The sequence below is a fragment of the Stomoxys calcitrans genome, chromosome 2 (assembly GCF_963082655.1).
Source record: "Stomoxys calcitrans chromosome 2, idStoCalc2.1, whole genome shotgun sequence".
Lineage (NCBI taxonomy): Eukaryota > Metazoa > Arthropoda > Insecta > Diptera > Muscidae > Stomoxys > Stomoxys calcitrans.
Window position 1 is genome coordinate 142,188,466 of NC_081553.1, and position 144,179 is coordinate 142,332,644.

Genomic DNA, 144,179 nt, shown 5'->3' on the forward strand with positions numbered 1-144,179 from the left:
TGAAGACTACTACACACAATGTCTTATTTGTGAGTCGAAGATTTAGTATTTGAAAGTTGTAATCCTTTGAATCTTTAAAGCCATCTTTATAATATTGTAAATTATAATAGATCTGACAGCTATACAATACAGCCAATGCATAAGCTAGACATAATTCTTTTTCGCTTAGTCATGCAGGGTTTTTGTGGTTTCCGAAAATTTGTCTTAATGCCCAATCACATAAAACCGTTTAAGTCTAATCCGTAATAATGCAATATCATGACTGACATGCAAAGTCACATACAGGTATGTGTAGTTGTAATTATTATGAATTTAAGATAATTACGAATATTTTAAGGATAAGTCTAAGATAAAATGAAGACGAACACAAAAGTAAGTAGTAATGAAATCAATTCTTATTTCTCTATATTTTTATGATAGTTTAAATGTAATGAAAATTGTGTTTTAAACACTTTAAATTGGACGACGGACAAAACGGACAACTATGGTACAATCACAAATATTTATTTTTAAACAATATACTTTAGTGACATTTTGATTTGTTCAACAGTGGGAAAGAAAATCGTGTTTGTAGGCAATCATTTTTAACTATAGATTTTATTTTCGAGTCCCTCAAGTTTAAGAACACACAATCCAGTTGTTTAATTCCTGCAATATCTGTAAAATCGTGTGACATTGTTAAATTTAAAGCAAAAACCGAGTTTTTGAGTTTGGCCATTGTCACTAGTGGAAAATAAAGTTCACTTCAGATTCTTTCGATATTGAACATTGCATTATTTTTGCCTCACTGTTGCGTAGAAAAGATTTGTCAATCTGTTTGTATTTAATTAATTTAAATTTTCTACAAAAGAACTGAAAATGTGAAGTGTTTGTGAAAATCAATGGTTGTGCAAGAACATATTTGCATATTTTTAGCATTTGTAATTATAACATTATTATGTATGCTGTTGTTGTAAATTAAAATAACGCTTTGAGTGCCCAAATTTTTGTTAACGTTTGATTAAGAATTTATTTAATTTTCTTTTCAAAGAAAACATGTTTGCTAAACAGTAATTGATTTGTTTTGACAGAAAATTGATATTTCACAGATTTTTAAATATTCGTTAAAATCCTGCTCTTCGTATTAATTTAGAGTTTTTACCATAACCATTGTTAATTTTCATAGATAAATTAGATTCATTATAAATTATATAACATACCGCAAGCAGAATTCTGCTCGTATATAGAGTTTCGGAAGTCGTAGCTTCCAATTGTGTATATTGCTTTTTTTCTTTTCTTTTTGCTGTAAATTTGATTTTTTTTTCTCATTTATATTTTTATTTTATTTTTTTCGGCTGAACTGCTTGCTTTGAAGAAAAATAAAATAATTAACGACACCTATAAGCTTGACATTTGCTTTAACATTTTGGGAACAAAAAAAAGTTCTGTTATTTCCATCCTCTTTGAATTTTCGGTGAAAGTCCAAGCTACTTACGAGCAAGAAATGTTGTTCTATAATTACAAGATAAAATAAGGTCGATTTTCAATAAACGAATTTAAATAAGTTAATAAAGGGTAAACAAGTAAGAATGTGCCTAATTCGGATGGACGGATCTTTGAATATCCACCGCTAGAAAAGTCAAATCGGTTCAGTTAATATGAAAGATATATCAACCAAATGTGAAACAATATGGTCTATTTACAATCCCTGACAACCAAAACTGATAAGGAGTATAATTTCATTCCATCAATTTCATTCGAAGATTCAATTCTTAGCGTCGATAGATTGAAGGGCAAGGCTAGATCGAGTGAGAATGGCAAGACGCTCATGATCGTTATTTCTAAGTGTTACTCTCATATTCATCAAGCTATTGGGCCAGTCGAGTGGAGTATGCCGTTGCCATCTGTAGTATTTGCAGCTTTTCAATGTTGAGCTTCCGTGCAGTGTCAGATCGTACTTTATGCGCCATGTTCTACCAGGTGCGAACCTTTGCTGGAACAAGGAATGATCCGAATCTATATTCGCTCCACGGATCTATCTATGGCTTTGTGAATATTTTTATGTTGAAATCTGATGCTACTAACTACCGCGGCGAAATCTATCAGCTTCTACCCATTACTGGACGTTATCTCGTGAAGGCTTAACTTTCCGACAGAACGATTTTAATATCATGAGCGGGGCAGCGGCCATATTCTCTCTCTGGGTGTTCGTAGAAAATATCCTTGGTCTGCTGATGTTGAAGGATTTGGCTTTTATGCGGATTATTGCAGCCTCTCATCCACCGGAGTAAAGCTGGAGACAAGGTGTTTCAGGCTCGGACTACCCACAAATCCACAGCCAAATTCATGCCTCGTGTTATGCCAGCTATAATATAGTTCATCACCGTTTGGTGTTGTTGTGACGCCATTCCTAGTCCATCGCACTTCCTGTAAGGCGGTAATATCTGCCTTGAACTTCTCTAATACATCCGCCAGCGCGTATACAGCACCTTCTCTATAAAGAGTGCGGACATTCCAGGTGCAGACCCGCACATCATGGTCTTTTGTTCGTTTGAGTTGGTCGTTAACTTTGGGGAGGTCCGTTTTTATACCCTCCACCATAAGATGGGGGGTATACTAATTTCGTCATTCTGTTTGTAACTACTCGAAATATTCGTCTGAGACCCCATAAAGTATATATATTCTTGATCGTCGTGACATTTTATGTCGATCTAGCCATGTGCTTCCGTCCGTCCGTCTGTCTGTCGAAAGCACGCTAACTTCCGAAGGAGTAAAGCTAGCCGCTTGAAATTTTGCACAAATACTTCTTATTAGTGTAGGTCAGTTGGTATTGTAAATGGGCCATATCGGTCCATGTTTTGATATAGCTGCCATATAAACCGATCTTGGGTCTTTTCTTCTTGAGCCTCTAGCGCGCGCAATTCTTATCCGATCAGAATGAAATTTTGCACGACGTGTTTTGTTATGATATCCAACAACTGTGCCAAGTATGGTTCAAATCGGTCCATAACCTGATATAGCTGCCATATAAACCGATCTGGGGTCTTGACTTCTTGAGTCTCTAGAGTGCGCAATTCTTATCCGATTGAAATGAAATTTTGCATGACGTGTTTTGTTATTATATCCAACAACAACAAGTATGGTTCAAATCGGCCCATAACCTGATATAGCTGCCATATAAACCGATCTTGGATCTTGACTTCTTGAGCCTCTAGAGGGCGCAATTCTTATCCGATTGGAATGGAATTTCGCACGACGTGTTTTGTTATGATACCCAACAACTGTGCCATGGTTCAAATCGGTCCATAACCTGATATAGATGTCATATAAACAGATCTGGGGATTTGACTTCTTGAGCTTCTAGAGGGCGCAATTCCTATCCGATTTGGCTGAAATTTTGCATGGCGTATTTTATTTTTACTTTCAACAACTGTGTCAAATAAGGTTAAAATCGGTTTATAACCTGATATAGCTGCCATATAAACCGATCTGGGATCTTGACTTCTTGACCCCTAGAAGTCGCAATTATTATCCGATATGCCTGAAATTTTGTACGACGGATCCTCTCATGACCATCAATAAACGTGTTTATTATGGTCTGAATCGGTCTATAGCCCGATACAGATCCCATATAAATCATTCTCTCTATTTTATTTCGTAAGCCCCAATGGGCGCAATTCTTATACGAATTGGCTGAAATTTTACACAGGTCTCCAACATATAATTTAATTGTGTTCCGAACCGGACCATATCTTGATATCGTTTTAATAGCAGAGCAACTCTTTTCTTATATCCTTTTTTGCCTAAGAAGAGATGCCGGGAAAAGAACTCGACAAATGCGATCCATGGTGGAGGGTATATAAGATTCGGCCCGGCCGAACTTAGCACGTTTTTATTTTTTTTTTTGCCTAAGAAGAGATGCCGGGAAAAGAACTCGACAAATGCGATCCATGGTGGAGGGTATATAAGATTCGGCCCGGCCGAACTTAGCACGCTTTTACTTGTTGATAGTAAAAATTTGAATTTTCATTGTTAGGCCAGAAACTTATACAGCATCGTATTACATTTAGTACATCATATCGATGCGTCGTCAGAGAGGTATAGACTATGGTACACAGTTATACAACTCTATGGGTCCCAAAGTTTCACTATGCAAACTTAGTTAGAGTTTAATGTCTAACATTTGCGTGGATTCGGATTTTCAACTGTTAGTTTCTTGTTACTTTCTTTCGTTCAAAAACGAAATTATATGTTTTTTTTTTTTTTTTGGGAAAAGTATATAAACCAATTATTATTCATGTTTTCTGAAGTTTGTTCATTCTAAAAGTTCCATTTCCATTTGCATTTCCAATGAATAATGTTGACTATTTCCAGAAAAATATTTGGAAAAACAGTGCAGTTTTTATTTCGATCACAGGAGGATATCTTACGCACTTTCTATAATCAATACTCGAAGTTAATTTAATTAACCTCACATGTACCAAGTTTTAAATCGACAGGCTGCAGAAGGAAATTAACTAACAGATAAAATTCTGAATGTCTTAATAAATGGCAAGATTCCGGATTTATAAGCAAAATTGGGCAGCACTGACAGCACAAAATCATTTTGAGCCTACCTAAAATTGTTAGCAAATACGAGAGCACATCAAATGGCCGGTATATATTGAGCATATGTCTAAATCTGATCAGATATTAATTCTGCATGACTATTGATATACCTCATACCGAATTATGAAAATCTATATCTTCATTATTTTGGCTATGTATTTAGACATCAAATAAAACTCCAAGTTTTGTAAATATCGGATATAACTGGCAGCAATTACGGCCATAACAAACAAGGAAAGACAAAGGTCTGGCTGTGCCGAATATATATAATACCCTACACCTCCCTTATATCGCAATTAAAATGGACAGTCAGACATACGGATATAGCCTGATCGAATCACAAAGTGATTCTAGGTCGGTCAATATACTTATCAATGTGTCTTTCATTTAGATGTTACAAACAATGATATAATAACACCTTGTACCACAGAAGTGGCAGTCTGCCATCTGACTCACTGGACGTTTTCGTCCATTGTGATACCATAGGAACAGAAGAAGGAAGATGCCTTCTAGATCCTACCGTTAAACCATCCAGATCGCTTTAAAAAGCCCAATAACTTGCGAATGTTCACATTCGGTAAATCAGACATGTTCTCAAAGAAATGAGAAATGGAACTCCTTCTAACTGCTAGTACGGGATACACACACAGAAGGTGTTCTGTAGTCTCTTCTTCATCGATGTCCTCACAGCTTCTGCAAAAGTTGTTGCTGGCAACCTTCAGTCTGCCAGCATGTTTTCCGATTAGACAGTGACCTGTCATGACGGACTTAATGACTGAGACGTCTGTTGTAACGACAGTGACAGCAAAGCAATAGACCTCTTCAAGTCTGGATGAGGCCACATAGTTTTGGAATGCTCACAGCCCCCTCTTTGTGACCATCCATCATTCGTTGCTCTTCGGGCCTTGTCCTGAAAACTTAGCTTACATGTCGCTAGAGGCATACCCACAGATTCCAGTATCCCTGAAGTGTGTAAGGTAGTTTCTAGTCTCGCAAGCTCGTATGCTGTACAATTCCTTGGGATATCTCTGTGGCCCGGCAACCAGAACAGCTTAATTTTGAACTGTTCAGCCATCTCGTTGAGAGATTTGCGAAACTCGATGGCAGTTTTTGTGTTCAGAAATACGTTCTGCAGGGATTTAATGGCTGCCTGGATGTCTGAGAAGATATTTATACCAATCGTCGTAATGACATTATATCTTAGCCATTCCACCACTCCCTTAATTGCAAGGATCACTGCTTGATACAAATTGCAGTGGTCGGGTAATCTCTTCGATATGACCTAGATCTAGATCTTTAGAGTACACCCCAAAGCCCATCTGTTCGTTAGTTTGGAGTCATCCATATAGAAGTCTATGTAGCTTCAGTTACCAGGGATATCGGTGTTTCAATCGGTTCTATCAGGAATAGTGGTACAGTACATTTTATGAAAAAGCGGCTCAGGTAGGGTGTAATCCACACATCCTGGAACATCGGATATTGTATCAAGGATAACACAGTGTCCGTAGCCGCAACATGTTCAATGAGAAAGCTTCCTTTACCTCAAGTCAGTGGTCGTTGCAATTTGGGTAGCCACAATGTCCAGAGGCATAAGATGTAGCATTAAATTCAGTACATCAGATGGTGTCCGGCTGTGAAGCACAAACAAGCCATCCTTTGGATCCGGTTAAGTATTGAGCGGTAGGTGGATTTTTGAAGCGCCGTCCACCAGACCACAACACCATAAAGCATTATAGGTCTGACAACTGCAGTATATACCCAATGCGTGACACGCGGTCTAAACGTAAAACGGTAAAAAAATATGAACGTTAATCGTTTTTAAAATATATTCCATTGATAATTTACAAACACTTCACAAAAAAATCCGGAGAGTATGCATTTGTTTGGTACTGGTACTCAATTAAAAACTGATTCATAATAAAAAACACATAAAAAAAATGCTGGATTCACAAAACATTGTTATAAGTTTATTGTAAATGCTAAATGACAACATTCTGAAGTACACAAATATTTGATAAAATTTTAATATTTAAGTGTTAAAGTAAATAACTTCACTTGGATTTAATATTTCAAGATTGCTTTGTGATATAATACGAACCACTTGGAAGGGGGCTTGTTTAAGCGAATGCTCGTAAATAATATTTTTATTTTGATATGTTCCAGATGTTTTAGTGGTGTCTCCACGGCTCAGAGGTTCACACATACATTTATACGATCCAAGCATATGTCATCTGAAAGGGAAAATAATCATAAATCTTCGTGCTGTTTTATACAAAACGAACAACGTCATTACTTAGAGAAACGTAAGTGTAGTGGATTGTTTTCTAGGAATAACCCTGGCGACACTATCACACTAGTATTTCGAATTTGTTTAGCTAGAGAAGCATAAACTCATGCCAAAAAACATAATCAAACACAAACTTTTGCCTTCAGAGTTTGCTAAATTATGAATAAATTTTTCCCCATTATATTGCAAGCTGGAGATGAGTTTTCTCTGTGAAGAATTACTTTACCGAAACAACGTTTAATGAAAAGAAGTACCGAAACCACATTTAATGAATTTAGGCAAATTCGAGGAAATATGCCTTCTTTAAAAAAAAAAAATTATAGTTTTCGAATGTCCAGCCCTTTTAAAATGTTTGATTGCTGTGCCAGTTTGTCGATGTCTTGTTAAGTTATGCCACAGACATGGCGTGAAATAACAGCGACATGTAGGTGACGATCATCTCAAGTAGATCAAAAACAAAACAGCATATTGTGAAGCGTGATTTGTTACCATGAGTTTTTCGAACGCGTGCTCTGTAAAGAAACGGTTGCATGAAAGTGACAAATATGGAGTACACATTTCAAAACCTAAATAAATGGTGCAGAAAATACATTTTATACATTAAAGATAATTTTTCAGTCAGGAATAAAATGTTTTTATTCTCATTAAATAAAGACAAATAACAATTTTTTCCATTCAATATTATAGGAAAAATTTACTTGAGAAGGAAAACAGGCAAACATTCCACATCAATATAGCCTATAAATACCGCAGAAATCTGCAATTGTTTTCCAACAGCTATTTGCAGTACCATAAAAATAAAAAAAGTCTTAATTACAAAATAGGGATAAAGGTTTTATGATGCCTTCATCCATTTCGTCAAATATTCGTTTGACGTCATCATATAACAGGTAAACGAATTTCTTTGGGTGTTTTCTTTTCCTAAATATTTTCAAAATTAACTTTGTTGTCAAATGCATCGCATGTATGCCGTGTTGCTGCGAAAATTAGCGAGGTTTCATCAACTTGTCATGATTTTACAAAATGGTGGTCTTTTTTTTTAATTCTCTGAGTGAAATTGTTCAATCAAATATTCTTTATGGAATAAGAATCGCAAATCTTACACAACACACTACATCTTTTAAAACTGCGAGATCTTCGTATATAATGTCCTCCAAACATTTTATATTTCATCCTTCTTCACCATTTATTTAGTTTTTTTAAATATTTACTCTATATTTCTCACGTCCATCGTTTCTTTTGCAGAGTTCACTCGCACATCAAATAGCCCATGACAACAATTCATGCTTCAAGACATGCTGGTTCTCATTTGATCTACCTGTTATGTTTATGGCATAAAGTCTCTGTTATTTTAAAAAGTTTCTCGCGCGCAAATCACTTCCAAGCAAATGATGGTCCGTTTTTCCGGAAAAACTGGACTTGTCGCAATCGTACCAATAGTATAACGCACAACAGTCAATTCTGAGTGGTACACAACCATTTGTTTGCCAGTTGTCTTCGAAGAAATCAGGAAAACCAACCGCCGAAAACGGATCATTCTGCACCACAGTGGTGAGTAGGAGCTTTCAATTGCATTTTTGAACACTCAAAATATCGATGAGTCATCCGCCGTATAGTCCTGACTTGGCACCGAATGACTTTTTTTATACCCGTACGTAAAAACTAAAAGAGAGGTCAACGATTTTCGACACCTGAAGAAGCGGTTGCTGTGTTCAGAATGCATGTTTTGGAGATACCTCTATCAGAGTTGCAAAAGTGCTTCGGCAATTCGTACAAACGCATGCAAAAGTGTATCGATCTTAATGAGGGTTATTATGAAAAACAATAAAACAATTTCGATGATTAATATTATTCCTTATCCCGAAATATAAAAGACAACCCTCGTATGCAGTTGGTGGCCTGCGTATGTTTTTCAATTATTTCAACATAATTTAACAGGATGTTTAGAACAATTATATCAACGGATTTAGTTCAGCATACCTTGCAGCTTGCAATTGAAACAGGAATATATTTTTGAAATTTAATTGTGTCATAGTTTGTACTATGCAGGTCACTCTACACTCGTTTTATTATCCCGGTGAATAATTTGAGGGTTAAAATCTGGGATGTGGGAAATTCTAGTCAAGGTGAAGTTATTATGTCAGAAGAAGAAAAAATCCCTTACCTAGATTTTTTGGATCACTTTCAATATGGTTCCCCATTTTGGTGAAGGGTATAAAAAAAAGCCTGAATATTTCTGGAATAATAAATGTAGTGTCAAGTTCCTAGAGGTAGAGAAAGTGCCTAACGCCAATATCCCTCCAAACATGTACAGGATGCCCTAAAGAAACTTACTTAATTGAAAAAACTCCCGACCGGTGAGTTGAACTGGGAGCGAGTCGAGAGTGCGCATCTGGAGGGGGAAGTCCCCAAGTTTGTTTTTCTCTCTTGCCATCATGTATTGGTGTAGGGAGCAGCGGGCCATCGCCGTCGAGACCTTCTTTTCTAACGGTTGCTCGCTTGTTGCTTACCAACGTGCCTTCCCTTACCGTGAATGCATGAACTTAATGTTAAAAACTTGTGGTTTCGGCAAGATGGTCCCACAGCACACACAGTAAGAGACTAAATAAATTTGTTGCGACAACATTTCCCCGACCGCCTCATCTCTCTTAGAGGCGATCTCCAATGGCCGGCGCTCTCTCCAGATTTGAGTCTGTGCGATTTCATTTTATGGATTTATTTGAAATTCCTGGTTTATGTCGATCGACCACGTACCACAGCACATCTCAAGAACAACATTCGCGACTCCATTGTCAACGTACAGATTGCAGAGTGGACACGAATTTCAAAAATCGATTTAATCAGTGTATGCGCAATAACGGTCACCATTTACCCCACGCCATTTTCAAGACTGCATATAAAATGTGATATTGTATTGTCAAAAAAAAAAAAGATTTAAAACAATAACTGAAGTACTTTTAATTTTATTGACGTTTCAAATAAGTAAGTTTCTTTGGCGCACCCTGTATATTGACTTGCCATGGAAATTATTTCATATTTATATATGCCTTCAATGGTAGTTTTTAATTATAAATAATACAAATATATCTAAATAATGAAGGTACCATTTTAGCATTATCAAACTTTTAAAAATTTCTATCACTGACTATTTGACAACTCTGAAATGACTTGCACATAAACTTGTTTGTCAATTTCATATCAAAAATGTAAACAGATATTTTGGAAAACGTTATCCGTTCAAAGGTCATCTTTAATTCGCAAAGACTTTTTTGCCAATTCGTTGGAATTTAGTTTATTTCCGATCCGATTGCGGTAATCATAGAATAAAATTTATCGAATAAAAAAAATCATGCAATAATGCCTATATTGAATCCAAGTGAATGGCCTTGCCGCCCTATGGATAATTTGCACCTTATTTTATTAATTGCACAAATGTAAAAATTAAGCCGAAGATAATATAACTGTTTAATGTTTTTCGAACGAATTTATGTTTTTAATTATCTTGTAACAATTGTTGTAAAATACTTTCCAAATATGCAAAAGATTTGATAATTGAAAAAAAGCAACCAAACTGCAGAAGGAAATTAAAATAGAAGACACACATCACACGACATTATTCATACCTCTAAGCACACTTTTGATAAAAATTGTTTCATTAACAAGAGCACATGAAAAAAAACCGAACAATTGAACTCTTAAAAAAAAAAATCAAAAATAAAACTTTGTAAAAAATATTGAATTATTAAGAATTATGGCTTACACTTTAATAGATGATAAGGAGAGGGACTTAATGAGTAAGAAAACCTAAAAAAGCAAACCGCATTACAAGAGCAAATACAAGGCATAATCGATAGAGAGAACTCCGATCAAGAATATTTAGAATTAAGTTCTAAATGAATAATAAGCATTTAACAACTAATTACATAGAATAGGCCACCCCAATCCACACACTTACACTCAAACTCATATATAGTATACAGACTTTCCAGTGAACGAAATATCCTTCGGATAATAAAATGCAATTCGAAATCACACACAAAGTGATAGAGACAACGTGTACGTACATTTAACGAAATTATTAAATACTAAGTTTTACTGCCACCTATCGAATAGTTATAACAGCATACATACATACACAATCCCACATACTGCAAGGCAATGAAATATATTCCCATGATAACCCTAAACAGGATGAAAGAAAAAACTTAATCTTAAGATAATCCATAAACGAATAATATTAAATCGTGTGGTCACTGAAATCTCTATTCCCACAAAAACACACACATACTCACAATCGCACATACGTACATTCATTCCGTCAGAAGGGAACTCCGCATACATACAACCGACATTCAGAAATATTCTCTACCCCGAAAGCGTGTAGTAAATGGAAGAGATGTATATTAGTTTAAGGACCTAGAATCCAAACAGCAATCACTCGGCAAAGCAAAGTTTAATTTTACAACCAATCCCAGATACAAACAAACAAAAACGTATAAATGTTAAATAATTTTTGTTACTATAATTAAAGATAAATAATAAATCAATGAAAAACGAAAAAAACTCAATGAATTCAAAATAATTACCATGACATATTTCTTTATTGCGCCATTTCATCCTGCCGAAGGTAAGTAAATAGCAATTACAACTGCATAATTTCTACTCATTGATCTCTTAAGTGTTTTTGTTGTTGTCACACACATAAAAAGCTACACGTCTATTCAGGATCGAAGACAGGATTACATTTCGGGGGCAATCACTAAGCAAAGTTTTACATGCAATAGGGTAAACCACCGCTGAAAATTTTTTGCTAACCTTGCGGTACTGTGGTCTTCTCTTCCTCTGAATATATAACAGATTTTAGTGAAATACCATATTACGAAAATGGTATAACAATATAAAAGCCTTCATTTGAATCCAGTAAGATCTTTATCGGTCTATAAATTTCCTCGGATAGTTCAGGGTTATTTTGGGGGATTAAGGGACACAAAGCCCTGAAAAATATCAGCAAAAATCGATATCGTTTTCTAATCTTAAATACCTTTCTTTTGAGTCACTTATTACAAAAGTCAGCAAATATGTCCAGGTTGGGGGGTGGGTCCTAAAAACTCTCAACATCGACCTCCATTCCCTTTGAGCTCCAAATTGTCGCGGTGATGAAATATGTTATATTTGGGTGTTGTTATGGGGGTGGGACGTTCCCTAGACAGTTGGTCCCCGATTGTTAATATCAATTTCGTGTTTTACGCCCAAATACCTTTCGTTTGAGCCCCAATATTTCAATAGTCGGCAAACATGTCCGTTTTGGGCGAAGGAGCGGCCACTCAGTGTCTTGAAAATATATATCAGATTCGTGTTTTACTCTAAAATGTATTTTTGTTGAGCCCCATATTGCCATGGCTAGTAAATAAGTCCTGTTGGGGGAGGGGTATTTTTCAGAAGGGGTGGACCCCCAGAATCTTGGTCCCGAAAGTGGGTATCAATTCGTGCTCAAATACTCAATACCTTCTATTTGAGCCCCATATTACTATGGTCGGTAAATATGGGATGGTCACCCAAACATTTAGCCCTGAAAAAATATCGGCGTCGTGCTCTATTCTCATATGTATTTTATTTGAACCCCATATTACCATTGGTTTAAGGGGGCAAAATACCCCAAAATCATAATATCAAAATCGTTTTCTAATCACAAATACCATTCATTTGAGCCCATTATTGCATTAAATATTTTCGGTATGGGGGTAAGGGTATTTTGTGGAATGGGGTGGCCACTGAGCGACTTGGTCCTGAAAATATATGTATATATTAGGTTCGAGTTCTACTCTTAAACACCTTTTATTTGAGCCCCATATTGAAATGGTCAGCAAATACGTACTATTTGGAGTTTTGTGGGGTTTGAGTCCCATATTGTCTTGATTGGTTAGTATATATATTTGGGTTGGAAAGAGATCACACGCTCTCCTTGTCTGAAGCAGGGATACCAAGCTCAGAAATGGCTTGCAATACCTTTGAATGGTTTTAATCTTTCACACAGTACGCTCGAGAATATGTTATATGGGATGGGGAGGACACTTATTCATTTTTAGTTGGCACATTCCGTCTTGTCTTCTTTCTTGTGTACGGGACATAGTATGCTGAGGTTCCAATCATCGGATATGCGTTCTTCTAGCCAGATTGTGCACACAAGCTGATGCATACGCTTTATCAGCGTGTCTCCTCCGGTCTTAAATTGTTCAGCGGGTAACCTGCCGGCTCCTACTACTTTGTTGTTCTTCAGTCGGGTCACTACTACTTGGACCTCATTCTGACTAGGAGGTAAACATTATATACCATCACCAGGGATTGGTTTTGCGGTATCATCTTCGCCTGTGTCAGTAACCACATTCCTGCCTTTGACTCTGCATGAGGATGTGCCAGCGCCGAACCCATCGGTTTGATGTTAAATTCTTTGATAGAATTTCCGGACTTCGTTCTGACTCATGTTAAACTCAATTTGCTCACACTCACGTCTTTCCATTTCTTTTTTCTTTCTTCAAAATATACATTTCTCCTCTCTCCTTTTCTCCCTATACGTTTCTTTCATCTGATTGCAGGGTTGCTTTGTATGCCGCATTATTGGCGTCAGTAGCATCTCGACACTCTTGGTCGTACCATGGGTTTCTGTCGAAATCACGATAGCGGTCAGACGTGTAAAGCTAGCCGTTAGAAATTTTGCAGAGATACTTAATATTGACGTAGGTCGTTGGGGATTGCAAATGAGCTATATCGGTTCCGATTTGAATATAGCTTCCATCAAGGATGTAGCCACATTTTATCAAAATCGAAAATTGGCAAAATTCTTCTATTGCTGTGAAATTGGTGAAAACACCTCAAATTATTTGAAAATTGTGTTCGCTACTTGGTGCAGGAACTGGCCCATCGGCGGTGACATTTAATTAAGGTCAGAGCTAAATTTTGTATTGCTTGCTAACACACTATTTTTAGGCCGATCCTAACCTTTCAAAGCCTTCAAAGTGTTGTTGTCATTGTGAATATCTTAGTTTTATAATTAAAGTTTCGCTGAATCAGCTTCAGTTTTTATACCCTCCACCATAAGATGGGGGGTATACTAATTTCGTCATTCTGTTCGTAACTACTCGAAATATTCGTCTGAGACCCCATAAACTATATATATTCTTGATCGTCGTGACATTTTATGTCGATCTAGCCATGTCCGTCCGTCCGTCTGTCTGTTGAAAGAACGCTAACTTTCGAAGGAGTAAAGCTAGCCGCTTGAAATTTTGCACAAATACTTCTTATTAGTGTAGGTCAGTTGGTATTGTAAATGGGCCATATCGGTCCATGTTTTGATATAGCTGCCATATAAACCGATCTTGGGTCTTGACTTCTTGAGCCTCTAGAGTGCGCAATTCTTATTCGATTGGAATGAAATTTTGCACGACGTGTTTCGCTATGATATCCAACAACTGTGCCAGGTATGGTTCAAATCGGTCCATAACCTGATATAGCTGCCATATAAACCGATCTTGGGTCTTGAATTCTTGAGCCTCTAGAGTACGCAATTCTTATCCGATTGGAATGGAATTTCGCACGACGTGTTTTGTTATTATACCCAAAAACTGTGCCAAGTATGGTTTAAATCGGTCCATAACCTGATATAGCTGCCATATAAACTGATCTTGGGTCTTGACTTCTTGAGCCTCTAGAGGGCACAATTCTTATCCGATTTGAATGAATTTTTGCACGAAGTATTTCGTTATGATATCCAACAACTGTGCCAAGTATGGCTGAATTCGGTTCATAACCTGATATAGCTGTCATATAAACAGATCTGGGGATTTGACTTCTTGAGCTTCTAGAGGGCGCAATTCCTATCCGATTTGGCTGAAATTTTGCATGATGCATTTTATTTTTACTTTCAACAACTATGTCAAATTACGTTCAAATCGGTTCATAACCTGCCATGCCATATTAAAGGTCGCAATTATTATCCGATATGCCTGAAATTTTGTACGATGGATCCTCTCATGACCATTAACAAACGTGTTTATTATGGTCTGAATCGGTCTATAGCACGATACAGATCCCATATAAATCGTTCTCTCTATTTTACTTCGTGAGCCCCAATGGGCGCAATTCTTATACGAATTGGCTGAAATTTTACACAGGTCTCCAACATATAATTTAATTGTGGTCCGAACCGGACCATATCTTGATATCGTTTTAATAGCAGAGCAACTCATTTCTTATATCCTTTTTTGCCTAAGAAGAGATGCCGGGAAAAGAACTCGACAAATGCGATCCATGGTGGAGGGTATATAAGATTCGGCCCGGCCGAACTTAGCACGCTTTTACTTGTTATATATAAGGCTAGCCGAACCGGTCCCGCTCCGCCGCGTATTCTTTAACTGTCTAATATCATGTAGGGTTCCATGCATGCAAATGTCGCCAGCATTATGAGGAGGATCACCACAGCTGTAAATTTTGTCCGATGTTATCGCCAAGATTTGAACCCAGGCGTTCAGCGTCATAAGCGGACATAGGCTACAGTGGCAGGAATTCGCAGTTTTCATCCGATCGTCTTAAAATTTGGTACAGGCATGTCTTTCGGTGTAGAGACGAAGGCTATTGAAATTGGAAAAAATCGGTTTAGATTTGGATATAGTATATATATATATATATATATATATATAGCCCGAGCCCGCTCCGCTACGCCTTCTTTTACTTTATATGGAACAAAATTTTCCTTGGAATATTTATTTTCGACAATTAAAGAGTTTTTTGTGAAATACCATGCTACGAAAATAATATATCGCTTGACTAACAGTTTAGCAATATACATAAGTGCCTTTATCTGAATCCCATACGATCTTTATTGGTCTACGAATTTAAGTTTGGATGTGAGATGTACATACCATTTTTTTTAACTTTTAACGCTATTTCAATTCAAGCACATTTATTGATCAATATTGCCAAAATTATGAGTAACAAACGATCAGAGAAAGAAAATGGAGAAAGTTTCGAACCACATCTTTGGGATAGTAAGCAATTTTATCTACCTCGACACCGCCGTAACCGAAACGAATGCCACTAGTTTAAAATTAATGCGAACAATAATACTGGGAAACAGATGCTACTTTAGATTAAGTAAACAGTTTAATAACAAGGCCACATTTCGAAAGACGAAGATTACACTATACAAGACACTGATAGTACCCGTGTTGGTATATGGTTCTGAGGCATGGGTACTTGTAAATGCAGTGCTTGGAGTATTTGAGAGAAAGATTCTTCGTAAAATATATTTACCGGTTGGAGTTAATGGAGAATATAGGAATTGAATGAACCACAAGCTGTATGACAACGATAGCATATTTGGTCTTTTGAAGGTAAAAACGGCGGTATATGCAAACGGGGACGACCAAAAGTCCGATGGGAATATCAAGAGTGGGAGACACCTCGAAACTTGGTGTCAGAGATTTTAGAATGAGCGCAAAAGATCGAGGCTCTTGGAACGCTATTCTAAGTTCGGTTAGTTTAAGAAATACTGTTTCATACCCAATTTAAGTAAGTCATAGTCAAAGTTCATTCATTCGAGCAACATGAAATAATTGTTGAGAAAAACCAATCAAGAAGTCAGTCCTAATGATCAAAGAACTAAATTGACTTCCCAGTTAGAAACTTAGTGTTGAGAAAGAAACCTCCTTGGATTTTTAATGTAATAACTTTTAAACAACTTTGCTTCCCTGCATCAAATTTTGAAGAGTTTTTTATTAAAATTAGAGAAAATCTTATATATATATAACCCACGCACAAAACGATTTAAAAAATTTAATTTCAAAACTGTTTGTTCACGGCGTTTTCAATATCTTCAATATTCATTCAGGAAATAATTTTTAAGAAAAAAAATATCCAATAGTCATCACCCTTTTATTGTGGGTCCAATTGTTATAATGTTTTAACTGAAAATATGTCTTTCACTGTTTTAATAACTTTACGATGGTATAAAAAATTTAAACAATGTTTTCGATTGCACATAATACTTTATTCTTTTCTGTTAAATACATATATAGTTAATCAAATTAAATAGAAATAGACGAGAGTGTCAATATGTGTTAAGACATTAAAATTTTAAATTGATTTATAATGTTTAGGATAGTGCATAAGCTTTTTTCATCATAAACTCGAAGTATTCATCACTGTCTATTGAGGCGCTTATTGTGGCATAATAATTTATGAATTCTTCCTTGGTGACCTAAAAAAAATATAAGTATGAGTAATTATTAAATATGCTGTAACATATAATCAATTATGTTCATATAATTATAATGAAGACTAAAAAGTGTCCAAAACGTCCTTAAAAATTATGTACCAAACAGTAAAACTTTATTTTTTCTGCAGCTAAAGTTTGTCGGCTATATGTCCTCAAAATTAAATAATAATATGTAATACTCTAGACTTGCGGCAGTTATGACATTTGATACTAATTCAACATTTAACCATTTAAAAATCTAATCACATTAACGCCTGTGTTCGAATTCCGACAAGTACAAAAAGTAATAACTTCAGCGGTGGTTATCCCCTACTAATGGTGGCTACAGTTGTAAGATACTATGCCATGTAAAAACGTCTCCCCAAATAGGTGTCGCACTGCTTTACGCCGTTCGAGCTCGGTTATAAAGATAATCAGACAGCACTCATTGGTATGAGAAAAGTTTGCCCCTGTTCCTTAATGGAATGTTAATGGGCAAATGTGCATTGTATTATCCATAGGTACGAGTGTTGCCTTTTATATTTCGAGATTAGAGAACAAACAAAATTTTAATCATCGAAAATCGCTTCATTGTTTTCCAAAATAGTCCCCAATAAGAACTATACACTTTTGCATGCGTTTGAACCAATTGTCGAAGCACTTTTGCCACTCTGATTGAGGTATCTCCCAAACATGCATTCTGAACGCATCAACCGCTTCTTCAGGTGTGAAAACTTGACTTCTCATTTTATTTTTTACGCACGGGAAGGTTCATGCAATGTTGAATGTATGTTGGTTCCACTAATGCCTAAGGTTGTCTCAATCTCACGATAGGCCACATGACGATCTTACAATATCATTTGGCGCACAGCTTCAATGGTTTTTGGAACAACTACTGATTTTGGACGACCTCAACGAAATTATTCTTGGAGTAAACTACGACCTCGGTTGAATTCACCAAAACATCGATAAACACTGTTCCTTGATGGAGCTTCATCGCCACAAAATGAATTAAGTTCATCGATGCGCTGTTGTTGACCTACGTCATAAGTTGTAAAAAATAATCGCACGAAAATGTTAGATTTATTTTCAATTTTTAGGCGAGACGAATCTTTACTATAAGCAACACAAACAGCGCTCGTATGTCAAAACGTCCTGAGTACGTATAACCTCAAAAATACAAGCTTTACGATAGAGCTGTCAGTTGGCAGATTGCAACACAAGGGTTGTCCATTCCCAAAATATAAAATACAACCCTCGTATACTCGCTGCTTATATATAACGAGTTATCAGCAGGAATACTATCTGTATTACTTGTATCTGTCATTACAATCGACCTTCGATGAAGCTTATGAATAACCACTTATTGGTAATTATATTTAGAAAAAAGTTCTTATTATACCTTCCACCATAGGATGGGGGGTATACTAATTTCGTCATTCTGTTTGTAACTACTCGAAATATTCGTCTGAGACCCCATAAAGTATATATATTCTTGATCGTCGCGACATTTTATGTCGATCTAGCCATGTCCGTCTGTCTGTCGAAAGCACGCTAACTTCCGAAGGAGTAAAGCTAGCCGCTTGAAATTTTACACAAATACTTCTTATTAGTGTAGGTCGGTTGGCATTGTAAACGGGCCATATCGGTCCATGTTTTGATATAGCTGCCGTAGAAACCAATCTTGGGTCTTAACTTCTTGAGCCTTTAGTGTTTTGATATCGCTTCCAATAACTGGGCTAAGTATGGTTCAAATCGGTCCATAGCCTGATATAGCTGCCATATAAACCGATTTTGGGTCTTGACTTCTTGAGCCTTTACAGGGCGCAATTCTTATCCGATTTGACTTTCCAATAACTGTGGAAAGTATGGTTCAAATCGGACCATAACCTGATATAGCTGCCATATAAACCGATCTTGGGTCTTAAACCTCTTGAGTGCGCAATTCTTATTCGATTGAAATGACATTTTGCACGACGTGTTTTGATATCACTTCTAACAACAGTGCCATGTATTGTTGAAATCGGTCCATAACCTGACATAGCTGTCATATAAACCGATCTTGGGTCTTGACTTCTTGAGCCTCTAAAGGGCGCAATTCTTATCTGATTTGACTGAAATTTTGCACATAGTGTTTTGATATCACTTCCAATAACTGTGCTAAGTAAAGTTCAAATCGGTTCGTAACCTGATATAGCTGCCATATAAACCGATCTTGGGTCTTGACTTCTTGAGCCTCTAGAGTGCGCAATTCTTATCCGATTGGAATGACATTTTGCACGACGTGTTTTGACATCACTTCTAACAATTGTGAAATGTATGGTTGAAATCGATCCATAACCTTATATAGCTGTCATATAAACCGATCTTGGGTCTTGATTTCTTGAGCCTCTAGAGGGCGCAATTCTCATCCAATTTGACTGAAATTTTGCACAAAGTGTTTTGATATCACTTCCAACAACTTTGCCATGTATGGTTCAAATCGGTCTATAACCTGATATATAGCTGCTATATAAACCGTTCTTGAGTCTTGATTTTTTGAGCTTTTACAAGTTGCAATTCCTGTCCGATTTGGCTGTAATTTTGCACGTTGTGTTTTGGTAGCACTTCCAACATTTATGCGAAGTGTGATCCAAATCGGTCCATACCCTGATAAAGCTGCCATATAAACCGATCTTGGATCTTGAATTCTTGAGCCTCTAGAGGCTCAAGTCCGAAGGCGAGTCCGAAGGCTTGCCGCAGAGCGACACTTTTAATTGTTCTTATGTTTACGTAACTTGAACCTAATCATTCAACATCAAAGGCAAGCCCAACCACTTTTAAGCTACGATGGGCCCTGAATAAAAACATTTTATCGTTGACTTAACCTTTTTTTTATACCCACCACCGAAGGATGGGGGCATATTCATTTTGTCATTCCGTGTGCAACACATCGAAATATCCATTTCCGACCCTATAAAGTATATATATTCTTGATCAGCGTAAAAATCTAAGACGATCTAGACATGTCCGTCCGTCTGTCTGTTGAAATCACGCTACAGTCTTTAAAAATAGAGATATTGAGCTGAAAGTTTGCACAGATTTTTTTTTGTCCATAAGCAGGCTAAGTTCGAAGATGGGCTATATATCTTGTTATAGCCCCCATATAGACCGATCGGCCGATTTAGGGTCTTAGGTCTATTAAAGCCACATTTATTATCCGATTTTGCTGAAATTTGGGCCAGAGAGTTGTATTAGGTCCTCCGAACGTCCATTGTTAATTTTGCCCAGATCGGTCCAGATTTGGATATAGCTGCCATATAAACCGATCCTTAGATTTATGGTCTTAGGCCCATAAAAGCCACATTTTTTATCCGATTTTGCTGGAATTTAAGACAGTCAGTTGTGTTAGGCCGTTTGACATCTTTCGTCAATTTGGTTTAGATCGGTCCAGATTTGGATATAGCTACCATATAGACCGATCCTCAGATTTAGGGTCTTAGGCCCATAAAAGCCACATTTATTATCCGATTTTGCTGAAATTTGGGACAGTGAGTTGCCTTAGGCCTTTCGACATCTTTCTTCAATTTTACCTGATCGGTTCAGATTTGGATATAGCTGCCATATAGACCGATCATCCGATTTAGGGTCTTAGGTCCGTAAAAGGCGCATTTATTGCCAGATGTCGCCGAAATTCGGGACAGTGAGTTAAGTTAAGCTCCTTGACATAATATTGCAATATGGCCCAGATCGATTCAGATTTGAATATAGCTGCCATGTAGACCGATCTTTCGATTTAAGGTTTTGGGCCCATAAAAGGCGCATTTATTGTCAAATTTCGCCGAAATTTGGGACAGTGAGTTTAGTTAAGCCCCTCGACATACTTCTGCATTTTGGCTCAGATCGATTAAGATTTGCATATAGCTGCCATATAGACCGATCTCTCGATCTAAGGTTTTGGGGTCATAAAGGCATTTATTGTCCGATTTCGCCGAAATTTGGGACAGTAAGTTGTGTTAGGCTTTCTGCAACTTGGCCCAAATCAGTCCAGATTTGGATATAGCTGCCATATAGACCGATATCAGGATTTGAAGTCTTGGCCCCATAAAAGGTGCATTTATAATCCGATTTCACTGAATTTTGACACAGTGACTTAGTTAGGCTTTTCGACATCTATGTTGTATATGGTTCAGATCGGTTTATTTTTAGATATAGCTACTGAAAAGATGAAAATTTTGTTGTACACAATCGAACAATGACTTGTACTTATTAGTATTTGGTCCAAATCGGAACATATTTCGTTATAGCTGCTATAGGACATAATGTATGCATAATTTAACGGATTTTGATAAACGGTGGTTTACATATATTCCTGAGGTGGTGGGTATCCAAAGTTCAGCCCGGCCGAACTTAACGCCTTTTTACTTGTTAATGTATTGCGGAATGAATTACTAAAGGGAAATGGAGTTCGATGGCTGCCATTTTTATTTTCCAAACTTTTCATATCCACCATCGAAGGATGGGGGTATATTCATTTTGTCATTCCATTTGCAACACATCGAAATATACATATCCGACCCTACAAAATATATATATTCTTGATCGTCTTAGAAAACTAAGACGATCTAGCAATATCCATCTCTCTCAACACATTATTGGGTTGCCCAAAAAGTGATTGCGGATTTTTTAAAAGAAAGTAAATGCATTTTTAATAAAACTTTGAATGAACTTTTATCAAATATACTTTTTTTACACTTTTTTTCTAAAGCAAGCTAAAAGTAACATCTGATAACTGACAAAAGAAAGAATGCAATTACAGAGTCACAAGCTGTGAAAAAATTTGTCAACGCCGACTATATAAAAAATGGGCTGAAATTAAGCACAATGAGTTTTGTTAGTTGTGTTTACGCCACATTTGAGTTGTTACCAACTAAAGTCAACAGAAAATGTGTGCTATTTTAGCAAAAAAGCTATTTCTGCCGCATTTTTAGGAAACTTTCTCCTATTACAGCAAAACATTTTTGCTGTTTTTACAGTGTGGCTTTTCCAGTCAGGTCGTGTATTTTGATTACTTTAGACTCGTAATGTACTAATGTAATGTACTCGTAACTGTCGATACTACTTATTTCTATATCATATGGAAAATGAATATGGAATGTGAATTGCCCCTGTTCTTAATGGAATATTTATAAGCAAATTTGCACTTGCAAACACTCATTGAGACACTATTCCTTTGTCAACTAGTCAACATCTTAGTCATGAAACTTCCTTACATTTACCTGTCCCCATATTTTTCTTTCATTGGACTATGTTGCATGACCTGCACCATCCATTGAGACCCACTTCCCCGTTTGCGTATTAGTAAATATCTCTTTTATGAAATTTCTTTAAATCTGCTTGTGCAAACTTTTGTTTCATTTTGGGCTACCTATGCATGTGTGTGTGCAATGCATTGACTTGAACAACAACAATAGTTGTTTTGTTTCACAGGCCACGTTATGATATGGAATGTTATACTATTAGTTATGGTGACCTGTTATTGTCGGTCACGTGTTTCATTTTTATTTTAAAAAATTAAATATTCTCTTCCTTTAATTTTGTTTTATTGTTTTGTTTTAACAACTCCATCAAAAATTAAGTAGCAGTAATTTTCTGCAAACAACAGACTTTTCAGCAGTTAGACTTCTGTTCTGAAATTTTGAACATTTAGCTATGACAGCAGAACTAATGCTGTAAGCTTGTAGTGAGCAAGTGGGTTTTAGGCCCGAGTCATGCACTGGTTGTTTTCGGTAGCGGTACGGCCAGTTCCGGTTATAGCATATTTACATAATCTTAACTGGGTAAATAGCGTCTCATTAAGATTTGTGCTACAGATTAAGTTGGGGATTCAACCTATGTGCATGTTTATAAGGGAGACACCACAGAGGACTCTTCTCAGATAGTCGCAGCTTAACATAGTTGGTAGATCTCCGGCAAGACATAATCTAGATTGGATAGTACCACGGCGGTCGCTCAGGTAGACATCCGGCTGGATTGGACTTGGTGGATACCGGACTGTAAGGTTGCATACCTTTGCATAATCGGCGGGTAAGGTTTTCAGATGAATCGAAGATTCAGAATGATCTCAGGGAGCGCCTTCATTATCCCAAAGTAGAAATTTGATATTTGTTTCTCTTTTTTTACGCACTAGAAGAACTAAGAGACTTAATCCTAGTCAAATACAAGCCTTCATCAAAGCGGCAAAGTGGTACGAGAGAGTACATTTACACTCGTCGTTTTTCAAGCGCATGTTGCAGCAAAAGTAGAGTTCATGAGTAATCAAAATGGGTGACTATCTTGCCATCATCTTCTTTCAGCATTACCTAAACTAACCTGATTTGGAATAGTAAACGACCAAATACTCGACAGCAGTGAAAATGGAAATAGTATCAACTCCAAGGACGTTATCTATATCAACAAGTTAAAGCGTGCTAAGTTCGGCCAGGCCGAGATTTCGAAACCCACCACCATGGATTCTGCAAAAAATTTATATAAAATAAATTTAGTGGATGGGCATTATTTTATTTTACATATCAAACTTCTGTCAAACCAGCAAAAATTAAAGCTTCTGGGAACCGAACAAGGATAATCGAAAGACCTGTTTTTATGGGAGCTATATCAGGTTATAGACTGATTCGGACAAAAATTGTGGCTTGTAAGGACTCATGATGTCAAATCGGTTTATATGAGGGCTATACCAGGTTATAGACCGATTTGGACTTTACTTAGTAGAGTTGTTGAAAGTCATAAATCAACACTACATGCAAATGTTCAGCCAAATCGGACAAAAATTGCGTCTTTTAAATACCCAAGAATACCAAGGGGGCCGATTTGGACTTTACTTTGAGCAGTTCTTGAAAGTCATTACAGAATACTAAATTGCGGCTTCCAGGGGCTCAAGAAATCAAGTCGGTAGATCGGTTTTTATCCAAATCTGTACCGATATGGCCCATTTGCAATCTTTAATTACCTACGTCAATAGTAAGTATCTGTGCAAATTTTCAAGCGGCTAGCTTTACGCGTTCTGCCGCTACCGTGATTTCAACAGACGGACGGACGGAAATGGCTAGATCGACTCAGAATATCGAGACGATCAAGAATATTTCAAGTTATTACAAAGGAAATGACTTGATTAGTATTACCCTATCCTATGGTAGTGGGTATAAAAACGTGATACAAGTCTCTTGTGTGGTAAACAATGCTGTGTTTTTGTATTCATACGAAAACCCCTTCTGGGACTCAATGCATATGGAATAAATTGCTGTATACAAAAAATCGAGGTTGGTCACTCGAAATGTGTGCAAATTTGCACAAATTATTAATAGTAGTCGTTCGCGTACTTTAAGTGCAAATTTCTGCTGGAGATTTTTTTCCAGCAAAAATTTGCAACATCGAACAATTGTTTTATGAAATTCGCCTACTTAATTCTAATAAAAAGCAAAAGGGTAAAGGCGTACTTTTCAAGTACGCGAACAGACCTAATTTGTGTAATTATTTAATTGTAATTATTAACATAAATAATAGAAATAAAATAAGATGAAAACTATGTCAATGGTTTTATATTTTGGTTCATTAGGGGGTGGAATATTTAATAACAGTTTGGTACTAAAACCACTAACAGTTTCGTATTAAAACCAGTTCGGTAATAAAACCAGTACCAATCATTTTATATTTTATTCATGCCAGTCGGTATTCCTACGTTACCGGTTTGCCATGTTTGGTATTGGGTTTTCTCTATTCTAAATCGCCTCGAAATTATTAGTCGATTTAGCCATGTCCGTCCGTGGTGTGTCTGTCGAAAGCACGCTAACTTTTGAAGGATCTAAGGTAGGCGACTGTAGTTCCATATCGGTTCATATTTTATATAGCTCCCATATAAACCAATCTCTCGATTTGACTTCATGAGCCTCTAAAGGGCGCAATTCTTATCCAATTTAGCTAAAATGTTGCATGTGATGTTTTGTTTTCAAGAATTGTGCCAAATATGGTTCAAATCGGTCCATTGGCAGATATAGCTCCCATGTAAGCAATATTTCAATTTGACTTCTTGAGCCTCTAGAGGGCGTAATTACTCTCCGATTTGGCTAAAATTTTAAACGTGTTGTGTCTTCCATAAATGGATAGAACTCCAATATATTTGAAAAAGTCATTCAAAGAATTTTTTCCCGGCCCGTACGACTTAAAGCGTTTTACTTGTTTTACCTGGGGTCTATTTACCGTATACGTTATCTAGTGCGCTCTTTGAATTTTAAAATTTTAGGCACATTTTAGTTTTTTTATACCCTCCATCATAAGATGGGGGGTATACTAATTTCGTCATTCTGTTTGTAACTACTCGAAATATTCGTCTGAGACCCCATAAAGTATATATATTCTTGATCGTCGTGACATTTTATGTCTATCTAGCCATGTCCGTCCGTCCGTCCGTCTGTCTGTCGAAAGCACGCTAACTTTCGAAGGAGTAAAGCTAGCCGCTTGACATTTTGCACAAATACTTCTTATTAGTGTAGGTCGGTTGGTATTGTAAATGGGTCATATCGGTCCATGTTTTGATATAGCTGCCATATAAACCGATCTTGGGTCTTGATTTCTTGAGTCTCTAGAGTGCGCAATTCTTTTTCGATTGGAATGAAATTTTGCACGACGTGTTTTGCTATGATATCCAACAACTGTGCCAAGTATGGTTCAAATCGGTTTATAACCTGATATAGCTGCCATATAAACCGATCTTGGGTCTTGACTTCTTGAGCCTCTAGCGTGCGCAATTCTTATCCGATCTGAATGAAATTTTGCACGACGTGTTTTGTTATGATATCCAACAACTGTCCCCAGTATGGTTCAAATCGGTTTATAACCTGAATAGCTGCCATATAAACCGATCTTGGGTCTTGATTTCTTGAGTCTCTAGAGTGCGCAATTCTTTTTCGATTGGAATGAAATTTTGCACGACGTGTTTTGCTATGATATCCAACAACTGTGCCAGGTATGGTTCAAATCGGTCCATAACCTGATATAGCTGCCATATAAACCGATCTTGTGTATTGATTTCTTGAGCCTCTAGAGTACGCAATTCTTATCCGATTGGAATGGAATTTCGCACGACGTGTTTTGTTATTATACCCAAAAACTGTGCCAAGTATGGTTTAAATCGGCCCATAACCTGATATAGCTGCCATATAAACCGATCTTGGGTCTTGACTTCTTGAGCCTCTAGAGGGCACAATTCTTATCCGATTTGAATGAATTTTTGCACGAAGTATTTCGTTATGATATCCAACAACTGTGCCAAGTATGGTTGAAATCGGTTTATAACCTGATATAGCTGTTATATAAACAGATCTGGGGATTTGACTTCTTGAGCTTCTAGAGGGCGCGATTCCTATCCGATTTGGCTGAAATTTTGCATGACGTATTTTATTTTTACTTTCAACAACTGTGTCAAATAAGGTTCAAATCGGTTCATAACCTGATATAGCTGCCATATAAACCGATCTGGGATTTTGACTTCTTGACCCCTAGAGGTCGCAATTATTATCCGATATGCCTGAAATTTTGTACGATGGATCTTCTCATGACCATCAACAAACGTGTTTATTATGGTCTGAATCGGTCTATAGCCCGATACAGATCCCATATAAATCGTTCTCTCTATTTTACTTCGTGAGCCCCAATGGGCGCAATTCTTATACGAATTGGCTGAAATTTTACACAGGTCTCCAACATATAATTTAATTGTGGTCCGAACCGGTCCATATCTTAATATCGTTGTAATAGCAGAGCAACTCTTTTCTTATATCCTTTTTTTGCCTAAGAAGAGATGCCGGGAAAAGAACTCGACAAATGCGATCCATGGTGGAGGGTATATAAGATTCGGCCCGGCCGAACTTAGCACGCTTTTACTTGTTTAATTCTAAATTAAATTAATTCTAAGACATATCCACCTATCGCGCAATATGCGGGCATGAATTTTTGGCGGGAACTTAAAAAAAATGTCAGCGGTAATGCTGTGGACTTTAGCCATGTAAATATTTTCCATAGAAAGGTGTCTCTCAGCGACACCCGCTTTATATTTTAAGCTATGAGAGTAAAAGGAAGTTCCCTTACGAATGAGCTAAAGTCATTAACCGAATAGCGCTTATTAATATGAGAGTAGTCTTAGAGCTTATTCTTTATGTGATGCTCGTAGGAAAATTCGCACGTTTAAATCATTTCACCTTAAACATTTCTTTATGTTTTACCTTTCCATCCAAATTTCCACGACCTCCTTCGAAATTATGCAAAAAATCAGTAAGAATTTCGTCTTCAGTCTTTTCTCCACTCTTGAATTTGGGATGTTCGCGGGCTGTGTACACGTTCTTTAAGTCTTCCAGTGTAATGATCCCATCCCCAGTCTTATCCATTTTTGTAAATGCCTTGTCTATCATATCTAAACGAGCCTGAGACATGGGAGGCTTTACGTTAAAGCCAGAAAAATAAAAAAATGAAAAAAATATATAAAACATTAATGCTTAACAAAAAAATATGAAATACATACTCGCAGCTTAAGAAGGAATTCAGTCATGTTAATAGAACCACTGCCATCTTCATCAAAGCTAAATGCATGCGACACCCAAAATACAAAGTATCCATGGAAACAAGAAATAAGAGAAAAGAAAATTGTCAAAAAAAAGCATTAAAACGGAATAATTATACTCGTTATGACATGTAATTAATATCATGGTTTAAAATCTTGTTTATTTACCTGCGGAATAGCTGCTTAATCTCCTCATTACTCACTTCTAAGCCAGTTTCCTTGATGCCTTTGGTAAACTCGTACTCGTTGAGAGCCTTACTTCCATCATCATCCATGTTGCGGAATATTCTGAGGAACAGTCAATGATAAGTATCGGTTAGTGGGAAGACTTTAAATTCTTGTTCTGAATAACATAATTTTCAAGAGATGCAAAACATCAATTACCAATATAACATAATTCCATTAAGCCTTAAAATATGAACCAAAGCCTAAAATGATTGTTTTCGAACGTTTAAAAAAATTCATATATATTATTAAACGGCCAAGGGTATAATAAAGGCAATTTTGTGGTATATATTACGGCCAAACGACTGAATGGATTTAAATGAATTGGACATCAATCGAAAGATATTTTTTATTAGAGAACCATGAAAATGAGGAATTAATTTCCAATAAAAGAAGAAGAAGAATAAACACACAAGGACAGTTCAACAATCTATATGATCTTAAAATCCATTTCTTATAAACTAAGTTTAGACTATAATGTACCGATATGTGGATATCTAAACAGAGTATTTGAGATAATTCACATGACTAATTAAGTCAAAAATCTCAAGCAAGTTTCTTATAACACAACATCTGTTTTTAGAAAATATCTGGTCCTATGTGGACTGTACTTGTCATGATAATCAGAAGTCTTTAACAAACACCCTAAATACCCTCCACCATCGATCACATTTGAAAGTTTTTTTTTTTGAATGGTTTTTGCAAATATATGGGATATCTATCAAGTTATGAGCCAATATGGACCATACTTGTCAATGCTGTTTAAAGTCATAAAAAATTCATCAAAATCGGATTGAAATTGCGCCCTCTAGAAACTAAAGAAGTTAAATCGGGCGATCGGTATATTTCGGAGATATATCAAGTTTTGAACCGATTTGAATCGTACTGGGCGAAGATGCACAATTTCATACAAATAGTGTAATGACAGCCACGTCTTGAGATTCAAGAAGTACAATTGGGAGATCGGAGCTATCTCAGGTCACAGACCGATTGTGGCCATACCTGTTACGGTTGGTGAAAGTCACAACAAGACACCACGTGCAAAATTCAGCCGTATTGGATAAAAATTGCGCCCTACAGAGGCTCTAGAAATCTAATCGGGAGATTGTTTTATATGGCAGCTACTTCAAAACATAGACCGACACTTCATACCAAATTTCAGCTAAATCGGGTAATAACTGTGCACTCTAAAGGCTCAAGAAGTCAAGATCAGAAAATAGTTTATATGGCAGCAATATCAGGCGAGACGAGGCTAACGCAACAGTGGTGAAAATTCTGAATCCCGACTATGGTTCGGTTTCTGTAGATAAATCTCCACCTTCGTAAAACCGTTTCGGCGGCACTAAATGTCCTTCTGTTGGGGGGAAGACTTGAAGTGGTTCCTATCCGAGAACCATGGGTGTGTGGAGGAACGGTTCGTGGACTCAAGGGTATGGAGAATGGGAGACACAGAACCTGTATTCTTGCAAATAGTAATCTTAATGTTCTTCTTCCGTTGCTTAGCACTGAAGATTCAGTAGTAGCCAGCCTACAAATGCATGTCTCATTACTGGCTGGCTTCTCTATATAAGGCTCACGGTTCAGAGATGCTGCCTTCAACTTTTAAGTTGCTGGTCGAAGCCGCTTCTGAAGGGAAAATGAACCTAATTGTAGAAAGTGATGCTAATGCACATTACCAGCTATGGCGAAGTTCGGATGATAACAAGGATGAGTTGCTTATCGTATATATTATAAGTTGTAATCTGGCGATTTGTAATAAAGCGAATAAACTGACCCTTATTACTTGGAACAAGCCCCGGCATGGGAAAGCTGTAAGCTCCACACAGACTGGAACATTGAGGTCCGATCTGTGTGGTGTTAATTGCTGTCACGAGAAGCTTAGCTGCGAGCTACCTGGCGTGTACTCAGGTTGCGGATAGTGGAATAGTGGCACCATACGAAATAGCTGCAACGACAGTAGCGGACAATCATCGGTATCGAGCGAAGAGTCCCAGTGAGAGGCCGGGTGGCACCGGCTCTTGCCTAAATAAATACTGAGTGCCTATGATGCTCGATATGACAAGGCGAGTTATTGACGCCTTTAAATAAACAATGGTCACATTGTTCCCGCGGCGATTGGTCCTTTGGACCGGGCGAGCTTGCTCACATGGGACCTTGACAAGGATCGCCACATCCACATGAAAATGTGGCTACAACAACAACAACCAGGAACAGGCAGGAGGTATTAGATGTTACCTTCCTATCGGAATATCTCAGCGAAAGGATATGCGACGAGGAAGTGTTGGATAACCACAGCTTCTCTGATCATCGTTATTTTAGTTTCAGCACTGGTGGGAATGATGCAGAAGACATCTTGGGACAAAAATCCCTGTAAATCGCCTGCCTCAGCAACAACATGCGGAGTAGCACATAGGAAGGGAAGGTCCACAGAAACAGCCCTTCACGGCCTAGTCGCCTACGTAGAGGGTTCTTTCGCTGTCAATGAGCATACAATGGTAGCATTTCTGGACATTGAAGGTGTACTCAATAATGTTAAACCAATGTCAATCATGAAGGAGCTAGAGTTTCTAGACATCAACGCTGCGCTAAGATATTGGGTTGCCCAAAAAGTAATTGCGGATTTTTTAAAAGAAAGTAAATGCATTTTTAATAAAACATAGAATGAACTTTAATCAAATATACTTTTTTTACACTTTTTTCTAAAGCAAGCTAAAAGTAACAGCTGATAACTGACAGAAGAAAGAATGCAATTACAGAGTCACAAGCTGTGAAAAAATTTTTCAACGCCAAGTATATGGAAAATCCGCATTTACTTTGTGGGCAACCCAATAGTTTATTAATAACCCTACGGGAAATGGGACAGGTTCCAAACTTTTGGAATAAACCTATCATTTTTATAGAGTTTGGCGCTCGAGGTGACGAACTGCCACCGCAGGATAGGTCCCGGGACAGTTCGAAAAGCAAATATATTTAACGGATAAGCAATTTTTAATAATAATTGAGTGACTTTTTAAAAAATAATTAAGAATAATAAGATATGATAATTGAAACTTTTCATTCGCTATAGGATATGTCCGGAGACAGGTAAGAAATTCTTCAGTTTAGTGCCGGTGTATTTTGAGCAATTGACTATTCTTTTCCGTAGGGAACTTACTAAATGATACATTAGGGCAGGGATCTGTAAATCTGAAAAGATGGCTCAGTAGGTTTCACAGTACTCTTAGAGATATAAGTCAAGAAGCTTTCCGTCCGACACGAAGTGGGCTAGCGAATGTGGTCTATTCGTAAATCCGTGGAAGACAGTAGTAATTCTTTTCGACAAGTGATACAAGTTACCTACAGTGGCACCTGTCTCCTTGGGAAAGCGCAAAATACCTGGGTCTTTTACTGGACAGGAAATTGAACTTCAAATCCAACATTTTGAAAAGGGCAAGAAAGGCAACTATAGCCGTATACTCCTACATGACAGGCAATAGTAGGGGCTTAAACCGCGTGTCATACACTGGGTATATACAACAGTTGTCAGACCTAAAATGCTATATTGTGGTCTGGTTGACGACGTTTCAAAAGTCCACCCACTATTCAATAGTTAAGCGTATCCAAAGGATGGCTTGTTTGTGCATCACAGCCGCACTGAGGACGACTTACTCAATTTGATGCTATGTCTAATGCCCCTGTACATTATGGTTGGACTGCTGAGACCGGACTGGATTACATCCTGCCTGAGCTGCTTTTTGATAAAAAGTACTGTATCACTATTCCCGATAGAACCGATTGGAACTACAACATTTCTGGTAATAGAAGTTACATAGACTTCTATACCTTTGGTTCAAAACAAGATGACCAGGTAGGCTTGGGGGTGTAATCTGAAAAACTAGACCTGGTCATATTGAGAAGGTGGCCAGCCCACTGAGAGTGTATCAAGCGAAGATCCTTGTAACTAAAGAAGTGGTGGAATGGCTTAGGTGTAATGTCATTACGACGATTGGCATAATTGTCTTCCCAGACTGCCAGGAGAACGTATTTTAGAATTTAAAAATCGCTCTCGACTGTAGCAGATCTCTCAACGAGATGGCTGAACAGATCAAAATTCACCTGATTTGGCACAAATATACCCCAGGGAATTCAAGATCTGACGAGGTTGAGAGACTAGGAACTACCCTACACATTCTAGTGGAACTGGAATTTGTGGGTATGCCTCTAGCGACATGTAAGTTAGGTTTTCAGGATCAGGCCCGAAGGGCACCCAATGGCAACTGGTCGCAAAGGGGGGTTTGTGAACACTTCAACCTAGACTTGAAGAGATCTACCACTCTGCTGTCGTTGGCTAGAACAGAGTTCTCAGTCATCGTGTCCGTCTTGTTTGAACAGTTGAGTGGAGCTGACGTATTGTTATTTCACTCCGCAAGAATTTTGCTGTAACTCGCAATAGGTCATTATTTTTGGAAGAAAAATTTTAGTCACTCAAGGATAGCTGCGATAGAGATTTCCATTAGGCGGTTGATCATCTGCGTCTGTTTGCAGTGGATCGGCAGATCTAAAGCCCGGGGTAGGCTTAGAATGGACTCCGAAGACCCAACAGCTGCGGTGGTGGAATCAGGCCGTAGCATGTCGTCTGCTACTGAAACCTCGACTGGTGGAGCGGATGCTCCAGGCTCCACTAGCCGACAGACGACTGGTCAGCAGGGGCTTTTAACGAAAACACCTGCTGTGTGTCCTAAGGACAGGCCGAACCTATTCTTTCTTCGCACACCTATAATTTGCCCAGGAAAACTAACACGCTTTTTAAGAGGATGGAATAATAGAAGGCGCATCGCTCTCAGGTTTATTGAGAGCTTTGGTGCGAATGATCCTAAGACTCTCGCTAATAGGGAGAGAGACTCCCTAAATTGGGGTCGGGAATTCGAGCCACAGGCTACCCCAAAGACTATACGTCTAGATTCGGAAACTGCACCGCAGTCAGCCAAAAGGCTGCGGTCACCTGAAGGGGATCCCATGCTTAAAAGAACTAGGGCGAACAACAGAATGGTGGGTACAAGAACCTTTGCTATTGTCGCCAGGGACAGTTTGATGATGGCAGTTATCAACAACGGAGAAGAACAGGGCTGCATACCTAGGAATAATCGGAGTGGGATAGTGAATGGACTGTCGTCTGTATACTCCGATGTAGTTGCGGAATTTTCTAGTCTTTCTCCAGTTTGTGACGATGCGGCTGGTATCGGGGTCGATACAGAGTAATTGCCTTCGGGGTTCAACGCTCAATTGAAATGTATCGTTGTGCGCTAAAAAAGATTGGTGAGATCTGGAAAGGTGCAGCACTAGATTAAATCAGGAAGGAATATATTCCCTATCGACCAATGGCGCAAACTTGGATACTAAGGATTCCTCAGATCCTTGGAAGACTAAGGGAATGTAATCCCAATCTCGCAACTACCGACTGGAAGATTGGTAGTTTGGATGAGGCTGATGGTGACCGGAGACATGTTGTACTAAACTCCGGCTGTCTCAGAAAACTCAACAAATCGGAAGGGGTAGAATCCTATGGTTGTATCCTACGGTTGAAACTGAAAGTCTATAGAAGCGATAAGATTGGGGAATCAGTAGACGACTCAGCAGTTGTCGCTGAACACTTGCCTGAGAAACTATCGACCACATCGCTAAAATCTGGCGGATTGTAGGAGACTAAAATCCCCCTGGCACAATTAAGACAGGGGAGATGGCATCCAAACGGGACCCAACAAGCCCTGTGTGGGTGTGTCATCCAGTTGGACTGGGCTCAAGGAGTGCGCCAGCGGGGAAGCACCGAACTCAAAAAGCACTTCGACAGCAACAGCTAGTGAAGCATATAAGGAGGAATCGTTCACACCGCAAGTGTCCAGTGTTTTAGGAAGAGTGTTTCCACAGCTTCCTCACCTGCATCTGGATGCAGGGCCTCATTGTAGGAAGTGATGCTAATGCATATCACCAGATATGGGGAAGTTCGGATGTCAACGAAAGGGTGAGCTGCTTATTGAATATATTATAAGTTGCAGTCTGGCGATTTGTAATAAAGGGGATATAAGTGGAAGAATATGCGACTGGGATGTGTTGGATGACCCCAGTTTCTCTGATCATCGTTATATTAGTTTCGGCCTTGGTCTCTTGGCTAAACAGAAGAAAGGCAAATTGGGATAAATTTCGGAACAAATTCTGTACGTCTATGCCTTCCAAATCAAAGGAAGTGGAAACTGAGGAGGATATAGATATAATGGTCATGCGGATCACGAGGGCCTTGAATGACTCGCTTGTATCAGCATGTCCTAGTTCCAAGACAAGGGCCAAACAGCTACCGTCATGGTGGCCCCCAGAGCCTGTTGATCTAAGAAACTGCAGAAAACTCTTCAACAGAGCGAAAGCCATAAGAGCACGATTGGGACAACTATAAGGCTGAGCTGAGAAAGGCTCAGAAAAAATTCTGGGTGGGGATCTGTAGCTCCGTGGAGGATACATCTGAGACCTTTAGGCTAAGGAACATTCTGTCCTCGAGACCTATTACGGTGGGTTAATTTCAGATGCCGGAGAATGTATGAACATTTTCAAGTGAGGAAACACTAGAAAAACTCGTTGAAACACATTTCCTGGGAAATTCTCCAACGGAAAACGTGGTGCCAGAAGAGGTTATCACTGGTATGCATTTGTCGGCAGCTATTAGGAAAATTGGGTCTGAGCCGATAATCCTTTGGGCGATAACAATTTTTAACACCTTTAAGTCGCCAGACCCTGATGATGTATCACCGGCCGAATAACAAGCTGTGTCTGATAGACTGGTTACTTGGCTTAGGGAAATATACTCTGGTTGTATCAGGATGTCATATATACCTGTGGGATGGAAGGACACGAAGGTAATTTTCACTCCGAAAGCAGGAAAACCTTACGGCACGAAGGCGTAGATTTTTTCCTATTAGTCTGCCATCCTTTATGCTGAAGACCCTTGAGAAGTTAATAGAAACATATCTTAGGACAAAGATCCCTGGAGATTGCCTGTCGCGGCAGCAGCATGCATATATAAAGGATACATCCACTGAAACAGCCATTTACAAACTAGAAGGCTACATAGAGGGTTCTCTTGCTGTCAAGGAATATACAATGGTAGCATTTCTTGACATTGAAGGTGTTTTCAGTAATGTGAAACCGACTTCAATCATGAAGGAGTAGGAGTTTCTGGGCATAATCTCTACCGTAAGAAAGTTTATTAATAACTTACTTACTAAAAGGTGCATTACGGCAGGTTTGGAATCTGCGGATCTAAAAAGATGGGTCAGCAGAGGAACACCTCAAAGAGGTGCACTGTATCCTTTACTTTGGAATATAGCCATTAACTATATATTGTTATCTCTGGAAGAAAAAGGTTTAAAAGTGATCGCGTATGCTGATGACGTGGCAATAGCGGTTAGGGGAAAGTTTCTCAGCACTCTAAGAGATATACTTTGAGGAAGCTCTACCTGCAACAGAAAAGTAGGCTACCGAAAGTGGTCTGAGTATAAATCCGTGCAAGACAGAAGTCGTTCTTTCCGTGCTGTGTATCCTTTACTTTGGAATATAGCCATTAACTATATATTGTTATCTCTGGAAGAAAAAGGTGTAAAAGTGATCGCGTATGCTGATGACGTGGCAATAGCGGTTAGGGGAAAGTTTCTCAGCACTCTAAGAGATATACTTTGAGGAAGCTCTACCTGCAACAGAAAAGTGGGCTACCGAAAGTGGTCTTAGTATAAATCCGTGCAAGACAGAAGTCGTTCTTTTCAGCAGGAGATACAAGTTGCCTACAGTGGAACCTGTCTCCTTGGGTGGAGAGAATTTTCCATTTACAGAAAGTGCAAAACACCTGGGTGTTTTGCTGGACAGGAAATTGAACTTCAAACCCAACATTTTGGAAATGGCGAGAAAGGCCACTCTTGCCCTATACACCTGCAAGAGAGCCATTGGCAAAAAAGGTGGGGATTTAGGGTAAATTGGGTAAATACTGCAGTTGTCAGACCTATAATGCTGTATGGTGTTGTGGTCTGGTGGACGGCGCTTCAGGACGCTGAGGACGACACCATCTGATGCACGGAATTTAATGCTACATCTTCTGCCTCTGGACACTGTTACCACTACCGTGAGTTTTCTTTTTGGTCATGAGGCGGCCACGGACACTGTGTTATCCTTGATACAATATCCGATGTTCCAGGTAGTGTGGACTACACCCTGCCTGAGCCGCTTTTTGATAAAAAGTACTGTACCACTATTCCTGATAAAACCGATTAGAACTACGATATCCCTTGTAACAGAAGTTAAATAGACTTGTATGCGGATGGTTCCTAACTAAATGACCAGGCGGACCTTGGGGTGTACTCTAAAGATCTAGAACTGGTCATATCGAAAAGGTTTTCCGACTACTGCAGTGTGTATCAAGCGGAGATCCTTGCAAATAAGGAAGTGGTGGAATGGCTAAGATATAATGTCATTACGACGATTGGCATAAATATCGTCTCAGATAGCCAGACAGCCATAAAATCCCTGAACACAAAAACCGCCCTCGACTGTCGCAGATCTCTCAACGATATGGCTGAACAGTCCAAAATTAAGCTGTTCTGGTTGCCGGGCCACAGCGATATCCCAGGGAATTGTAAATCGGACGAGCTTGCGAGACTTGGAACTACCCTATCTGAATTGAATCTGAGGGTATGCCTCTAGCGACATGTAAGCTAAATTTTCATGACCAGGCTCGAAGGACAACGAATGATAGATGGTCACAACGCGGGGGTATGGCTCTAGCGACATGTCAGCTAAGTTTTCACGACCAGGCTCGAGGACAACGAATGATAGATGATCACAAAGAGGGGGCTGTGAGCATTCCAAAACTATGTGGCCTTGTCTAGATTTCAAGAGGTCTACCGCTTTGCTGTGCTTGGTTTTTAATACACGGAAGTCAGCCCATTGTTTTTACTCTTTTTTATACCCTCCACCATAGGATGGGGGGTATACTAATTTCGTCATTCTGTTTGTAACTAATCGAAATATTCGTCTGAGACCCCATAAAGTATATATATTCTTGATCGTCGCGACATTTTATGTCGAGCTAGCCATGTCCGTCCGTCAGTCTGTCTGTCGAAAGCACGCTAATTTCCGAAGGAGTAAAGCTAGCCGCTTGAAATTTTGTTCAAATACTTCTTATTAGTGTAGGTCGGTTGGTATTGTAAATGGGCCATATCGGCCCATTTTTGATATAGCTGTTTTGATATAGCTGCCATATAAACCGATCTTGGATCTTGACTTCTTGAGCCTCTAGAGTGCGCAATTCTTATCCGATTGAAATGAAATTTTGCACGACGTGTTTTGTTATGATATCCAACAACTGTGTCAAGTATGGTTCAAATAGATCCATAACCTGATATAGCTGCTATATAAACCCATCTTGGGTCTTGACTTCTTGAGCCTCTAGAGTGCGCAATTCTAATCCGATTGGAATGAAATTTTGCACGACGTGTTTTGTTATGATATCCAACAACTGTGTCAAGTATGGCTCAAATCGGTCCATAACCTGATAAAGCTGTCATATAAAAAGATCTGGGGACTTGACTTCTTGAGCTTCTAGAGGGCGCAATTCCTATCCAATTTGGCTGAAATTTTGCATGACGTACTTTTTTTTACTTTCAACAACTGTGTCAAATAAGATTTAAATTGGTTCATAACCTGACATAGCTGCCATGTAAACCGATCTGGGATCTTGGCTTATTGTTGTAACTACATTGTTTTTAGTAATTATTGTTTGATTCGTATTTATTGTTTGTTGTGGTCAAGTTTTCTTTTATGATATTGACAACGGCAAAGATTAACTATGGCAGTTCAATTATTCTATGTAAAAATTGAAGTCGATATTAAAAACAACCGTTATGAACGATCCTGGAGTGGGCCATGTTTTTTTTTTTCTTCTGTAAATACTAGTTTTTTTTTGTTTGTATAGACTCAAAAACTTTATTTGTTGCTTTATTTGATAGTTTGCGTGTTGGTTTGTTTCAAAAAGACTCCAAAATGGCCAAATCTATTTTCACTAAATAATCGCAGAGACCAAAATTCGAAATGTAAATAGTGTACTTTATTTTCCGATATCCAAAGGGGCGGACCCTTCCCCTTGCCCTAATTTTCAAAATCTCTTTATCTTGGAAATGGGTTCCGAGATTTGAGCGCTCTTTTGCTTGATACCCAAATGCGAAAATGGTTTAAAACTTTGGGACAGCGTCGAATGAGAGATACTTAAAAGGAGTGTGCGAGTCTGGAATTAAAAATTACTCCAAAGTGTTTGTGCCGCCCCATCTTCTAACAAGCCTAAACAAGCATGCTTAACGATTGGGATAATATGGAAATCATATGAAAAGTTTCATCCGAAATGCCTGCGGGCCGTTCCTCTCCAAATACAGACTTGTGTTTATGTATATCGAACTATATTAAAAGGGTCTCAAATGAAATGAATTGAGAGTTGACTACGAATGTGGAAAAAATATTTAGGGCAAAGTATCTGGTAGACCACCTCAATCCCAAAAAAAGCCAAAAGTGGATATTGCCAGGTCAATATGTAAATCAAAAGTCTTTGATTGTAGGTTATGAAATTGGTGTTAATATTAGCGACTAAGTATCTGGTTGGCCTCCCACACACTAAACACTCTTCAACGGGACACGTAGGCCCATCGCGATAATATTTGATGCAAAAGGTCTTTCACAGTAGATAAACATTTTATGTATTTTTATTTGTTTGCTTATTCTGTATAGACTCAAAACTTGTGTAAGATGGTCTGGAGGGAGTGATAGGCTTTACAGTTTGCTTTCGCTGAAATTTTGCATTACGTATTTTATTTTTACCTTCAACAACTGTAACAAATAAGGTTTAAATCGGTTTATAACCTAATATGGCTGCCATATAAACCGATCTGGGATCTTCTTGAGCCTCTAGAGGTCGCAATTATTTCCGATTTGCCTGAAATTTTGTACGACGGATCCTCTCTTGACCATCAACATACGTGTTTATTATGGTCTGAATCGGTCTATAGCCCGATACAGCAACCATATTAATCCATCTCTCTATTTTTCTTCTTGAGCCCCCAAAGGGCGCAATTCTTATTCGAATTGGCTGACATTTTACACAGGTCTCCAACATATAATTTAATTGTGGTCAAAACCGGACCCTATCTTGATATCGTTCTAATAGCAGAGCAAATCTTTTCTTTTATCCTTTTTTGCCTAAGAAGAGATGCCGGGAAAAGAACTCGACAAATGCGACCCATAGTAGAGGGTATATAAGATTCGGCCCGGCCGAACTTAGCACGCTTTTACTTGTATACATTATATTGGAGTAGGTAAAATTGCAGTTATCTTGAAGTTATTGAAGTTGAGTTTGAATTCTTTTTAGATCATTTCATATTTTAGTTTAGTGCTTTTGAAGGTTCAAATAAAACGAAAAATGACTCAGGGTAATATGCAAAGTTACTCACTCTACCAGCTATTAGGAAACGACTTACAGCTTCAAATGCATTAAAAAAGAACGGAATTGAATTTCATTCCGTTGATGCTGTCAAATCCTGGTTCTTCAAATTATTTATAGAGCTGTATGTTAGCACTACATTACTCAATATTTTGCTTTTTAGGAGAACAACTTTGTTATCTATGTATATACATATAATACATTACCTTCCAAGACCATTAATGCCAATGGCGCCGCGAGACAGACACAATGCACGTAACTTTGTTAGAGGATCCATGCTGCCAGTTGACAATTGCTCCAAGGCTTTGTTGATGGTATTAGTCTCGAGTTGTTGAAAATCCTGCAGCAATAAAAGCAAACATTAAATTATTGAAATAATTGTGGTCAGCCGAAGTTTAATGAAATCTGTGTTATTATTAATAATTAACAATTAAGGATGGTCCTCACAGTACTCAACGGTCGGATTTATTAATATTGTATTAAAACAAAATAGTTAAAACTGACACATTTTATGCATGGCCACACATACGAAGCAGAATTAATATTGAATTATTGTTAATAAGCGACAATTTCTTTTCACTTGAATTAATTAAGCACAATTGAACAATGAGGTATTAATTGATTATTGCTTCTCCAACTGAAGTGCTGTTGGACAGGCACTGCAATAAGACAATGCCAGAATGGTAATTAAATATGGAATTTGAATGGGATGTTCCATGTAGGAGGGACGTGCTATGTTATTTTTCTTCGTTTAGATTGTGGTTGTTCGATGAAAAGGCCGAGGTGGAATGTTCGTATGTGGGTATTTACGCAACTTAGATTAGGTTAGGTTTAAGTGGCCGTCTGCCATCAGACTCTCTTCGACGTTTTCGTCCATTCCTTCGGATCCGGTTGAGTATTGACCAGTAGTTGGACATTTGAAGCGCCGTCCATCATACCACAACACCATATAGCATGATAGGTCTGACAACTGCAGTATATACCCAATGGCTCTCTTGCAGGTGTATAGGGCAAGAGTGGCCTTTCTTGCCCTTTCCAAATGTTGGATTTGAAGTTCAATTTCCTGTCCACCCAATGAGACTGGTTCCACTGTTAACAACTTGTATCTCCTGCAGAAAAGAACCACTTCTGTCTTGCACGGATTTACATTCAGACCACTTTCGGTAGCACATTTTGCTGTTGCAGGTAGAGCTTCCTGAAGTATATATCTTAGAGTGTTGGGAAACTTCCCCTAACCGCCATTGTCACGTCATCAGCATACGCGACCACTTTTACACGTATTTTTCCAGAAACAATAATATATTGTTAATGGCTGTATTCCAAAGTAGAGGAAACCGTATACCTCCTTGAGGTGTTCCTCTACTAACCCATCCTTCGAGATCCACTGGTCCCAAGCTTGCCGTAATGCATGTTTTAGTAAGTAAGTTATTAATAAAATTTCTTACGATAGAGTAGATGCCTCGAAACTGCAACTCCTTCATGATTGACGTCGGTTTTACATTACAGAAAACACCTTCAATGTCAAGAAATGCTACCATTGTATATTCCTTGACAGCGATGGAACCCCTCTGTGTAGCCGACTAGGTCGTGAAGGGCTGTTTCATTGGATTTGGCTTTACTATATGCATGCTGCTACCGCGACAGGCGATTTCCAAGTATCTTTGTCCTAAGATACATTTCTATCAACCTCTCAAGAGTCCTCAGCATAGAGGATGACGGAATGAAAATGACCTTCGAGTCCCCCCATCCCACAGGTATATATGATTCTGATACAAGCAGAGTATATCTCCCTAATGCAGGGAACCCGTCTATCAGACACAGCTTGTAATTCAACCGGTTATACATCATCAGGGCCTGGCGTCTTAAAGGAGTCGAAACTTCTTATTGCCCAAAGGATTTTTGTCTCAGCACAATTTGCCTAATAGCATTTTTTAAGCAACTTAAAAAAAAGTAAAATTTTTGCATAATTAGACATTTTAAATTAATATTAGCTAGAATAAGATATATACCATTATTTGCTCGGCTTCTTTGCTGGCTCTAAAATTGAATAGTTTTTGATAAAAATTTGATTTATCTAAGTAATATAATAATAAAAAGTTAAAATAATGTATTTATGGCATATTTCAATGTTATTCTATACCGAATATGAATCTATACTTCAGATTTTTTAAACAATGGCAAATAATCAATTTTTTTCAAGATGGAAGTACAAATACTGGAGGCTGTAATAATTTTTTGCCAATAAGCATGCAAGACCATTTAAGACTGATATATTTTTCAATATTGTCACTAAGGTTAAGTTCATATTTGTGACATAAAGTATCGTCTGTTTTAAGGATTAATTTTAAAAATTCAAAGTATAACCGATTCCCCGTAAACAATTCATTAATGAATTGTTATTTGCTTATTTAGTTCTTTTTAAGCATGCCAAATATATATGAAATTTTTTTTGTTGTTAAAGGCAGATTATGGGTTTTTCCATGAAAAACAAACATACATGATTTCCTTAAGAAATTAAGAAAATGTCTTTAATTAAGGAAAATTATTTCAAATTTAAACTAATGAAAATTTGAGCAGACTAAAGTAATTTTCCATGTTGAGTGATAGTTTGGACAGGTGTGACCGCAGATGGCCGCTCTCCAATCGTTTTCATCGAGCCTGGAGTTGCTACCAATTTTCTGGGTTTTAATTTAGTACTGGATAGGCAAGACGTGAGTGGCAAAAATAAAACGCCAAAAAAGTTGCCAGTGCAAATCTATTTGTTTGCCATAAGGTGGTAACGCCGTTTGCCAACCTGTCAAAGCAATACGAGAAAAAAAAGTGTAGGTCGGTTGGTATTGTAAATGGGCTATATCGGTACATGTTTGGATATAGCTGCCATATAAACCGATCTTGGGTCTTGACTTCTTGACTTCTTGAGGCTCTCGAGTGCGCAATTCTTATCCGATTGAGATAAATTTTGCACAACGTGTTTTGTTATGGGTCTTGACTTCTTGAGCCTCTAGAGTGCGCAATTCTTATCCGATTGGGATGAAATTTTGCACGACGTGTTTTGTTATAATATCCAATAACTGTGACAAGTATGGTTCAAATCGGTCTATAACCTGATATAGCTATAATATAAACCGATCTTGGGTCTTGAATTCTTGAGCCTCTAGATTGCGCAATTCTTATCCGATTGGAATGAAATTTTGCGCAAAGTATTTTGTTATGATATCCAACAATGGTGCCAAGTATGGTTCAAATCGGTCCATAACCTGATATAGCTGTCATATAAACCAATCTTGGGTCTTGACTTCTTGAGCTCTAAAGGGCGCAATTCCTATCCGATATGGCTGAAATTTTGCATGACTTATTTTATTCTTACTTCCAACAACTGTGTCAAATAAGGTTCAAATCGGTTCATAACCTGATATAGCTGCCAAATAAACCGATCTGGGATCTTGACTTCTTGAGCCTCTAGAGTTCGCAATTATTATACGATTTGCCTGAAATTTTGTACGACGGATCCTCTCATAACCATTAACATACGTGTTTATTATGGTCTGAATCGGTCTATGGCCCGATACAGCTCCCATATAAATCGATCTCTCCATTTTACTTCTTGAGCCCCCAAAGGGCGCAATTCTTATTCGAATTGGCTGACATTTTACACAGGTCTCCAACATATAATTTAATTGTGGTCCAAACCGGACCATATCTTGATATCGCTCTAATAGCAGAGCAAATCGTTTCTTATATTATTTTTTGCCTAAGAAGAAATGCCGGAAAAAGAACTCGACAATTGCGACCCATGGTGGAGGGTATATAAGACTCGGCCCGGCCGAACTTAGCACGATTTTACTTGTTTTTACTTCATACGTCCCCTAAAAATATGGAAACAATTTATTACCTCAAAGAATATTTGTAGGTTTCACAACCAATTTACAAAAAAAGGCCATTTGGAAACCATCTTTGCCTGATATGGGTACGTTGCGTTTTTTCGTGCAAAAAATTCAGGCGGAATTTTTTTTTTTTTGGTTTTTATGAACACTTTTGTATGCAAAACGCAGAAAAAATCATTAAAATACTTTTTCCAATTTGAGTGCTCTTTAAAACAAATATTAAGATTCCTATGTAGGATATTGTCGGGCTTTAGGCCATTTCATTCAATGCTTTCCATTCAAAGAATATCATAGAAAGAACTTCCAACAGTAAGGCTGATCTGCCAAAATCTTCATGAGCAGAAATGTGCAATTATTCTGTTATAACGTACAACACCTATGCTAAATATGGTTCAAATCGGCCTATAGCCTGATTAAACTCCCATATAAACCGATCACCCAATTTGACTTCTTGAGCCCTTGCAAGTCGCAATTTTTGTCCGATTAAGCTGATATTTTGCGTATAATGTTCTATTATGACTTCCAATAAGTGTCTCCAGTAAGGTGCAAATCCGTCAAGAACATGATATAATATAAACCGATCTTCGTATTTGATTTCTTGAGCCCTCAAAATAGCAAATTTTGCACATGAACATTCCACTAAGGAACAGGGGCAAACTTCTCACACATCGATGAGTGCAGTCCGATTGAAGTTTAAGCTCAATGCTAAGGGTCCTCCTTTTTATAGCCGAGCCCGAACGGCGTGCCGCAGTGCGACACCTCTTTGGAGAGAAGTGCGACAGTACGACACCTCTTTGGAGCTATATCAAAACAGTCCATGTTTTGATATAGCTCCCATATAAGCCGATCTTGGGTCTTGACTTCTTGAGCCTCTAGAGTACGCAATTCTTATCCCATTGGAATGAAATTTCCCACGACATGTTTTGTTATGATATCCAACAACTGTGCCAAGTATGGTTCAAATCGGTTTATAACCTGATATAGCTGTCATATAAGCCGATCTTGGGTCTTGACTTCTTGAGCCTCTAGAGTACGCAATTCTTATCCCATTGGAATGAAATTTCGCACGACATGTTTTGTTATGATATCCAACAACTGTGCCAAGTATGGTTCAAATCGGTTCATAACCTGATATAGCTGTCATATAAACCGATCTGGGATCTTGACTTTTTGAGCCTGTAGAGGTCGCAATTATTATCCGATTTGCCTAAAATTTTGTACAACGGATCCTCTCATGACCATCAACATACGTGTTTATTATAGTCTGAAACGGTCTATAGCCCGATACAGCTCCCATATAAATCGTTCTCTCTATTTTACTTCTTGAGCCCCCAAAGGGCGCAATTCTTATTCGAATTGGCTGACATTTTACACAGGTCTCCAACATATAATTTAATTGTGGTCCAAACCGGACCATATCTTGATATCGCTCTAATAGCAGAGCAAATCTTTTCTGATACCCTGTTTTGCCTAAGAAGAGATGCCAGGAAAAGAACTCGACAAATGCGATCCATGGTGGAGGGTATATAAGATTCGGCCCGGCCGAACTTAGCACGCTTTTACTTGTTTTTAATTAGCCTTTATATACCCTAAGTCGCAACTGTGGTGCAGAGTATTATAACAATGCTCATCCCTATTGGTGTTACAAATAAATGTAACAACAAGAAGAAAGAGATACACCCATTGATAGGTATGCAGAGGGTATAAATGATTCGGCACGGCCGAACATAGCATCCTTTTACTTATCCTTTGGTTGATCATTTTTTACCCTTCGTGGATAATTCGTAGTCTTTACGAAATAAACCCCAGAAATAAGCATCAAAAAGTTCCCCAAGTTTTTGGACTTATTGCGTAGTGAAAAAAGTCCAAATATTTTGAATATAGTTTCGTAATTTCGGACACCTATTTAATTTTTGACTCTAAAAAATTTTTGCTTTTGTATTGTTTAATTTCTTTTGGACTGTATCACATGTCTTTAAGTTGGTACTTATTTGATTTTTATATAGAACCTAGTTCATAAGAACTTATTTCATTGAGAATTTTTTCATTGGAGGTTATTGCGCATAACCTTCTTACTCACTTTAGTAGAATAGAAAAAATGTCGCGATTAGTTAAGTAGTGCAATATTAAGTAATTTGGTATGATTGACTTATTGGGCATGTAAAATCCAAAATTGTTGACCACTGAAATGCGGTTTGGTATCTTAACCAGTAATTTGACTTCCTTACTCCTAAGAAGTCTTAATTAGAAGTATCTAGGATATTCAAAACTCGGCCTGGTCAATTTGCGCTGCTTTGGAAATATGCATATTATATAATATATTCAACAAATTTGTCGATACTAACGATAGTTAAGAAGAAAAATGGCGAAACTATCGAATAGAGCTATGGTCGAGAGTTTGGCAGTTCTACCATGGAACTCAAAAAAGCAGCATTCAATCACACTACAGTCAGTACAAAGTGCCAGTCTAAGAAGAGGTCTGATGACTATTTACAGGCCTGCTCAGATTTTCACGAAAGTTTACGATTACAAATCATAAGCAGTTAGAGTAATATTGGTTCTCTGGTTTCCGTGCAATTTTCATTTTATTTCGTTGGCAACACTTACATAGCTGTAACAGAAATTTGTGAAATATTTTGCATTATTGCTTAAGCCATACATATATGTGTGTCAGTTTGGAAGTTTGCCTTTTAGTCCCCTTAAATATTATTTTCCCGTTTATTCACTATTGTCGTAGTCTTTTGAGAATGCTAAATACAAAACTTATTGTTTCGAGCATAACCTTAGCTGATAATGCACGTTGTTCATTGTACAAATTACGACCTGGTCGAACTCACATTCCACGAAATTTTCCGAAAACGGAACCAAAGTTAAAATTAAGTTTTTATTGCAAATTTTACCCATGAACATCCACTAAGGAACAGGGGCAAACTTCTCACATATCAATGAGTGCAGTCCGATTCAAGTTTAAGCTCAATGATAAGTGGCCTCCTTTTTATAGACGAGTCCGAACGGCGTCGATCTTTGGATACCAACCACCTCAAATATATTTTAACCACATTTCATAAAAACCCTCACTGGGTAAAAGTATACGATTTTGGACGAATAGCAATTATTTCGAAGTATGGTTCGATATGCATCAAACTCGGCACGGACATCTTGGTGTCTAACACAAATCACTGTATTCAGTTTCTGGAAAATCAGGAATTGAATTGAGATTATATGTGTTCAAGCCCCTACATCGGGAGATCGGAGAAACAATATGTGGAAGTATTTTAAATTTCAGACGTTTAACGTTTACATAAAGTTGTTTTAAAGAGAGATTGGCAAAGACCTATTTATCAACTCCTATAAAAATCTTGAATTTATGACGCATATTTGAGTGTTTTTTTTTTTGATTAAAAAAATAATACCGTTTCATACTTTGTTTCTAAACATTATCCGCTTTTATACACATTTCCAGAACGAAACTAATAGGGTGCGATGCAAACTCTCACCACATTTCGTGGGGCAGAATTCTTAATTACTAACGACCTAATAGGGAGAACGTTTGAGATGTGACAATATGTTCGGAAAATCTAATCGATGAGGTCTCTAATATGCTTCCGGAATAAGTTGAAAACCAAATTCGAAAGTCTACTCAGAAGAAGACTTGGACAAGATAATTTAGATAGTGTAAGCATAGAAGACACTGACGACAATGTCAACAGGATTACGACTGCACTGGTGGTGTCCTTCGAAGATAGTTGTCCTCTTTGGGAAAGGAAATCAGCCCAAGAAAACCCTGGATGCACGTCATAAAAAAGAGGAAGTTTATTGGGATGTGTATTATAAACGGCTCAAGCAATACAATAAGATTACCAGAGTGGCAAAACGTGCCTCCTGGAAGCTCTTCTGCGAACAGGTCGATAGCGTTATTGACGCCGCCAAGATAAAAAGTTTCTGTCATAAACCCATGTCCAAACTGAAACTTTAGTAGACGACATGGGAGTGAGAGCAGAGACAACGGAGGACATGTTGAGGCTTTTGATAAAAACCCCTTTTCCACAGGATACGAAGGGACTCACGGAGGCAACGGAATCTCGGAATAATGGCGTTGATCGAAGGTTTATAATTACGGAATTTATGGTGAAGGAGTCCTTGAGGAGCTTCAAACCATTTAAGTCACCCGGACCTGATGGAATATTTCCGGCGTTAGTACAGAAAGAAGCATACTACCTGGCGCCTTATCTGGCCAAAATTTTCACAGCGTACCTAGGACTTATATATATACTCCGAGAGCCCGGCAGGAGGCAATTGTGTTATTTATACCCAAGCCCAGCAAGGCAAGATATGCGACACCAAAGGTCTACAGACCTATAAGCCTTACGTCCGTTCTACTCAAAACTATGGAACGTATTGTAGATACCATGATAAAGAGTAGGACATACAGCGAAATGCTTAAATACAAACAGCATCCCTATGTCAAGGGAGGTCGGTGGAACCTGACCTGTACAAGGTTGTGTATAGAATGGAAGAATGCTTCGATTCCAAGACGTACACGTTGGCGGTTTGCATTGACAGTAAGGGGGCGCGTTAGACAATGTGCGGACCGACACATTGATCCAATCCTTAGACCAGAAAAGGATGGGTCAGGTCCTTAGAGTGGCACAGGGCACGCCACAGGGGGCATTTTATCATCACTCCTTTGGTTGACCACCATAAATAATCTGTTATGGATGATGACTGAGGAGGGAGTTGAACCCGTCTGCTATGCAGGCGATAATATTTGTTAGGGGTTAGGATCCCAACTATCTATGCAGAACAGCCGTCAGGGTCTTGTATATGGTATATGACTGGGCTAAACCTAGGGATCTCAATGTTAACCTAGGAAAGACTGAAATCGGCCTGTTTACGAGGAATATGAAGGGGGCCAATTTGACGCATAACGTTTCCTCAATAAAACGATTTCAATATCTGACAAGGTCAAATACTTAGGAGTGATCATGGATTGGAAGTGTCACATTCAGGAGCGTACTGCGAAGGCTCACAGACGTTGGGCACTATGTGGACGAGCCGTAGGCTCGAAATGGGGCCTGAATCCGAGGATAGTCCACTGGCTCTACAGGGGTGTGATTAGACCAATACTTATTTACGCCTCAGTAGTTTGGTGGACTGCTGTGGAGAAAAAGTATGGACCATACAACAGGTTCAGAGAACATGTTGTTTTGACATAGGCGGAGCAATAAGGACCACGCGCACTAGGGCACTGAAGTCTATTCTAGATATCCGACCAATTGACATACAGATTAAACGGCTATGAGACTTAAAGCGATGGGAGAATGGAGTGATGATGGGAGCAGCCCATTCCATCGCAGTAGAATCGAGTCAACGATAGGAAACCTGGAAGGAAGAGAAGAAGATTCTGGCTGGCAGCATTGTACAGTCTTCGACTGATAGTATTGCCGTCTGGAAGATCATGTTACACGGATGGGTCAAAACTTGAGGACAGAGTGGGCCTGAGGGTCTATATTGAGAACCCAGAGACTAAGATCTGTTTTAGACTGCCTGATTATAATACGGTCCTGCAGGCGGAGATTCGGGCGATCACGGAATGCGTGAGGTGGTGTGGTGCTAACGCGAGGACATCGAGTATGAATATGGCCATAAGGGCAATAACAACCAGGACGGTAAGGTCACGAACAGTCTTGGAGTGTAAGAAGGAGATAAACGCCTTCTCTGAGGATGGCACAATCCGCATTGTTTGGGTGCCGGGGCATAACTTGGTTAACCCAAAGTCTTTCGGGTCCGAGTTATTGGCCGTGTTACACTGTGGAATAGCGAAACAGTCAGTAGGATGGCTAAAATCTGAAAGGTAGTAAGAAGGAGGTCAGTATAGCCTTTGGTATCATAAAGGGACATATAGGACTACGAGCTCACTTATGTGGGGAAGTTGTTGAGACGTTGGAGCAAATCCAATGTCATTGCCCAGCTTATGCGGCAAAAAGGCACCGGTACTTAGGTGGGGACACAAGACACACCAGACATGATATAACTTATGGGGTGGTATGGCAAACAATTAAAGAGTTTGTAAGTAGTACGGAATTCGTAACTTAAAATTTCCTTTTTCAAAGTTAATTTTTAGTTTTTAGAGCACACAACAAGCCGGCTTGGATGGGGCGGATTACTATCCGCACTTTCTTTTCAACCTAACCGAACCTAATTATGTCACCCTGTTATGCAAAGAAAATTTTTTAGGATGTGTCAATGCTTTTCTTATGGTAACGAAAATTTTCGCCAGAGGTGCATACTGCGATTAAAGTTGTGAAATATACTCATCGGTCCAATGTAGTTTAAGAGCCCCTACCAAATTTGTGGATTTTATTTTGCTGATCTTGCTTTTAACTTGTGTAGATAATATGAGGATGAACCAGGCCGAGTTACATATATATTATTATACCCTCCACCATATGATGGGGGCGAGAGGATCCGTAGTACCTGATATAGCTGTCATATAAACAGATCTGGGGACTTGACTTCTTGAGCTTCTAGAGGGCGCAATTCCTATCCGATTTGGTTGAAAATTTCCATGAAGTATTTTATTCTTACTTTCAACAACTGTGTCAAATAAGGTTCAAATCGGTTCATAACCTGATATAGCTGCCATATAAACCGATCTGGGATCTTGACTTCTTGGGACTCTAGAGGTCGCAATTATTATCCGATTTGCCTGAAATTTTGTACTACGGATCCTCTCATGACCATCAACATACGTGTTTATTATGATCTGAATCGGTCTATAGCCTGATACAGCTCCCATATAAATCGATTTCTCCATTTTACTTCTTGAGCCCCCAAAGGGCGCAATTCTTATTCGAATTGGCTGACATTTTACCAAACCGGACCATATCTTGATATCGCTCTAATAGCAAAGCAAATCTTTTTTTATATCCTTTTTTGCCTAAGAAGAGATGCCGGGAGAAGAACTCGACAAATGCGATCCATGGTGGAGGGTATGTAAGATTCGGCCCGGCCGAACTTAGCACACTTTTACTTGTTTTTATACCCACCACCGAAGGATGGGATATATTAATTTTGTCATTCCGTTTGCAACACATCGAAATATCCATTTCCGACCCTATAAAGTATATATATTCTTGATCAGCGAAAAAATCTAAGACGATCTAGACATGTCCGTCCGTCTGTACGTCTGTCCGTCTGTCTGTTGAAATCACGCTACAGTCTTAAAAAATAGAGATATTGAGCTGAAATTTTGCACAGCCTCTTGTTTTGTCCATAAAAGGTTAAGTTCGAAGATGGGCTTTATCGGACTATATCCTGATATAGCCCCCATATAGACCAATCCGCCGATTATGGGTCTTAGGCCAATAAAAGCCACATTTATTATTCGATTTTGCTGAAAATTGAGACAGTGAGTTGTGTTAGGCCCCCTAACATCCTTCTTTAATTTGGCTCAGATCGGTCTAGATTTGGATATAGCTGCCATATAGACCGATTCTTCGATTTAGGGTCTTAGGCCCATAAAAGCCACATTAATTATCCGATTTTGCTAAAATTTGAGACAGTGAGTTATGTTAGGCCGTTCGACATTTTTCGTTAATTTGGCTCAGATCGGTCTAGATTTGGATATAGCTGCCATATAGACCGATCCTCCGATTTATGGTCTTAGGCCCATAAAAGCCACATTTATTATCCGATTTAGCTCAAATTTAGGACAGTGAGTTGCGGTGAGCCCTTCGACATCCTTCATTAATTTGGCCGAGATCGGTCCAAATTTGGATATAGCTGCCATATAGACCAATCTTCCGATTTAGGGTCTTAGGACCATAAATGCCACATTTATTATCCGATTTTGCTGAAATTTTGGACAGTGAGTTGCGGTCGGCCCTTCGACATCCTTCGTCAATTTGGCCCCGATCGGTCCAGATATGGATATAGCTGCTATATATATCGATTCTCTGATTTAGGGTCTAAGGACCATAAAAGCCACATTTATTATCCGATTTTGCTGAAATTTGGGACAGTGAGTTGTGGTGAGTCCTTCGACATTCTTCGTCAATTTGGCCTAGATCGGTCCAGATTTGGATATAGCTGCCATATATACCGATCCTCCGATTTAGGGTCTAAGGCCCATAAAAGCCACATTTATTATCCGATTTTGCTGAAATTTTAGACAGCGAATTACGTTGAGCCCTTCGACATCCTTCGCCAATTTGGTTCAGATCGGTTTAGATTTGGATATAGCTGCCATATATACCGATCCTCCGATTTAGAGTCTTGGGCCCATAAAAGCCACATTTATTATCCGATTTTGCTGAAATTTGGTACAGTGAGTTGTGTTAGGCCCTTTGACATCCTTCTTCTATTTGGCCCTGATCGGTTCAGATTTGGATATAGCTGCCATACAGACCGATCTCTCGATTTAAGGTTTTGGGCCCATAAAAAGCGCATTTTTTGTCCGATGTCGCCGAAATTTGGACAGTGAGTTGTGTTGGGCCCTTCGATATTTGTCTTCAGTTTGCCTCAGATCGGTCCAGATTTGGGGATATATCTGCCATATAGACCGAACTCTCGGTTGAAAAATGACTTGTACTTATAAGCATTTGGTCTAAATCGGATGATATGTCTATATAGCTGCTATGGGGCATAAGGTATGCATTTTTCACTGGATTTTGACGAAAGGTGGTTCACATATATACCCGAGGTGGTGGGTATCCAAAGTTCGGCCCGGCTGAACTTAACGCCTTTTTACTTATTTATAGCTATTTGACAAATCCGTGTATGCTTTTAATATAGCACAAATTACTCTTTATAGTACTTTAATTTAATCATCATAACTTGGAAATCTGTGACCAGCAGTTTATATTTCAACCTTAGGCAATTGGTTTAACTATTTTTGAATACAATGAATGTCAAAAAATTAATTGGATATTTGTAGCAAGTCACTAGGTTGGCGTACTGTGGTCTCACCCATATGTACGTACATATATCCGGTGTACGATTTAACACAATCGTTCAATTCATGGGTCTACTTAGCATGATGTGTGGAGTACATACATATTTATACTTACGTTTATTGATTTAGCTTGTAACGATTGACGGCATGACATTAGTAAAAACATTAGAATCAATGAAAGCTTGGGAGCCCATCCCTTACTCTATCAAAGAAATGACATAGAATTAGTCAATAGGGGCGTCTGAGAGTATTGTTTGAGGATGGCTGTGCTGTAACCGTGAATGTGAAGGTATGATGGTTTGTATATGTGTAAGTAAGTATTGTCTTTGCCATAGTCAATTCAAAGCCGTCGACAAGGTGATGGTGGAAGTGCTGGTTGCGGTGGTGTGAGTTTCCGTTTTCGTCGCTTGGAAAGGGTTGCCAAGTACTTTAATTAAAATAAGTTAGGTTTTACATGTGCCATACATACTAAACGAAAACTGCTCAAAGGCTTCTGTTCAAAATTCATTCGAATAGAAGCCTTCGTTACCTAGATCACGATTTTATAGCAAGTGTAACATCGAAAATATAATTTAGTGATTAGAAATATTTAGTTTAATGGATTTCTGTATATCTGTTTGGGTTAAGTGAATATTAATAACATTTTATGGCTGCCGTAAACAAAGTGTGTATTATAAAGATAGATAAGAATCCCTTTATGAGATTCTATTAAGACTTGTAAAAGTAGACTGCAGGGATATTTAAAAATAAATGAAATCGGTGTTGCATTAACATTCAAACAATTCCCATCTTCCTTATAATTCTTACAGCATGCCTTATTAAAACTCAAAGGAAAATATAATGTAATAAATAAATCGTTCTGGCAACACTATTTGAAAAATGTCATATTTACTTGCGCAAGGATATATGATTAAACAAAGATTCGTTTTCATGCATACATATTACTGAGTGTTTATACATACATACATGTCACATACATACTTTTATATGCTGAACAAAGAAATTTGTTTCAGCGTTTCCGTTGCTTTCAAATGAACATGTATTATTCATCTCAAATATGTGTCTACATTGAGAGGTGACCTAATTCATCAAGTTTATTATAGCTTTATTTAATTAATTTGGCTCCAAATAAAATAGCCGATTTAGAAAGTCGTTGTACATATTATGTATGCCTATTTCGACGTGTGTTAGAATTTTGAATTAATTTAATTTTCTTTACACTCGGAAAAATGTTATTACTGAGGAGCGCAAAAGACAAAATTGCAAGGGAGATCGGAGCTAAAATACAACTTGTTTATTTGTTCTCTGGTATATATGTATGTACATATATGCGATATGAACGATACATCTACTTAAAATTAAAAATGCGCATTTTGCCCAATTAAAAAAATTTTAATTATATAGAGTTCTCTTGGACCCGTCGGACGTAATGGATATTGTATGCGGTATAGACCAAACTCCACATATGGCTACTTAAGATTATTTAAACAATAATAGCGTTAGAAGGTATGAAGCTATTCGGGTGCAACTATGTACTGATACTTCTTATTGATATATCTTAGGTTATGTTAGGTTTAAGTGGCAGTCTGCCATCAGACACACTTAGACGTTTTATTCCATTGTGATACCACAGGAACAGAAGAAGGAAGATAACTTCTAGTTCTACCGTTGAACCGTCCAGATCGCTTTAGAAAGCCATATAACTTGCGAAAGTTCACATCCGCTTAATCAGACAGGTTCTCGAAGATATGAGAACCTAAAGTGGATCTCCTTCTGACTGCTAGTGCGGGACACACACAGAGAAGGTGTTATAGGGTCGCTTCTTCTTCGATGTCCTCACAACTTCTGCAAAAGTCGTTACTGGCAACCTTCAATCTGTCAGCATGTTTTCCGATTAGACAGTGACCTGTCATGACGGACACAATGACTGAGACGTCTGTTCTAGCCAATGACAGCAAATCGGTATACCTCTTCAAATCTAGACTAGGCCACATAGTTTTGGAATGCTCAGAGCCCCCTCTTTGTGACAGTCTACCATTCATTGTCCTTCGGGCTTGGTCCTGAAAACTAAGCTTGCATGTCGATGAAGGCATACCCACAAATTCCAGTTTCCCTGGAATGTGTAAGGTAGTTCCTAGTCTCGGAAGCTCATCCGCTTTGGAGTTCCCTGGGATATCTCTGTGGCCCGGCAACGAGAACAGCCATCTCTCTGCGACACTCGTGGATGGTTTTAGTGTTCAGATATACGCTCTCTAGGGATTTAATGGCTTTCTGGCTATCTGAGAAGATATTTATGCCAATCGCCGTTATGAAATTATATCCAAGCCATTCCACCACTTCCTTAATTGCAAGGATCCCTGCTTGATAAACACTACCGGTAACGTTTTGGATATGACCAGTTCTAGATCTTAAGAGAACACACCAAAGCCCACATGGTCGTTTAGTTTGCAACCAGGAATATCGTAGTTCCAATCGGTTCTATCGGGAATAGTGGTACAGTACTTTTTTAAAAAAGCGGTTCAGGTAGGGTGTAATCCACACTGCATGGAACATCGGACATTGTATCAAGGACAACACAGTGTCCGTAGCCGTCACATGACCAAAGGGAAACCTCACGGTAGTGGTTGCAGCAATTTGTCTATTCACAATGTCCAGAGGCATAAGATGTAGCATTAAATTCAGTGAATCAGATGGTGTCGTCCTCAGTGCGGCTGTGATGCAGTACGTGTATTTTTGAAGCCCGTCCACCAGAACACAACCCCATATGGCATTATAGGTCTGACAACTGCAGTATATACTCAATTCATGACACGCGGTCTAAACCCCCACCTTTTGCCAATGGCTCTCTTACAGGTGTAAAGGGCAAGCGTTGCCCTTTTCGTCCTTTCTAAAATGTTGGATTTGAAGTTCAATTTCCTGTCCAGCAAAACACCCAGGTATTTTACGCTTTTTGTAAATGAAACATTCTTTCCTCCCAAGGAGAGAGGTTCCACTGTAGGCAACTTTTCTCTTGCTGAAAAGAACAACTCCTGCCTTCCACGGATTTATACCCAGACCACTTTCGGACCAGACCACCACTACGTGCTGTTGCACGTAGAGCTTCCTGAAGTATATCTCTTAGAGTGCTGGAAAACTTTCCACTAACCGCTGTTGCCACGTCATCAGCATACGCGAACACTTTTACACCCTTTTCTTTCAGAGAAAATAATATTTTGGTAATGGCTATATTCCAAAGTAGAGGAAACCATACACCTCCTTGAGGAATTCCTCTGCTGACCCATCTTTTTAGATCCACAGATCCCAAGCATGCCGTAATGCATCTCTTAGTAAGTAAGTTATTAATAAACTTTCATACGGTAGAGTTGATGTCTAGAAACTCCAACTCCTTCATGATTTACATCGGGTTTTCATTATTGAAAACACCTTCAATATCAAGAAATGCTACCATTGTATATTCCTTGACAGCGAGAGAACCCTCTATGTAGACGACTAGGTCGTGAAGGGATGTTTCAGGGGATTTGCCTTTACTATATGCATGCTGCTGCCGCGACAGGCGATATCCAGGGATCTTTTCCCTAAAATATGTTTTTAGCAGCATCTCAAGGGTCTTCAGCATAAAGGATGACAGACCAATAGGAAAAAATATTTCGCTTTCGTGCCGCAAGGTTTTCCTGCTTTCAGAATGAATATAACCTTCGAGTTCCTCTATCCCACAGGTATATAAGACATTCGGATACAAGCAGAGTATATCTCCCTAAGCCAAGTAACCAGTCTACAAGATGTGTCTTGTAATTCAACCGGTGAGACACCATCAGGGCCTGGCGACTTATGGGAGTCCAAATTTGTTATCGCCCAAAGGATTTTCGGCTCAGACACAATTTGCCTAATAGCCTCCAACGAATGCACCACGTTGTTCGTTCGAGAATTTTCCGGGAAATGTGTATCAACGAGTAGTTCTAGCGTTTCCTCACTTGATACTGTCTATACATTCTCTGACTTCTGAAAATACCCCACCATAATAGGTCTCGAGGACAGAATCTTCCTTAGCCAAAGGCCTCAGATGTATCCTCCACGTAGCTTCAAAATTCCACCCAGGATTTGTTCTAAGCCCTTCTCAGCTCAGCCTTATAGATGTCCCAATGTGGTTTTTGCTCTGTTGAAGAGTTTCCTCCAATAGTTTCATAGATCAACAAGCTCCTGGGGGCACCATGGCGGTCGCTGTTTGTCCCTTGTCTTGGAACTAGGACATGTTGACACACACATTACGTCTATATCCTCCTCAGTTTCCACTTCCTTTTCTGGTTCAGAAGAGATAGACGTGCAGAATTTGCGCCGAAATTTATCCCAATTTGCGTTTTTCTGTTTAGCCGAGGGACCAATTCTGCAGTATTTTTTCCAAGGCTGAAACTTATATACCGATGATTAGAGAAGATGTGGTTATTCAACACATTTCAGTCGCATATTCTTGCGCTTATATCTTCCGTTACAAAGGTGATATCTAGTATTTCCTGCATGTTCCTGGTAACAACGGTTTGTTTATCCCCTTTATTACAAATCGCCAGATTGCAACTTATAATATATTCGATAAGCAGCTCACGCCTTTCGTTGGCATCCGAACTAACTTCCTCTTCTTCCCTAAAGAAGCTGCTTCAACCAGCGACTTAAGGTTTGAAGGCGGCATCTCTAAATCGTGTGCCATATATAGGGAAGCCAGATAGTAATGAGACTTGTTTATTTCAAGGCTCGCTACTACTAAATCTTCAGTGCTTAAAGACGGAGGAAGAAAAACATTTAGACTACTCCTTGCAAGAATTCAGGCTCTGTGTCTCCTATTTTCCGTACCCTTGGGTAATTTAAATCCCGGAATTCTTAGTCCACGCACCATTCCTCCACACACCCATTGTTTCTGGATAAGAACCACGTCAGAAGGGCCGCCGAAGCGACCTTACAATCGTGAAGATTTATCTGTAGAAGCCCGACCATAGTCAGGATTCAGTACTTCCACCACTGTTGTGTTAGCCTCGTCTTCTGATTCCGCCAGGAGTTCATCCTCACAAGAATCGTTAGATCTTGTCATGATGAGCTTTAATACGCAAACATGGGCAGGTGAGAAAGCTGTGGAACCACTTTTCCTCAGAACACTGAACACTTGCGGTTTTGACAATTCCTCCTCAGATGATTCACTAGCTGTTGCTGTCGAAGTACTTTCTGAGTTCCGTGCTTCCCGGATGACCTACCCCCACACAGAGCTTCTCGGGTCCCGTTTCGATGCCTTCACCTCCTGTCTCGATTGTGGCAGGAGAATTTTCAGTCTCCCACATTCCGCTAGACCTTAGCGATGTGGTCAGGCAAGTATTCAGCAACAACTGGTGAGTCGTCTCCTGATTTCCCAATCCCACCGCTTCTATAGGCCTTCAGTTTCAACTTGTTGAATCCGTAGGATACAACCCCTTCAGACTTGTTGAGGTCTGCGACCTCCAGAGCCCCCAAAGGTCGCAATTCTTATTCGAATTGGCTGACATTTTACACAGGTCTCCAACATTTAATTTAATTGTGGTCCACACTGAACCATATCTTCATATCGCTCTAATAGCAGAGCAAATCTTTTTTATATCCTTTTTTGCCTAAGAAGAGATGCCGGGAAAAGAACTAGACAAATGCGATCCATGGTGGAGGGTATATAAGATTCGTTCCGGCCGAACTTAGCACGCTTTTACTTGTTAGTAATGGTTTTCAAAACGTAAAAACTGGAAGAGTAATAAATTAAAGAAGTAGTTGATTCTGGATGATGATTTTTAATGTTCGGAAGGAATGCAAAAAGTGAAACATCCACTCGGTTTGGCTACCCACTATTGATACAACTAGAAACTGTATGTTGGGTGACTAAAGTCATACATCTTGGCACCAAAAATAGTGCAAAGTTGTAAGAACTAGCAAATTGATTAACGTGAACTGGCGTGGAATATAAAGGTATTGTACCTAGAAAAGATGGTAGAGATTTCGAATAATCAATGTTCATAGATGATAATAAATCCACTTTGAATATTCATGCGATCAATTTGTAAAAAAAAACAAATAGGGATATATATAATATTTTTCTGCATTTTTTGCCGAGAAAAGTATCATTAAAAAACAAAAAAAAATATATATATATATTGCCGAAATATTTTCACAAAAATATTTATTTGAGAAAAATGTGGTTTCTTAACCGCAATTTTTAGTAAATTGGCTGTAGAAGTGAGGGATATATGAAAGGGGGTTTGAGTTTCGAGAACTCGGTTGTTATTTCCATTTTTATACCCTCCACCATAAGATGGGGGGTATACTAATTTCGTCATTCTATTTGTAACTACTCGAAATATTCGTCTGAGACCATAAAGTATATATATTCTTGATCGTCGCGACATTTTATGTCGATCTAGCCATGTCCGTCCGCCTGTCCGTCCGTCCGTCTGTCTGTCGAAAGCACGCTAACTTCTGAAGGAGTAAAGCTAGCCGCTTGAAATTTTGCACAAACACTTCTTATTAGTGTAGGTCGGTTGGTATTGTAAATGGGCCATATCGGTCCATGTTTTGATATAGCTGCCATATAAACCGATCTTGGGTCTTGACTTCTTGAGCCTCTAGCGTGCGCAATTTTTATCCGATCAGAATGAAATTTTGCACGACGTGTTTTGTTATTATATCTAACAACTGTGCCAAGTATGGTTCAAATCGGTTTGTAACCTGATATAGCTGCCATATAAACCGATCTTGGGTCTTGACTTCTTGAGTTTCTAGAGGGCGCAATTATTATCCGATTGGACTGGAATTTCGTACGGCGTGTTTTGTTTCGATACTCAACAACTGTGTCAAGTATGGTTCAAATCGGTTCATAACCTGGTATAGCTGCCATATAAACCGATCTTGGGTCTTGACTTCTTGAGCCTCTAGAGGGCACAATTCTTATCCGATTTGAATGAAGTAATTTTGAAACGAAGTATTTCGTTATGATATCCAACAACTGTGCCAAGTATGGTTAAAATCGGTCCATAACCTGATATAGCTGTCATATAAACAGATCTGGGGATTTGACTTCTTGAGCTTCTAGAGGGCGCAACTCCTATCCGATTTGGCTGAAATTTTGCATGACGTATTTTATTTTTACTTTCAACAACTGTGTCAAATAAGGTTCAAATCGGTTCATAACCTGATATAGCTGCCATATAAACCGATCTGGGATCTTGACTTCTTGACCCCTAGAGGTCGCAATTATTATCCGATATGCCTGAAATTTTGTACGACGGATCCTCTCATGACCATCAACAAACGTGTTCATTATGTTCCGAATCGGTCTATAGCCCGATACAGATCCCATATAAATCGTTCTCTCTATTTTACTTCGTGAGCCCAAATGGGCGCAATTCTTATTCGAATTGGCTGAAATTTCACACAGGTCTCCAACATATAACTTAATTGTGGTCCGAACCGGACCATATCTTGATATCGTTTTAATAGCAGAGCAACTCTTTTCTTATATCCTTTTTTGCCTAAGAAGAGATGCCGGGAAAAGAACTCGACAAATGCGATCCATGGTGGAGGGTATATAAGATTCGGCCCGGCCGAACTTAGCACGCTTTTACTTGTTTTGTATTAAAATAACTAGTTTGATGTACATATATCATCCGTTAAAATTGGCATATACCAGTAAAATTTCACTTAAAACGCATTAACAGGGACTCTTTACAAAACAAAAAAAGAAAAAAAAATTAAGGTATATAAGCAAGTTTTTCCAATAAAGACTAATCAACTAAAAAAATACTTTTTCACCGAAAAGTGTTGGTACCATACGGTTTGAATTTTTCTCTCGGTGTATAACTTTTAACTGAATAGTCGGACACTATACTACAAAGCTGTTTGATATGTCGTCAACAATCCAAATTACGAACAAATGGAACAATAAATGCCTTCGTAAATCGGAAAATACGAAGCTGTACCCGGCCAAATCTCCAAGAAAAAAAAAACTATTATAACCAAAATTAGATTCGTTTTTGTAACCTTCATGCGGACTTTTTAGTATTGATTTTTGGGCACTATCCAGCAAAAAACATTTAAAACCGCACAATTTTCCAAAAGTACGATGTAAACAACTTTAAAGGTATGCCAAGATCTCGCATATACTCGCATTAATCACTTTAAATTATAATTAGCAACTAAAATTGGAAATATTATTTGTGGTGAATATGTTTTTCGCTAAATACAATAATAAGGCTATTGACTTGTGGTGAGACATATAAGCAGATTTTAATAAATATAACAAAAATATGTTTCCACGTTTAACTCAGAAATAAAAGCTTTGCTCACAATACCAATAATACCCAAACTAAGAATACTGTAAAGAAAAATACTTGTTTAATTGTATTTTAATAAGGGTGCTTTACATTAGTCAAATGAAATATCAAGTGGTTGTTTGTTTCGACTTCAAACATCCTATTCTGGTCTGTTTATATTCCATTTGACCCAACGTCAGTCGAATTTGTTTGATGGCAATAACTGAAAGTTAATCTTACATTATCTAACTTGGTTCAGCTATCTATAGGAGAAGCCAATAGAATTCAAAATTTGGTTCAAATTCCATTAAAATATGATGAAAGATAGGCTTATTGTACCTTGAGAATTTTAAATCGCGAAATTTCACATGCACAGAAGTACTTCGCACGTAGCCATGTAACTACACTCCCATGATGTGTACTGGATAACGCTTAATGAGCTACAATGAGTCCGAATTAGATATATGTAGAAATGAAACCCATAAAAAGAAAGCCAGAATTGAACCGAAAGGTTCATTTTTCTGGCTGCCAAATATTTGTGGTCTGATTTTTAAAATTCTGTTTTTGCTAGATAGTACTCAAAAATCCCAACAAAAAGGTACACCTGCAGTGTACAATACAAGTACACCTGAAGTGTGCAATTTACGAATGCATTTATGGTTCGATTTTCATTTTTATACCTTCCACCATAGGATGGGGGGTATACTAATTTCGTCATTCTGTTTGAAACTACTCGAAATATTCGTCTAAGACCCCATAAAGTATATATACTCTTGATTTTATGTCGATATTTTATGTCGGTCTAGCCATGTCCGCCCGTCCGTCTGTCTGTCGAAAGCACGCTAACTTCCGAAGGAGTAAAGCTAGCAGCTTGAAATTTTGCTCAAATACTTCTTATTAGTGAAGATCGGTCGGTATTGTAAATGGGCCATATCGGTCCATGTTTTGATATAGCTGCCATATAAACCGATCCTGGGTCTTAAATTCTTGAGCCTCTTGAGTGCGCAATTCTTATCCGATTGGGATGAAATTTTGCACGACGTGTTTTGTTATAATATCCAACAGCTGTGGAATGTATGATTCAAAGCGGACCATAACCTGATATAGCTGCCATATAAACCGATCTTGGGTCTTGACTTCTTGAGCCTCTAGAGTGCGCAACTCTTATCCGATTGGGATAAAATTTTGCACAACGTGTTCTGTTATAATATCCAACAACTATGCCAAGTATGGTTCAAATTGGTCCATAACCTGATATAGCAGCCATATAAACCGATCTTGGGTCTTGACTTCTTGAGCCTCTAGAGTGCGCAATACGTATCCGATTGGAATGAGGCGCAATTCTCGGCCGATTTAACTGAAATTTTGCACGTAGTGTTTTGGTATCACTTCCAACAACTTTAGTATGAATCAAATCGGTTCATAATCTGGTATAGCTGTCATGTAAACCGATCTTGGATCTTGACTTCGTGAGCCAATACAGAGCGCAATTCTCAACAGATTTGGCTGAAATTTTTGCAAGATTTTTCAATTTTGTACAACGGCTTCTCTCATGACTTTCAACATCTTATATGGTCGGGATCTATCAATAGCATGATACAGCTCCCGTATAAACTTATCTCTTGATTTTGATTCTTGAGCTCCTTCAAGGCGCAATTCTTATCCGAATGAACTGAAATATTACGCAATGACTTCCACAATGTTCAGCATTCATTTATGGTCCGAATCGGACTACAACTTGATATAGCTCCAATAGCATAACAGTTCTTATTCAATATTCTATGTTTGTCAAAAAAGAGATACCGCGCATAGAGCTCGACAAATGCGATCAATGGTGGAGGGTATATAAGATTCGGCCCGGCCGAACTTAGCACGCTCTTACTTGTTTTTACTTCATACGTCCCCTAAAAATATGGAAACAATTTATTACCTCAAAGAATATTTGTAGGTTCCACAACCAATTTACAAAAAAAGGCCATTTGGAAACCATCTTTGCCTGATATGGGTACGTTGCGTTTTTTCGTGCAAAAAATTCAGGCGGAATTTTTTTTTTTGGTTTTTATGAACACTTTTGTATGCAAAACGCAGAAAAAATCATTAAAATACTTTTTCCAATTTGAGTGCTCTTTAAAACAAATATTAAGATTCCTATGTAGGATATTGTCCGGCTTTAGGCCATTTCATTCAATGCTTTCCATTCAAAGAATATCATAGAAAGAACTTCCAACATTAAGGCAAAAGGTGTGATTCTGCCAAAAGCATTTGACTGGCTTTCTGCAAGGCGATTTCTGATCTGCCAAAATCTTCATCAGCAGAAATGTGCAATTATTCTGTTATAACGTACAACACCTATGCTAAGTATGGTTCAAATCGGCCTATAGCCTGATTTAACTCCCATATAAACCGATCACCCAATTTGACTTCTTGAGCCCTTGCAAGTCGCAATTTTTGTCCGATTAAGCTGAAATTTTGCGTATAATGTTCTATTATGACTTCCAATAAGTGTCTCCAGTAAGGTGCAAATCGGTCAAGAACATGATATAATATAAACCGATCTCCCGATTTGATTTCTTGAGCCCTCAAAATAGCAAATTTTGCACATGAACATTCCACTAAGGAACAGGGGCAAACTTCTCACACATCGATGAGTGCAGTCCGATTGAAGTTTAAGCTCAATGCTAAGGGTCCTCCTTTTTATAGCCGAGCCCGAACGGCGTGCCGCCTTGCGACACCTCTTTGGAGAGAAGTGCGACAGTACGACACCTCTTTGGAGCTATATCAAAACAGTCCATGTTTTGATATAGCTCCCATATAAGCCGATCTTGGGTCTTGACTTCTTGAGCCTCTAGAGTACGCAATTCTTATCCCATTGGAATGAAATTTCGCACGACATGTTTTGTTATGATATCCAACAACTGTGCCAAGTATGGTTCAAATCGGTTTATAACCTGATATAGCTGTCATATAAACCGATCTTGGGTCTTGATTTCTTGTGCCTCTAGAGGGCTCAATTCTTATCCGATTTGAATGAATTTTGGCACGACGTGCTTCGTTATGATATCCAACAACTGTGCTAAGTATGGTTCAAATCGGTTTATAACCTGATATAGCTGTCATATAAGCCGATCTGGGATCTTGACTTCTTGAGCCTGTAGAGGTCGCAATTATTATCCGATTTGCCTGAAATTTTGTACGACGGATTCTCTCATGACAATCAACATACGTGTTTATTATGGTCTGAATCGGTCTATAGCCCGATACAGCTCCCATATAAATCAATCTCTCTATTTTACTTCTTGAGCCCCCAAAGGGCGCAATTCTTATTCGAATTGGCTGACATTATACATAGGTCTCCAACATATAATTTAGTTGTGGTCCTAACCGGACCATATCTTGATATCGCTCTAATAGCAGAGCAAATCTTTTCTTCTATCCTTTTTTTTGCCTAAGAAGAGATGCCGGGAAAAGAACTCGACAAATGCGATCCATGGTGGAGGGTATATAAGATTCGGCCCGGCCGAACTTAGCACGCTTTTACTTGTTATATATAAGATTTGCTATGTAGGCTACAAATGTTGTTAGATGCAAATCATTTTTTGCATGGGTTTAGGGTACATCGTTACATTAGTTTCTGCCTTGGAGAAAATGTTGCAGCACTTGTTACCCGTCTAAACAGAAGAAAGGCGGTTTGGCACAAATTCTGCATGTCTATCACTCCTAGACCAGAAAAGGAAGCGGAAACTACGGAGGAGTTAGACATAATGGTCAAGCGGATCAGTAAGGCCCTGAATGACTCGCTTGTGTCAGCATGTCTTAGTGCCAAGCCAAGGGGCAAATAGCGACAGCCATGGTGGACTCTAGAGCTTGTTGGTCTAAGGAAGGACTGCAGAAGACTCTTCAACAGAGCGAAAGCTCTTCCCTGTATCGGAGGCTATTAGGGAAATTGTGTCTGAGCCGAAAATCCCCTGGGCGATAACAAGTTTCAACTCCTTTAAGAAGCCTGGCCCTGATGATGTATCACCGGTTGAATTACAAGCTGTGTCTGATAGGCAGGTTCCTTGGTTTAGGGAGATATACTCTGTTTGTATCCGAATGTCATATATACTTGTCGGATGGAGGGGCACGAAGGACATTTTCATTCCGAAAGCAGGAAAACCCCACCGCACGAAGGCGAAAGATTTTCGCCCTATTAATCTGTCATCCTTTATGGTGAAGACTCTTGAGAGGTTGATTGAACTATATCTTATTGCAAAGATCCCTGGATATCGCCAGTCACGGCAGCAGCATTTATATAATAAAGGCAAATCGACTGAGAAAGCCCTTAACGACCTAGTCGGCTACATAGAGACTTCTCTCGCTATCAAGGAATATACAATGGTAGAATTTCTTGACATTGAAGGTGCTTTCAATAATGTAAAACCGGCGTCAATCATGAAGGAGTTGGAGTTTCTAGTCATCAACTCTACCGTAAGAAAGTTTATTAATAACTTTCTTACTAAAAGATGCATTACGGCAGGCTTGGGAACTGTGGATCTAAAAAGATGGGTCAGCAGAGGAACATTTGAAGGAGGTGTACAGTCTCCTCTACTTTGGAATATAGCCATTAACAACATATTATTGCCTCTGGATGAAAAAGGCGTGAAAGTGGTCGCGTATGCTAATGACGTGCAATAGCGGTTAGGGGAAAGTTTCCCAGCACTCTAAGAGATATACTTCAGGAAGCTCTACGTGCAACAGCAAAGTGGGCTACCGAAAGTGATCTAGATATACATCCGTACAAGACACTTGTATCTCCTTTTCAGCAGGAGATACAAATGGAACCTGTCTCCTTGAGAGGAGAGAATGTTTCATTTACAGATAGCCCAAAATACCTGGGTGTTATGCTGGACAGGAAATTTAACTTCAAATCCAACATTTTGGAAAGGGCACACACACACCCATGGTTACTGGATAAGAACCACGTCAGAAGGACCTTTAGTGCCACCGAAGCGGCTTTACAATGGTGGAGATTTATCTGAATCCTAAACTTTCATCACTGTTGTGTTAGCCTCGCCTTCTGATTCCGCCAGGAGTTCATACTCCATGGGCAGGTGAGAAAGCAGTGGAACCACTCTTCCTCAGAACACTGGAACTTGCGGTTTGGACGATTCCCCCTTAGGTGCTTCACAGCTGCTGCTGTCTAAGCAACAAAGTCGTCTACTGATTTACCAACCCCACCGATTCTATAGGCCTTCAGTTTCAACTGAACACGGAACACTTGCGGTTTGGACGATTCCCCCTTAGGTGCTTCACAGCTGCTGCTGTCGAAGTACTTTTTGAGTTCCATGCTTTCCCGATGACCCACCCACAAAGGGCTTGTCGGGGCCCGTTTCGATGCCTGCAATCCGCCAGACCTTAGCGATGGGGTCGATAGTTCCTCAGTAGCAACAAAGTCGTCTCCTGATTCACCAACCCCACCGATTCTATAGGCCTTCAGTTTCAACTGGTTGAGTCCGTAGGATACAACCCCTTCAAACTTGTTGAGGTCTGTGAAACAGCCGGAATTAAGAACGAATACTGCATGTCTACGGTCACAATTAGCCTCATCCAATCTACCATTCTTCCAGTCGGCGGTTGAAAGATTGGGATTACATTCCCTTAGTCTTCCAAGTATGGATTCAGGATCTGAGGGAATCCTTGGTATCCAAGCATGCGCCATTGGTCGAGAAGGAATACATTCCTTCTTGACCAAATCTATTGCGGCACCTGGCCAGAGCTCACCAATCTTTTTAGCGCACAACGATACATTTCAATTGAGCGTTGAACCCCGAAGGCAATTAGTCTGTATCGGCCCCGATACCAGCCTGCATCGTCGCAAACTGTAGGAAATTCCGCAAAAACATCGGAGTATACTGATAAAAGTCCATTGACTATCCCACTCCAATTATTCGTAGGTATGCAGTCCTGTTCTTCTCCAATGTCGACAACTGCCATCACCAAACTGTCTTTAGCGACATTAGCAAAGGTTCTTGGATCCATCTTACTACTGTTCGCCCTAGTTCTTTTAGGCATGGGATGCCCTCCAAGTAACAGCATCCTTTTGGCTGACTGCGGTTTACTGTCCGAAACTAGCTGTATAACTTTAAACTGAATAATCAGATGCGCAAAGTTGTTGTAAATTTTGTCTCAAATCCACATCATACATTAAAATCGAACCACAAATGCATTTGGAGCGGTAGGGATTTTCGAGCTCTATCCAGCCAAACAAGAATTTTAAAAACTGGACCATAAATGAAGATTTGGGAGAACAAGGAGAACAATAGCCAAAGTACAATGTACAATTGGATAAAATTAGAAGCTTTCCTTGAAAAAAAATATCCTGCTATATTAAATTTAGTGGCCAAATTTAAATAAAAATATATATTATTGTTTTACTTTATAAAATAAATACTTCGATGTCCTATAATTTTCTTAATATCTTGAAAATATAAATTGGCGATTTAAATTGCTGAGGAAAAAACTCGCTAATTTGTATTCGGAGTTTGTTCATGTCTGGTATTGTGTACCCACCTGGCAGTATTGGTATTGTGTACCCACCACGTTTATTGACAGCAGTCCTCTGGCCTTCACTGCCTATTCGTCTGCCTTTTCATTCCCCCTTACTCCGCTCTGGCCTGGTACCCAAACGATGTGAACCGTGCCATCCTCAAATGTAACATTAATCTCCTGTTTACACACCAAGGCTGTTCGTGACCTTGCCGTCCTGGGTTTTATTGCCCTAATGTCCAGTTTTCTGTCCGTAGAGATGGTCACACTCGATGTCCTCGCGTTAACATAACCTCAACTCACACATTCCGTGTTCACCCGAATTTTCGCCTACAGAATGTTTGTTTGGGCAATCGGAAGCCGATCTCAGGTTCCTGAGTTCTCAATATAGAGCCCTAGGCTCACTCTGTTCCCTATGTTTAATCCATGTGTGTAGCATGAACTTGGTGAACCAAATGGCAATACCAGAATTCCGTCAATCTACGACTGTGCCGCTGGCAGCAGTGCACCAAACTGGACCTCAAATGTTGTCTTAGGTATCCGATCGGAAACCTCTACCACTCCTTTAAAGTTTCTTATCGTCGCCACGATTTTACCACGATGATATGGCCTTCTCTTATATAAAAAAGTCTGCTGAAAATAGCAAACACTGTTTGCCAATTGTTAGTAGTTAATTTTGCTGCTATTACAGCATAGTTCTGCAATTTCAGGCTTACTGCTGAAAAGTCAGTTGTTTGCTGAAAATGGCTGCTGCTTAATTAATGATAGGTTTGTTAGAAGAAATCAAAATAATGAGCATATTTTTGGAAAGAAAATGAGAACAAAATTTTGTAGTCACACACCCACTCTGCACACAATAGGATAACCTTTTGTTGTTGTTGTTTATTGCACACACTGTAAAATAATTTTGAGCACAGACAGCGCACATGCGTTTTATGACATAGTAAAAAGGATCATCGTTATTGGAAACAATACACAGCGCACATGCGTCATGAGCATCAAATATTTATGAAGCACTTATGCGGCATTTCTCTGTTTTAGATGACCTTGAACTGTTTTTGTTCTAAAGGGTGATTTTTTTGAGGTTAGGATTTTCATGCATTAGTATTTGACAGATCACGTGGGATTTCAGACATGGTGTCAAAGAGAAAGATGCTCAGTATGCTTTGACATTTCATCATGAATAGACTTACTAACGAGCAACGCTTGCAAATCATTGAATTTTATTACCAAAATCAGTGTTCGGTTCGAAATGTGTTCAAATTTTGACAAATTTTGTTCAGCGATGAGGCTCATTTCTGGTTGAATGGCTACGTAAATAAGCAAAATTGCCGCATTTGGAGTGAAAAGCAACCAGAAGCCGTTCAAGAACTGCCCATGCATCCCGAAAAATGCACTGTTTGGTGTGGTTTGTACGCTGGTGGAATCATTGGACCGTATTTTTTCAAAGATGCTGTTGGACGCAACGTTATGGTGAATGAACACATTTCGAACCGAACACTGATTTAGGTAATAAAATTCAATGATTTGCAAGCGTTGCTCGTTAGTAAGTCTATTCATGATGAAATGTCAAAGCATACTGAGCATCTTTCTCTTTGACACCATGTCTGAAATCCCACGTGATCTGTCAAATACTAATGCATGAAAATCCTAACCTCAAAAAAATCACCTTTTACTTTTCTACACACGAGAAATGAATAAAGGCAAAATATCAGCAAAACAAAACAAATGAGTTTCCTCGCAGAAGCAGAAATTAAGAAGGGACAATACTTCGTCATACATTTGTACATAGGTGGACCAAAACAAAAAATAACACAGCCAAATTTAAGGATGTTTTTGAATGAGATATTCACCAGTAGGCAAATGAAGAAGTGTCTCAGTGGCTATCTACACCCCATACGTTTTTTTATACCCTCCACCATAGGATGGGGGTTTACTAATTTCGTCATTCTGTTTGTAACACGTCGAAATATGCGTCTAAGACCCCATAAAGTATATATATTCCTGATCGTCACGACATTTTAAGTCGATCAAGAAATGTCCGTCCGTCTGTCTGTCGAAAGCACGCTAACTTTCGAAGGAGTTAAGCTAGCCGCTTGAAATTTTGCACAAATACTTTTTATTAGCGTGGGTCGGTTGGCATCGAAAATGGGCCAAATCGGTCCATGTTTTGAAATAGCTGCCATATAAACCGATTTTGGATCTTGACTTCATGAGCCTCTAGAGGGCGCAGTTCTCACCCGATTTAATTAAAATTTTGCACGTAGTGTTTTGGTATCACTTCCAACTACTATGCTAAGCACGATTCAAATTGGTTCATAATCTGGTATAGCTGTCATATAAACCGATCTTGGATCTTGACTTCTTGAGCCAATAGAGCGCTCAATTCTCATCCGATTTGGCTGAAATTTTGCATGAGGTGTTTTGTTATGACTTCCAATAACTGTGCTAAGTATGGAGTAAATTGGTACAAAACCTGATATAGCTGCCATGTAAACCGATCTGGGATTTTGACTTCTTGAGCCTCTAGAGGGCGCAATTCTCATCCGATTTGACTGAAATTTTGTACAACAGCTTCTCTCATGACCTTCAATATACGTGTCTAATATAGTCTGAATAGATCAATAGCTTGATACAGCTCCCATATAAACCTATCTCCTGATTTTACTTCTTGAGCCCCTACAAGGCGCAGTTCTTATCCGAATAGACTAAAATATTATATGTTGACTTCTACAATATTCAGCATTCAATTCATTAATGGTCCGAATCGGATCACAACTTGATATAGCTCCAATAGCATATCAACTTTTATGCATAGTCATTTGTTTGCCTATAAAGATATACCTAGCAAAGATCTCGACAAATGCGATCCATAATGGAAGGTATATATGATTCGGCCCGGCCGAACTTAGCACGCTCTTGTTTAATATAATAACGATATGAGCAAAAATGAGCAATAAAGCCAGTGCTCACGACAGTATGGACAGTAGCAGAGCATTGAAATTGAAGAGAGACTTTTAGCCACTTTCATACCGATGGTCCCAATGGCTATGTGTACAAGGACCTGTTGATCAAGTAATTTTCTTTCAGTAATAATTCACAAATTAAAATCTTCTCTTCCAATATAATCTGTCATGTTCGACACCCTTTAGAAAAAATGCCCAAAGCAATCAAAACACATGACAGGCCGTAAAAGGCAAACCTAAATAAAAGCATTAAATAACAAGTAAACAATTTTATCACTTCAGCAGATTTTTTTTAAATATTTTAGTATACTTTTTGGGTTTAAAACAACAGTTTTTGTTAGTACGAAATGTTTGCTAAAACAGCAACACTATGTTCACTGAAACAGCTGTAATGTCTGATTTCCCTTTTTCAGCAAACAAAATCTGTTGTTTTAGCAAACATTTTAGCTGTTTTAGATAACAAATTTCGTTGAGTGTGGTTCCCAGGCAAGGGTTTGCTTAATAAATCATTAATAAATCATCCAATTTTAAAGCTGGAATGGAAATTGGATGAAACTGTTCTTGAAACGTGTAAACTTGCATTTAGTTTAGTCGTGGCAAACTCCGGATAAACACGTCCATGTATATATACATATTTTCCGAATTTAGGCGGAATCAGGTGAAAAATTAGTTTTTTAGTAAATAAAGTTAAAGGCCTCGTGTGCAAAAGGGTTAAAATACTATCGGGGTCACCACCGTTCTATGGTGCCGACATAAATAAATTTAATGTATTCGTAGTTACGTTAAATTTAGATACATTAATATCGATTTTAGAGTTTAGTTTGAAAAACGAGCGTAACTAATGATTTTATAACAAGTAAAAGCGTGCTAAGTTCGGCCGGGCCGAATCTTATATACCCTCCACCATGGATCGCATTTGTCGAGTTCTTTTCCCGGCATCTCTTCTTAGGCAAAAAAGGATATAAGAAAAGAGTTGCTCTGCTATTAAAACGATATCAAGATATGGTCCGGTTCGGACCACAATTAAATTATATGTTGGAGACCTGTGTAAAATTTCAGCCAATTCTTATAAGAATTGCGCCCATTGGGGCTTACGAAGTAAAATAGAGAGAACGATTTATATGGGATCTGTATCGGGCTATAGACTGATTCAGACCATAATAAACACGTTTGTTGATGGTCATGAGAGGATCCATCGTACAAAATTTCAGGCATATCGGATAATAATTGCGACCTCTAGGGGTCAAGAAATCAGGATCCCAGATCGGTTTATATGGCAGCTATATCAGGTTATGAACCGATTTAACCCTTATTTGACGCAGTTATTGAAAGTAAAAATAAAATACGTCATGCAAAATTTCAGCCAAATCGGATAGGAATTGCGCCCTCTAGAAGCTCAAGAAGTCAAATCCCCAGATCTGTTTATATGACAGCTATATCAGGTTATGGACCGATTTCAACCATACTTGGCACAGTTGTTGGATATCATAACGAAATACTTCGTGCAAAAATTCATTCACATCGGATAAGAATTGTGCCCTCTAGAGGCTCAAGAAGTCAAGACCCAAGATCGGTTTATATGGCAGCTATATCAGATTATGAACCGATTTGAACCATACTTCGCACAGTTGTTGGATATAATAACAAAACACGTCGTGCAAAATTTCATTCGAATCAGATAAAAATAGCGTACTCTAGAGGCTCAAGAATTCAAGACCCAAGATCGGTTTATATGGCAGCTATATCAGGTTATAAACCGATTTGAACCATACTTGCACAGTTGTTGGATGTAATAACAAAACACGTCGTGCAAAATTTCATTCCAATCGGATAAGAATTGCGCACGCTAGAGGCTCAAGAAGTCAAGACCCAAGATCGGTTTATATGGCAGCTATATTAGGTTATGGACCGATTTGAACCATACTTGGCACAGTTGTTGGATATCATAAGAAAACACGTCGTGCAAATTTTCATTCCAATCGAATAGAGACTCAAGAAGTCAAGACCCAAGATCGGTTTATATGGCAGCTATATCAAAACATGGACCGATATGGCCCATTTACAATACCAACCGACCTACACTAATAAGAATATTTGTGCAAAATTTCAAGCGGCTAGCTTTACTCCTTCAGAAGTTAGCGTGCTTTCGACAGACAGACGGACGGACGGACGGACAGACGGACGGACATGGCTAGATCGACATAAAATGTCACGACGATCAAGAATATATATACTTTATGGGGTCTCAGACGAATATTTCGAGTAGTTACAAACAGAATGACGAAATTAGTATACCCCCCATCTTATGGTGGAAGGTATAAAAAGGATATAAGAAAAGATTTGCTCTGCTATTAGAGCGATATTAAGATATGGTCCGGTTTGGACCACAATTATATTATATTTATGTTGGAGATCTGTATTAAATGTCAGCCAATTCGAATAAGAATTGCGCTCTTTGTGGGCTCAAGAAGTAAAATAGAGAGATCGATTTATATGGGAGCTGTATCGGGCTATAGACCGATTCAGACCATAATAAACGCGGATGTTAATGGTCATGAGAGAATACGTCGTACAAAATTTCAGGCAAATCGGATAAAAATTGCGATCTCTAGAGGCTCAAGAAGTCAAGATCCCAGATCGGTTTATATGGCAGCTAAATCAGGTTGTGAACCGACTTGTACTTTATTTGACATAGTTGTTGAAAGTAACAATAAAAAACGTCTTGCGAAATTTCAGCCAAATCGGATAGGAATTGCGCCCTCTAAAAGCTCAAGAAGTCAAGTCCCCAGATCTGTTTATATGACAGCTATACCAGGTTATGAACCGATGTGAACCATATTTGGCACAGTTGTTGGATATCATAACAAAATACTACGTGCCAAAATTCATTTAAATTGGATAAGAATTGCGCACTCTAGAGGCTCAAGAAGTCAAGACCCAAGATCGGTCTATATGACAGCTATATAAGGTTATGGACCGATTTGAACCATACCTGGCACAGTTGTTGGATATCATAGCAAAACACGTCGTGCAAAATTTCATTCCAATCGGACAATAATGGCGCACTCTAGAGGCTCAAGAAGTCAAGACCCCAGATCGGTTTCTATGACAGCTATATCAGGTTATGGACCGATTTGAACCATACTTGGCACAGTTATTGGATATTATAGCAAAACACGTCGTGCAAAATTTCATTCCAATCGGATAAGAATTGCGCATTCTAGAGGCTCAAGAAGTCAAGACCCAATGTCAGTTTATATGGCAGCTATATCAGGTTATAAACCGATTTGAACCATACTAGGCACAGTTGTTGGATATCATAACAAAACACGTCGTTCAAAATTTCATCCCGATCGGTTAAGAATTGCGCACTCTAGAGGCTCAAGAAGTCAAGACCCAAGTTCGGTTTATATGGCAGCTATATCAAAACATGGACCGATATGGCCCATTTACAATACCAACCGACCTACACTAATAAGAAGTGTTTGTGCAAAATTTCAAGCGGCTAGCTTTACTCCTTCGGAAGTTAGCGTGCTTTCGACAGACAGACGGACGGACGGACATGGCTAGATCGACATAAAATTTCACGACGATCTCAGACGAATATTTCGAGCAGTTACAATCAGAATGACGAAATTAGTATACCCCCCATCTTATGGTGGTGGGTATAAAAATATGGATCAAGACGATACTATTTTCTCGTGGGCAGTACTGTTTTAAGTAATTCAAAGTGACAAACCCATTCAGAGTCATAATTTTACAAAAATTGGTGATGATGTGGGATGTCCATTTTTGTTTTGTTTTCGTCTCTGGTGAACCAATTGCAATATTAACAATTACCATTGCCAAATATGTACCTGTATCTAAAGTCACATTTGTCAATTGTCAAAAGTTCTTTGGGGGATAAAAAAACTAAAATGCGGCCATTTTTCAAATTCATGACTCGAGACAATTTATCCGCAATGACAGTCGGAGGTACACCACAAAAGTAATCACACACACACACCCCACTTTCACCTCAGATATGAATCACATTTGAACAAAAGCAAAAACAATACTTGTGCTACAATTAGTAAAACACGATGGAAATAAGGGTACAAACACAAAATATGAATGGATGATTAACAAATAAAAAAACATGTAAATTTAAACAATTAAAATAAGGTTTTTTATGATAAAACAAATAATCTTTGTAGGCTACATATTATTCTGACTAATGATGATTTGGTGCACAACACAAAAAAAATAATCAAAAAATACAACTTACGAATAGATAGTCAGTCATTCTTTTTGCGTTTTTAGTAACAACTTTTTTCGATTGGCAGTAAACGTTCAAAAACAAAAGGGGGAATAAATGAAGCAGCAGTTAAAACTTTAGAATTTTAAAATCTAAAACTTTCACAAATTTTTATGAACTCTTTTAAGAAACTCACTTCTTTCTTGGAAAACGACAACAAATATGGCTCAGCTCAAGTCGAATTAGTGCCGGCGGTTGGGGCTCTTCCGTTTGTGATGTTACCTAGTCGGCTTTGCGATAAAAACTGAAATTTCAATGGCAAGCAAAGCTGACTCCAACCACAATTAGTCGCACGATCTCGGTGCAAAGTAATAAAAACAACATCAACAACAATGAACTTGGAAATGTTTTACTTGAGGCGAAACGATGTTACTTTACCCGGCAAAGCCAATATGGAGCTCTCTGTCGTTTGGCTCACGCACACGATCTGTTGTTCCTAAACTGGTCAAATGCCACCAGCCACTAGGGCAACACAGTAATAGTGTAAATAATAATGGAAATTTGTAGTATTCACAAAAAACGAGTCGTAGCTATTTATATTCATGCATAAAGCGAAAAAAACTTGTAAAGAAAGAACAATTTATCTCTTTATCTTTTATGTTAGCCAAACAAATATTGATGAGTAAAGTTCATTTAATTATCTTTATTCATTTATATTTTTTTTAAATATTCGATATTTGTTACAACTTCAGCGAAGAAAATATTATGTTTTAGATAAGTTCCACTTCCCAGTGGGTATGTATTATTATTTCTCTCCCTCTCTGTCTTTTTGTGGCATTAATGGATCCGGTAACTGGTTCATTCATTTTATTCTCATACATAGCATTTTTATAAAGCAACATATACAAAACTATGAATCGACGCGAAAGGTAAAAACTTGGAAATGATTTAAACCTGTGTTGGTGGATACATTAAAATGAGACGCTACAGTCTTAAAAATAATAATTCGATCTGATTTTTCATTGCGTGCAAATTGTTTAGTCCATTGGCAGGTTAAGTTAAGAGTACATGGTGTAAGAAATCGATTTGACGAGTTAACTTCTCAGGAGCATTTAAGGTATATTAGTTAACATATTTGAGAAAATTTTATCAACACCAGCAAAGATTCATAGGTCCACTCTCCAATCTCAATAGCCCATGGAATGCTATTTTTTCTGATTTAAACGAAATACCAGGCCTACAAAATACAAATAACAAGTAAGGGCGTGCCATGTTCGGCCGGCCAGAATCTTGTATACCCTCCACCATTGATCGCATTTGTCGAGTTCTATGCGCGGTATCTCTTTTAAGACAAACATAGAATATTAAATAAGAACTGTTATGCTATTGGAGCTATATCAAGTTGTAGTCCCATTCGGACCATAAATGAATGATGAACATTGCAGAAGTCACTGTGTAATATTTCAGTTCATTCGGATAAGAATTGCGCCTTGTAGGGGCTCAAGAAACAAAATCGGGAGATAGGTTTATATGGGAGCTGTATTAAGCTATTGATCGATTCAGACCATATAAGACACGTAGTTTGAAGGTCATAAGAGATGCCGTTGTACAAAATTTCAAAATTTCAGCCAAATCGGATGAGAATTGTCCTCTAGAGGTACAAGAAGTCAAGATCCCAGATCGGTTAATATGGCAGCTATATCAGGTTTTATATCGATTTATGCCATACTTAGCACAGTTATTGGAAGTCATAACAAAACACCTCATGCAAAATTTCAGCCAAATCGGATGAGAATTGTGCGCTCAATTGGCTCAAGAAGTCAAGATCCAAAATCGGTTTATATGGCAGCTATATCAAAACATTTAAACCATACTTAGCGTAGTTGTTGGAAATGATACCAAAACACTACGATCACAATTTGAATAAAATCGGATAAGAATTGTGACCTCTAGAGGCTCAAGAAGTCAAGATCTAAGATCGGTTTATATGACAGCTATACCAGATTATGAACCGATTTGAACCATACTTGGCACAGTTATTGGATATCATATCTGCTTTCGACTGACAGACGGACGGACATGGCTAGATCGACATAAAATGTCGCGACGATCAAGAATATATATACTTTATGGGGTCTCAGACGAAAATTTCGAGTAGTTACAAACAGAATGACGAAATTAGTATACCCCCCATCCTATGGTGGAGGGTATAAAAAAGGACTTTACAAAGCCAATACCGGCAGGTATTATTTTATTCGCGTTTTTGGCAAATATTTCCGGCGTGAACATCAACAAAATTTTTTTCGGTGGTTATCCACTCACAAATGCTGGCAACATTTGTAAGGGATCCAGCTAAGTAAAAAGTTCTCTAACAAGTGCACCGAAAGAAAAATTAATACCGTATGGTACTATTGATAGTGAAGCGATACCGGAAATTATTACCAAACCAAAACCGTATGGTATGTAAAGCGCTTTACATCATTCATACCATACAGCAGTGTTTTGGTATTAATTCACTATCAATACAGTTGGTATATATTTTTTCGTTCAGTGTGGTTTTGACAAGCTGCCTGCCGTTCAGACTCGGCATGAAATAGGAGGCGCCATAGCATTGCGTCAAAACTTGAATAGGACTGCACTCTTTAAAATGAGAGAAGTATCCCCTGGTCCTTAAAGATATGTTCAGGAGATAATATGTATGCGCACAAGAAAAAAATTGGCGTACATTTAATCATTTAAACTTGTTATTGATTAAAACAAAACATTTTTAGCAAAGTGATTGATGCTTGGAAAGAAAAATTTTTAGCAAAGTGATTAATTGCTTCGATAATTTTTGCCATTGAAATCCTGTTTTCCATGGAATCATGACATTTTGAGCATCCCTGATGTAATTCAAAAAAACACGTGGCTAGACGAAAATAAATTTGCCAAAAAGCACTCTAGAAAGTGTAAAATCTTTTTACGATTGCCTAAAATTCAATAATTTTGAAATAAAATAAATTTATAGCGCGAATTAAATATAGAGGGAAAATTGCATTGAGATACGCAGCCGAAAAAAGACAGTATTGTAGAAATTGAATAAGGTATTTATGTTAATGAATGTGACCCTATTGCATTGGAATAGTTAATTATCAAACTATAATTAAAGCGTCTTAATATTAACTACAGAAGCATAACTTCGAGATTTTATACTCATACATTTTGAATCTTGAGTATAAATACATTTTTGACAAAACCCTGAACCAACGTGGGTTTGCGTGACACATTAAAGATGGCTTAAGTGTTCCATGCATTCGATGCAACATTCGATTTGACCATTTAACGGGGGGTGATAAAGTGTCGTATGAATAAAAAGAATTCCAAGCAACTTTGAAAATTATCGAAACAATTCCGACTCGAACCGTCGCCTTTGGTCTGTCACCACCTGTGAAGGCACCCTATATCTTGTATCCATCCACTAAGAGATGCTTTCGCCACAGATTCGGCTGTTATGTCTTGCAGTGGTATAGCCTCCGACCAACGTGTAAATCTGTCGATACAGGAAAGACAGTACCAATACTCTTCCGACGGCGGAAGAGGTCCAACAAAATCGATGCTGACCATTTCAAATTGACCATCCGGCACTGGATATTGGCCAATAGCACTCTTTATATGACGTGCCACTACGTCCAAATGGAAATATCTTTCCTCATGTTTGGCCATACAAACCATGCCGATATCATCTTAACTGTGGCTTTTGAACCCACATGAGAAACGTTGTATATCATAGCAAAAACGCATTTTCGAAAACGAGGTGTGATATACGGTCTAATTTTATGAGTTGATACATCACACAGAACTTCCTTTTTCGAGTCAGAAATTGTAAATACTTCAGCAGTAAGTTTGGTGATTGCGGATATGATTGTATTTGTTTGAGTTCTTCATCATTCTCTTGATCTTTGGAAAGTACCGTATAATTCAGGAAAGATGACAACGATATTGCACTGAGTCGTGATATTTTTTTTTCAGGTACGTGGTGAATATCCACTGTATGTTGTCCAATAAAATCCGGGTGTCTAAGCTGGCGTGGAGATGCCTTATCGTGACATTGATTGAAAGCAAATGTGAATGGCTTATGATCGGTATAAATACAGAATTCACGTCCCTGAAGAAAATTTTGAAAATATTTAACTCCAAAGTGCGCCGCCAATAGCTCGCGACCATAACAACTATGCCGAGTCTGAGTATCTGATAACTTCTTTGAGTAGAATCCAAGCGGTTTTCATTTACCATGAATGAGTTGTTGAAGAACAGCTCCCATACCGATATCGGACGCATCCACCCATAAAGATGTTTCGGCAGACTCAACGGGATATGCCAACAGTGCAGAGTTCGTTAGTTGTTTCTTACATTCTTCAAATGAATTGCGCAATTCTGGTGTCAACTCAATAGGCGTTTTAATTTTTTTTTTGCCCGACTTCAGGGAGTTTAACCTTGTCTGAGCTTGAGCTGCTTTCGGGAATTGAGCATTCCAAGGAATTGATTAAACTCGTTGACAGTTTTAGGCAAATTGTATTGTTGAATGGCTAATACCCATTCTGGGCTTGCCACAAGACCACTTTGAGTTACCCAGTATCCCAAGAAAACAAGAGAATCCTTGGCAAATTCGCATTTTTCCCTTTTTACAGTTATGCCGTCTGACTGAGACCCAAAGAAAATCTGTCGAAGATGTTGTTCTTCATATCCACAAGGAATCCAAAGTGTTTCAAAAATATGATCCAATTATTGGCTATGTTACATCAGCTACAATAAATGACCATAGGAAATTTCGTCGTAGGCCGATATTGTAATTAAAACCCCTTGTTCCATACGTTCGTATTTTCGTATTGTTTGCTGCATATAAAACGAAAAAAGGCCCGGCCGAACTTAGCACGGTCCACCATTGATCGCATTTGTCGAGTTCTATGCGCGGTATCTCTTTCAAGACAAAAATAGAATATAAGAAAAGATTTGCTCTGCTATTAGAGCGATATCAAGATACTGTCCGGTTTGGACCACAATTAAATTAGATATTGGAGACCTGTGTAAGATGTCAGCCAATTCGAATAAGAATTGCGCCCTTTGGGATCTCAAGAAGTAAAATGGAGAGATCGATTTATATGGGGGCTGTATCAGGCTATAGACCAATTCATACCATAATAAACACGTATGTTGACGGTCATGAGAGGATCAATCGTACAAAATTTCAGGCAAATCGGATAAGAATTGCGCACTCTAGAGGCTCAAGAAGTCAAGACCCAAAAAAACATAAACCGATATGGCGCATTTACAATAACAACTGACCTACACTAATAAGAAGTATTTGTGCAAAATTACAAGCCGCTAGCTTTACTCCTTCGGAAGTTAGCGTGCTTTCGACAGACAGACGGACGGACATGGCTAGATCGACATAAAATGTCGCGACGATCAAGAATATATATACTTTAGGGGGTCTCAGACGAATATTTCTAGTAGTTACAAACAGAATGACGAAATTAGTATACCCCCCATCCTATGGTGGAGAGTATAAAAATAGATATGAATACAAAAAAAAATCTATAGGTAAAAGAATTTTAGGGAAAATCGTATTAATTAAAATGTTGTCAAACTTTCAGAGTTAGAATAAGAAACATATTTTTCGCGTGGTGAAAATGAAGGCGCAGCGATGCAGCCGGGCTCAGTTATTTATATATATATAAATGGATTTTTTTTGTTTGTTTGTCTGTCTATGTGTTCGTTTGTGTGTTCCATATAGGCTCAAAAATGGCTTAACCAATTTTCCTGAAATTTTCACATATGGTGCTTTATGGACTCGTGGAGAAAATAGGGTACTATATTTTCTGATATGTGGAGGGGGTGGGGGGTATCTCTCCTCCATAACCCTAAATTTCAAAAACACCAGATCTTTGAGATGGGTAGGGCGATTTAAGCGAAATTTTGTTCGCACATTCACAACAACCTAAAAGCAAAAATTGGTATCAAAATATGGGGTGGGGTGCCTAGGAGGGACGCCCAATTTCAAAAAACCTCCCACCGGATTTTCACTACAATATGGGAATCAAATTAAAGGTACTTGAGAGTAGAAAACGAATCTGATATCCTATTGTGGTAATAAATGTTTCGTGAACCACCCCCAAAAAACCTCTCAAATCGGACATATATATAAATGAAAGATCTAGGGGTCCACCAAACCCCAAGAAAAACTTTTACTGACTATTGCAATGTGGGTAAACCCCTACTAAACTAAAAACTAAAATAAGCAGAAATTTCCAAATTTAAAATACACCTCTCCGACACATCATTATCGGACGCAGCAAAGCAGGCCGGGCTCTGCTATAATTATTGTAAAAGTGAAATAAACTCTAAAAAACTACATACATTTTCGGACTTCTTGCGTAGTGAAATAAGTCCACAATTTTTCGAAATAATTTCATAATATTGAGGTCTTATTGAAATCTTGACCCCAAAATAAAATATAACTCCCAAGTAATTTTTACTTTTGAAGTTATTTCACTTGTTTGGTTTTTTATTATATTTTAAGTTGGGGCTTATTTCATTTATTTTGGACTCACATTATTAGGACTAATTTCATTGGAAGTTAATTCATCGGAGGTTATTGTGCATAGCCGAAATATCTATTCAAGACTATAAAGTTGTGCAGAAAAAACGGTACTCAAAAATTGCAGCTGCTCAATAACCAAATTTTCAAATTTTGCTCGCTCTTTATCTGAAGTGTGCGTAGCAGTAACCCGTCTGAAAAATAATACGGCAAAACAAGTAAAAGCGTGCCAAGTTCGGCCGCTATCAATTTATAGGCAAACAACGGATAATGGATAGGAATTGTCATGCTATTGAAGCTAGATGAGGTTATGGATCGAATCAGACAATTCTTAGTTTGCATGTTGTAGACCATAGTAAAAGTCAAGCAAAATCGGGAAACCGGTTTGTATGGGACCTACATCAGGTTATGGGCCGATTCGGACCATATTTGACACGTATGTTAAAGTTCATAGTAGCAGTACAAAATTTCAAAACATCGGATAAAAATTGCGCCCTCTAGAGGTATATATGGGAGCTGTATCAGGTTATGAACCAATTCAAACTATGCTTAGCATGGCTGTTGGAAGTCAAAACAAACCACTTCATGCTAAAATTTAAGTCAAATTGGATAAGAATTGAAATTGTCAAGAGGCTCAAGAAGTCAAGATCCAAGAACGGTTTAAATGGCAGCTATATCAAAACATGGGCCGATATGGCCCATTTACAATCCCAACCGATCTAATAATAATAGAAAGTGTTTGCGCGAAATTTCAAGCGTACAGCTTTATTTCTTCGAAAGTTAGCGTGATACGGACAGGCGGGCGGGTCAAGAATATACGTACTTTGTTGGTCCCAGATCTATATTTCGATGTGTTACAAACGGAATGAAGAAATTAGTACACCCCCATCTTATCGTGAAGGGTATAAAAAGACGATGGGTACTTTTTATACCCTCCACCATAAGATGGGGGGTATACTAATTTCGTCATTCTGTTTGTAACTACTCGAAATATTCGTCTGAGACCCCATAAAGTATATATATTCTTGATCGTCTTGACATTTTATGTCGATCTAGCCATGTCCGTCCGTCTGTCCGCCCGTCCGTCCGTCTGTCTGTCGAAAGCACGCTAACTTCCGAAGGAGTAAAGCTAGCCGCTTGAAATTTTGCACAAATACTTCTTATTAGTGTAGGTCGGTTGGTATTGTAAATGGGCCATATCGGTCCATGTTTTGATATAGCTGCCATATAAACCGATCTTGGGTCTTGACTTCTTGAGCCTCTAGAGTGGGCAATTCTTATCCGATTGGAATGAAATTTTGCACGACGTGTTTTGCTATGATATCCAATAACTGTGCCAAGTATAGTTCAAATCGGTCCATAACCTGATATAGCTGCCATATAAACCGATCTTGGGTCTTGACTTCTTGAGCCTCTAGCGTGCGCAATTCTTATCCGATCAGAATGAAATTTTGCACGACGTGTTTTGTTACGATATCCAACAACTGTTCCAAGTATGGTTCAAATCTGTGCCAAGTATGGTTCAAATCGGTCCATAACCTGATATAGCTGCCATATAAACCGATCTTGGGTCTTGAATTCTTGAGCCTCTAGGGGGCGCAATTCTTATCCGAATGGAATGGAATTTCGCACGACGTCTTTTGTTATGATACACAACAACTATGCCAAGTATGGTTTAAATCGGTCCATAACCTGATATAGCTGCCATATAAACCGATCTTGGGTCTTGACTTCTTGAGCCTCTAGAGGGCACAATTCTTATCCGATTTGAATAAATTTTTGCACGAAGTGTTTCGTTATGATATCCAACAACTGTGTCAAGTATGGTTGAAATCGGTCCTTAACCTGATATAGCAGTGATATAAACAGATCTGGGGATTTGACTTCTTGAGCTTCTAGAGGGCGCAATTCCTACCCGATTTTGCTAAAATTTAGCATGACCTATTTTATTTTTACTTTCAACAACTGTGTCAAATAAGGTTCAAATCGGTGCGCCAAAGGGCGCAATTCTTATTCGAATTGGCTGACATTTTACACAGGTCTCCAACATATAATTTAATTGTGGTCCAAACCGGACCATATCTTGATATCGCTCTAATAGAAGAGCAAATATTTTCTTATATCCTTTTTTTTTGCCCAAGAAGAGATGCCGGGAAAAGAACTCGACAAATGCGATCCATGGTGGAGGGTATATAAGATTCGGCCCGGCCGAACTTAGCACGCTTTTACTTGTTTATTTTTTCTTTTTTTATACCCTCCACCATAAGATGGGGGGTATACTAATTTCGTCATTCTGATTGTAACTACTCGAAATATTCGTCTTAGACCCCATAAAGTATATATATTCTTGATCGTCGTGAAATTTTATGTCGATCTAGCCATGTCCGTCCGTCTGTCCGTCCGTCTGTCTGTCGAAAGCCCGCTAACTTCCGAAGGAGTAAAGCTAGCCGCTTGAAATTTTGCACAAATACTTCTTATTAGTGTAGGTCGGTTGGTATTGTAAATGGGCCATATCGGTCCATGTTTTGATATAGCTGCCATATAAACCGATCTTGGGTCTTGACTTCTTGAGCCTCTAGAGTGCGCAATTCTTATCCGATTGGAATGAAATTTTGCACGACGTGTTTTGTTATGATATCCAACAACTGTGCTAAGTATGGTTCAAATCGGTTCATAACCTGATATAGCTGCCATATAAACCGATCTGGGGTCTTGACTTCTTGAGCCTCTAGAGTGCACAATTCTTATCCGATTGGAATGAAATTTTGCACGACGTGTTTCGTTATTATATCCAACAACTGTGCCAAGTATGGTTCAAATCGGTCCTTAACCTTATATAGCTGTCATATAAACCGATCTTGGGTCTTGATTTTCTAGAGCCTCTAGAGGGCGCAATTCTTATCCAATTTGAATGAATTTTGGCACGTAGTATTTTGTTATGATATCCAACAACTGTGCCAAATATGGTTCAAATCGGTTCATAACCTGATATAGCTGCCATATAAACCGATCTGGGATCTTGACTTCTTGAGCCTCCAGAGGTCGCAATTATTATCCGACTTGCCTGACATTTTGTACGTCGGATTCTCTCATGACCATTAACATACGTGTTTATTATGGGCTGAATCGGTCTATAGCCCGATACAGCTTCCATAGAAATCGATCTCTCTATTTTTTTTTCTTGAGCCCACAAAGGGCGCAATTCTTATTCGAATTGGCTGACATTTTACACAAGTCTCCAACATAAATATAATTTAATTGTGGTCCAAACCGGACCATATCTTAATATCGCTCTAATCGCAGAGCAAATCTTTTCTTATATCCTTTTTTTTGCCTAAGAAGAGATGCCGGGAAAAGCACTCGACAAATGCGACCCATGGTGGAGGGTATATAAGATTCGGCCCGGCCGAACTTAGCACGCTTTTACTTGCTTTGATATTCAGAGTCAATCTGATCATGTTTGTCGGTCTCTCCAAGTTACAGCAGCGTTGAAACGAATGATAATATTCGCTTCAAATTTTCACCGATACTTTTTATTTTAAAGAGTGGCTAAATAAATAGAGCATACAAGTTAACTCGGAAATTTGGTTAATATTACATTCACCCTAAAGGAGGCGAGTGCTCACCAATATCATTGAATGGTGAATGGCGAAGTTTTTCCAGAACATGATAGTGTTAAGTATCTAGTTTTTGACAAATGCCTTAAATGGAAGAACCACATAAAAGTAAAGCGACAACAGCTACGAGTAAAAACTAAAAGTGGAAAGATTATTTTTAATTTTGCTATACAAAATAGATTTGAAGCCAGTCATGACAAATAGTAACCAGTCTTAAACTACGAGCAATCCTAAAGTTGATATTCTCCAGACATACCAATCTAAACCCCTTCGAATGATTTGAAATGCCCCTTGGTATGTAAGAATCAACAATATCCAAAATACTAAAATATATATTAACAGTTAAATATGAAATTCGCAATTTTCACATAAATCAGACAAATTACCACTTAAAATCTAATTTAAGTATAACAAATTTATTAAAACAGTGAAATTATTATTTTGCCATATCCTATAATCGAAGTTATAAAAATATTTGTTATTAGAATGCTATGAGCATTTGCCTAACTTTTGAATAAACTTGTTTTTATAGCCACCGCCATAGGATGGGGGTATACTAAACTAGTCCTTCCGATTATAACACAACGATATATTCCTGATCGTCTTGACATTCTTAGTGTATATAGTCATTCCCGTCCGTCCGTCTGTGAAATCACGATAGTGCAGATACTTCTTGGAGGCCACCGTAGCGCAGAGGTTAGCATGTCCGCCTATGACGCTGAACGCCTGGGTTCTAATCCTGCTGAGACTATCAGAAAAATAATTTTCAGCGGTGGTTTTCCCCTCCCAATTCTGGCAACATTTGTGAGGTACTATGCCATGTAAAATTTCTCTCCAAAGAGATGTCGCACTTCGGCACGTTGTTCGGTCTCGGCTATAAAAAGGAGTCCCCTTTTCATTCAGACTGCACTCATTTATATGCGAGAAGTTTGCACCTGTTTCTTAGTGGAATGTTCATGGGCAAAATTTGCAATTTGCAGATAATTCTTTCTGATTTAGGTCGTTGGAGATTGCAAATAGGTCATTTACGTTTAGACTTGGATATAGCTCCCATACAAAGTGGTCCTTGGACTGGACTCATAGGTCTCTAGAAGCCAAAATTATTACAGCAAGTGTTAACTTGTTTTTCTTTTTTAAATATAAACAAAAAATAGTTGAGTCTTAAGCTGTAGAATTAACAGTTGAATTCGGTAATCCAAATAAAAATTGGTTTTTGGTGATTTTGGATGTATAATTTCAGGCAAATCGGATAATAATTGCGACCCCTAGAGGCTCAAGAAGTCAAGATCCCAGATCGGTTTATATGCCAGCTATATCAGGTTATGAACCGATTTGAACCTTATTTGACACAGTTGTTGAAAAAAAAAAAATAAAAAACGTCATGTAAAATTTCAGCCAAATCAAATAGGAATTGCGCCCTCTAGAAGCTCAAGAAGTCACGTCCCCAGATCTGTTTATATGTGACAGCTATAGCAGGTTGTGAACCGATTTGAATCGATATTTGGCGCAGTGGTCGTATATCATAACAAAACATATCGTGCAAAATTTCATTCTGATCGGATAAGAATTGCGCCCTCTAGAGATTATGAAGTCAAGACCCTAAATCGGTTTATATGACAGCCATATCAGGTTATGGACCGATTTGAACCATACTTGGCACAGTTGTTGGATATCATAACAAAACACGTCGTGCAAAATTTCATCCCAATCGGATAAGAATTGCGCACTATAGAGGCTCAAGAAGTCAAGATCCAAGATCGGATTATATGGCAGCTATATCAAAACATGGACCGATATGGCCCATTAACAATACCAACCGACCTACACTAATAAGAAGTATTTGTGCAAAATTTAAAGCGGTTAGCTTTACTCCTTCGGAAGTTAGTGTGCTTTCGACAGACAGACGGACGGACGGACGGACATGGCTAGATTGACATAAAATGTCACGACGATCAAGAATATATATACTTTATTATTAATATATACTTTATTATATTTTATTATGAAATTAGTATACCCCCTCCTATGGTGGAGGGTATAATGAGCGCGAATAAGATTTAACAAGTAAAAGCGTGCTAAGTTCGGCCGGGCCGAATCTTATATACCCTCCACCATGGATCGCATTTGTCGAGTTCTTTTCCCGTCATCTCTTTTTAGGCAAAAAAAGGATATAAGAAAAGATTTGCTCTGCTATAAGAGCGATATCAAGATATGGTCCGGTTTGGACCACAATTAAATTATATGTTGGAGACCTGTGTAAAATGTCAGCCAATTCGAATAAGAATTGCGCCCTTTGTGGGCTCAAGAAGTAAAATAGAGAGATCGATTTATATGGGAGCTGTATCGGGCTATACACCGATTCAGACCATAATAAACACGTATGTTAATGGTCATGAGAGAATCCGTCGTACAAAATTTCAGGCAAATCGGATAATAATTGCGACCTCTAGAGGCTCAAGAAGTCAAGATCCCAGATCGGTATATATAGCAGCTATATCAGGTTATGAACCGATTTGAACCATATTTGGCACAGTTGTTGGATATCATAACAAAATACTACGTGCCAAAATTCATTCAAATTGGATAAGAATTGCGCCCTCTAGAGGCTCAAGAAGTCAAGACCCAAGATTGGTTTATATGACAGCTATATAAGGTTATGGACCGATTTGAACCATACTTAGCACAGTTATTGGATATCGTAACAAAACACGTCGTGCAAAATTTCATTCCAATCGGATAAGAGGATCAAGAAGTCAAAACCCCAGATCGGTGTATATGGCAGCCATATCAGGTTATGGACCCTTTTGAACCATACTTGGCACAATTGTTCGCTATAATAACAAAACACGTCGTGCAAAATTTCATTCCAATCGGAAAAGAATTGTGCACTCTAGAGGCTCAAGAAGTCAAGACCCAAGATCGGTTTATGTGGCAGCTATATCAGAACATGGACCGATATGGCCCATTTACAATACCAACCGACCTACACTAATAAGAAGTATTTGTGCAAAATTTCAAGCGGCTAGCTTTACTCCTTCGGAAGTTAGCGTGCTTTCGACAGACAGACGGACGGACGGACGGACGGACATGGCTAGATCGACATAAAATGTCACGACGATCAAGAATATATATACTTTATGGGGTCTCAGACGAATATTTCGAGTAGTTACAATCAGAATGACGAAATTAGTATACCCCCCATCTTATGGTGGAGGGTATAAAAAATTTCTATGACACTTTAAATTTTGTCATACATATTTTGCTAATTGTTATAAACATTTGATAATAAATCTCAAATTTTATAGATGTAAATATGCAAATGTACAGATTTGAATATGCAAACGTACAGAATCGATTATTTTTGATGATTTAACTGTTTAAGATAATTTTCTGCAGAGCATGGGGTAAATCGACCAATATCATTGCAGTAGGAAGTCTACAGTGTGGAATATACACTCGTTTCGTAAATGCAAACACAATTTGCCAATGAATTTCAATTTGTGCAAATTCGGGAAATCTGCATACATATTGAATAAATCATAAAATCTCATTCATCGCATGGAGCTGGAACATCTCTCTAGGTACTTACATTGGAATGAACTTGAAAAAAAGTCAAGCTAAATACGACCACAAGAGTGTATGAATGTGTACGAGACACGGAAAAGATGTACCCACCGAGTAACAGATGCTCTATGTTTATACAGTGAGAATATAAATTAGGTGCCATGAAAAGAAAAGATATACGTATATTTTTTGAAGTGAATCTTTTCCTGAACTAAACTTTGTTGAGGCACAAATGGAGATTTCAAAAGTGAACGGTATGAGACAATTACCAGAGAAGCAAATATTCAGAAAAAGTAAGCCTCGGATTTAATCATAAAATTAATTGATCATATTAATATTTTTGTTGAAACTACGAAAATGTTAATACCAATCATCGTTTTGAAAAAAGGTAAATTTGCAAATTTTTCCATATCACATTTGTAATTTTAATTTAAGAACCCCGATATGTTGAGTTATGTACCCAATGCTTGGCATAAAAGTACATGTATATGGAAATATAACGCAACATTACAAAATTCCTCAGTTTTTTAAAAATCCGCTAATAAGATGTTAAAACGGGTTTATATGGGGGATTTATCAAAAGTATTTTTTACATCGCAAATTAAAACCAAATTGTAGCTGCACAAACTTTTTTCGATCGCTACCGTAATTTTGACAGATTGACTGACAAATATAACTAGAATATGGGTGAGAAACCTTGTCGTTTTTTATTACGCTTACCGTATAATAAAAGTCGGTCTGAGCATACCAAACATGTTCATAGGAATGTGTAGTTAATGTGTGTCAACAGTACACAATCTAAATTAGTGTTTACTTATGTCAACGACAAGCATTAGACTTTGACACACAGGCGAACATATATACACACTGCCGCTCACTTGAATAGCATCCGCGCTACAATTCATTGATTTGTTAATCACTCGAAGATGGTTTTTCGTGTTTCTTTTATTTAAGTGCACACCTCTTGGTTTATGTTTAGAAGTTTTTGGTGCATATTCACAAAAATATAGCTTACGTAAAAAATAGTTAAAAGAAGGTCACAATTAGCAAAATGGTATGCGCTAGTCCTTGGGTGTTGAAGAGAGAGCCAAACTGGCACCAATAAGGAATCAGGACTATCCATTCACTTAATAGCTTAGATAGGCTACCAGAGGCCGAAAAGTTATTCCCAAAAGTTTAAGGACTCCCGAAAGCAAAGTTCACAAAATCAGGCATCATTACTATATTTCATATATTCTCTTGAATTAACGGTCAAAATCAAACAACACAAGCTGTATATCTACAGCGTAACCAGCTCAAATGCGAGATGAAAATGAAAACAAGTATGAGCGTGCTAAGTTCTGCCAGGCCGAATCTTATATACCCTCCACCATGGATCGCATTTGTCGAGTTCTTTCTCGGCATCTCTTCTTAGGCAAAGAAGGACATAAGAAAGGATTTTCTCTGCTATTAGAGTGATATCAAGATATGGTCCGGTTTGGATCACAATTAAATTATATGTTGGAGACCTGTGTAAAATGTCAGCCAATTCGAATGAGAATTGCGCCCTTTGGGGGTTCAATAAGTAAAATAGAGAGATCGATTTATATGGGAGCTGTATCGGGCTATAGACCGATTCAGATCATAATAAACACGATCCTCTCATGACCATCAATCATGAGAGGATCCGTCGTACAAAATGTCAGACAAATCGGATAATATTTGTGACCTCTAGAGGCTCAAGAAATCAAGACCCAAGATCGGTTTATATGGCAGCTATATCAGGTTATGAACCGATTTGAACCATACTTGGCACAGTTGTTGGATATCGTAACAAAACACGTCGTGCAAAATTTCATTCTGATCGGATAAGAATTGCGCACGCTAGAGGCTCAAGAAGTCAAGACCCAAGATCGGTTTATATGGCAGCTATATCAGGTTATGGACCGATTTGAACTATACTTGGCACAGTTATTGGATATCATAGCAAAACACGTCGTGCAAAATTTCATTCCAATCGGATAAGAATTGCCCACTCTAGAGGCTCAAGAAGTCAAGACCCAAGATCGGTTTATATGGCAGCTATATCAAAACATGGACCGATATGGCCCATTTACAATACCAACCGACCTACACTAATAAGAAGTATTTGTGCAAAATTTCAAGCGGCTAGCTTTACTCCTTCGGAAGTTAGCGTGCTTTCGACAGACAGACGGACGGACGGACGGACAGACGGACGGACATGGCTAGATCGACATAAAATGTCAAGACGATCAAGAATATATATACTTTATGGGGTCTCAGACGAATATTTCGAGTAGTTACAAACAGAATGACGAAATTAGTATACCCCCATCCTATGGTGGAGGGTATAAAAATCACCCCCAGTACTTCTTTGCTGAGATCGCTTTTTGGTTTTTATAACCTCCACCATAGGATATCCATATCCATATCCAACAACTGTGCCATGTATGGTTGAAATCGGTCTATAACCTGATATAGCTGCCATATAAACCGATCTTGGGTCTTGACTTTTTGAGCCTCTAGAGTGCGCTATTTTTATCCGATTGAAATGAAATTTTGCACTACGTGTTTTGTTATGATATCCAACAACTGTGCCAAGTATGGTTTAAAGCGGTCCATGAACTGATATAGCTCTCATATAAACCGATCTTGGGTCTTGATTTCTTGAGCCTCTAGAGGTCGCAATTCTTATCCGATTTGGCTGAAATTTTGCATGACTTATTTTATTCTTACTTTCAACAACTGTGTCAAATATGGTTCAAATCGGTTCATAACCCTATGTAGATGCCATAAAAACCGATCTGGGATCTTGACTTCTTGAGCCTCTAGAGGTCACAAATATTATCCGATTTGTCTGACATTTTGTACGACGGATCCTCTCATGATTGATGGTCATGAGAGGATCGTGTTTATTATGATCTGAATCGGTCTATAGCCCGATACAGCTCCCATATAAATCGATCTCTCTATTTTACTTCTTGAGCTCCCAATTGGCTGACATTTTACACAGGTCTCCAACATATAATTTAATTGTGGTCCAAACCGGACCATATCTTGATATCGCTCTAATAGCAGAGCAAATCTTTTCTTATATCCTTTTTTGCCAAAGAAGACAGGCCGGGAATAGAACTTGAAAAATGCGATCCATGGTGGAGGGTATATAAGATTCGGCCCGGCCGAACTTAGCACACTTTTACTTGTTTTTCTATAATTAGTACATCCACAAAGGAAAAGCACTTTATGAATCGTTGGCATAGTCAAGATAGAAATATGGTGTGGGGAGCTATACCTATTATGGTGCTTCAATTTGTCTCATACAAATTAAATGCGGGGTTATGAGAAGGATTTTATTTAAGCCAAAAATGTTTTCGTAGACTTTGAAGCGAAATTTCAGCACGATTTAGGTGTATGTCCATGAAGGCATGGGTCGTATTATAGTCCGCATTCTATTCAACGTAAACGATTGCATGTCAAATGCGATAGAGTAATGGAACCTCACAAAAAGTAGAGGAACAGGTACCCCTTACTGAATATATCTTACAAATTTCGTGCAATTTAATATATTTCAGCTTAATATTGGATATTTATTATAAGATACATAATACATAAATGTACTTTATTACCTCTTTCTGTTACAATTTGGAACAAATACTGAGGGGTGCTCAAGTGAGCGGCAGTGTATTTGTACAGTGTCCATATAACGCACAGATTATTCGCAATGTTGCCAGATGGTAGTTTCATCCAAATTATTAAAGAGATAGTTACAGCAGCTACTCATCGATTGTTTATATCGTTCATTACAGGATGGGATTATACTAAGTTCTTGAATAGATAATCTTTAGATACACAGAAATGTCAAGTTTTTATAAATATTTTGTTTATATTTTTGTTTATTGTGAGAAGAAGTTTCTATGACAACAACAACTCTAAATTCCCTTCCAAATTTCACAAAAATTTGGTTCAGAATTCTTTGCGCATTCTGCCGGAACAATGGCGCAACAATTTCCCTTTGATATTTCGTTGCGAAGTCGTGTCAACCACTCCATATATTTTTTATAAAAAATTCTGACCGACTTGGGATAAACTTGCCGTCTTTCGCACAGACTTTTGATCGAAGTCCGAACGTTTGGTTTACTGGGTAATGTCAATCAATTACAAAAAAAAAATAAAGCGTTTATCTAAAGTAATTTAATAATGCTAGTTCGTAAAAGATGGAGGAAAATAATTGCCTGAGGATCTTTAAAAAATATGATAGGTTCTTCGAGGCAATGCATCATAGCCGGTAAAAATAGTTTTTGAAATATCTCGGCATAATCGTCCCGCTATTAAATGATACGCAACTGCACTTAGGCAATAAAGATCAAGTTCCGATTACAATATCACTACGAACCGCCCTTTTCCCCCGTACATATACGAAAAATTGCCACCATCTGAAAATTTTTTCACAGCACAGATAAACAAATTTCGACAGTTCAAAATGTGAACAAAAAAAAATTTTTGTAACTAAGAACTCGTTTTAAAAGGAGTATATAAATATCAATTCTCCCTTTATAATTTCAAGCCGTAATCCAAAGTAACATCATTAGCAATATAAGTAGCAGTATATAAATTCTCCTTTATAATGTCAAGCCATAAATCATACTTTCAGTTTTTTTTTCTCAAATTTTTGGATTCTAATCGAGAGATTAATGCATGAATTCTATTAAATTGTATGTGAAAAATACTGTGGCATATTGATAACAAATAAAGGGACAATTTCAATATTTTATGTGAAGAAATGAGCATAACAAATTAGGAAAAACAAGTTAAAAGGCATTTAGTTCGTCTGGGCCGAACTTTGAATACCCACACCTAGGGTATATATGTAAACCACCTTTCGTCATAATCCGGTGAAAAATGCAGATTTTATGCACCCATAGCAGCTATATCGGAATATGTTCCGATTTTGACCGAATTCGGCCCGGACATTGAGTAGTTTAATAAATATAAGTCACTGTTCAATTTTGTAGAACAAAATATTGATTTTTTTTGGCAGCTATATGGAAATATAAACCGATCTTTACCATTTAGGATACAGATTTCGGAAAGCCTAACATAAGTCACTGTATCAAATTTCAGGGAAATCGGATAATAAAAGCGTGTTTTATTGAGCCAAGACTTTAAATCGAGAGATAGGACTATATATCAGCCACATCCAAATCTTGACCGATATGGGCTAATTAAAAAAGGAATTCGAAGGGTTTAACCCAACTCACTATCGCAGATTTTACCGAAATCGGACAATATATGCGCATTTTATGGACCCAACACCTTATATCAAGAGAACGCTCTATATGGCAGCTATATTCAAATCTGGGTCAAATTGAACAGGGATATCGAATGGCCTAACGCAACTCACTGTCCCAAATTTTACCAAAATCGGAAAGTAAATGTGGCTTTTATGGGCCTAAGACTTTAAATCGGAGGATCGGTCTATATGGGGGCTATATCAATATATATTCCGTTATAGCCCATCTTCGAGAACTTAACCTTCCTTTGGACAAAAAAAAGGTATCTGTTCAAAGCCTCAGCTGAATGTCTCTATTTTTAAAGACTGTAGCGTGATTTCAACAGATAGATGGACAGACGGATGAATATGGCAAGATCGTCTTAGATTTTTTCGACGATCAAGAATATGTATATATACTTTATAGGGTAGAAAGAGGATATTTCAATGCGTTGCTAACTGAATGAAAACAAGTAAAAGCGTGCTAAGTTCGGCCGGGCCGAATCTTATATACCCTCACCAAGGATCGCATTTGTCGAGTTCTTTTCCCGGCATCTCTTCTTCAAAAAAAAAGGATATAAGAAAAGATTTGCTCTGATTAGAGCGATATTAAGATATGGTCCGGTTTGGACCACAATTAAATTATATTTATGTTGGAGACCTGTGTAAAATGTCAGCCAATTCGAATAAGAATTGCGCTCTTTGTGGGCTCAAGAAGTAAAATAGAGAGATCGATTTATATGGGAGCTGTATCGGGCTATAGACCGATTCAGACCATAATAAACACATATGTTAATGGTCATGAGAGAATCCGTCGTGCAAAATTTCATTCCAATCGGATAAGAATTGTGCACTCTAGAGGCTCAAGAAGTCAAGACCCAAGATCGGTTTATATGGCAGCTATATCAAAACATGGACCGATATGGCCCATTTACAATACCAACCGACCTACACTAATAAGAAGTATTTGTGCAAAATTTCAAGCGGCTAGCTTTACTCCTTCGGAAGTTAGCGTGCTTTCGACAGACAGACGGACAGACGGACGGACATGGTTAGATCGACATAAAATTTCACGACGATCAAGAATATATATACTTTATGGGGTCTAAGACGAATATTTCGAGTAGTTACAATCAGAATGACGAAATTAGTATACCCCCCATCTTATGGTGGAGGGTATAAAAATGAATATACTCCCATCCTTCTGTGGTAGGTTTAAAAATTTCCAAGCGTATATGGAAATGTAGAAGCCACCATGGCGCAGAGGCTAGTCTGTCCGCCATGACGTCAAACGCATTTTGGCGGTGGTTCTCCCCTTACTTCAATGTTGGCTACATTTGTAAGGTATCCTGCCATATTAAAAATTCTCTACCATGTGGTGTCGCTATGCGGCACGCCGTTTGGACTCTGTATAAAAAGGAGATCCCTTAATCCCTTCCTTAATGGAATATTCTTGGAAAATTTAGAATATTCATTTCACAACTTGAGTTGCATTAAGCAAATCTTGGTATTCCTAGCAAGTTAGTAGTTCCTATAATTCAGTTAAAAACTCTAACCCAAGTACATTTTTCACAAAAATTCAAGTTAAAACTTATGCTTTTTTAAGTTGCACAAAACTATTTAAATTTAGGAAATAATAATTTTTGAAAAATGTATGTTGAACTTGAAGAAAATCGATTTAACGGATCCTCGAACTAGGTGGGGTTAGGTAAGGTTGAAAGGAGGGTGTAGATATTAATCCGCCCCATGCCACAATGGACATATACCTAATCCAGTAATGGGCTTGTTGTGCGCTCTAAATACAAAGAAGTAACCTCGAGAAATAAAACATAATTTAGAAATTCCGTGCTACTTATAAAGTCCTTCATTGTTTTCCATGCAACTCCTCATGTTGGTTCATGTATAGTGTTCCCATCGGCATATGTTAGACGCGAAAGCCAGAAAATGACAAAGGAAATGCTCCAACGTCTCATCATTTTCCACGCATGTACTACACATGCTATCATTCTTCGCACTGATTTTATATAAGAGAGCTCGTAGTCCCATGTGTCCCGTCATGATACCAATAGCTGTACTAACGTCCTTTATACTTCCTTTCAGTAATAGCCTCGTCTTCTCACAATCTGGATCCTTCATAGGATTTTCACTGTTCCACAGGCTTGCATGCACATTCGACGCCCACTCCCATAACTTGGACTGCGTCGACCGGAAGGGCTTCGGGTTAACCAAGTTTATTGACGGCAGTCCTCTGGCCTTCACCCCGAAATCGTCTGCCCTTTCATTTCCCCTTACTCCGTAGGCCATACCTGGCACCCAAACAATTCGGATTTTGCCATCCTCGGAGAAGTCGTTAATGCCCTTCTTACACTACAAGACTGTTCGTGATCTTACCGTCCTGGTTGTTATTGCCTTATGGCAATTTTACTGTTGGTAAAGATGTTCAAAGCACCGCACAATTTCACGTAATCCGTGATCGCCCGGATCTCCGCCTGCAGGACCGTATAATGGTCAGGCAGTCTAAAACAAATCCCAGTCCCCGGGTTCTCAATGTAAACTCCCAGGCCCACTCTGTCCTCTAACTTTAATCCATCCTTGTAACATGCTCTTCCCGATGGCAATACTAGGGTTCCGTCAATCCAAGACTGTGCCGCTGGTAGCAGTCCCTCCCACTAGACCTCAAGGCTTATCTCAGGTATCCGATCGGAAACCTCTTCCCTTCCTTCCAGGTTTCTATCGTCGCCTCGATTATACCGCGATGGTATGAGCTTCTCCCATCCTCAATCCATTCTTCCATCGCCCTACGTCTCATAGCAGCAGTGGCTGCCTCACACTTAATCTGTATGTCAATGGGTCGGATATCTTGAATAGTCTTCAGTGCCCTAGTGCGCGTGGTCCTCATCGCTCCGCCTATGCCAATATAACATGTTCTCTGAACCAGTTTTATGGTCCTTATATTGCACTTTTGGTTGATAGCAGTCCGTCTAGTCACGCTCCTGTAGAGCCAGTGGACTTTCCTCGGATTCTGGCCCCATTTCGAGCCTACGGCTCGTTAACGTGATGCCCAACATCTGCGACCCTTCTCAGTACGTTCCTGAATGCGACACTTCCAGTTTCCTGTCCAAGATCAGTATTTGGCTTTGGCAGATATCGAAATCGTCTTATTGAGGAATATTTCAGTCTTCTCTGGGTTAACATTGAGACCCCTGGGTCTAGCCGAGTCTTATGCCATATGCAAGACGCTTTCGGCCCTTCTGCATAGCTTGTTCGGAACCTTACCCCTTAGAAGTATTATAACATCATCTGCGTAGAGGACGGGTTCACAGCCCTCCTCAGTCAGCATCCGTAATAGGTTATTTATGGTGGTCACCCATAAGAGTGACGATAAAATGCTCCCCTGTGGCGTCCCTTGTGCCACTTTCTCCTTTATATTTATACCATATTCCTGAGCATATGGTTTATCCAGTCTCTGAGAACGAGGTCCACCCGGTACTGGTCTAAGCATTGGATTAATGTGTCGGTCCGCACATTGTTAAAAGCTCCCTCGATGTCAATACATACCGCCAATCTGTACGTTTTGGCATCGAAGGATTCTTCTATTTTATGCACAACCTCGTGCAGGGCAGTCTCCATCGACCTTCCCTTGACATAGGCATGGTGTTTGTATTGGAACAGTTCGCTGCATGTCCTATTCTTTATCATGGTGTCTATAATACGTTCCATGGTTTTGAGTATAAAAGATGCAAGGCTTTAGGTTTGTAGGCCTTTGGTGTCGCATAACTTACCTTGCTGGGCTTGGATATTAATAACTTCCTTGCCTCCTGCCAGGCTATCGGAGTATATGCAAGTCCCAGACACTCTGTAAAAATATTGGCCAGGTGGGACCAGATAGTCTTCCACTTTCTGTAGTAACGCCGGAAATATCCCACCAGGTCCGGGTGACTTAAATGGTTTCAAGCTCCTCATGGATTCCTTCAACATAAATTCCGTTTTTAGAAACCTTCGATCAACATCATTATTCCAAGATTCCGGTATATACGTGAGTCCCATCGTATCCTGTGGAAAATGGGGTTTCATCAAAAGCCTCAACATGTCCTCCGTTGTCTCTGCTCTCACTCCCATATCGTCTACTAAAGTTTCAGTTTGAACATGGGTTTTTAATAGAAATTAACGCTATCGAACTGTTTATCTTGAGCCGTGTGTAATACTCATCCCAATAAACTTCCGCTTTTTTACGATGTGCTTTTTTAAAAAGCATCCGAACCTCTTTCCCAATATTGCGGATCTCTCCGGTCATCCAGGTTTTTCTTGGGCTGATTTCCTTTCCCGAAGAGGACAACCATCTACGAAAGAGCCCACCAGTGTAGTTGTAATCCTGTTGATATTTTCGTCAATGTATTCTATGCTTGGACAATCTAAATTATCTTCTGAGTAGCCTTCCGTATTCTGTTCGGTTGCTTTTAAACCCACCGTAGCGCAGAGGTTAGCATGTCCGCCTATGACGCTAAAAGCCTGGGTTCGAATCCTGTCGAGACCATCAGAAAAAAATTTCAACGGTGGTTTTTCCCTCCTTATGCTGGCAACAATTGTGAAGTACTATGCCATGTAAAACATCTCTCCAAAGAGGTGTCGCACTACTGCACGTCATTCGGACTCGGCTATAAAAAGGAGGCCCCTTGTCATTAAGCTTAAACTTGAAACGGACTGCACTCATTGATATGTGAGAAGTTTGCCCCAGTTCCTTAGTGGAATGTTCATTGGCAATATTTGCATTTTGCTTTTGAACTTATTCCAGAACTAACATTGAAACTTTTATCATGAGTTAATAAAAAAGTTGTCCACTAAAGGAATATTTTACTTCTTGGATAAAATATTGGTTTCGCAAATTTACTTACCATATTAAAGTTTTTGAACTAATTGCCTAAAAATGTGTAAAATTTATTGAGCACTTCTAATTTTTCCCTGTTTTATACAAAATGCAACCAAATTAATTTACAATTTTGGTTGAGATCTGCCCGCATATATTGTAATATAGTGAAATATTTTCCATATTTCCTTTAATGGATAAAAAGCTTCTTACGTTAGAAGTAAAGAGGGTATACATAACAATTAAATTTACCTGACTTAGTGAGTAAATATTCCTAGTTCATGAGAATACTTACTCAGAAGCTACCAAATTCAGTATTAAATTGCAGGTTAAATGTGAAAAAGAGGTTTGTTGGAAAAAAAAGGTTTTTTCTTTAGGTTTAAATTTAGTTTTAAAATTTGATTGCTTATACCACTTGTACTTCCCTTTACAAGCTTTTGAGTCAATTAAGGTTAGTGCCTACGGAATTAATTCCATGCCTTTCGTGAGAAATAGCAGGAAATAGTACCCGGTGTATCAACAAGTGACAATCTTTCAGCTTATCAATTTTATAATGACGTACAGTAATCATATGCTATATGTCGAGCTCAAATGCGTTTCGCAACAAAGTACAAAATGGTACCAAGCAAATCAAAATACAAAATGGTACCACTTAACGTAAGTTTCGCCTACTCTAAGTACTCTTTCATCAGGCTGGGATTTTCATTTATGTAAAATTTCTCAATTCTAGTTCTATCAAATTGGCACGGCTAATTTGCACTACTTTTTATAGAATCGATTGGGACAACGATATCCCTGGTAATAGAATTTATATAGACCTCTGAAAGGATGGTTGCAAAATAGACTACCAGGCGGGCTTTGGGGGTACTCTGAAGAACTTGGATTGGTCATATCAAGGTTACCCGACCACTGCAGTGTGTATCAATCGGAGATCCGTGCAGTTGAAGAAGTGGTGGAATGGCTAAGATATAATGTCATAAAGACAACTAGCACAAATATTTTCGCAGAATTCGAAAACCCTCCTCGACTGTCGTAGATCTCTCAACGAGATGGCTGATCAGTTCAAAATGTACATGTTTGCGTGCCAGGTCACAGGATATTCCAAGCAGATCAACGTGTGAGACTATGAACTATCTTACACATTCTAGGGGAATTGGAATCTGTGGGTATGTCTCTAGCGACATGTAAGCTAGGCTTGCAGCATCAGGCCCGAAGGGCAACGATAAGCAGATGGTCACAAAGTGGAGGTCTACCGCTTTGGTGTGACGACGTCCTTTGCAGAAGCTGTGAGAACGTTGAGGAAGAAGAGACTATGGTACATCTGCTGAGTGTGTTTCTTAAATCATTCAGAACTTGTCTGATTTGGCGGATGTGAACTTTCGCAAGTTGTTGGGCTTTTTAAAGCGAGCTGGGAACTAGAAGGTATCTTCCTTTTCCTGATCCTGTGATATCTCATTGAACGAAAACGTTTAAGTGAATCTGACGGTAGACTGCCATATAAATATAACCTAATTCGGTCCTAGGCGATTGGCTGTTAAACGAGCAATTAGTTTCGAAACAAGTAAAAGCGTGCTAAGTTCGGCCGGGCCGAATCTTATATACCCTCCCCCATGGATCGCATTTGTCGAGTTCTTTTCCCGGCATCTCTTCTTAGGCAAAAAAAAAGGATATAAGAAAATATGTGTTCTGCTATTAGATCGATACTAAGATATGGTCCGGTTTGGACCACGATTAAATTATATTTATGTTGGAGACCAGTGTAAAATGTCAGCCAATTCGAATAAGAATTGCGCTCTTTGTGGGCTCAAGAAGTAAAATAGAGAGATCATATGGGAGCTGTATCGGGCTATAGACCGATTCAGACCATAATAAACACGTATGTTAATGGTGATGAGAGAATCCGTCGTACAAAATTTCAGGCAAATCGGATAATAATTGCGACCTCTAGAGGCTCAAGAAGTCAAGACCCCAGATCGGTTTATATGGCAGCTAAATCAGGTTATGAACCGACCTGTACTTTATTTGACATAGTTGTTGAAAGTAACAATAAACAAGTAAAAGCGTGCTAAGTTCGGCCGGGCCGAATCTTATATACCCTCCACCATCGATCGCATTTGTCGAGTTCTTTTCTCGGCATCTCTTCTTAGGCAAAAAAGGATATAAGAAAAGAGTTGCTCAGCTATTAAAACGATATCAAGATATGGTCCGGTTCGGACCACAATTATATTATATGTTGGAGACCTGTGTAAAATTTCAGCCAATTCGTATAAGAATTGCGCCCATTGGGGCTCACGAAGTAAAATAGAGAGAACGATTTATATGGGATCTGTATCAGGCTATAGACCGATTCAGACCATAATAAACACGTTTGTTGATGGTCATGAGAGAATCCATCGTACAAAATTTCGGGCAATTCGGATAATAAATGCGACTTCTAGAAGCTAAAGAAGTCAAATCCCCAGATCTGTTTATATCACAGCTATATCAGGTTAAGGACCGATTTCCACCATACTTGGCACAGTTGTTGGATATCATAACGAAACACTTCGTGCAAAAATTCATTCAAATCGGATAAGAATTGTGCCCTCTAGAGGCTCAAGAAGTCAAGACCCAAGATCGGTTTATATGGCAGCTATATCAGGTTATGGACCGATTTGAACCATACTTGGCACAGTTGTTGGATATAATAACAAAACACGTCGTACAAAATTTCATTCCAATCGGATAAGAATTGCGCACTCTAGAGGCTCAAGAAGTCAAGACCCAAGATCGGTTTATATGGCAGCTATATCAGGTTATGAACCGATTTGAACCATACTTGGCACAGTTGTTGGATATCATAACAAAACACGTCGTGCAAAATTTCATTCTGATCGGATAAGAATTGCGCACGCTAGAGGCTCAAGAAGTCAAGACCCAAGATCGGTTTATATGGCAGCTATATCAGGTTATGAACCGATTTGAACTATACTTGACACAGTTATTGGATATCATAGCAAAACACGTCGTGCAAAATTTCATTCCAATCGGATAAGAATTGCCCACTCTAGAGGCTCAAGAAGTTAAGACCCAAGATCGGTTTATATGGCAGCTATATCAAAACATGGACCGATATGGCCCATTTACAATACCAACTGACCTACACTAATAAGAAGTATTTGTGCAAAATTTCAAGCGGCTAGCTTTACTCCTTCGGAAGTTAGCGTGCTTTCGACAGACAGACGGACGGACGGACGGACAGACGGACGGACATGGCTAGATCGACATAAAATGTCAAGACGATCAAGAATATATATACTTTATGGGGTCTCAGACGAATATTTCGAGTAGTTACAAACAGAATGACGAAATTAGTATACCCCCCATATTATGGTGGAGGGTATAAAAACGTCTTGCGAAATTTCAGCCAATCGGATAAGAATTTGCGCCCTTTAGAAGCTCAAGAAGTCAAGTCACCAGATCTGTTTATATGACAGCTATACCACGTTATGAACCGATTTGAACCATATTCGGCACAGTTGATGGATATCATAACAAAATACTACGTGCCAAAATTCATTCATATTGGATAAGAATTGCGCCCTCTATAGGCTCAAGAAGTCAAGACCCAAGATCGGTTTATATGACAGCTATATAAGGTTATGGACCGATTTCAACCATACTTGACACAGTTGTTGGATATAATAACAAAACACGTCGTGCAAAATTTCATTCCCATCGGATAAGAATAGCGCACTCTAGAGGCTCAAGAAGTCAAGACCCAAGATCGGTTTATATGGCAGCTATATTAGGTTATAAACCGATTTGGACCATACTTGGCACAGTTGTTGGATATCATAACAAAACACGTCGCGCAAAATTTCATCCCAATCGGATAAGAATTGCGCACTCTAGTGGCTCAAGAAGTCAAGACCCAAGATCGGTTTATGTGGCAGCTATATCAAAACAAGGACCGATATGGCCCATTTACAATACTAACCGACCTACACTAATAAGAAGTATTTGTGCAAAATTTCAAGCGGCTAGATTTACTCCTTCGAAAGTTAGCGTGCTTTCGACAGACGGACGGACGGACGGACAGACGGACTGACCTGGCTAGATCGACATAAAATTTCACGACGAACAAGAATATATATACTTTATAGAGTCTCAGACGAATATTTCGAATAGTTTCAATCAGAATGACGAAATTAGTATACCCCCCATCTTATGGTGGAGGGTATAAAAATGGAAAGAAATGTATACTTTTTTTAAATGCAAAATTCACACTTAAACGATTGGTAGTTATATCGAAACCATTATTTAGTACGTTTTTGCTTTAATTGTTTCATTCATTTCAAGATCTACATATATTTGCAAACTATTTTTCTTTTGCTGATAAATATGCATTTTATTCAGAAAATCTATGTGTTGTCTAAACGCCAAGTCTGGCAACAATGCTAATACATACTCTATATACAGACGACATACAATTATCTAAAGAGACAAAATGTAATCACAAAGTGGGCTTAGAATTAACCAGCCCAGCTCCGCTTTATCAAAAAGGTTATTGGAAGCCAACATAGGTAGATGAATGGGTATAGATATACCTACACACAGATAAATGCATTGACATTTGCAGTACCACCTTGTGCATTTATATTCAGTCGCACAAATGCACACATACGATGATCATTGCAACGATAGTTGTTAATGTAACGTTTACAATTTGTCATGATGTGGGATTGTGGGCGTTTGTCGGTGGCATGCAATATTGTTAACCAATTGATGAGAAAAAACGCTCAAGTCATATCACAACGGCAAGGTGCATTTTCAACCACCTAAAATAAATGTTTATGAAACTGAATTCTCTTGTTGTGTTTGGTGGGCTTTATTTAACTTTTATTTCATATGTACCTTATTTGCCTGAACAATTCTAAAAAATGCGTTTGACAGCGTCAGGACTTATTACACTTTCAATATTACCGTATATAAAACGGCAACATTGCAAGAGTTTATAGGCAGCTAATTCAATTAAATTGAAAAGATACGAGTAGAATTGTTCGAAATTAACATTGAAATACTTATTTAATTTGAACTAATTGCCTATTTCCATGGATGAGCATTAGCCTCTTTGTAATATCTTAAATGAATCCGTATTAAGCCGTATCTCTTCTCATATCTGCTACATACATGAAGACTCTACAAATATGTATATTTGCAACAAATTAATGACTACATATTGTACACAGAGAAATTAAAGAGAAAACTGCTGATCAATCTCGGTGAAATGTATCAATGTCACGGTGTAGAAGGCAATAAGTCTTCGATTGTGCGGAAAATGTGGCTAAACATCAATAAAACTTTGTAAGGTCTCAGAGCTTTTTCAACAGTGTTGCTAATTTGTTTAGTTGTAATTATTTTTTTTGTTTTTTATCAGACCCAAGCTAAAAAATGTTTCTTGAAAATTATATATTTGTATTCTACAATGCGTATTCTACAATTTGCATTTGAGATTTAATTTAAAAATAAACTAATGGGTGCGGTGAATATCGTGTGCTCATCGTATGCTCCCTGTTCTTTAGACTGCATTGACTTTCCTGTCACTGCACTGCCTGATGTCATCGTATTAGGTTCTTTGCCCATCCTAGTCTTCCGAATCTTTATAGAGACGGTAATGGTACCATCGTCGGGTCCCTGTTCGGTAGGATGTATTGAGTTTCCATTCCTGTACTACCTGATGTTTCAATACTAGGATATTTGCATATCTTAGTCTTCCAAATCTTAAGTAAATGGGCTTCTTGGGAGAAGGTCATGGTGCCATCGTCGGCACCCTGTTCGTTAGGCTCCTCCTGTCGCTGCGCTGCCTGATGTTTCAATATTAGGATCTTTACCTATCCTAGTATTCCGAATCTTGAAGTCGGTGATGGGTCCGTCGTCGGGTCCCTGTTTGTTAGGCTGTGTTGGTTCTTTCGCCTCTGCATTGCCTGATATTTTAGTATTGGAATATTTGCTTATCATAGTCTTTCCAATATTGAGAGAGGCGCTGATTGTCTCGTCGTCAAACCTCTGTTCGGTGGGCGGTATTGAGTCACCTGCCACTGCACGGCCTAATGTCTCAATATGAGGATTTTTGACTATCGTATTCTTCCCAATTTAGAACAAGGCAGCCTTGCTCCCATAGTGCGTCATACCTTTAATCTTAGCCAAACTCGTCACGAAGACTTGATCAATGCCAACCTCAACGAGAATTCCTTCCTCCTTCTCCTCCCTGTGGAAGACCTCACTCTTCTCTGCTGGTGGTGATCTGGTGGAATTCTATCGGATGCCCTGCCGATATTGATGACTACTTAACTCATCTCATCTCTATGAGATGCTCCTTTCTCAGCGACCATGGTGTGAGTAATCTAACCTGAAAAGAGATACCGTGGCAAGAGCTCGACAAATGCGATCCAAGGTGAATGGTATATAAGATTCGGCCCAGCCAAACTTAGCACGCTTTTACTTGTTTTAATTCAATCTGAAATATTTTTATACCCTCCACCATAGGATGGGGGTATACTAATTTCGTCATTCTGTTTGTAACTACACGAAATATTCGCCTGAGACTCCACAAAGTATATACATTCTTGATCGTGGCGACATTTTATGTCGATCTAGCCATGTCCGTCCGTCTGTCTGTCGAAAGCACGTTAGTAAAGCTAGCCGCTTGAAATTTCGCACAAATACTTCCTATTAGTGTAGGTCGGTTGGTATTGTAAATGGGCCATATCGGTCCATGTTTTGATATAGCTGCCATATAAACCGATCTTGGGTCTTGACTTCTTGAGCCTCTAGAGTGCGCAATTCTTATCCGATTGGAATTAAATTTTGCACGACGTGTTTTGTTATGATATCCAACAACTGCGCCAAGTATGGTTCATATCGGTCAATAACCTGATATAGCAGTCAAACAACCGATCTTGGGTCTTGACTTCTTGAGCCTCTAGAGGGCGCAATTCCTATCCGATTTGAATGAATTTTTGCACGAAGTATTTTGTTATGATATCCAACAACTGCGAAAGTATGGTTTGAATCGGTTCATAACCTGATATAGCTGTCATATAAACAGATCTACGACGGATCCTCTCATGACATCAACATACGTGTTTAATATGGTCTGAATCGGTCTATAGCCCGATACAGCTCCCATATAAATAGGTCTCTCTATTTTACTTCTTGAGCTCCCGAAGGGCGCAATGCTCATTCGAATTGGTTGACATATTGCACAGGTCTCCAACATATAATTTAATTGTGGTCCAAACCGGACCATAACTTGATATCACTCTGATAGCAGAGCAAATCTTTTCTTATATCCCTTTTTGCCCAAGAAGAGATGCCGGGAAAAGAACTCGACAAATGCGATCCATGGTGGAGGGTATATAAGATTCGGCCCGGCCGAACTTAGCACGCTTTTACTTGTTTTTATTACGATCGTGATTAACATTGTTGAAATTTTCAATTAAAAAGTAATAAATTCTATAATTGTTTTTATTGTATCTTAAAATAATTCATATATAAAATATATGGTTGAAAATTTTATCCTTTTAAATTAAACAATAAGGGCCTAGACCACTAAGTTTTTTTCCTTTTTTACGTCGATTCACCCACCAATTCATTGAAAACAAGTAAAAGCGTGCTAAGTTCGGCCGGGCCGAATCTTATATACCCTCCACCATGGATCGCATTTGTCGAGTTCTTTTCCCGGCATCTCTTCTTAGGCAAAAAAGGATATAAGAAAAGGGTTGCTCTGCTATTAAAACGATATCAAGATATGGTCCGGTTCGGACCACAATTAAATTATATGTTGGAGACCTGTGTAAAATTTCAGCCAATTCGTATAAGAATTGCGCCCATTGGGGCTCACGAAGTAAAATAGAGAGAACGATTTATATGGGATCTGTATCGGGCTATAGACCGATTCAGACCATAATAAACACGTTTGTTGATGGTCATGAGAGGATCCGTCGTACAAAATTTCAGGCATATCGGATAATAATTGCGACCACTAGGGGTCAAGAAGTCAAGATCCCAGATCGGTTTATATGACAGCTATATCAGGTTATGAACCGATTTGAACCTTATTTGACACAGTTGTTGAAAGGAAAAATAAAATACGTCATGCAAAATTTCAGCCAAATCGGATAGGAATTGCGCCCTCTAGAAGCTGAAGAAGTCAAATCCCCAGATCTGTTTATATGAGAGCTATATCAGGTTATGGACCGATTTCAACCATACTTGGCACAGTTGTTGGATATCATAACGAAATACTTCGTGCAAAAATTTATTCAAATCGGATAAGAATTGTGCCCTCTAGAGGCTCAAAAAGTCAAGACCCAAGATCGGTTTATATGGCAGCTATATCAGGTTATGAACCGATTTGAACCATACTTGGCACAATTGTTGGGTATCATAACAAAAGACGTCGTGCGAAATTCCATTCCATTCGGATAAGAATTGCGCCCCCTAGAGGCTCAAGAAGTCAAGACCCAAGATCGGTTTATATGGCAGCTATATCAGGTTATGGACCGATTTGAACCATACTTGGCACAGTTGTTGGATATAATAACAAAACACGTCGTGCAAAATTTCATTCCAATCGGATAAGAATTGCGCACTCTAGAGGCTCAAGAATTCAAGACCCCAGATCGGTTTATATGGCAGCTATATCACGTTATGAACCGATTTCAACCATACTTGGCACAGTTGTTGGATATCATAACAAAACACGTCGTGCAAAATTTCATTCTGATCGGATAAGAATTGCGCACGCTAGAGGCTCAAGAAGTCAAGACCCAACATCGGTTTATATGGCAGCTATATCAGGTTATAGACCGATTTGAACTATACTTCGCGCAGTTATTGGATATCATAACAAAACACGTCGTGCAAAATTTCATTCCAATCGGATAAGAATTGTGCACTCTAGAGGCTCAAGAAGTCAAGACCCAAGATCGGTTTATATGGCAGCTATATCAAAACATGGACCGATATGGCCCATTTACAATACCAACCGAGCTACACTGATAAGAAGTATTTGTGCAAAATTTCAAGCGGCTAGCTTAACTCCTTCAGAAGTTAGCGTGCTTTCGACAGACAGAAGGACGGACATGGCTAGATCGACATAAAATGTCACAACGATCAAGAATATATATACTTTATGGGGTCTCAGACGAATATTTCGAGTAGTTACAAACAGAATGACGAAATTAGTATACCACCCATCTTATGGTGGAGGGTATAAAAATGATTTTATAAAGGGAAAGCAGTTTTTTCATCGATTTGGGGAAGGAATCGAGTGGCATTTTCTAATTCTAATCTTTTTTATGACCAAAATTTGCTCTTTCTTTTTTAATTCGGGAAAAAATATTTTCCGCTGCATTTTGGGAAAAAACACGCAGATGTGTTTGTTTCCAAGGAATGATCATGAACCCAAACATAAACCTCAAATTCGTGTTCAAGGAGTTTTACATATATGAACCATGTTGCATCCAAATCGAAAGTGCGCCTCATACAGCGCAATTTTCGCAAACATTTTAAAACATTTTTATAAAAATAAATCTTTAAGTTGATCTAATTAAAAAATTAATTAGATATATCGGAAATTTCAGTCATGTATTATTGGATGGTTTAAATAATTAATTGAAAAGTTGGAAAATTGCCATCAGTTTTTTTTATTGGATGAATGGAACAATTATTTGGGACTTTCAAAAATTTTCAAAAAGTTTCAAAAAGTTCCACCATAAGATGAGGGGTATACTAATTTCGTCATTCTGTTTGTAACTACTCGAAATATTCGTCTGAGACCCCATAAAGTATATATATTCTTGATCGTCGTGACATTTTATGTCGATAACGCTAACTTCCGAAGGAGTAAAGCTAGCCACTTGAAATTTTGCAAAAATACTTCGTATTACTGTAGGTCGGTTGGTATTGTAAATGGGCCATATCGGTCCATGTTTTGATATAGCTGCCATATAAACCAATCTTGGGTCTTGAATTCTTGAGCCCCTAGAGTGCGCAATTCTTATCCGATCAGAATGAAATTTTGCACGACGTGTTTTGTTATGATATCCAACAACTGTGCCAAGTATGGTTCAAATCGGTCCATAACCTGATATAGCTGCCATATAAACCGATCTTGGGTCTTGACTTCTTGAGCCTCTAGCGTGCGCAATTCTTATCCGATCAGAATGAAATTGTGCACGACGTGTTTTGTTATTATATCCAACAACTGTGCCAAGTATGGTTCAAATCGGTCCATAACCTGATATAGCTGCCATATAAACCGATCTTGGGTCTTGACTTCTTGAGCCTCTAGAGTGCGCAATTCTTATCCGATCAGAATGAAATTTTGCACGACGTGTTTTGTTATGATATCCAATAACTGTGCCAAGTATGGTTCAAATCGGTCCATAACCTGATATAGCTGCCATATAAAGCGATCTTGGGTCTTGACTTCTTGAGCCTCTAGCGTGCGCAATTCTTATCCGATCAGAATGAAATTGTGCACGACATGTTTTGTTATGATAACCAACAACTGTGCCAATTATGGTTTAAATCGGCCCATAACCTGATATAGCTGCCATATAAACCGAGCTTGGGTCTTGACTTCTTGAGCCTCTAAAGGGCACAATTCTTATCCGATTTGAATGAAGTAATTTTGAAACGAAGTATTTTGTTATGATATCCAACAACTGTGCCAAGTATGGTTGAAATCGGTCAATAACCTGATATAACTGTCATATAAACAGATCTGGGGATTTGACTTCTTGAGCTTTTAGAGGGCGCTGAAATTTTGCATGACGTATTTTATTTTTACTTTCAACAACTGTGTCAAATAAGGTTCAAACCGGTTCCTAACCTTATATAGCTGCCATATAAACCGATCTGGGATCTTGACTTCTTGACCCCTATAGGTCGCAATTATTATCCGATATGCCTGAAATTTTGTACGACGGATCCTCTCATGACCATCAACAAACGTGTTTATTATGGTCTGAATCGGTCTATAGCCCGATACAGATCCCATATAAATCGTTCTCTCTATTTTACTTCGTGATCCCCAATGGGCGCAATTCTTATACGAATTGGCTGAAATTTTACACAGGTCTCCAACATATAATTTAATTGTGGTCCGAACCGGACCATATCTTGATATCGTTTTAATAGCAGAGCAACTCTTTTCTTATATCCTTTTTTGTTTTTGCCTAAGAAGAGATGCCGGGAAAAGAACTCGACAAATGCGATCCATGGTGGAGGGTATATAAGATTCGGCCCGGCCGAACTTAGCACGCTTTTACTTGTTTATGAATATGAACTTTTTATACCCTCCACCATAAGATGGGGGGTATACTAATTTCGTCATTCTGATTGTAACTACTCGAAATATTCGTCGGAGACCCCATAAAGTATATATATTCTTAATCGTCATGAAATTTTATGTCGATCTAGCCATGTCCGTCCGTCCGTCCGTCTGTCTGTCGAAAGCATGCTAACTTCCGAAGGAGTAAAGCTAGCCGCTTGAAATTTTGCACAAATACTTCTTATTAGTGTAGGTCGGTTGGTATTGTAAATGGGCTATATCGGTCCATGTTTTGATATAGCTGCCATATAAACCGATCTTGGGTCTTGACTTCTTGAGCCTCTAGAGTGCGCAATTCTTATCCGATTGGGATGAAATTTAGGACGACGTGTTTCGATATTATATCCAACAACTGTGCCAAGTATGGTTCAAATCGGTTCATAACCTGATATAGCTGCCATATAAACCGATCTGGGGTCTTGACTTCTTGAGCCTCTTGAGTGCGCAATTCTTATCCGATTGGAATGAAATTTTGCACGACGTGTTTTGTTACGATATCCAACAACTGTGCCAGATGGCGCAATTCCTATCCGATTTGGCTGAAATTTCGCAAGACGTTTTTTATTGTTACTTTCAACCACTATGTCAAATAAAATACAAGTCGGTTCATAACCTGATATAGCTGCCATATAAACCGATTTGGGATCTTGACTTCTTGAGCCTCTAGAGTTCGCAATTATTATCCGATTTGCCTGAAATTTTGTACGACGGATTCTTTCATGACCATCAACATACGTGTTTATTATGGTCTGAATCGGTCCATAGCCCGATACAGCTCCCATATAAATCGATCTCTCTATTTTGCTTTTTGAGCTCACAAAGAGCGCAATTCTTATTCGAATTGGCTGACATTTTACACAGGTCTCCAACATATAATTTAATTGTGGTTCAAACCGGTCCATATCTTGATATCGCTCTAATAGCAGAGCAAATATTTTCTTATATCCTGTTTTGCCTAAGAAGAGATGCCGGGAAAAGAACTCGACAAATGCGATCCATGGTGGAGGGTATATAAGATTCGGCCCGGCCGAACTTAGCACGCTTTTACTTGTTTTAATTGTAAACTTTTCCAATCACCCTTCTTCAAAAACTGTGATTCATACTGTCATTTTTGTAGTTAGAGCAGTTTCAATTAATAAAAAGAATCAATTAATATCGTAATTAAAACCGATTTTTATTTTTTCTGTTTAGGCCTTAGATGTGAAAGTATGACCCAGTGTAGAGCGTACATAGATATAATAAAACAAGTAAGAACTTTTATGCTATTGGAGCTTTATCAAGTTATTGTCCGATTCGTACCATAATTGAATGCTGAACATTGTAGAAGTCATTGCGTAATATTTCAGTTCATTCGAATAAGAATTGCGCTCTTTGTGAGCTCAAAAAGCAAAATAGAGAGATCGATTAATATGGGAGCTGTATCGGGCTATGAACCGATTCAGACCATAATAAACGCGTACGTTGTTGGTCATGAAAGAATCCGTCGTACAAAATTTCAGGCAAATAGGATAATAATTGCGAACTCTAGAGGCTCAAGAAGTCAAGATCCCAGATCGGTTTATATGGCAGCTATATCAGGTTATGAACCGACTTGTATTTTATTTGACATAGTGGTTGAAAGTAACAATAAAAAACGTCTTGCGAAATTTCAGCCAAATCGGATAGGAATTGCGCCATCTGGCACAGTTGTTGGATATCGTAACAAAACACGTCGTGCAAAATTTCATTCCAATCGGATAAGAATTGCGCACTCAAGAGGCTCAAGAAGTCAAGACCCCAGATCGGTTTATATGGCAGTTATATCAGGTTATGAACCGATTTCAACCATACTTGGCACAGTTGTTGGATATAATATCGAAACACGTCGTCCAAAATTTCATCCCAATCGGATAAGAATTGCGCACTCTAGAGGCTCAAGAAGTCAAGACCCAAGATCGGTTTATATGGCAGCTATATCAAAACATGGACCGATATAGCCCATTTACAATACCAACCGACCTACACTAATAAGAAGTATTTGTGCAAAATTTCAAGCGGCTAGCTTTACTCCTTCGGAAGTTAGCGTGCTTTCGACAGACAGACGGACGGACGGACGGACATGGCTAGATCGACATAAAATTTCACGACGATTAAGAATATATATACTTTATGGGGTCGCCGACGAATATTTCGAGTAGTTACAATCAGAATGACGAAATTAGTATACCCCCCATCTTATGGTGGAGGGTATAAAAAGTTCATATTCATAAACAAGTAAAAGCGTGCTAAGTTCGGCCGGGCCGAATCTTATATACCCTCCACCATGGATCGCATTTGTCGAGTTCTTTTCCCGGCATCTCTTCTTAGGCAAAAACAAAAAAGGATATAAGAAAAGAGTTGCTCTGCTATTAAAACGATATCAAGATATGGTCCGGTTCGGACCACAATTAAATTATATGTTGGAGACCTGTGTAAAATTTCAGCCAATTCGTATAAGAATTGCGCCCATTGGGGCTCACGAAGTAAAATAGAGAGAACGATTTATATGGGATCTGTATCGGGCTATAGACCGATTCAGACCGTCGTACAAAATTTCAGGCATATCGGATAATAATTGCGACCTATAGGGGTCAAGAAGTCAAGATCCCAGATCGGTTTATATGACAGCTATATCAGGTTATGAACCGATTTGAACCTTATTTGACACAGTTGTTGAAAGTAAAAAAAAAAAACCTCATGCAAAATTTCAGCGCCCTCTAAAAGCTCAAGAAGTCAAATCCCCAGATCTGTTTATATGACAGTTATATCAGGTTATTGACCGATTTCAACCATACTTGGCACAGTTGTTGGATATCATAACAAAATACTTCGTTTCAAAATTACTTCATTCAAATCGGATAAGAATTGTGCCCTTTAGAGGCTCAAGAAGTCAAGACCCAAGCTCGGTTTATATGGCAGCTATATCAGGTTATGGGCCGATTTAAACCATAATTGGCACAGTTGTTGGATATACTAACAAAACACGTCGTGCACAATTTCATTCTGATCGGATAAGAATTGCGCACGCTAGAGGCTCAAGACCCAAGATCGGTTTATATGGCAGCTATATCAAAAAATTGACTGGTTTGGCCCATTTACAATACCAACCGACCTACGCTTATAAAAAGTATTTGTGCAAAATTTCAAGCTGCTAGCTTTACTGCTTCGAAAGTTAGCGTGCTTTCGACAGACAGACGGACGGACATGGTTAGATCGACTTAAAATGACATGACGATCAAGAATATATATACTTTATTGGGTCTTATACGCATATTTCGAGGTGTTACAAACAGAATGACGAAATTAGTATACCTCCATCCTATGGTGGAGGGTATAAAAATTGCAAATTTGCCCATGAACATTCCATTTAGGAACAGAGGCAAACTACTCACATATCCCCGGTGGTGTCCGATTTTTAAGCTCAATGATAAGGGACAACCTTTTTATAGACGAGTGCGAACAGCGTGCTGCAGAGCGACACCACTTTGGAAAGAAGTTTTTACATGGGAGAATACCCCACAAATGTACCCGGCATTACACTGAAAGGAAACTCTTCGTAAACGGAATGAAATCTTACATTAATGCAATGAAATTTTTCATTGTTTCGGAACCAACGTAGAGCTTCATTGCATTAATGAAACATTTTTCATTCAATCAATAGAAAATAATTTATTTTCTTCTAAAATAATTTATTTTCTTTGTTCATCTCGCGCTTATTGTTTGCGTTCGTTTACTAATTGCTATCGAGTTTTTTTTCTGTCACTCTCTCTACTTATCTTGAAACAATTTCTCATTTTTCAGGTTTTTTTGCCTGTGAGGGCGAAGATTATTAAATTTTTGTTGTTTCTCTTTCGAGACGAGTTCAATGATCGGGGATGCAAATGGAAAAACTGAGACCCATATTGTCCCGAACTATCTACACACAAGTTTCAAGTTTTGGAGGGAATGGCGACCACCGGGTACTTGGAGCTTAATTTGTATATAAAATTCATACACCCCAGGCACTTATGCTTCATTTTTATATTAAACTATCTGAGCCCGGCCCGCTCCGATAGCCCGATAATGCTATGTGGGAGAGGAATGCTCTAAATTTGGAAATTTCTGCTTGGTTTCAGTTGAAATTGTATTAAACTGAAACTGTATGTTCATGTGGATGTTCCTACACTCAAATACCTCATAGTTAAGACCCACATTGCAATAGTCAGTAAAATGTCCTGTTTGTGGATGGGGTGGACCCCCGGAGACTTGGTACCAAAAGTTGAAGTCGATTTCTTGCTCTACTCCCAAAAGATTTTTTATTTAAGATCCATATTGCCATGGTCGGTAAATATGTCCGATTTGGACGAATTTACCGATCCCAATATGTTCACAACTTGGTGTAGCTCCAATAGCATAGAAATTCTTTCCATTATCTTTTATTTGCATATAAAGAGATATCGGCATTTGTCGATCCACGGTGGAGGGTATATAAGATTCGGCCCGGCCGAACGTAGCACACTTTTACTTGTTTTATAGTAACTGTGCAACATTTCCCTCCCCATTTGATGTTAAAGTCACTTCGGATATGGTAAAACTCTTATGAACTTCGTCTTTGATAAAGAATGCTTTATGCGAAGTTAGAAGTTTCTTTTAAGCCAAAAGTGCTTTGTCGTTTATAACAAAAGACAATTTATTAAACGAAAGATGATTCCTTTGAAATTTGACAGGAGGGATTTTCTTTTGACTCTCGACTTTACTTGTGTATTTCATAGAAATCGGTTGAGATTAAGATATAGCTCTCATATATATATATATATATATATATATATATATATATATATATATATATATATATATATATATATATATATATATATATATATATATATATATATATAAATTTTACACAATGCTTTATTCGACGACTATCTCAATATCTACGAAGTTTGTTCGAAATCGATTCGACCACGAAGCACTGAGTCCCACAATTGGATATCAGATTCCTTTTCCACTATCAAATAGCTTTAACTTTATACCCATATTGTAGTGATTGCCCTATATATCCGTTTGGCGGGATTTCGCGGTATGCGGCCCTCCTAGGCACTCAACCCAAGATATTTGATTTTGATTCCAAAATTTTGTTTTTTTCTACGAGATCTAGAGTTTTTAAAAATTAGAGTAAGGGGGAAGTCCGCCCCCCTTTAAAAATCAAACAAATAAAAGCTTGCTAAGTTCGGCCGCGCCGAATCTTAGGATCCCACCAACATGGATTGAGCTAAATGGATACTGAAGGGTACAATTTTATTTCTACATAGCAAACTTCTGTTAAACTAGCAAAACTTAAGCTTCTTGGAACCGAATAAGGATAATCAAGACACTACTTTATATGGGAGCTATATCAGGTTATAGACTGGTTTCGACTGCTCTTGGCACAGCTTTTGGAAGTCGCAGCAGAACACTACACACAAAATTTCAGCAAAATCAGACAAAAATTGCGGCGTGTAAGGGCTCAAGAAGTCAAATCGGTAGATCGGTTTAATGAGAGCTATATAGGATAGGGTAAATTCATTTTGTCAATTTTTGTCATCAAAATATCCATTTCCGACCCTTTAAAGTATATATATTCCTGATCGTCGCAAAAATCTAAGACGATCTTGCCATATCCGTCCATCGGTCTTTTGAAAACACTCTACTGTCTTTGCTGAAATTTGCGACGGTGAGTTGTGTTAGGCCACTTGACATCCCAGATAGGTCCAGATTTCGATATAGCTGCCATAGGTTAGGTTAGGATTAAGTGGTAATCTAAACATCAGATTCACTTAGACGATTTCTTCCATTCCGCAGGAACAGAAGAAGAAAGAAGCCCTCTGTTTCCAACCGTTGACCCAACCAGATCGCTTTTAAAAGCGCAACAATTTCTGAATGTTCATATCCGCTAAAACAGGCAGGTTCTCAAGTCAATGAGAAACTAAAGTAAAACTGCTTCTGGCTTCCAGTGTGGGACACACACACAGAACGTGTTCTATAGTCACTTCTTCTTCGATGTCCTCACAACTTCTGCAAAAGTCGTTACTGGCACCCTTCAGTCTATCAGCATGTTTTCCGACTAGATAGTGATCTGTCATGACGGACACAATTACTGAGACGTCAGTAGACTTCTTCAAGTCTAGATTAGGCTACATAGTTTTGAAATGCTCACAGCTTCCTCTTTGTGACAATTTATCATTCTTTGCCTTCGGGCCTGGTCCTGAAAACATACATGTCGCTAGAGGCATACCCACAGATTCCGGTCTCCATGGAATGTGTAAGGTAGTTACCAGTCTCGCAAGCTCATCCGCTTTGTAATTCCCTGGGATATAGCATTAAATTTAGTGCACCGGATGGTGCACTGTGCGCCTGTGATGTACAAAAAAGCCATCTTTTGGATCCGATTGAAACCTGCACAGTAGTTGGACTTTTTGAAGTGCCGTCGCTTTCTGTAAATGGAACATTCTCTGCTCCCAAGGAGACATGTGCCACCGTGGGTAACATTTATCTCCAGTATCTCTGAACCACTTTTGGAAGCCCACTTCGCTATTGCATGCCTAAAAACTTCAACTCCTTCATGATTGACGTCGGTTTTACATTATTGATAGCACCATCAATGTCAAGAAATGCTATCATTGTATATTCAGTGACAGCGACAGAACCCTCTATCGACCTCTCTAATAGGACTCATAGAACGAAAATCTTTATCCTTCATGTGGTAAGGTTTTTCAGCTTTCGGAATGAAAAGAACCTTCGTGTCACTCCATCTCACAGGTATATATGACATGCTGTAACAAGCAGAGTAAATTTCCCTAAGCCAAGGAACCTGTCTATCAGACACAGCTTGTAATTCAACCGGTGATACATCATCAGGGCCTGGCGACTTAAAGGAGTCGAAACTTCTTATCGCTCAAAGAATTTTCTGCTCAGACACAATTTCTACAATTACCTCTGATTAATGCATTCCAGTTACAACCTCTACTGGGGACACATTGTAAGTTGGAGAATTTCCGAAATATATGTGTATCAACGAGTAGACTTAGTGCTTCCTCACTAGCCATTGTCCGTACACCACCATACCCCACCGTAATAGGTCTCGAGGATAGAATCTTCCTTCCTAATATTTTCTCCGAGGCGGAAACTAATATAATCATCCAAAACTTCCCAATCGCATATCCTTGCTCTTATATCTTCCGATACCACGGTAGTACCTAGAATCTCCTGCCTGTTCTTGGTAATAAAGGTCGGTTTATCCCCTTCATTACAAATCGCCAAATTGCTACTTATAATATATTCGATAAACAGCTCACCCTTTTCGTTGACATTCGAACTTCCCTATATCTGGTGATGTGCATTAGCATCCCTTCGTACAATGAGGCTTTTTTTCCCCGCAGAAGCGGCTTCAACCAGCAACTTAAAGCTTGAAGGCAGAATCTCTGAATCGTTTGTCATATATAGGGTAGCCAGCCAGTAATGAGACTTATTTATTTCAAGGCTGGCTGCTACTGAATCTTCAATGCTTAGCGACGGGAGAAGAAAAACATTTAGACTATTCTTTGTGTCTCCAATTTCCGGTATCCTTGAGTAGTTTAATTCCCGGAATTCTTAGTCCACACACCCATGGGTCCTAGATAAGAATCACGTCAATTAGGAGGACTTTAGTGCCGCCGAAGCGGCCTTACAATGGTGGAGATTTATAGCTGCCATGTAGACCGATCTCTCGATTTTAGGTCTTGGGCCCATTGAACAGCATTTATTGTCCGATTTTGTTGATTTTTAGAACAGTTAGTGTTTTTGGTCCCTCTATATCCTTCTTGAAGATGGCTCATATTGGTCCAGTTTTGGATATAGGTGCCATATCGACCGATCTCTCGATTTAAGGTCATGGCCCCATTAAAGGCGCATTTATTACCCTATTTCGCTGATATATGACATATAGATTCATGTTAGGCTTTTCGCCATCTGTGTTCTTTATGGTTTAGATCGGTCTATCTTTAGATATAGCTACCAAAAAGACCAGTATTGAACAGTGACTTGAATTTATTAGACTCCTCAATGTCTGTGCCATATCGGAACATATTTGGATATAGCGGCTATGGGTGCATAAATAATAAATTTTTTACCGGTTTATGACGAAAGGTAGTTTACATATACACCCAAAGTGGTGGGTATCAGAGAACTGCATAAGACTCAATATTTGCTGCACTCATTAGGCACTCGTTCCTTTCCTTTTCCACAAAATTAACAACGACACAAGCCACTTACCAATCAGCAGCGTTCATTGCTCATTTGTTGTCAAATAAATGTTCCACGGCCTTAAATATTTAAATAAGTTATATCAATTAGAACTTTTGATTTTCAACGAAATATTTACATATGAATATCCACTGCAATGCAAAATATGTGTATATGTAAGTAAAACACTTCACTGATTTTATTTCAGTCAATGTCGGTACTGGCAAATCCTTCGAAAAACGAAAAATGTAAATGAAGTAAAGATTTAGGAATACGGATGAGAGCTTTAATAGGATTTAGTTTTTGTAAAAAGGAATTAGTTTAGTTTATGAGAAAGACGACGTTGCTACTATTATTTTTAACAGCGTTTGTTGCCTTGAATAAGAGAAATAAAACAAGTAAAAGCGTGCTAAGTTCGGCCGGGCCGAATCTTATATACCCTCCACCATAGATCGCATTTGTCGATTTTTTTTCCCGGCATCTCTTCTTAGGCAAAAAGGATATAAGAAAAGATTTGCTCTGCTATTAGAGCGATATCAAGATATTTGTATTTGTATTTTATTATGATAAAACCCATACAAAAGACAGTGTCTTATATAAAGCATGGGTTAGTAAATTGATAAATACAATGAGTTCAACAAGTTTTCAATTAAATAGAACAAAAATTGGTACAAAATATTTAACAATTTAAGCAAAGTTACTGATACAATATTTAAGTAAATAAAAAGGTTAAAACAAAATAAAAAAAGAAGAAAAAGAAACTTTAAAGAAAATTTAACAATTTAATCAAAGTTACTAATAAAATAAATTAATAAATAGTTATAAAAAAACAAAACAAATAATTAATTAAACTGATTATAAATCAAAGATTTGAACTGTCGTTCATTACTTATAATTTGAATACTATTGGGAAGATTATTCCAGAGACGTATAGCATTAACAAAGAACAGTTGTTCAGATACACGATATTAATGACGTATTTGTATTACTTGTTTACCTCACCTCTTGTAGAGGTGGCAAAACGCAATACAGAAGCCAGATATGACGGTTCATTGGTATAAATTATCTTGTGGATCATTTGCAACGAGCGTATCTTAAGGAACGAGTTAAAAGAGACACCATATACTTGTCTGGCAAAGTCAGATACCCGATCTCTTCTACGCAAACCACAATTGTATCTAACGACATCGTGAAAGGCCACGTGCAATTTATTCCTATGAGTTACATCACAACCGTAAAAAACCTCGAAAGAGTAGAATAGTTTCCGGTTTGGAACACAATTAAATCATATGTTGGAGACCTGTGTAAAATGTCAGCCAATTCGAATAAGAATTGCGCCCTTTGGGGGCTCAAGAAGTAAAATAGAGAGATCGATTTATATGGGAGCTGTATCGGGCTATAAACCGATTCAGACCATAATAAACACGTATGTTGAAGGTCATGAGAGAATCCGTCGTACAAAATTTCAGGCAAATCGGATAATAATTTGGACCTCTAGAGGCTCAAGAAGTCAAGATGCCAGATCGGTTTATATGGCAGCTATATCAGGTTATGAACCGATTTAAACCTTATTTGACACAGTTGTTGAAAGTAAAAATAAAATACGTCATGCCAAATTTCACCCAAATCGGATAGGGATTGCGCCCTCCAGAAGCTCAAGAAGTCAAGTCCTCAGATCTGTTTATATGACAGCTATATCAGGTTATGAACCGATTTGAACCATACTTGTTGTTGTTGGATATCATAACAAAATACTTCGTACAAAAATTCATTCAAATCGGATAAGTATTGCACCCTCTAGAGACTCAAGAAGTCAAGACCCAAGATCGTTTTATATGGCAGCTATATCAATTATATATATATATATAATATATATTGGACCCATCTCACTATTGTTCGCCCTAGTTATTTTAGTCATGCGATGCCCTCCAGGTGACCGCAACTTTTTGGCTCTAGACGTGTAGTCTTTGGGGTAGCCTGGATAGCGAATCCCCGAGACCAATTAGGGAGTATCTCTCCCTATTAGTGAGAGTCGTAGCATCATTCGCACCAAGCCTCTTCATAAACCTGAGAGTGATGCGTCTTCTACTACTCCAAACGTTGGTTTGCCGGGGAATTATTGGCATGCGAAGAAAGTATAGGTTAGGCCTAGTCCTTAACACTCGAACCAGGTGTCTTCGTCAAAAGCCCCTGCTGACCAGTCGTCTGTCGGCTATTGGAGCTTGGAGCAGCCGCTCCACCAGTCGAGGTTTCAACAGCAAACAATATGCTACGGCCTGATACCACCACCGCAGCTGTCGGGTCCTTGGGGTGCATTCTAAGCCTACTGTCAGCCTCTAGAACTGCCGCTCCACTGGACAAAGACGCAGATCATCAACTACCTATTGGATGCTACTATCGTAGCTATCCTTGAGTGACTTAAATTTTTCTTCCAACAATAATGACCTAATACGAGTTACAGAAAAATTCTTGCGGAGCGAAATAACAAAGCGTCCAATCCACTCAACGGTTCAAACAAGAATCCTCTAAACTAAAAAAAACTTTTTTTTTTGTTTACTAAGTGAAGCTGCGCAAAGAATGGGGATCCCAGCTGAACTTATCACGTCTTTACTTACATATATTTATATCCACCGCCATAGTATGGGGTTGTACTTATCTAGTCATTCCGTTTGTTACACCTCAAAATATTCGACTTGGACCTCATAAAGTATATATATTCTTGATAGTCTCGAGCCATGTCTGTCCGTCTGTCGAAATACTTAATACTTAATATTGAAGTATTTCATTGGAGATTGCAAATGGACCATATCGGTTCCCATTTAGATAAAGCTCCCATATAAACGATCTCCCGATTTGATTTCTTGAGCACCTGGTAGCCCTAATTGTTGTGCGATTTGGTTGAAATTTTGCATGTAGTATTCTGTTATGACTTTCAACAACCGTGTCCAGTACGGTCGAAATCGGTCTATAACGTGAAATACCTCCCATATAAACCGACCCCCCAATTTGACTTACAAGCCGCAAGTTTAGCCCAATTTTGCTGAAATTTTGCATATAGTGTTCTGTTAAACCTTCCAACAATTGTCTCAAGTACGTTCAAAATCGGTCTATAGCCTGATATAGCTTTTTGACTTCTTAAGCCCTTACAATCCGCCATTTTTGCCGGATTTGGATGAAATTCCGCACGTAGTGTTCGGATAAGACTTTCGACAACTGCGTCAAGTATAGTCCGAATCGATCTATAACCTGATATAGCTCCCATATAACCCGATCTCCTGAATTGACGTCTTGAACCCTTGCTGAAATTTTGCAGGTAGTGTTCTGTTATGACTTCCAAGAACTGTGGTAAGTACAGTCCAAATCGGTCGATAACCTGCTATAGCTCGGGCCCGTGCCCCGCTCGAAAATGATTTTGTCTAAAGAAAAAATTTAAATTAAATTTGTTCTAAACAAAAATTTCATCAACATTGACAAATTTATAATATTCTACAAATACAACATTTCAAATTATTTTTCTTTAGGACGAAATTTTAATGAAATTTTTTGTACAAAAATTTTAATGATATTTTTCTAAAGACAAAATTTGAGCGCAATATTCTCTTATGACAAAACTTCAGCATAGGCCGGACCCTCTGAAAATTATTTTTTTAAAACAAAATTTTTTCTAAAAACAAGTTAAAAAAAAATTATTAATTTTTTTCTAAAGACAACATTTAACTGAATTTTTTAAGGACTAACTTTCAGCCAAAAACTCTCTAAAGACAGCCTAACTTCGAGATTATTTTTTAAAACCAAAAATTAAATTTTGCATAAATACTTTTAACGTTTTTTTATTATGCTTATCAGCCCCAAACAACATTTTCCTAAAAGTTTTCTATATACAAATTTCAATAAATATTTTTAAAGACAAAATTTTAACCCATTGCGCCTGACTCTCGATTCAGTTGTCCGATTTTGATGAAATTTTATGTCTACATATATATAAAAACTCGTGATTGACTGATTGACTAACAGACTAATCAGCTCCCACCCCAAACGGCTAAAGCTAGAGTCACGAAATTTAGCTCGAAAGTAGGTCTTGAGTTGTAGGCGCGTGAATTTTAGGTACACTATGACAACCTTAATTGGGATGCAAAAAAGTTTTTGGGCACTTAGGAACAAAAAAGTACCAAAAAGGTACGAAATAGGTGAACATAGGGCGAATGGGAAGAGGTAGAACTTCGAAATTTGGCTTAAATAATTGCTGTTAAGAAATAAACGGGATAGATAGAAACAAGTAAAAGTGTGCTAAGTTCAGCCGGTCCGAATCTTATATACACTCCACAATGAATTTCTGCCAAATCTAGTAAAAATTGCGCACTTTAGGGGATGAAGAAGTAGAATAGGGAGATCGGATTGTAGGGGAGCTACAATAGGCTATAAACCAATTCATACCATTTACGGCACGTATGTTAAAGGTCAGAGAAGCCTTTGTATAAAATTTCAGCTAAATCGGATAAGAATTTCTACCTGTAGAGGCTCAAAAATTCAAGACCTCAGATCGGTTTATATGACAGCTATATCAGGTTATGGACCGATTTGATCTATTCTTTGCACAGTTGTTGAAAGTCATAACGAAACACATCATGCAAAATATCAGCCAAATCGGATAATAAATGCGTCCACTAGAGGCTCAAGAAGTCAAGACCCCAGATCGGTTAATAAGGCAGCTATATCAGGTTATGGACCGATTTGATCCATTCTTTATATAGTTGTTGGAAGTCATAACAAAACACGTCATGCAATATTTCAGCCAAATCGGATACGCATTGCTCCCTGTAGAGTCTAAAGAAGTCAAGACCCCAGATCGGTTTCTAAGGCAGTTATATCAGGTTATGGACTGATTTGAACTATTCTTAGCACATTTGTTGGAAGTCATAACAAAACACGTCGTGCAAAATTTCAGCCAAATCGGATATTAACTGCGTCCTCTAGTGTCTTAAGAAGTCAAGACTCCAGATCGGTTTATATGACAGCTATATAAGGCTATGGAACGATTCGAACCATACTCAGCATAGATTCGAACCACACTCAGCATAGTTGTTAGATAATAAAACACCTCATGCAAAATTTCAGCCAAATCGGATAAGAATTGTGCCCTCTAGCGGCTGAAGCAGTCAAGACGCCAGATCGGTTTATATGGCAGCTATATCAAAACGTGGACCGATATAGCCCATTTACAATCCCAACCGACCTACACTAATAAGAAGTATTTGTGCATAATTTCAAGCGGCTTGCTTTACTCCTTCGAAAGTAAGCGTGCTTTCGACAGACAGACGGACGGACAGACGGACGGACATGGCTTGTTCGAATTAAAATGTCATGACGATCAAGAATATATATACTTTATGGGGTTTTAGACGAATATTTCGAGGAGTTACAAAAAAATGACGAAATTAGTATACCCCCCATCCTATTGTGGAGTGTATAAAAATATGAACAAGTAAAAACGTGCTAAGTTCGGCCGGGCCGAATCTTATATACCCTCCACCATGGATCGCATTTGTCGAGTTCTTTTCCCGGCATCTCTTCTTAGGCAAAAAAGGATATAAGAAACGAGTTGCTCTGCTATTAAAACGATATCAAGATATGGTCCGGTTCGGACCACAATTAAATTATATGTTGGAGACCTGTGTAAAATTTCAGCCAATTCGTATAAGAATTGCGCCCATTGGGGCTCACGAAGTAAAATAGAGAGAACGATTTATATGGGATCTGTATCGGGCTATAGACCGATTCAGACCATAATAAACAACGTTTGTTGATGGTCATGAGAGGATCCATCGTACAAAATTTCAGGCATATCGGATAATAATTGCGACCTCTAGGGGCCAAGAACTCAAGATCCCAGATCGGTTTATATGGCAGCTATATCAGGTTATGAACCGATTTGAACCTTATTTGACACAGTTGTTGAAAGTAAAAATAAAATACGTCATGCAAAATTTCAGCCAAATCGGAAAGGAATTGCGCCCTCTAGAAGCTCAAGAAATCAAATCCCCAGATCTGTTTATATGACAGCTATATCAGGTTATGAACCGATTTGAACCATACTTGGCACAGTTGTTGGATATCATAACGAAATACTTCGTGCAAAAATTAATTCAAATCGGATAAGAATTGTGCCCTCTAGAGGGTCAAGAAGTCAAGACCCAAGATCGGTTTATATGGTAGCTATATCAGGTTATGGACCGATTTGAACCATACTTGGCACAGTTGTTGGGTATCATAACAAAACATGTCGTGCGAAATTTAATTCCAATCGGATAAGAATTGCGCCCTCTAGAGGGTCAAGAAGTCAAGACCCAAGATCGGTTTATATGGTAGCTATATCAGGTTATGGACCGATTTAAACCATACTTGGCACACTTGTTGCATATCATAACAAAACACGTCGTGCAAAATTTCATCCCAATCGGATAAGAATTACGCACTCTAGAGGCCCAAGAACTCAAGACCCAAGATCGGTTTATATGGCAGCTATATCAGGTTATAGACCGATTTGAACAATACTTAGCACAGTTGTTGGATATCATAGCAAAACACGTCGTGCAAAATTTCATTCCAATCGGTTAAGAATTGCGCACTTTAGAGGCTCAAGAAGTCAAGACCCAAGATCGGTTTATATGGCAGCTATATCAAAATATGGACCGATATGGCCCATTTACAATACCAACCGACCTACACTAATAAGAAGTATTTGTGCAAAATTTCAAGCGGCTAGCTTTACTCCTTCGGAAGTTAGCGTGCTTTCGACAGACAGACGGACGGACGGACGGACGGACGGACGGACGGACGGACGGACGGACAGACGGACGGACATGGCTAGATCGACATAAAATGTCACGACGATCAAGAATATATATACTTTATGGGGTCTCAGACGAATATTTCGAGTAGTTACAAACAGAATGACGAAATTAGTATACCCCCCATCTTATGGTGGAGGGTATAAAAACAATAAAAAGTCAAATTTGAATCCCAACAAAATCTCATACAATCTCTATTAAACCTAAATAAACGATGAAAGAATTCATCTGAATTTCTCATTGGGCACACTATATTTAAAAGCGAACAAAGGATATCTAAGAAATATTATTAGCTTTGAAAATCAACAATGAAAAATTTAATTCCTGAAAATGTATCAAAATTTGAACAAACTAGTAGAAAGGCCTCTGTATATGACAGCCATATCCAAACATAGACCGATCTGAACACGAATGTCGCGGATTCTGACACAGTGGGCTGTAGATGTATAAAACTCTCTTTCTCTGACCCAAGAAAACCCCTGGATGACTGGGCAGATTCGCCATATTGGGAAAGATGTTTATAGACTTAGTAACTAAGCACGTAGTAAAATAGCAAAAGTATATTAAGATGTGTATTACACACAGCTCAAGGAATACAATAAAACTATCAGATCGGCAAAATATACCTCCTGGAAGCTTTTCTGCGACCAGGTCGATAGCATTAATGACGCCGCCAAGATGAAAACAGATTCTCCCACAAACCCATGTTCAAACTGAAACTATAGAAGACGAGATGGGAGTGAGAGCAGAGACAACGGAGGGCATGTTGAGCCTTTTGATGAAAATCCATTTTTCACAGGATACGACGGGACTCACGGAGGCACCGGAATCTTGGAATAATGATGTTGATCGAAGGCTTATCATTACTTGGAGCTTCAAACCATTGAAGTCACCCGGACCTGGTGGAATATATCCGGCGTTACTACAGATGGAGGCAGACTATCTGGCGTCCCATCTGGCCAATATTTTCACGGCGTGCCTAGGACTGGCATATACTCCGAAAGCCTGGCAGAAGGCAAGAGTGGAATTTATACCCACACAGGTCACGCCACAGAGGGCATTTTATCGCCACTCCTATAGCTGACCACCATAAATGACTTATTACGGATGATGACTGAGGAGGGATATGAATCCGTCTAATATATAATATTTCTTACTTCTAATGGGTAAGGATCCAAACCAGCTATGCAGAAGGGCCGAAAGGGGTTTGCTGATGGCACACAATTCGACTTGACCAAGGGGTCTCAATGTTAACCCAGAGAAGACCGAAATATGCCTGATCACGAGGAAGACGAAGGTAGCCAATTTAAGGCACCACGTTTCCTCAATAAGACGATTTCGATATCTAACAAGGTGAAATACTTAGGTGTTATCTTGGACAGAAAACTGAATTGGAAGTCTCACACTCAAGAGCGTACTGAGAAGGCTCATAGATGATGGGCACTATATAGACGCGCCGTAGGCTCGAAATGGGGCCTGAATTGGAGGATAGTACACTGGCTCTACAGGAGCGTCATTAGACCGATACTAACGTACGATGCAGTAGTTTGGTGGAATGCGATGGAGAAAAAGTGCAATTCAAGGATAATACAACAGGTTAAAAGAACATGTTGTCTTGGCATAGGCGGAGCGATGAGGACCACGCCCACTAGGGTACTGTAGACTATTCTAAATATCCCACCTATTGACATACAGATTAAGTGTGAGGCAACCACTGCGGCTAAGAGACATAAGACGATTAGAGAATGGATAGAGGATAGGAGCAGGCCACTTTTTCACCTTTTTCTTCCAGAGGCAATAATATATTCAAAAGTATATAATACATATTCCAAAGTAGAGGAAACAGTACACCTCCTTGTGTTTCTCTGCTGACCCATATTTTTAGATCCACAGATGCCAAGCCTGGCGTAATGCATCTATTAGTAAGTAAGTTATTAATAAACTTTCTTACGGCAGAGTTGATGCCTAGAAACTCCAACTCCTTAATGATTGACGTCGTTTTTACATTATTGAAAGCACTTTCAATGTATTGAAAGCACTTTCAATGCCATGGTATATTCCTTCACAGCGAGAGAAACCTCTATATAGCCGACTAGGTCGTGAAGCGCTGTTTAAGAGGATTTGCCTGCCGGGACAGGCGATCATCAGGGATCTTTGCCCTAAGATATGTGTCTATCAACGTCTCAAGAGTCTTCAGTATAAAGGATGGCAGACTAATAGGACGAAAATCTATCGCCTTCGTGTGGTCGGGTTTTCCTGCTTTCGGAATAAAAATTACCTTCGTGTCCCTCCATCCCACAGGTATATATGCCATTCTGATACAAATAGAGTATATCTCTCAAAGCCAGGGAACCACTCTATCGACGCATCTTGTAATTCAACCGTTGATACATCATCAGGGTCTGGCGACTTAAAGGAGTCGAAACTTCTTATCGTCCAAAGGATTTTCGGCTCAGACATAATTTCCTTAATGGTATCCGACAAATGCATACCAGTGACAAACTCTTCTGACGTCACGTTGTCCGTTGGAGAATTTCCCGGGAAATGTGTATCAACGAGTAGTTATAGTATTTCCTCACTAGACACTGTCCATACATTCTCTTACTTCTGAATATACCCAACCGTAATAGGTCTCGAGGACAGAATCTTCCTAAGCCCAGAGGCCTTAGATGTATCCTACACGGAGCTACAGAATTCTACCCAGGTTTGTTCTAAGCCTTTCTCGGCTCGGCCTTATATTTTCTTAGCTCAGCCTTATGGATATCCCAATCGTGTGATGTTCTTGTGGCATTTACTCTGTTGAAGAGTTTCTGCAGTCCTTCCTTAGACCAACCAGCTCTGGGGTCCACCATGGCGGTCGCTGTTTGCTTATGGGCTTGGCACTAAGACATGCTGACAAAAGCTAGGCATTCAGGGCCTTACTAATCCGTTTGACTACTATTTCTATATACTCCGTAATTTCCACTTCCTTATCTGATTTAGAAGAGATAGACGTACGGAATGTGTTCCAAAATTTATCCCAATCCGTCTTGCTTCTGTTTAGCCAAGGGACCACTTCTGCAGTATTTTCTCCAAGACTGAAACTAATATAGCATTGATCAGAGAAGCTGTGGCCATCCAAAACTTCCTAATCGCATATTCTTCCACTTATATCTTCCGATACAAAGGTAATATCTAGTACCTCCTGCCAGTAGTAATGAGACTTGTTTATTTCAAGGCTGGTTACTAATAAATCTTCGGTGCCTAGCGACGGCGGCCTTACAAGGGTGGAGATTTATCTGTAGAAACCGGACCGTAGTCATGATTCAGAATTTCCACCAGCCTCGTCTTCTGATCCCACCAGGAGTTCATACTCACAAGATTCGTTATATCTTTTCATGATGAGCTTACGTACGCATCCATGGGCAGGTAAGAAAGCTGTGGAACCATTCTTCCTCAGGACACTGGATACTTGTGGTGTGGACGATTCCTCCTAAGATGCTTAGATGGACGACCCACCCATATAGGTCCCATTTCGATGCCATATCCTCCTGTCTCAATTGTGGTAGGGGGATTTTCAGTCTCTTACAATTAGCGAGACTTTAGCGATGCTGTGATAGTTTCTCAGGCAAGTGTTCACCAACAACTGATGAGTCCTTGGTATCCAAGCATGCGCCATTGGTCAAGAAGGAATATCTTCCTTCTTGACTAAGTGTAGTGCTGCACCTGGCCAGGTCTCACCAAACTTTTTTAGGGCACAACGATATATTTCAATTGAGCGTTAATCCCCGAAGGGAAGTAGTCTGTGTCGACCCCGATACCAGCCTGCATCGTCACAAACTGAAAAAGGACCGGAAAATTCCCCAAGGACTTCGGAGTATACTGATAACAGTCCATTGACTATCCTACTCCAATTATTCCTAGGTAGACAGCCCTGTTCTTCTCCCTTGTCGAACACTGCCACCACCAAACTGTCCCTAGCCACATTAACAAAAGTTCTAGAACCCAGTTTACAATTTTTCGCCCTAATTCTATTAGGCATGGGATGCCCACCAGATGACCGTAGCCTTTTGGCTGACTGCAGAGCAATTTCCGAATCTATACGTGTAGTCTTCGGTGTAGCCTGTGTAGGTAAATCCCGAGCCTAATTTATTTAGTCTCTCTCCCTATTAGTGAGAATCTTAGGATCATTCGCACCAAACCTCTTAATAAACCTGAGAGCGATGCGCCTTCTATATTCCAACCTCTTCAAGAGCGTGTTGGTTTGTCGGGGAAGGCCGATGGCCTAGGCAAATTATTGGCATGCGAAGAAAGAATAGCTTCGGCCTTGTCCTTAAGACTCGAACCAGGTGTCTTTGTCATATGTCCCTGCTGACCAGTCATCTGTCGGCTAGTGGAGCCTGGAGCAGCCGCTCCACCAGTCGAGGTTTCAGAAGCAGACAACATAGTGAAATAACAAAATTTCCGCTCCACTCAACGTTTAAAACAAGAAAGAAAAATAACCTAACCTAACCTTAACAAATTAGAAACCCCGTTCGAGTTCTCAAAATGCAAAGCCCAGATCCAACATGCGGGTCTATGGTTTTTTCACTTAATACGAGGGTTGCCTTTTATATTTCGGGATTAGAGAACACAAAAACAAATATTAATCAACGAAAATTGCTTTATTGTTTTTCAAAATATTCCCCGTTAAGATCTATACACTTTTGCATGCGTTTGAACCAATTGTCGGAACACTCTTGCCATTGTGATTGAGGTATCTCCAAAACATGCTGATGTCGAAATCGTTGACCTCTCATTTTATTTTTTACTTACGGGAAAAAATAAGTCATTCGGTGCCAGGCCAAGACTATACAGCGGTTGACTCATCAAATCGAAGTATTGAGTGCCCCAATGCAGTTGTTTCGTATTTTTGGAGCATTTCTTTCGACCAATCGACACGAGCCTTTTTTTTAGCGATTGTAAAATTGTGTGGGATCCAGCGCGAGCAAATTTTTTTGCCGGTTAAATGTTCATGCAATATTGAATGTATGCTGGTCCCACTAATGTCTAAAGTTGTCTCAATCTCACGATAGGCCACATGATGATCTTGCAATATCAGTTGGCGCACAGCTTCAATGGTTTTTGGAATAACAACTGATTTTGGACGACCTTAACGAAACTCGTCTTGGAGTGAACTACGACCTCGGTCGAATTTACCATACCATTGAGAAACACTGTTCCTTGATGGAGCTTCATCGATGCACTATTTTTGAGATCTGAGGCCTCATGAATATACGTATATACCTATTAGTTGGAAGGACACAAAGGTAATTTTCATCCCAAAAGCAAGAAAAAATGCCACACGAAGGCGAATGATTTTCGTCTTGTTAGTCCGCCATCCTTTATGCTGAAGACTCGAGAGAGGTTGATAGAAACATATCTTGGGCAAAGATCCCTAGAGATCGTCTGGCTCGGCAACATCATACACAATATGGGCATGTACACTGAAACAGCCCTTCTCGACTTAGTCGGCTATATAGAGGGTTCTGTCTGTCAAGGAATATACAATGGTAGCATTTCTGGTGCTTTCAATAATGTAATCATAAATGATCTGGAGTTTCTAGGCATAAACACTGACGTTAGAAAGTTTATTAATAACTTTTTTACTAAAAGATGCATTACGACAGGTTTGGGATCTGTAGATCTAAAAAGATGGGGGAACACCTCACGGAGGTGTACTGTCTCTTTGGAATACAGCCATAAGCTGTATACTATTGTCTCTGAAAGAAAAAGGTGTAAAAGTGGTCGCTGATGACGTGGCTATTGTAGTTAAGGGAAAGTTTCCCAGCACTCTTAGAAATATACTTTATACAGTAGTTCTAAATCCAATAGCGAAGTGGGCTATCGAAAGTGGTCTTGGCGTAATTCCGTGCAATATAGAAAAAGTTCTTTTCAGCAGGAGAAACAAGTTACCTACAGTGGCAAATTTTCTCCTTAGGAGGAGACAATGTTCCATTTGTTGATAGCGCAACATACCTGGGTGTTTTGCTGGACACTAGGTTGAACTTCAAACCCACCATTTTGGAGAGGGCAAGAAAAGCTACTCTTCCCATATTGCAAGAGAGCAATTGGCAAAAGTTTATTGTTCACATCTGCTAAATCAGACAAGTTCTCCGAACCTAACGTGGAACTCCTCCTGACTGACCGTGCGGGACACACACCCAGCAGATGTTCCTCCTCTCTTCTTCCTCGACCTCCTCATAGCTTCTGTAAAAGTCGTTACTAGAAGCCTTCAGTCTGCCAGTATGACTTCCAATCAGACAGTGACCTGTCATGACGCACACAATGACTGGGACGTCTGTTCTAGCCAGAGACAGCAGAGGGGTAAACCTAGATAAAGCCACATAATTTTGGAGTGTTTACAACCAGTGTTGCCGTTTTTGGTAGATTCCTACCAAAATTGCAAAGTTTTTATTCTCTTGGTAGGTTGGTAGCCTGACCTCAATTTTTGGTAGGTTTTTGCCAACATATAAATACAAAATTAATTACGGCAAAAATCGCTGGAGATAACTTAAATTTACTTCACTTCTTATCATTTCTGTGTTGTATTTATGAGTGCAGAATAAAATCATGGATATTGAGGGGCCAAATACTGTTACAAGGGTCTGCTTTTAATTTCGTGAAAAATGGCGTAAGATCTGATATTGGCTGAAATTGGTACGAGTGTTAAGGTATGTCTTCCAAATTTCGTAATTTCTGGGTAAGAAATGCGGCTTTGTGCGTTCAATGCCTTCATCGAAAAACAGGCCTATAAAGCAGATGCAACCAAATTTAGTCAGACCAGTTCCGTACTCACTAAAAGGCGAAATAGATGGTGAAAGCGCAATTCTGGGCTCAAACCCTTAAATCGTGAGATTGTTTTATCCAATCTCGGCACAAGTTTATTGAAATCGGAAAAAGTACAATTTTATTACCGGAAGAAACGTATAAAGAATGCTATATCAAGATATAGGCCATCTTCCAATAAACAGACAGACGGACATGTCTATATCGTCTATGGATATTATCGTGATCTAGTATGTATACGCTGAAGTGTTTAAAATGTATAATTTGATGTGTTGCAAATGGAATGGCAAAAAGGCCACTTCTTGGTAGGTATAAAAACTTTTACCTCAATTTTGGCTTGAAGAACATTTGGTGGGTTTTGGTAGGTTTATCTCAAATTCTGGTAGGAAATAATTTTCTTGAATGGCAACACAGTTCACAACCCCCATTTATGATCATCTCTCATTTGTTGCCAATCCTAGTTCTTCAGAGTACACACCAAAAACAGCTTGGGCGTCGAGTTTAGAACCATCCGCCTAGAAGTCTAGGTAACTTCTATTACCAGGGATATCGTAGTTTCACACGCTTCTATCAGGAATAGTGATACAGTACCTTTTATAAAAAGTAGCTCAGGCACTGTATAATTCACACTGACCGGAGCCTCGGGCATTTTATCACGGATAATACAGTGTCCCTAGCCGCCACATGACCAAAGAAAAAGTTCTCTTAGCCTAACAGCAGTGATCGCGCAATTTTTCTAGCCGCAATGTCCAGAGACATAAGGTTTAGCATTAAATTCTGTGCATCCGATGGTGTCGTCCTCAGTGCAGCTGTGATACACAAACAAGCCATCCTTTGGATATGGTTGAGTATTGAACAGTAGATTGACTTTTGAAGCGTCGTGCACCAAAACACAACACCATATAGCAATAAAGGTCTGACAACTGCAGTATATATCCAGTGCGGTTTTAACCCATACACTCAGGAAAAAGTGGAATTTTAAAAATTTACTATTCTTAAGTCAAGAGCGTCCAATGTTTAAGAATATTTACAATTAAATACCTAAAATCACGAATGACGAAAAACGATCTACGATTGTTCATTGTTGTTTTTACATTGTTCCTGTTTGAATCAATAAGAAACATTTTTAAATCAAAATGGAAACATTTTAAATCTACGCATAAAGCGTATCAACTGATTCAGTTGTCATAAGTTTGTAAAAATTCGTGTGTTAAAGTTGTCGGTGAAATTAAATTTGGTGAATGAGTTTTGTACACTGAAGAGTGAGATGCTGTGACCATAATATTTGCTGAATTAATGAGACATCGATTTCTGGAAGCATGACCGTCTCTCAAAACATAGAAATTCAAAGCGCCTGTGTTTAAGTTCAATAAAAAGATTATATATTAATTTCGAATATTTCTTTGATCCGGGTTTATGGACACCATTTCTATTGAAATTCTCGTTTGGATCTTTCCACTCCCTTTGAGTGCAGCTAATCCTTTTTCTATATCTTGAACCGCCACCTTTCTACATCTTCTACACTCAAAAAATTAAGAAAAGTTCATTTGATCCAAACCTTAAAGGTGGCATAAGTACAGTATTACCTGTTTTACTAAATTCAAGCGCAAAATTATCAAGTTCATTTATCTGGATTTTAGATTTAGAATTCTTTTATTTTGAGCGCTGTTTGATCGTGCCAAATGAGCCCTTTGACACCTGAGAAAAGTATGCTGAAAGAGGGCATAAAATAAGATTTTAATACGACTAGTTTTTGTGTGTTTTTAATTACTCTCGTTATATATCGTTCGAACCATACAGTTCAGTAATCTTTTTTGTCGTTTGTGACTTTATTCGATAGTTCATAAATTAAGTTTACGGCTACCCTTAGTACCTACTTGAACCAACCCTATCATTTATTTCTCTTGTGTTCTATTCATTTGCCCTTACGATGAACATTTCCGTTATTTCTTATCGGTTTCGGATCTTTTGTAAAATAAAAGTTGGATAATCTTCTTCCTATATATCTATCTGTATACACACAGAAAACAAAATTTGTTGCCTTTACCAATTTTTTTGCCAACCGATTGCGGTTTTGTGTGCTATCCGTTGTTTACTGACTGTTTCTGTCACGACAACCATTTGTTTTCATTTCGGACAATGGATGAGGAATACTCTAAACATCACAATTGGTAGTCACAACGGAATATATTTTATTTGGTGTTTGTTGCAATTATTGTCATTATTTGTCTATGAAAGTTGGTTGTCCAGACTAACTGTATGTCATAAACTTCTTACGATATATATTTATTTTAAATATTTAATGGATTGGTTTCAATTTCCATTTATTAGGGTTGCCTTACATATGTATACTAAATGAGGACATTTTAGCTCAAAAACTTGGTGCCGCTTAAGCACAACCAGTTAGTTATGAGAAACTCATCGTAACTGATAAAGTCACCTTGCAAATGCAAATTTGCCCCTAAACATTCCATTAAGGAACAGGGGCAAACTTTTCACATATCAATGGATGCTGTCCGATTCAAGTTTAAGCTCCTTTTTATAGTCGAGTCCGAAAGGCGTGCCGTAGTTCGACACCTCCTTGTGGAGAATTTTTTACATGGCTGCCATGCCAAATGGTACATTACCTCCTTTTAGCGTCATAGGCGGACATGCTAACCTCTGCGCTACGGTGGCCACCATATTAATTAAAACCAGTAAGGAAGGGCAAAAGTCGGGCGGTGCCAACTGTATAATACCCTACACCTACACTATAAGTACAAAGTAGGAGTTATATCCAATTCTGAACCAATTTTGATGGAAATTGGCGGATGTTTTTAGATGGGTTATTAAACAATTCGTATCAAGTTTCGAGCAAATATTTTCAACGCGCAATAACTACGGTTGACAAATGACAACACTATTGCAAATTACCCAAAATATGACGAACATGTATATGGGAGCTATATATAAATCTGAACCGATTACGAGCAAACTTTTCAGTTATTGTAGTAGAAGTCGATGAAACCGTTGTGCAAAATTTTGGCAACATTGGTCAATAAATGCGCTTGCTGTGACTCTAAAAGTGAAAATCAGGCGATATATATAAATGATAGCTATATCTAAATCTGAACCGATTTCCATGAAATTTCAAGAGTCAAGAGAAAATTTTCCTAACAAATTTTGAGACAATCAGTTAACAAATGACCATTTGCAATATTGCATATTGCAATGTTACTGCGAATCGGACGAACATATATATGGGAGCTATGTCTAAATCTGAACCGATTTTTTCCAATTTCAATAGGCTTCGTCTCTAGGCCGAGCATACTTTATAAACATTATGGATGTCGTCGAGAAAAGCGTTGTGCAAAATTTTGGGAAGATTGGTCAATAAATGCGCTTGCAGTGGCTCTTGGAGTGGAAATCGGGCAATATTTATACAGAGAGTTATATCTAAATCTGAATCGATTTCCAGCTAAATCGAATCAGAAAGTGATTCTGAGTCGATCGGTGTGCTTATCTATGGGTCTATCTCTCTCTTCCTTTTGGGTGTTACAAACTAATTCACTAAGTTATAATACCCTGTACCACAGCAGTGGTGTAGGGCATAATAACCACCACATAACTGAGCGAATTTGTAAAAATTTTTGACAACATCGATAGTGGTCGTTACCAAAGTTTTGCGAAGCCCAACATAACGTGCATTTCACTTATTAAAGATAAAACATTACTATCTCTACGAACAGTTTCAGCAGTCAACTCCGAATAATACGAATTTCGTTTCTTGTTTCCCTGGATTGCATTGTGGTAAAATGCCATTTGCAATTTTACTTATTAATTTTTACTATTTTAATGTCGACTTACCTTAGCTACGCAGGCCATTTTCAAGTTTGTGTTTGTTTATGCTACTTTTGTATTTACCCTTTTTATACCCACCACCGACGGATGGGGGTATATTCATTTTGTATTTCCGTTTGCAACACATCGAAATATCCATTTCCGACCCTATAAAATATATATATATTCTTGATCAGCGTAAAAATCTAAGACGATCTAGACATGTCCGTCCGTCTGTCTGTTGAAATCACGATACAGTCTTCAAAAATAGAGATATTCAGCTGAAATTTTGCACAGGTTCTTTTTTTGTCCATAAACAGGTTAAGTTCGAAGATGGGCTATATCGGACAATATCTTGATATAGCCCCCATATAGACCGATCCGCCGATTTAGGGTCTTAGGCCAATAAAGGCCACATTTATTATCCGATTTTGTTGAAATTTGGGACAGTGAGTTGTGTTAGGCCCTTCGACATCCTCCGTCAATTTGGCTCAGATCGGTTTAGATTTGGATATAGCTGCCATATAGACCGATCCTCCGATTTAGGGTCATAGGCCCATAAAAGCCACATTTATTATCGGATTTTGCTGAAATTCGGGACAGTGAGTTGTGCTAGGCCCTTCGACATCCTCCGTCAATTTGGTCCAGATCGGTTTAGATTTGGATATAGCTGTCATATAGACCGATCCTCCGATTTAGGGTCATAGGCCCATAAAAGCTACGTTTATTACCCGATTTTGCTGAAATTTGGGACAGTGAGTTGTCTTAGGCCCTTCGACGTCCTCCGTCAATACGGCTCAGATCGCTTCAGATTTGGATATAGCTGCCATATAGACCGATCCTCCGATTTAGGGCCATAGACCCATAAAAGCTAAATTTATTATCCGATTTTGCTGAAATTTGGGACAGTGAGTTGTGTTATGCCCTTCGACATCGTCCGTCAATATGGCTCAGATCGGTTCAGATTTGGATATAGCTGCCATATAGACCGATTCTCCAATTTAGGGTCTTAGGCCCATAAAAGCCACATTTATTATCCGATTTTGAGAAAATTTGGGACAGTGAGTTATATTAGGCCCTTCAACATCCTCCGTCAATTTGGCTCAGATCGGTCCAGATTTGGATATAGCTGCCATATAGACCGATCTCTCGGTTTTAGGTTTTGGGGCCATAAAAAGCGCATTTATTGTCCGGTGTTGCCGAAATTTAGGACAAAGAGATAAGTTAAGCCCTTCCACATATTTCTGCAATTTGGTGTAGATCGATCAAGATTTGCATATAGCTGCCATATAAACCGATCTCTCGATTTAAAGTCTTGGCCCCATAAAAGGCGCATTTTTAATCCGATTGCACTGAAATTTGACACACTGACTTATGTTATGCTTTTCGACATCCGTGTGGTATACAGTTCAGATCGGTTTATTTTTAGATATAACTACTAAAAAGATCAATATTTTTATACCCTCCACCATAAGATGGGGGGTATACTAATTTCGTCATTCTGATTGTAACTACTCGAAATATTCGTGTGAGACCCCATAAAGTATATATATTCTTGATCGTCGTGAAATTTTATGTCGATCTAGCCATGTCCGTCCGTCTGTCCGTCCGTCCGTCCGTCCGTCTGTCTGTCGAAAGCACGCTAACTTCCGAAGAACTAAAGCTAGCCGCTTGAAATTTCGCACAAATACTTCTTATTAGTGTAGGTCGGTTGGTATTGTAAATGGGCCATATCGGTCCATGTTTTGATATAGCTGCCATATAAACCGATCTTGGGTCTTGATTTCTTGAACCTATAGAGTGCGCAATTCTTATCCGAATGGAATGGAATTTCGCACGACGTGTTTTGTTATGATATCCAACAACTGTGTCAAGTATGGTTCAAATCGATTCATAACCTGTTATAGCTGCCATATAAACCGATCTTGGGTCTTGACTTCTTGAGCCTCTAGAGTGCGCAATTCTTATCCGAATGGAATGGAATTTCGCACGACGTGTTTTGTTATGATATCCAACAACTGTGCCAAGTATGGTTTAAATCGATTCATAACCTGATATAGCTGCCATATAAACCGATCTTGGGTCTTGACTTCTTGAGCCTCTAGAGTGCGCAATTCTTACCCGATTATAATGAAATTTTGCACGACATATTTTGTTATAATATCCAACAACTGTGCAAAGTATGGTTCAAATCGGTCCATAACCTTATATAGCTGTCATATAAACCGATCTTGGGTCTTGACTTCTTCAGCCTCTAGAGGGCGCAATTTATATTTAATTTGAATGAATTTTGGCACGTAGTATTTTGTTATTATATCCAACAACTGTGCCAAATATGGTTCAAATCGGTTCATAACCTGATATAGCTGCCATATAAACCGATCTGGGATCTTGACTTCTTGAGCCTCTAGAGGTTGCAATTATTATCCGATTTGCCTGAAATTTTATACGACGGATTCTCTCATGACCATTAACATACGTGTTTATTATAGTCTGAATCGGTTTATAGCCCGATACAGCTCCCATATAAATCGATCTCTCTATTTTACTTCTTAAGCCCACAAAGAGCGCATTTCTTATTTGAATTGGCTGACATTTTACACAGGTCGCCAACATATAATATAATTGTGGTCCAAACCGGACCATATCTTGATATCGCTCTAATAGAAGAGCAAATCTTTTCTTATATCCTTTTTTTTTTGCCTAAGAAGAGATGCCGGGAAAAGAACTCGACAAATGCGATCGATGGTGGAGGGTATATAAGATTCGGCCCGGCCGAACTTAGCACGCTTTTACTTGTTATACCCTCCACCATAAGATGGGGGGTATACTAATTTCGTCATTCTGTTTGTAACTACTTGAAATATTCGTTTGAGACTCCATAAAGTATATATATTCTTTATCGTCGTGACATTTTATGTCGATCTAGCCATGTCCGTCCGTCCGTCCGTCTGTCTGTCGAAAGCACGCTAACTTCCGAAGGAGTAAAGCTAGCCGCTTGAAATTTTGCACAAATACTTCTTATCAGTGTAGGTCGGTTGGTATTGTAAATGGTCCATATCGGTCCATGTTTTGATATAGCCGCCATATAAACCGATCTTGGGTCTTGACTTCTTGAGCCTCTAGAGTGCGCAATTCTTATCCGATTGGAATGAAATTTTGCACGACGTGTTTCGTTATTATATCCAACAACTTGCCAAGTATGGTTCAAATCGGTTCATAACCTGATATAGCTGCCATATAAACCGATCTTGGGTCATGACTTTTTGAGCCTCTAGCGTGCGCAATTCTTATCCGATCAGAATGAAATTTTGCACGACGTGTTCTGTTATGATATCCAACAACTGTGCCAAGTATGGTTCAAATCGGTTCATAAACTGATATAGCTGCCATATAAACCGATCTTGGGTCTTGACTTCTTGAGCCTCTAGAGTGCGCAATTCTTATCCGATTGAAATGACATTTTGCACGACGTGTTTTGTTATGATATCCAACAACTGCGCTAAGTATAGTTTAAATCGGTCCATAACCTTATATAGCTGCCATATAAACCGATCTTGGGTCTTGACTTCTTGAACCTCTAGCGTGCGCAATTCTTATCTGATCAGAATGAAATTTTGCACGACGTGTTTTGTTATGATACCCAACAACTGTGCTAAGTATGGTTCAAATCGGTCCAAATCCTGATATAGCTGCCATATAAACCGATCTTGGGTCTTGATTTCTTGAGCCTCTAGAGTGCGCAATTCTTATCCGATTGGAATGAAATTTTGCACGACGTGTTTTGTTATGATATCCAACAACTGCGCCAAGTATGGTTCAAATCGGTCCATAACCTGATAAAGCTGCCATATAAACCGATCTTGGGTCTTGACTTCTTGAGCCTCTAGCGTGCGCAATTCTTATCCGATCAGAATGAAATTGTGCACGACGTGTTTTGTTATTATATCCAACAACTGTGCCAATTATGGTTTAAATCGGCCCATAACCTGATATAGCTGCCATATAAACCGGTCTTGGGTCTTGACTTCTTGAGCCTCTAGAGTGCGCAATTCTTATCCGATCAGAATGAAATTTTGCACGACGTGTTTTGTTATTATATCCAACAACTGTGCCAAATATGGTTTAAATCGGTTCATAACCTGATATAGCTGTCATATAAACCGATCTTGGGTTTTGACTTCTTGAGCCTCTAGAGGTCGCAATTATTATCCGATTTGCCTGAAATTTTGTACGACGGATTGTTTCATGACCATCGACATACGTGTTTATTATGATCTGAAACGGTCCATCGCCCGATACAGCTCCCATATAAATCGATCTCTCTATTTTGCTTTTTGAGCTCACAAAGAGCGCAATTCTTATTCGAATTGGCTGACATTTTACACAGGTCTCCAACATATAATTTAATTGTGGTCCAAACCGTACCATATCTTGATATCGTTTTAATAGCAGAGCAACTCTTTTCTTATATCCTTTTTTGCCTAAGAAGAGATGCCGGGAAAAGAACTCGACAAATGCGATCCATGGTGGAGGGTATATAAGATTCGGCCCGGCCGAACTTAGCACGCTTTTACTTGTTTTATATACAATTGAACAGTAACTTATACTTATTAGTATCTGGTCCAAATCGGAACATAGCTGCTATGGGGCATAAGGTATGAATTTTGCACCGGATTTTGAGGAAAGGTGGTTCACATATATATCCGAGGTGGTGGGTATCCAAAGTTCGGCCCGGCCGAACTTAACGCCTTTTTATACCCTCCACCATAGGATGGGGGGTATACTTATTTCGTCATTCTGATTGTAACTACTCGAAATATTCGTCTGAGACCCCATAAAGTATATATATTCTTGATCGTCGTGAAATTTAATGTCGATCCAGCCATGTCCGTCCGTCTGTCCATCTGTCCGTCAGTCCATCCGTCCGTCTGTCTGTCGAAAGCACGCTAACTTCCGAAGGAGTAAAGCTAGCCGCTTGAAATTTTGCACAAATACTTCTTATTAGTGTAGGTCGGTTGGTATTGTAAATTGGCCATATCGGTCCATGTTTTGATATAGCTGCCATATAAACCGATCTTGGGTCTTGACTTCTTGAGCCTCTAGAGTGAGCAATTCTTATCCGCTTGGAATGAAATTTTGCACGACGTGTTTTGTTATGATATCCAACAACTGTGCCAAGTATGGTTCAAATTGGTTCATAACCTGATATAGCTGTCATATAAACCGATCTTGGGTCTTGACTTCTTGAGCCTCTAGAGTGCGCAATTCTTATCCGATCAGAATGAAGTTTTGCACGTAGTATTTTGTTATGATATCCAACAACTGTGCCAATTATGGTTCAAATCGGTTCATAACCTGATATAGCTGTCATATAAACAGATCTGGGGACTTGACTTCTTGAGCTTCTAGAGGGCGCAATTATTATCCGATTTGGTTGAAATTTTGCAAGACGTTTTGTATTGTTACTTTCAACAACTATGTCAAATAAGGTACAAGTCGGTTCATAACCTGATATAGCTGTCATATAAACCGATCTGTAACCTTGACTTCTTGAGCCTCTAGAGGTCGCAATTATTATCCGATTTGCCTGAAATTTTGTACGACGGATTCTCTCATGACCATTAACATACGTTTTTATTATGGTCTGAATCGGTCTATAGCCCGATACAGTTCCCATATAAATCAATCTCTCTATATTACTTCTTGAGGCCACAAAGGGCGCAATTCTTATTCGAATTGGCTGACATTTTACACAGGTCTCCAACCTATAAATTTAATTGTGGTCCAAACCGGACCATATCTTGATATCGCTCTAATAGCAGAGCAAATCTTTTCTTATATCCTTTTTTGCCTAAGAAGAGATGCCGGTAAAAGAACTCGACAAATGCGATCCATGGTAGAGGGTATATAAGATTCGGCCCGGCCGAACTTAGCACGCTTTTACTTGTTACTTGGTATTTCGTGTCTAGTTGATCCATAGAATACAACAAAAGCAGTAACAAGTAATGGATAACAAAAAAGACCTTTTGAAAGAATTTTTGTTGAGATAAGTGAATGTTTAGCAAAGCAAACTCTTTTTGGCAATAGTGTGAGAGGTTTGAAATAAATGTTAGTTGCACCAACATCTTTAAAAAATATATCATTATTTTATAGTTAATGGTTGATACAACAGAAGATTCGGCACGGAACCCGATATAGCTCCCATATAAATCGGTCTCCAGATCATACTTGTTCGGTTCCTAGAAGCTTTAATTTTTGCTGGTATGTAGAATAAAATAGTGCCCTTCAACAACATTTATTTTGTATAAATTTTTATTAGAATCCATGCTGAACCCACGTTCCCAAGATTCGGCCCGGCCGATCTTAGCACGCTTTTACTTGTTGTTATTATAACAGTATTCCAACCAATTATTTCCCTGGGCGTATAAAAAATGAATTTGTGCTTGTTTGATTGTTAATTTGTGGGTATGTAAGTTAGTTTGTTCCTTATAGACTAACAAATAGCTGAACCGATTTTCTTGAAATTTTCACTGATTGTGGGGTGGGGTCTGGAGGGAACAATATATAATTTATATATATATATATACATATATAATTTTTTTGATATGGTCAGCAAGGCGGTAAAGGATATATAATTTGTTGGGTAGGTGTTGGACCTTTGGGTCGAAGACTCTAGGTCTAAAGTCCAGTAGGTTATTTGACCATTTATTGATCAAATGATAGATATTGTTGTGTGGAGTGCGTCATTCAAATGTGTGCTCAAGTTCCAGATTGAGAGTGGCGAACAACCCTCCTATAAACGCCCTTCAGGTAGAAGTTTGTGGACTGCGAATCAGATATCTTTATCCTTCCCACATATCTAGCGGACCACCTCACCCCGAAACAGTCGCTCAGTCATAAATACCTAACAGGCCACTGTGTGATTTAATTAATTTGATGACATACATATATGTGGACCGCCATACACTCAACATTAAGACAGTTTGTTCAGAGTGATGGGATTAGATGCAAACCTTAATGTCAAGGTGACCCCCCATATAGCTCACCGATAAGGGGCCTTCTTTTCATAGACAAGTCCAAACGACGTGTTGCTGGGCAACACTTTTTTGTTCAAAAGTTTTACATGGTTTAATTACTGAAAACCGCTCCCACTTACCTTAAATTTCAAAAATGCCAGATCGCGGAGATGGGTAAGGTGATTTAAGCGAAATTTTGTATGCACTTAAAGAAACCTGGAAATCAATATTTTGTATCAAAATCTGGGGTGCACAGAAGGCCGCCCGCTCCGAAATCCAGCCAATCGGATTTATAGACCAATCACTACATATGGTTATCAAATTAAAGGTATTTTAGAGTGGCAAACGAATCTTATATCTAATTGTGAGACTTAGTGCGTCATGGGTCACCCCACCCCTAAAAAGACGGGCGCATCAGAGAGGGCCCGGCTCAGCTAGTTGGCAATAAATTTTGGTTTTAGAGCCCATCGGTCATCCACCACCATCCCTACTTCGACGAAATCAGACTATCGACCCAACGTGATCACCCTTAGTTCGGAAGATTAATCTTATATTAGAATATTAGAACAAGTAAAAGCGTGCTAAGTTCGGCCGGGCCGAATCTTATATACCCTCCACCATGGATCGCATTTGTCGAGTTCTTTTCCCGGCATCTCTTCTTAGGCAAAAAAGGATATAAGAAAAGAGTTGCTCTGCTATTAAAACGATATCAAGATATGGTCCGGTTCGGACCCATTGGGGCTCACGAAGTAAAATAGAGAGAACGATTTATATGGGATCTGTATCGGGCTATAGACCGATTCAGACCATAATAAACACGTTTGTTGATGGTCATGAGAGGATCCGTCGTACAAAATTTCAGGCATATCGAATAATAATTGCGACCTCTAGGGGTCAAGAAGTCAAGATCCCAGATCGTTTTATATGGCAGCTATATCAGGTTATGAACCGATTTGAACCTTATTTGACACAGTTGTTGAAAGTAAAAATAAAATACGTCATGCAAAATTTCAGCCAAATCGGATAGGAATTGCGCCCTCTAGAAGCTCAAGAAGTCAAATCCCCAGATCTGTTTATATGACAGCTATATCAGGTTATTGACCGATTTCAACCATACTCACTGTGCCAAGTGTTGCATATCATAACGAAATACTTCGTGCAAAAATTCATTCAAATCGGATAAGAATTGTGCCCTCTAGAGGCTCAAGAAGTCAAGACCCAAGATCGGTTTATATGGCAGCTATATAAGGTTATGGACCGATTTGAACCATACTTGGCACAGTTGTTGGGTATCATAACAGAACACGTCGTACAAAATTCCATTCTAATCGGATAAGAATTGCGCCCTCCAGAGGCTCAAGAAGTCAAGACCCAAGATCGGTTTATATGGCAGCTATATCAAAACATGGACCGATATGGCCCATTTACAATACCAACCGACCTACACTAGTAAGAAAAATTTGTGCAAAATTTAAAGCGGCTAGCTTAACTCCTTCGGAAGTTAGCGTGCTTTCGACAGACAGACAGACGGACGGACAGACGGACGGACGGACGGACAGACGGACGGACATGGCTAGATCGACATAAAATGTCGCGACGATCAAGAATATATATACTTTATGGGGTCTCAGACGAATATTTCGAGTAGTTACAAACAGAATGACGAAATTAGTATACTCCCCATCTTATGGTGGAGGGTATAAAAAGGAATGTAGGTAGCTCAAGAAGTAAATAGAGAGATAGATTTATATGGGGAGCTATATCAGGCAACAGACCGACTCAGACCACAATAACAACGTATGTTAATGGTTCAGGCAAATAGTAAAATAATTGCGACCTC

The 144,179-nt window shown here is 38.7% G+C and overlaps 1 protein-coding gene and 1 long non-coding RNA gene across 4 annotated transcripts; both read right to left on the reverse strand.

Annotated features, from left to right (window-relative positions):
• Positions 1–6,528: 6,528 nt before the first annotated feature.
• Positions 6,529–9,827, reverse strand: LOC106093720 (uncharacterized). Its single transcript, XR_009397229.1, has 2 exons — positions 9,209–9,827; positions 6,529–6,818 (listed from the first exon to the last, which is right to left on the reverse strand). It is a non-coding gene; the product is annotated as an uncharacterized LOC106093720 (long non-coding RNA).
• A 7,067-nt stretch (positions 9,828–16,894) lies between these two features.
• On the reverse strand, positions 16,895–74,663 carry LOC106093721 (calcyphosin-like protein). 3 transcript variants are annotated; one of them, XM_013260854.2, is made up of 8 exons: positions 74,510–74,660; positions 74,344–74,448; positions 52,392–52,478; positions 39,643–39,776; positions 27,883–28,002; positions 27,676–27,733; positions 27,380–27,592; positions 16,895–17,126 (listed from the first exon to the last, which is right to left on the reverse strand). In XM_013260854.2, exons 2-8 carry the CDS (start codon positions 74,359–74,361, stop codon positions 17,022–17,024), a joined length of 735 nt encoding a protein of 244 aa, XP_013116308.1. In that variant the 5' UTR covers positions 74,362–74,448; positions 74,510–74,660; the 3' UTR covers positions 16,895–17,021. The 3 variants fall into 3 exon arrangements, with proteins under 3 accessions (XP_013116308.1, XP_013116305.1, XP_013116309.1); XM_013260851.2 differs by having other exon boundaries at positions 74,344–74,394; positions 74,510–74,659; XM_013260855.2 differs by lacking the exon at positions 52,392–52,478 and having other exon boundaries at positions 74,344–74,394; positions 74,510–74,663.
• Between the last annotated feature and the right edge of the window lie 69,516 nt (positions 74,664–144,179).

Bases quoted from the DNA above. Each gene is read 5' to 3' on its own strand.
- LOC106093721 (XM_013260854.2), bottom strand. The intron at 39,777-52,391 runs GTAAGTATAAAT...TTATTGCTGCAG, and splicing joins TACAAGCTAAATCAATAAAC to GATTTTCAACAACTCGAGAC. The intron at 17,127-27,379 runs GTAAAACATAAA...TATTTTTTTTAG, and splicing joins GTGGAAATTTGGATGGAAAG to GTCACCAAGGAAGAATTCAT.